Source organism: Coregonus lavaretus, assembly GCF_964263955.1.
Source record: "Coregonus lavaretus genome assembly, chromosome: 1".
NCBI lineage: Eukaryota > Metazoa > Chordata > Actinopteri > Salmoniformes > Salmonidae > Coregonus > Coregonus lavaretus.
In genome coordinates, this window is record NC_139988.1 from 81,392,958 (window position 1) to 81,525,958 (window position 133,001).

A 133,001-nucleotide genomic window follows, 5' to 3' on the forward strand; every position below is an offset into this window, starting at 1 on the left:
ACACACCATGTCATCATTCCTGGTGTCACACTGTGTGTGTTCTCTGTGTTAAATCCTCCATCTGCTCAGCTGATACTAAAGGACGTCAATCTGTGAGTCTGTCTGGTATGGGCTATTGTATATTTAGACACAAGTATGAAATGCCAAGACAAAACGTGTCTATTTTGGACTTGTGTTTCCCTGCATACGATGTCTCATAGAAGATTCAAATCTGAAGAATACCCCTTAAGACCTCAAATCTCCTTCAACCTCCCAATAAGGAAATTTGCTCCACGTGTGAGTCACAATTCCTCGAAATAAAATGAAAAAATGCCCAATATTTTTACCATTCATGCGTCTTTCTTCATGCCTCGGGGCTGGGTGATTCAGATTTCGTGATGGTCTAATCTACCCACAGTTCCACCCAAGCTGCATAACAATCACATCTAATGTGTGTATGTGTCAATGAGTGAAGTTAATGTCTGTATGCCTTCGCATTGTATGGATTGATTGTAATGTTGTTTTCCTTATTGCGCTAAGCTTGTTGTATTATTTATGCCACCAGTCTATGGAAACCTCCACCCAGCCCACTGCTCTGACTGATGTAATTAGCTATAGACATGAATGACTCGTGTTGTGTTGACCCACCAACCTCTTGGATATCAATGTGTACTGCTTATATACATATTCTAATACCGTATATTCTGACCCAATGACCTATAATTGGTTGTTGTAGGTGTTGGAAAGGTAGGATGCACCAAGGCAAAAATAATCACATTAAAAAACGATGTTACTGCAAACGGCCAAACATGCTCTGTCACATCTTTCCTTGTAAAACCTTCAATTCAACTGCCTTGTTGTAGGTCGGTCCTTGTGTTGTGGTCACTCAGATAATCTGGTTGTGTTCTGATAAACAATGTCTGTTGTGTTACTGTAACTCTATGTGATTGTGTTGTGATGGCTCAGTGTCAGTGTCCAAGAGATGTATTATATTAGTGACCCACTGAGCAAACAGTTGTGTCACAGCCCTCTCAGCTACTGTAACCCAATTAAGGGGAGGCTGTTGGAGGATGAATGGACACCGAGTGTGTGTGTGTGTGTTTGTGTCTGTGTTTGTGTCTGTGTTTGTGTCTCTCTCTCTGTGTGTGTCTCTGTGTGTGTACAGAGTGTATGTGTGTGTGTGTGTGTGTGTGTGTAACTGAAAATTTTCCACAACAGATGCATAAGCCCTGCCAGTCCATGACCGGTAATGAAACAAGCCTCTCACAGTAGCTGTGTACATAGACTTGGTTGACTGCCCTCCTCACCCCACCCTTCACATCACAAATCACATCTACACCGATTAAAGATGCACAGAGTGGCACGTCATCCACCGTAGAGGAAGTTTCCTCTCCTTTTAGACTGCCTCCACATGCCTGCTGCTACTGTCAAGCTGACAAACAGCCAAGAGCTGATATTAGGATATATTCGTCATTATACTGTAATGTGCACAATAGAAGAACCATCTCAGACTTTCTTTGTGCATCGCTATTATACACCCCCATCGCAATCTTCCTCCCTGTCTCTCTTTTCCCAATGTGTGAATCATCATAACTCTCTCTTCGAATTGAATAATATTTCCAGGAAACCGAGGTGAGTGAGAAATATGTTAAATTAGTATGAAATAATGTAATACTGTAGTGTGAAAAGTATATCTCTGTCCGATAGCGTGGGATGTAATCGGCAGTTAATGGGCAATCGTTCAGTGTCGTAGGCCATGTAGCTAGGTAGGTAGGTAGGTAAAGAGACAGGAGGCCAGGTAGGTAGGTAGGTAGGTAGGTAGGTAGGTAGGTAGGTAGGTAGGTAGGTAAAGAGTACAGTAGGCCATGTAGGTAGGTAGGTAGGTAGGTAGGTAGGTAAAGAGAATAGTAGGCCATGTAGGTAGGTAGGTAAAGAGAACAGTAGGCCAGGTAGGTAGGTAGGTAGGAAGGTAGGTAGGCAGGTAGGTAAAGAGAATAGTAGGCCATGTAGGTAGGTAGTAGGTAGGTAGGTAGGTAAAGAGAATAGTAGGCCATGTAGGTAGGTAGGTAGGTCAAGAGAATGGTAGGTAGGTAGGTAGGTAGGTAGGTAGGTAGGTAGGTAGGTAGGTAGGTAAAGAGAATAGTAGGCCATGTAGGTAGGTAGGTAGGTAGGTAGGTAGGTAGGTAGGTAGGTAGGTAAAGAGAATAGTAGGCCATGTAGGTAGGTAGGTAGGTCAAGAGAATAGAATAGTAGGCCATGTAGGTAGGTAGGTAGGTAGGTAGGTAGGTAAAGATGACAGTAGGCCAGGTAGGTAAATAGTACAGTAGGCCAGGCAGGTAGGTAGGTAAAGAGACCAGTAGGCCAGGTAGGTAAAGAGTACAGTAGGCCAGGCAGGTAGGTTGGTAAAGAGAACAGTAGGCCAGGTAGGTAAAGAGTACAGTAGGCCAGGCAGGTAGGTAGGTAGGTAGGTAAGTAGGTAGGCAGGTAGGTAGGTAAAGAGAACAGTAGGAGCACCTAACTCAGCTGTTTACACTATCATCTAAGACAACACACATAACACAGGTCTGGAAGCAGTTAGTCACATGCAGGATCATCACAACTCTTTAATGTTCCATGTCATTTCAGTAGTCATGGAGAAATGTTCCCGCTTTTACCCGAATCAAAATTAAAGCACATTATCGTTACAATAAAGACTTCATTGGAAAAACAGAGACGATGCCTTGCAATTTGTGAGGACCAAAGTACAACACTTCAGTGGTGGACCAGTCGGTGCTGGGAAGCACGCTGTCTCAACAACAGACGGATGGCTCTCTTCTTCTACGCAGCGCATAGACAGAGCGGAAAAAGAAAAACGGAAAGATGGTGAGGAAATGAACAACAGTTTAGAGGGAGCCCAGAGGTTGGGTGTATGATGTACCTGGGTTGTTTACTCGTCAGTGATGTCTCTCTCTATCACTCTCTTGCCTGTTTTTCCAACTTGTTTTCCAGTGTTTGAGTGACTGGACAATGTGCTTTTTCCACAAAAGGTTCTGTCTCATAATTGAGGTTTACTCCTTATCCACAGAGACACACAGTGCCAGCTCAGTGGCCTTGTGGTTATTGTCCGCCCTGAGATTGGGAGTTCAATGCCCAGCTGAGTCATAGCAAAGACTGTAAAAATGGCACCTGATGCGTCTCTGCTTGGCACTCAGCATTAAGGAGATAGATTGGGGGTAAGGCCCTGCGATAGACTAGCATCCTGTCCAGGGGGTGTACTTGTATATCATACTGCCTCGCTACAGAAACAGAACAGGCTCCTGCTCCTATAAGCCATTCCGGCTCATGCAAGGCTACTTATTTACAGAGACACACACATACAGTCCCCTAAACCCATCACCAACCCATCATAGGAAACACTGAGTCCTGGTCGCTGGAATGTTCTCCATTATAGTTCCATTCTGTGTTCTTGCCAGAACATCATTACGTAGAATCCTCTGTCTGTATTCTTAAGCCCCAGTGGGAGTGCTCAGGCCTCTGACGCATTTGGCCTCTGCAGACCCAGGGACGCTATAGTCACCACAAGGCATTCACCAGGGGCCAGCTAGTGGCTTGTTGTCTGTATTTCTGGCTTCAAATCCGGCCTGTCTTCTTTTTAGGAAAATGTCACTGTGGTGGTGGCTCCTTCTATGGGTGGCTGTGGAATGACAGCCCAGATCGTAACAGGTGATCCAAACATTAGGAACACCTGCTCTTTCCATGACATAGACTGTCCAGGTGAATCCAGGTGAAAGCTATGATCCCTTATTGATGTCACTTGTTAAATCCACTTCAATCAGTGTAGATGAAGGGGAGGAGACAGGTTAAAGAAGGATTTTTAAGACTTGGGACAATTGAGACATGGATTGTGTATACAGTGTGTGCTATTCAGAGGGTGAATGGGCAAAACAAAAGATTTAAGTGCCTTTGAACAGGGTATGGTAGTAGGTGCCAGGCGCACTGGTTTGTGTCAAGAACTGCAACGCTGCTGGGTTTTTCACACTCAACAGTTTCCCGTGTGTATCAACAATGGTCCACCACCCACAGCACATCCAGCCAACTTGACACAACTGTGGGAAGCATTGGAGTCAACATGGGTCAGCAACCCTGTGGAACACTTTCGACACCTTGTAGAGTCCATGCCCTGACGAAGAGGCTGTTCTGAGGGCGGGGGATGGGGGGTGCAACTCAATATTAGGAAGGTGTTCCTAATGTTTGGTATACTCAGTGTATGTATTATACAAATAAATCTAAATAAATAAAGCGTTGAATATTGATATTTTAAATATGTTGCATTCTTTATTCAATCTGTTAACGGCAACATTTGGTAAATTCCCTGTTCTCCAAAAAACAAAACGACATAAACATCATCCATCACCAAAGACATGAAACATTCATTGACAAGATGCAGTGACGTGAACAGACTTTGTGAGATGCAGTGGACACGCATCGCTTAACCCTAACTCACCCCACAGACAGGGTCATCATCAGGGCAATTGCAACACTTAGGCTGTGTATGTACAGTTTGTTCCAACAGTCTTGACAACATCTCCTTCCCTTCATGACAACTGTAAAGACACTTGGAAGGTAAAAATCTATACAAGAGAATCCATCGCTTTTAACATTTGATAAACATGAGCGATACGAGGAGAGGAAAGGAGGGGGCATTGGGACATATGAGGCTAGCTAATGAGGATACAACAGCATGCTGAAAGGGTTAGACTAAAAAAACTGTTCGAATCAGAGCCATATAGAGTACCACAGTATGAGTCATAATACCCATAAAACCTAAAACAGGGAAATGGTTCCAATAATCTTTCCACCATTCATTTTTCCCATAGGGGATTTTAGAAACACTTAAAATAAGGGCTGTTTTTCATTTAGGCTTACCCTGGCGTGACGTTTTGATAATCATGTTAATCTCTATGACAAGATTACTTTTATCAATATATTCGCCTGTATTTACCCCCCCAAAAATGAAAGCCACTTTGGCAGCTAATTAGTTATCATAAAGAACTACAAATGCCATGATGATCTGGACGAGACTGCCAAATCAATGCAAAGGTAAGAATCTCTGGATTAACTATCTAATGTTAGCTAAATGTAGTAATGAATAAATAGGCAACATTTCTTTAAATGGACAATTTTGTGAACTGTCTTGTGCAAGTTTTAAATTGACACAATAACTGTTAGCAAAGGTATCAGTCAGCGATGACGTGCAGGAGCTTGCAGGGATTTGTAGTTTTGCATTGTGTCTACTTGGATGCTAATTAAATTTCTTAGAATCAGAGTAAATAGAGCCGAATATATTTATAAAAGTAATGTTGTCTGAGAGAGATTTACATGGTTATCAAAACGTCACGCCAGGGTAAGCCTACACGAAACACAACCCTTAATTTAAGCGTTTCTAAAATCCCCTATGGGAAAAATGAATGGTGGAAAAACGATTGGAACCATTTCCCTGTTTGACTGCTAGGTTTTATGGGTATTATGCCACCTACACTGTGGGGCTCTATAGAGGTCAGGTCAGAGCTAGCTATGCCCTCTATGTGAATCACTGGGCTAAGGGATACTCACAATAGGTGAACTAGCAATGAACAACATTAGCACCAATTTCAACTGTTTTGTCAAATTTAACAAAAGGCTAGAGACATTCAGTTAGGTGAAAGTATACAGTGGCTTGCGAAAGTATTCACCACTCTTGACATTTTGTTGCCTTACAACCCGGAATTAAAATAGATTTTTTGGGGGCTTGTATCATTTGATTTACGCAACATGCCTACCACTTTGAAGATGCAAAATATGTTTTATTGTGAAACAAACAAGAAATAAGACAGAAAACCAGAAAACTTGAGCGTGCATAACTATTCACCCCTCCAAAGTCAATACTTTGTAGAGCCACCTTTTGCAGAAATTACAGCTGCAAGTATCTTGGGGTATGTCTCTATAAGCTTGGCACATCTAGCCACTGGGATTTTTGCCCATTCTTCAAGGCAAAACTGCTCCAGCTCCTTCAAGTTGGATGGGTTTCGCTGGTGTACAGCAATCTTTAAGTCATACCACAGATTTTCAATTGGATTGATGTCTGGGTTTTGACTAGGCCATTCCAAGACATTTTAATGTTTCCCCTTAAACCACTCAAGTGTTGCTTTAGCAGTATGCTTAGGGTCATTGTCCTGCTGGAAGGTGAACCTCCGTCCCAGTCTCAAATCTCTGGAAGACTGAAAAAGGTTGCCCTCAAGAATTTCCCTGGATTTAGCCCCAGCCATCATTCCTTCAATTCTGACCAGTTTCCCAGTTCCTGCCGATGAAAAATATCCCCACAGCATGATGCTGGTGTTCTCGGGGTGATGAGAGGTGTTGGGTTTGTGCAGACAAAGCTTCATTTTAGTCTCATCTGACTAGAGTACCTTCTTCCATATGTTTGGGGAGTCTTTTTTTCTTTAAGCAATGGCTTTTTTCTGGCCACTCTTCCGTAAAGCCCAGCTCTGTGGAGTGTACGGCTTAAAGTGCTCCTATGTACAGATACTCCAATCTCAGCTGTGGAGCTTTGCAGCTCCTTCAGGGTTATCTTTGGTCTCTTTGTTGCCTCTCTGATTAATGCCCTCCTTGCCTGGTCCGTGAGTTTTTGTGGTGCCATATTCTTTCCATTTTTTTATAATGGATTTAAATGGTGCTCCGTGAGATGTTCAAAGTTTCCGATATTTTTTTATAACCCAACCCTGATCTGTACTTCCCCACAACTTTGTCCCTGACCTGTTTGGAGAGCTCCTTGGTCTTCATGGTGCCACTTGCTTGGTGGTGCCCCTTGCTTAGTGGTGTTGCAGACTCTGGGGCCTTTCAGAACAGGTGTATATATACTGAGATCATGTGACAGATCATGTGACACTTAGATTGCACACAGGTGGACTTTATTTAACTAATTATGTGACTTCTGAAGGTAATTGGTTGCACCAGATCTTATTTAGGGGTTTCATAGCAAAGGGGGTGAATACATATGCACGCACCACTTTTCCGTTATTTATTTTTTAGAATTATTTTAAACAAGTTATTTTTTTCATTTCACTTCACCAATTTTGACTATTTTGTGTATGTCCATTACATGAAATCCAAATAAAAATCCATTTAAATTACAGGTTGTAATGCATAGGAAAATAGGAAAAACGCCAAGGGGGATGAATACTTTTGCAAGGCACTGTAACACTTTGTGAACACTCTCCGCAGAGTCAGCAGAAAGTGGATGTTTCTGGTTTTCAGTGATACAGTATTTTCAACCGAAATTCCGTTTCCCCTGAACAACGTGGGGACTCCGCTCAGGTGTCTTTCTATGCCTGCTACGTTAGGTTGCTTTGTGAATGTACTGTAAGGCCTGTAAAGACACTTATGAAGAGAAATACATTTGTTTTGATGGAAGAGCTCGACCATATTCACAGCAGTGTGTGTTGGATACTTTGAGGTTAAGGTGGACTATGTAATGAGCTTTTTTTCAGTCAACCATTTTCTCGTCTCAAACAATAAGACACATAAGACTAATGCAAATAGGATACGTAATGTTAAAATTTGAAATAAAATAGGAAGGTTTAGCATGTCTTTATATTACATTTGATATATAATTATTTTTTAAATAAATTAAAGTATAGTCACTTTTTCTAAATCTGTGTTTTAAATCCATAGACATTAAGTTTATATCTTGCAAACTAGTCATATCTGTCATTCTCAATACGTGCCTGTGGATTGGTGGATGCTTTAAAACACTTAAGAAATCTACCTAAACTAAGTTGAGAAAGAATATATGGCCTACAATTTGATCGATGTTGGCACAATGGTGTAACACAACATTTACAAAATGGAGTCACTCCTATCCAGTACATGTGAAACAAAACTGTATGGCCCTCAGGCCAATGTCCTGGTCAACATACAAACAAAATATGTAGAAGGAACAACTGATAATAGATTCTTATACAACTATAAAGAGTGAGTCAAAACAGTAAACTCCGCATTTACTCTCTACTCAATATTGTTGCTGGTCTTTCACTGCAATCATTTTCAGTATTTCTACCTCATGCTTCAGTCTGTGTGTGCCCCCTAGTGGTCAAACAGATGGATTTTCTCTGACATTGGCAAAATAAGGTACAATAGACCCCTAAACTTCAAGTTGGAGATTGACTGTGGTGTATTAGTGGAGGTATTCACCCTTTGAACCCCAATACAGTGTAGGTCATCAGGGTGGAGAAGGGGAAGTTGACGTGTGTATGAGGGGGGCTCAGAGCCTCTTGCCCTCCAGGATGCTCCTCCAGTCATCTGCCCAGGAGAGCAGGCGGCGGTGGTTGGAGCTGGGGAGTATGTGCTTGTTGTGGCAGGCAGTGAATAGGATGTGCTCCCAGGTTGGTTTAGGCTCTACACCTGCAACAGAGGTGTATTCAGTAGTTAGAGACAAATACTAGCTACTGAATATACCTATGTGTATGACAGTAGCATGCATATGGCACCATCATATAAATATATGCACATATATTTACACACACCAAGTTTTCCAGCTTTGCTACAAACACTTGACTCACCGAGAATGTCTGGCTTGTCATCTATGAGGATGTCCCCAGTCACCACAGTCTTGTCTCTGGTTAGGATGATCTGGTCCAAGAAATCATAGCCCAGGTGCTTCTCTATCCAGGCATACTGAACACACACCAGAGAGAGCGCAAAGACCAGACATATTGTTAGAAAGAGGTACCACAACCACCACTCTGCCTACAGGATTACTGTCTTGACTCTGAGCTTACCTTCTCATATGGGCAGTGTATATAATGTTTTATAGGGCTGGTGCAAACAAAGACATCTGTGCTGGAAAACGGAGAAGAACACAACTGGGTTAGTTTGTTTTCAATGTCAATTTTCTACAACATACCGTTTTTGAAAGGTAAGCAAAGGGGATGTTCTAACATGAGGATATAGGCTAGTATTGGAACAGAGTTACTGTGAATGTACTGTTTCATGATGAGGGCATTTGCTTGAGGTTAACTACTATTTGGTTGTTGACGTAAGGTCGGCCAAAATGAAACACTAAAGCAAAGGTTCCATCTATAAAGACAGCGTGGTCCTCTGTAGCTCAGTTGGTAGAGCATGGTACTTGCAATGCCAAGATAGTGGGTTCGATTCCTGGGATCACCCATACATAAAATGCATGCCTGACTAAGTCGCTTTGGAGAAAAGCGTTTGTCTACTAATGTGCTATTAGCATGATTACATTTTAACACAGCAGAGCACACTATGACATAACATTTCCCTTCCTGAGAGGATTACTATGCTACTCTAGCACCGCCTTCTCCACCCTATTTGTTTAACATGACCCATAGAATATAGCCTATGGGTGATGACTAAATGACAAATAGTCTCTAGGTGAGGGTCAAAACAATGTAAAGCACTTTGGGAACACAAACAGCAATTCCTTCTTTTTGAACAGCTGACTCAATACAGCACCGGGCAAGTGTCTTTGAAATGAATGTGAATATTTTTAGAACATTTCGTAAGCTATGGTATTGTTCAGATATGGTTTGAATGACCATATACGGTTAAAACTTACTTCTCCATTTTAGCCATCTCCTTGACGGCCTGCACTCCTCCAGGAAGGGGCTCCAGCTCTTTAAAGAAGTCCTTTGACTGCCAAATGCTGATGGCCTTCTCCTACAGTCAATATAGCCTCTGCTTATCATCCACAGACTTATATAGATTGTGTGTGTGTGTTAATTTATGGCATACACAGAGGACCAAGATGCATGGCATACTTTAATACTCTGCCTGTCCAGTCTCCCTTTATGTTTGACATCATTATACAATAAAAGGGTTATGGGAGACATCTTTATCAAGTACATGCTTGCTATGGCTATACTGTGGAAATAGAGGGCTGTCTGGAGAAACTGGGGTTGCGTTATAAAGCAGAAATGAAAGCGCTTTTGTCACGAGCCACCATGAGAGTAGGGTTAACTAGACACAAGGACTTTGTTATAAATCATATCTGTGTGTGACTGGCATTTACACAATTCAATGCACTGACAGCTGCTGCTCTAGCAACCTTTTGAACATGCTGGGGACTTCTGATGCAAATGAATGAGCGACATGAAAAGCGCTCATTCAACCACAGACAATATACAGACAATGAATGTATGAGAATACAATTAATCGTATGGCTTTTTCCTGTTTTCACAGCCAGAATGCACAGTTCGGAACTACTTACACACAGGTCACTCCTCAAGCTCCCATACTGAGACGACACCCAGAATCCTCGTCTGTCCTCCAGGGCGATGTACGGTTCGTTGGGGTACCTGGCCCGGTATTTCTTCAGGAATCCCCCTTCGAAGTCTGCAATGACGCCATCCATGTCCACCAGCACCCGAAGTCTCTTACCAGAGGAAGAAGACATCTTCGCGGAAATACACTTGAACTGGTCATGGAGTAAGGTCCTCTCTCTGCCGAGTAGGCGTAACGTTACTATCCGAGGCAGTAATGACATTATTTACTTGCCTCGCTGATTTCTGTCCGTGATCCAACGAAGACTCCCGATGCGCGAGATAAGTATTCGAAACTCCAGAATCAAAAAATGCAATGTGTTATTCCTAATACTGATGGGTGCTATTTAAACAAACACTTTTTGGGGGACGTTGCTAATATGTAACTAACAAAAAAAAATGGTTTTAACCTTTATTACAATTGGTCAGGCTATGGCACTTGTGCTGCATAGCATTAGCCAGCAAGCTAGCTAACGTTAGCACTACCGGTGTGTTGATTAGCGCACAGGGTCAAATTTGACCTAAGCCTTTTCTTTCAGCACTGTATTTGGACTTGTTTACGACTCTTATCAGTATGGACTGGTTCTACAGCAGTTACTGTCGCATCTCACAACCCTTACCAGCCGCACAGCAGCTGTGAAATTTGGTCCAAATACTCTCATTAGTGTCGCCTACTGTACAAAATCCTGCAGTCAAAGACAATGTCGTGAAACGAGAAACGCACGTGTCCTCAGTTTCTCAGTGGGTTTTAAAAAGACAGAGGCAAACGTGTACCATGGCGAGTGAAAGGGAAAACGTCAACAACATTTAACTTTTTACATTGGTCCTCTGTAGCTCAGCTGATAGAGCACGGCGCTTGTAACGCCAGGGTAGTGAGTTCGACCCCCGGGACCACCCATACACAAAAATGTATGCACGCATGACTTTAAGTCGCTTTGGATAAAAGCGTCTGCTAAGTGGCATATTATTATTATTACTTCAAAAGAGGCTGACCATGCATGCAGCACGAGGAGCAAAATAACAGGGAAGGGAGGAATCAGTCAGATTCAGAGTGTTTAATAGTCACATATACAAGGTTGCAGGTGTGATTGCAGGGTACAGTGAAAATCTTAGGCCCCGAGCTCCAACATGCAGGACTAAGTTAAATAAAATAATTTAAATGGTAATAAATAAATAACTATAGAAATAGTACTATATACATCATAACAACTGTAGCAGTGATGAATAAATAAATGTCCATTGGGGTGGAGGCAGAGTAAAGACTGTTGGGGGGGTCCAAGTGAACCAAGTGAAATAAGAACAATAAAAGTAATAATATACATATTAACAACTGCAACAGTGATGAATGTCGTTGGGGTGGTCGGCTGCACGTATCAACTTCTGAAGCACCTTGCAGTCCGCGGCAGTGGAGTTGCCAGTATGCTCTCGATGGTGCTCCTGTAGAACACTGTGAGGGCCCTCGGGGACAGGCCGAATTTCAGCTCTGGAGAACACAGGTGCTAGACTCTTTCCAGTTCCCACACAGCCATGAGTGCCATGAATCTGGCAAGCAAGACTACACAGGTGTGGTCAATGGGAAGACAAATCCAATGAGGAGCCCAGAACAATGAAGAGATCCTGAGAAGCAGCTACAGTTAACAGAGTGGAGTGTGCTGGCCTATTGTGTGGTTTGATAATTGTATGTGGTAGGCCTACTGGGTAGGGAGCAGGGGAGGTTTCTGGCTCATTGGTAAACTGCTGGGAGACGTTGAGTGTCCCCTTGAAGGGGCCACCAATCTTGTTTTGCCAAATCACATCTGAAACAAGGCTAACATTGTAGACAATTAATTTATTATGTATAATTTTAATTGTTGAGCTGTACCATGTGTATCCTGTTCATATGACAAATAAACTTGACTTGACTCCATACACACATACAGTCTAAAATGCAGGGCTATTCAATTAACCTTGTGTTACTGGTGTCCCAGTCCAGATCTGAATCAGTCCCATTAGAGGGAAACAATGAAAAACAGTACTGCCCTGTGGCCCTCCACTGCTGTATTTGAGTGGGAAATCTCAAATTGTATAATATCTTTGCCTGCAACCCGGTAGCAGCTGCACTGCACTTCCTGTGTTTACTGGTTTGTGATCCTTTCTTAAAGTGATAGCACAGGGAGACAAATTCCCAATGAATACAATTCCTGATAACAAATAAAGACAATCAGCAGATGTTTAGAGGGGGTGTACGTTTCGAGCAAAGGAGGAAATAAATTGTAGCAAACAACAATAACTAGGTTTCTGATAAATTAAAATGTTGTGTCCCTTTAAGAGCCTAAAGTTCCAACCGTAAATCTCGTTGGATCCCGTCTGTTCTTACGAAGGTCTCACGATACTTCTCTCTCAGTGGCGGCTGTGTGGCCCCCTGTCTCAGCCAGCACGGACAGAGTTGTTTCTGACATTTGAATGAAAAACAGTCTGAATTGCTACCACTTTGGACAGATGAAATAATGGCTTCAGCCTTGGAGCAGTTCGTGAACAATGTGCGGCAGCTCTCCGCTCAAGGTATGGACACTAAACAGGTTTTAGTTGTCAGACGAGCTGGAACTATTAGCCAATGCTAACCAATGCGTTACTGTGCTGTTATCATGCATAACTAGCTAGGCTAGGTAGCCAAACTGGATAGATCCTTTTTGCATTATCATGTAAACACAGCGCTAAATTGATTGTTTTGGTGAACAAGGCCTCAAAAAAGTAGTTCACAAAGATGCGTTTTTACCCCGGGACACTAAAGTGTACCTCAAACAACACTGCAAACGGATACGTGTTTTAAAATCTTACTTTTTGTTTTTGTTAGAGAAAATAATTTGTGGGGAATGCCTACCGGTAGTTCCGCCCTAAGCACGCGCGATTGGTTGAAGAGCGCCATTGTCAAATGTTATTGGTCGACAGTCCCATCTGTAACGCAATATGCGATACTTCCATCGCTAGTGTACCAAGTGCAGGCCTTGACAGGACACTTGACCGGCCGATATATTTTACAGTTGCCAAGTACCTCAAGTCCACCATGATTTCATCCATGGGGAGGTTTAGTATCCGCAAAGAATGTGATCTATGCAGCTAGACCGCGTTTCATTATAAAAATATGCTAAGTATTCTTAGTGGCACCCAATATTCTATTCCATTTTATTTTTCTTACAAAATGATTACATATGCAGGTGTATTCAGTTGACATTCTGGCTATTTTGTTCTTACAGTTTTTATAGCCTGCTATTTATAGCCTGTATTAAAATATCGTTAGAAATAAGTGAACAACATAAATAAATATTTAGTTTGGACTATCATGGGCTTTCATCTCTGGGTAAGATGGGTGTAAAGTGGGTCTGCTGTTGGACAATAATGTGTGGGTTAGAGTTTGGGAGGGCTCCATCTAAAAATGGGAGAAACACTTGTGTAAACGAAACTATTTAGGATATAGGCTCTTCAACCTATATTCACACATGAACTCCCTTTTGATTTGGACCTGTACTTCTCTTCAACCAGCTCTAATAGCTCAACTATCAAGTGCTGCATTGTTTGTTTACCTATTGTCTTTACTGTTGCATATCAGGTCAGATGACACAGCTGTGTGAACTGATCAACAAGAGCGGGGAGCTGTTGGCCAAGAACCTGTCCCACCTGGACACTGTACTGGGGGCCTTGGACATCCAGGAACACTCCCTGGGTGTGCTGGCTGTGCTGTGAGTAGCCTGCTCTCTTCTGCAGTCATCTAATTCTTGATCAATGATTATAAGTCAATAACTGATCTAGGATATGACTTTGAGTCAGTTTCTGCTTACTGTACCTGTGTGCATTCGAGGCTAATAACTCAGGAAAGGATATTACACAGATCAAGGTGTTAAAATAAAATTGTGTGTCTGTTGAAACTGTCTGTCTTATACAGTCTACAATCTTTGTTGTTTTAATATACCATGGCAACATTTTTCTTGTGTACTCACGACCAGTTTTCACTTTCCCTTCATACAGGTTTGTGAAGTTCTCAATGCCAAACATCCCTGACTTTGAGACGCTCTTTTCCCAAGTCCAACTCTTTATCAGTACCTGCAATGGGGAGCACATCCGATATGCAACAGACACTTGTAAGTCTAAACGTAACTTATTTTTGGTTTCTAGAAGCCTTGTATTGATGTGTTGTTTACTCCATAAGGTGTTAACGCCTTGTAGTGATTAAAGTGTTTTCTAAGGAATTTGGATAATGTTTTTCAAGGTCAAATGATCAGGGCAAAATTAATTTAACTTGAACCTGTTAAACCAGGGGTTCCCAAACTTTTTTGCCCTGAAACCCCATTTTGACGTAAACAAATTTTGCGACCCCCACCATGTAAAAAAAGAAGAAAAAAGGTGATGTAATCAACGGCCAATGTTTACTTTTTTAATTGGGTCTATTACAAATCAGTCTGACAGTATTTCAATCTGAGGAAGTAGTTTGAAGTGATTGAAATGGATCAGAAAGGTATTGGGAAGTTCATCAGGCAATAATTGTCACCTGCGATGAAATCGAGGAGGGGACTGTGGATCTGTGCATTTACATTTTACATTTTGGTCATTTAGCAGACGCTCTTATCCAGATTTGAATTACAGTTAGTGAGTGCATACATTTTTCATACTGGCCCCCTGTGTGAAACGAACCCACAACCCTGGCGTTGCAAGCGCCATGCTCTACCAACAGAGCTACAGGGGACCCTACATTAGTCACACGCGATATCTGACAGCACTGTCCCGATTTTGACGAAACTTCGGTGATTGATGCGTCTTGTAGAGATCCGGTATTAACAAAATTACACTGATTGGCCGAAGGCGGGAGCTAGTAATTAACTGAAATGTGTTAATCACATACGGTATCCCAATTAGGCCAACGGGGGGCGCTGCATCATTCGTGGGGGCGACATGTTTTCTTGTTTTGTATGATCTTCTGTGTAGAAAAGAACGTCATTATTGATTATGTTCTTTTTCCCCATCTGATTTAGTGCCTGGTCTTGTCCATTCTGTTCTAATGAGTCCTGCGCGGCTTGTGAGCATTGTAGAGGGAAACAGAAGATGCGTACGGGTTCCTGAGAGTGTTGTCTTTCTGTGATGTGGTTGTAATATTTTTTTAGCATAAACCGTTCAAAAGATAGAACCACATTTGTAGGAAGAAAATAGAAAAAGCTCTATTTATTACAACCGCATCTAGCGGCTACCAGAGATGACTGATGTAACCGTGATTCTATGAACCAAGCACAATTATTGTAAAAAAAAAAAAAAATCTGTTTCTTTCGCGACCCCATTTTCATATCAGGTGACGCCACATGACGCCACAAACACCTAGTTTGGGAAACGCTGTAAAATCCACAATTTGATTATTCTCTTCACAGTTGCCGGCCTCTGCCATCAGTTGACAAACGCCCTTGTAGAACGGAAACAGGTAAGACTTGCCAAATGGCAGAAGAGCTAATGCATGAATTTACAGTGGGGGAAAAAAAGTATTTAGTCAGCCACCAATTGTGCAAGTTCTCCCACTTAAAAAGATGAGAGGCCTGTAATTTTCATCATAGGTACACGTCAACTATGACAGACAAAATGAGAAAAAAAATCCAGAAAATCACATTGTAGGATTTTTAATGAATTTATTTGCAAATTATGGTGGAAAGTAAGTATTTGGTCAATAACAAGTTTCTCAATACTTTGTTATCTACCCTTTGTTGGCAATGACACAGGTCAAATGTTTTCTGTAAGTCTTCACAAGGTTTTCACACACTGTTGCTGGGATTTTGGCCCATTCCTCCATGCAGATCTCCTCTAGAGCAGTGATGTTTTGGGGCTGTCGCTGGGCAACACAGACTTTCAACTCCCTCCAAAGATTTTCTATGGGGTTGAGATCTGGAGACTGGCTAGGCCACTCCAGGACCTTGAAATGCTTCTTACGAAGCCACTCCTTCGTTGCCCGGGCGGTGTGTTTGGGATCATTGTCATGCTGAAAGACCCAGCCACGTTTCATCTTCAATGCCCTTGCTGATGGAAGGAGGTTTTCACTCAAAATCTCACGATACATGGCCCCATTCATTCTTTCCTTTACACAGATCAGTCGTCCTGGTCCCTTTGGAGAAAAACAGCCCCAAAGCATGATGTTTCCACCCCCATGCTTCACAGTAGGTATGGTGTTTTTTGGATGCAACTCAGCATTCTTTGTCCTCCAAACACGACGAGTTGAGTTTTTTACCAAAAAAGTTATATTTTGGTTTCATCTGACCATATGACATTCTCCCAATCCTCTTCTGGATCATCCAAATGCACTCTAGCAAACTTCAGACGGGCCTGGACATGTACTGGCTTAAGCAGGGGGACACGTCTGGCACTGCAGGATTTGAGTCCCTGGCGGCGTAGTGTGTTACTGATGGTAGGCTTTGTTACTTTGGTCCCAGCTCTCTGCAGGTCATTCACTAGGTCCCCCCGTGTGGTTCTGGGATTTTTGCTCACCGTTCTTGTGATCATTTTGACCCCACGGGGTGAGATCTTGCGTGGAGCCCCAGATCGATGGAGATTATCAGTGGTCTTGTATGTCTTCCATTTCCTAATAATTGCTCCCACTGTTGATTTCTTCAAACCAAGCTGCTTACCTATTGCAGATTCAGTCTTCCCAGCCTGGTGCAGGTCTACAATTTTGTTTCTGGTGTCCTTTGACAGCTCTTTGGTCTTGGCCATAGTGGAGTTTGGAGTGTGACTGTTTGAGGTTGTGGACAGGTGTCTTTTATACTGATAACAAGTTCAAACAGGTGCCATTAATACAGGTAACGAGTGGAGGACAGAGGAGCCTCTTAAAGAAGAAGTTACAGGTCTGTGAGAGCCAGAAATCTTGCTTGTTTGTAGGTGACCAAATACTTATTTCCCACCATAATTTACAAATAAATTCATTAAAAATCCTACAATGTGATTTTCTGGATTTTTTTTCCTCAATTTGTCTGTCATAGTTGACGTGTACCTATGATGAAAATTACAGGCCTCTCTCATCTTTTTAAGTGGGAGAACTTGCACAATTGGTGGCTGACTACATACTTTTTCCCCCCACTGTACTTATCTATTGACACTCATTTACATGGTCTGTTTGAAAAAATTACTCATGTTTTTACAAGATAAGACCCAGATTATGGCATTATTACTCTACATGATTTCAAAACCAAAAAGCCAACCCATGAGAATGCATATTGGTTCATTCTACTTTATATAAGTTTAATGCAGCTGTTTTTCAAAGAAAGATAGAATTGGCTCTGTTAATTCCATGCTTGGATATTTTATTTGTAATCACAGCAGTGGAGGGAATGTGAAACAGACGTCAGCGTGCTAGTTTAGCAGTACAACTCAGGGGAAACTGACCGTACCAAGGCTCAAACCTGGGGACCTCTGCCTTGCTAACATACGTGATCGCCCTGCTTGACAACGTACTATCCAGTTATGCCACCAAAACCGAACCTCGATGGCAACACTGGCGACATTTCAAGCTACAGTTGAAGTCGGAAGTTTACATACACTTAGGTTGGAGTCATTAAAACTCGTTTTTCAACCACTCCACACATTTCTTGTTAACAAACTATAGTTTTGGCAAGTCGGTTAGGACATCTACTTTGTAAGTAATTATTCCAACAACCTGAAAGGCTGCTCAGCAAGGAAGAAGCCACTGCTCCAAAACCGCCGTAAAAAAGCCAGACTACGGTTTGCAACTGCACATGGGGACAAAGATCGTACTTTTTGGAGAAATGTCCTCAGGTCTGATGAAACAAAAATAGAACTGTTTGGCCATAATGACCATCGTTATGTTTGGAGGAAAAAGGGGGTCCTTGCAAGACGAAGAACACCATTATGTGGATTTGGAAGGAAAATTATGTGGATATATTGAAGCAACATCTCAAGACATCAGTCAGGAAGTTAAAGCTTGGTCGCAAATGGGTCTTCCAAATGGACAATGACCCCAAGCATCCTAACAAAGTTGTGACAAAATGGCTTAAGGACAACAAAGTCAAGGTATTGGAGTGGCCATCACAAAGCCCTGACCTCAATCCTATAGAAAATGTGTGGGCAGAACTGAAAAAGCGTGTGCGAGCAAGGAGGCCTACAAACCTGACTCAGTTACACCAGCTCTGTCAGGAGGAATGGGCCATGTCAACTTCTGACCCACTGGGAATGTGACGAAATAAATAAAAGCTTAAATAAATAATTCCCTCTACTATTATTCAGACATTTCACATTCTTAAAATAAAGTGGTGATCCTAACTGACCTAAGACAGGGAATTTTTACTAGGATTAAATATCAGGAATTGTGAAAAACTGAGTTTAAATATATTTGGCTAAGGTGTATGTATACTTCCAACTACAATTGTAGCTGTGGAGTGAGTTCACGGCACATTGTTGTTTCTGTTACATTTGGTTTAATGCATCTCTTTCCTTCATAGCCATTGAGGGGCGTCGGCATTCTAAAACAGGCAATAGACAAAATGCAGATGAACACAAACCAACTTACCTCAGTTCATGCAGACCTGTGTCAGGTGTGTAAACTGATTCATGTCAACTGGATCTTTGACTTTATATGATTATTGAAATGTGTTGATTCTTGGCTACGAGACTAAGAATGAATGACCCCTCAACAACTTTGTATGTACATCCACAGCTGTGCTTGTTAGCAAAGTGCTTCAAGCCTGTCCTCCCGTTTCTTGAGCTTGACATGATGGACATCTGTAAGGAGAATGGCGCCTACGATGCAAAGCACTTTCTATGTTACTACTATTACGGAGGCATGATCTACACGGGTCTGAAGAACTTTGAAAGAGCACTGTATTTTTATGAACAGGTACTGGCTTATTTGAGAATCTAAAATGTGCATGCTAAAGCTGTTTTGGATGTGACTTAGTGTTCCTGTTATCAAAAGTGAATTGATTTAGCATACTACTAGTAACACATTTGCTAATCTTAATACCATTTCAAATGACCTTTTTAAGTTTAATATTTTGATACTAGGTATTTATACAGTAGTCAAGTACACCCTGAGTTGACATTGAATCTATTAGGGCATAGACTTGGCTGTAGTTGGTTTACTTCTCTAATTCCATTGTGTGATATTCTGATGATTCCCCCCCCCCCCCAGGCAATAACCACTCCAGCTATGGCAGTCAGTCACATCATGTTGGAGGCCTATAAGAAGTACATCCTGGTCTCCTTGATTCTACATGGCAAAGTGCAGCAGCTCCCCAAATACACATCACAGATAGTTGGGAGGTTCATAAAGGTGAGAATGAAGATGCAAAATGGCCCATATTTTACATCCTTAAATGTGCCATTACATCTTGAACACTAGAACCGCTGGGCCTCCATGGGCTCCCCTTCAAGCTAATGAGCAGTCATTCTGACTGCAACATTATAACAGTGTAATAATAATAATATCGCAAAAAAATATGAGTTGGTTGTGTTTATGAAGGTCTTAGGAACATTAGAATACGATTAAACAAAATATAAATAACACAATAGCATTTTCATTAGTTTATGTTACTGTACAGTCGTGGTCAATTTTTTTTTTACAATGACACAAATATTAATTTTCACAAAGTCTGCTGCCTCAGTTTTGATGATGGCAATTTGCATATACTCCAGAATGTTATGAAGAGTGATCAGATGAATTGCAATTAATTGCAAAGTCCCTCTTTGCCATGAAAATGAACTTAATCCCCAAAAAACATTTCCACTGCATTTCAGCCCTGCCACAAAAGGACCAGCTGCCATCATGTCAGTGATTCTCTCGTTAACACAGGTGAGAGTATTGACGAGGACAAGGCTGGAGATCACTCTGTCATGCTGATTGGGTTAGAATAACAGACTGGAAGCTTTAAAAGGAGGGTGGTGCTTGAAATCATTGTTCTTCCTCTGTTAACCATGGTTACCTGCAAGGAAACACGTGCTGCCATCATTGCTTTGCACAAAAAGGGCTTCACAGGCAAGGATATTGCTGCTAGTAAGATTGCACCTAAATCAACCATTTATCGGAGCATCAAGAACTTCAAGGAGAGAGGTTCAATTGTTGTGAAGAAGGCTTCAGGGCGCCCAAGAAAGTCCAGCAAGTGCAAGGACCGTCTCCTAAAGTTGAATCAGCTGTGGGATCGGGGCACCACCAGTGCAGAGCTTGCTCAGGAATGGCAGCAGGCAGGTGTGAGTGCATCTGCACGCACAGTGAGGCAAAGACTTTTGGAGGATGGCCTGGTGTCAAGAAGGGCAGCGAGGACACCACTTCTCTCCAGGAAAAACATCAGGGACAGACTGATATTCTGCAAAAGGTACAGGGATTGGACTGCTGAGGACTGGGGTAAAGTCATTTTCTCTGATGAATCCCCTTTCCAATTGTTTGGGGCGTCCGGAAAAAAGCTTGTCCGGAGAAGAAAAGGTGAACGCTACCATCAGTCCTGTGTCATGCCAACAGTAAAGCATCCTGAGACCATTCATGTGTGGGGTTGCTTCTCAGCGAAGGGAGTGGGCTCACTCACAATTTTGCCTAAGAACACAGCCATGAATAAAGAATGGTACCAACACATCCTCCGAGAGCAACTTCTCCCAACCATCCAAGAACAGTTTGGTGACGAACAATGCCTTTTCCAGCATGATGGAGCACCTTGCCATAAGGCAAAAGTGATAACTAAGTGGCCCGGGGAACAAAACATCGACATTTTGGGTCCATGGCCAGGAAACTCCCCAGACCTTAATCCCATTAAGAACTTGTGGTCGATCCTCAAGAGGCGGGTGGACAAACAAAAACCCACAAATTCTGACAAACTCCAAGCATTGATTATGCAAGAATGGGCTGCCATCATTCAGGATGTGGCCCAGAAGTTAATTGACAGCATGCCAGGGCGGATTGCAGAGGTCTTGAAACAGAAGGGTCAAAACTGCAAATATTGACTCTTTGCATAAACTTAATGTAATTGTCAATAAAAGCCTTTGACACTTATGGAATGCTTGTAATTATACTTCAGTATACCATAGTAACATCTGACAAAAATATCTAAAAACACTGAAGCAGCAAACTTTGTGAAGACCAATACTTGTGTCATTCTCAATTTTTGACCACGACTGTAGGGTGTATGGAAAAACAAAAAGCACAAACATTCAAGTGTTCAATCAGTTTGATTTGTGGTGTGCCTTTTGAGTATGAAGCAAAGCATATGTGTTGGGTCGCGGTAACAGCAACACCCCAACCACCAAGATGCATGGTCAGCAAGACATGCGGCCAAAATGATAAAAACAGTAGCCTAAATATCATTATAAGTGCTTGATTAGTAATGAAAATCGGCACAAAAGCAATAATGTCATTATAATTAAAATAAGTGTTGATATGACAGCAGTAAAAAATAGTAATTTATTGTCAGCTCGTGCTTATATGGTGTGCTTCTTCACGCAATGGCATCAGTTGGAGCATGTTCATGTCACATAAACGAAAGCTGGTGAGTGCGTTGCTGATGTTGTATGCTTGCAATGTAGGGTCTGCGCTCTGTGATGACATTTTGTGCTGATAATCGGTTGTAACATTGTCACAGGCTTGTTCTGTCCACACGGTGCTTTCTTGCCTATTCTTTCTCACCGTTTCATTTGGTGGTGGCGCGGGCACTTGCTCAGTGCCCACTATTCTGGCTTTTTTACGCTGTAGGTGTAGGTTCAGGCTGAGGTTCAGAATCAGAAGAATTGTCATCAGAGATGTCATGATTCATTTCTTCCCCACCATCTGAGTCGTTTTCATTCAGATTTTGTAGCAACGCTAACGCAGCATCTGCATCCATTCGTCTTGGTATTTTTGCCACTGTAAATTACACACACTTTCACTGTGTACTCCAAGTAGGCCAGAGTAGACTGATTGGATTCGGTGGACTGATATCGGGTTTCCGTTTGGAAAATGTGGCGCCGGACATTTGACCGGCAGCATTTTAATTTACCGGACATTTTGAGAAATTCTCCGGACCCATATGCATTGGGTGCTCAGAATGACAGAAATCACATTTAGAATATAGTCATTCATATTAACAGAACATGCAAGTCAAGGATGCAACGATGTGCGGCCCTTCTCACCAAATTCTGATGCACACTTTTAAGAAGTTAGAATATTTGTCCACATTTACTTTCCTCAGCCAACAAGACGGGTAACGAACAGAAAAATCACTAGCCTATGTCAATCCACTATCCCCCATAGTAGAAACGTTTAGCTATTCTATTGGTCAGCTTGTCGAGAAAGAAATGGCCTATTCCAAACAGACACTGGGACAGTTGTTGGACGATAGATCCTACATTTTTACAACCAGTAGACCTAGGCTACATTAAAAACCAATGAGGCAGATCAGATGATGCATTAGATCAGAACGTTTACTTTAAAATGTTGATAAACTATTATTTCTTAACATTATAAGCGCAGCAATGTGCACAAGGCAGTAGGGTACGCGCGAATGTTCGTTTCATAATGCAATTAACTGTAAAACATCGTTGTCAAAGCGCACCGCACATGCGAGCGGTTTCATGTGACCTGTTAGACATTTAGAAAGAGCGGAGAACTAATATGCAACAACTAGCATTGGTTGCTAATATGACTAGGATTGTGCCTTTGGCTACAGGAGAATGAAAGAAAGTTTATATAAAAGAATAGCCTCCACGGATATGGTCTGATTTTGGCTAGGCTACTTTGAAGCAAGGTAAGACGTGCCTCATAATATGTAGTAAAACGTTAAGGTTTCAAACAATTAAGTATATGTTTTCAAAATGCATACTGCCTCCAGCTCATTGCAAAGTGGTGTGTGACGCGCTAATGAAACCTGCCTTCTGTTACATATGCATGCTGTTTGAGATACTGTAGCAGCAGCGCTCATGCTGTCTGACAGAGTTTCTGCTCAAAGGCTCTGTATCTGTAAAGTCGTGGTCAAAGGTTTTGAGAATGACACAAGTATTGGTCTTCACAAAGTTCGCTGCTTCAGTGTTATGAGATATTTTTGTCAGATGTTACTATGGTATACTGAAGTATAATTACAAGCGTTCCATAAGTGTCAAAGGCTTTCATTGACAATTACATTAAGTTTATGCAAAGAGTCAATATTTGCAGTGTTGACCCTTCTTTTTCAAGACCTCTGCAATCTGCCCTGGCATGCTGTCATTTAACTTCTGGGCCACATCCTGACTGATGGCAGCCCATTCTTGCATAATCAATGCTTGGAGTTTGTCAGAATTTGTGGGTTTTTGTTTGTCCACCCGCTTCTTGATGATTGACCACAAATTCTCAATGGGATTAAGGTCTGGGGAGTTTCCTGGCCATGGACCCAAAATGTCGATGTTTTGTTCCCCGAGCCACTTAGTTATCACTTTTGCCTTATGGCAAGGTGCTCCATCATGCTGGAAAAGGCATTGGTTATCACCAAACTGTTATTGGATGGTTGGGAGAAGTTGCTCTCGGAGGATGTGTTGGTACCATTCTTTATTCATGGCTGTTTTCTTAGGCAAAATTGTGAGTGAGCCCACTCCCTTGGCTGAGAAGCAAAACCACACATGAATGGTCTCAGGATGCTTTACTGTTTGCATGACACAGGACTGATGGTAGCGCTCACCTTAAGGTGTTTTCCGGATGCCCCAAACAATCGGAAAGGGGATTCATCAGAGAAAATGTCTTTACCCCAGTCCTCAGCAGTCCAATCCCTGTACCTTTTGCAGAATATCAGTCTGTCCCTGATGTTTTTCCTGGAGAGAAGTGGCTTCCCCGCTGCCCTTCTTGACACCAGGCCATCCTCCAAAAGTCTTTGCCTCACTGTGCGTGCAGATGCACTCACACCTGCCTGCTGCCATTCCTGAGCAAGCTCTGCACTGATGATGCCCTGATCCCGCAGCTGAATCAACTTTAGGAGACAGTCCTGGCACTTGCTGGACTTTCATGGGCGCCCTGACGCCGCCTTCAAAACAATTGAACCTCTCTCCTTGAAGTTCTTGATGATCCGATAAATGGTTGATTTAGGTGCAATCTTACTAGCAGCGATATCTTTGCCTGTGAAGCCCTTTTAGTGCAAAGCAATGATGACGTCACGTGTTTCCTTGCAGGTAACCATGGTTAACAGAGGAAGAACAATGATTTCAAGCACCACCCTCTTTTTAAAGCTTCCAGTCTGTTATTCTAACTCAATCAGCATGACAGAGTGATCTCCAGCCTTGTCCTCGTCAACACTCTCACCTGTGTTAACGAGAGAATCACTGACATGATGGCAGCTGGTCCTTTTGTGGCAGGGCTGAAATGCAGTGGAAATGTTTTTTGGGGATTAAGTTCATTTTCATGGCAAAGAGGGACTTTGCAATTCATCTGATCACTCTTCATGACATTCTGGAGTATATGCAAATTGCAATCATCAAAACTGAGGCAGCAGACTTTGTGAAAATTAGTATTTGTGTCATTCTCAAAACGTTTGACCACGAATGTATGCTGTAGGCCAACCTGTGTGATAAATAAGATGCATAACGAATATACTGTACACACGCCAATTTAATTCCACAAAATTATGCAAAGTAATCTATAGACCAATAGATAAGCATGACTAGTCAAATGTATTTCCATCGACTGGTATTTCCATCAATGAATAGGCTGAAAAGCATTCTTTTGCAATGGGATATTTTCTTCTCCAGGACAATTGGTCGGCGGCCAAAAACAAATTAGGCCAAAAGCCGGCTGTTACCGGCTAAAGGAAACCCTGGTACATACCATTTTTTTTTATTATAGTTAGAATAGATCAATACATCATTCACAATTAGTGATGACATAATTATGCATTGTTCGCTTCCCCTTGCTCATCAACTCACCCATTCGCCCCCATCATACTTGACTTAATTTATTTAATCTGTTGTCATATGTGTGATATTAGTTTCGGTTCAGTTTCGAGGCAATTATCGGGGTGATTATCAACTAGGCACGGTACCTTAAACTATCGGGAAAAGGAGCGGAGCAGTACCTACTGAGGGGCAACGGGAAAACTATTCAAAAAATGACATGCCCTCCTTAAACTGGTTATAACTCCAGTTCTGTCTGTGATATTAAGATTCTAACGACATTGTTTTTTATATAGACTTTTCTTAAATAAGTCTATATAAAAAAACAAATGAAGGAGGGGGGCATAACTTTTAAAATGGCAGAGTAATAATTTATACAATTTTTATGAACAGTCCAAATAACTGCTTTAGCGGTTCTAGTGTTGTGCTTGTTGTACTACATATAACATAGTATTACATATTCTACTGCTTTGTGTTTCTGCAGCCTCTCAGCAATGCCTACCATGAGCTTGCTCAGGTGTACGCCACCAACAACCCAGCAGAACTGCGCACCCAGGTGAACAAACACAGCGAGACCTTCACACGCGACAACAACACAGGCCTTGTCAAGCAGTGCCTGTCCTCCCTCTACAAGAAGAACATCCAGAGGCTAACAAAGGTATACTTCCTTCTCTCACCACAAATATGTCACCCGTAGCCAAGATATCCTTCCCTCACTCCACCCGAGCCACGGCCTGTTCACCCCGCTACCATCTAGAAGGTGGAGACAGTACAGGTGCATCAAAGCTGGGACCGAGAGACTGGAAAAACAGCTTCTATCTCCAGGCCATCAGACTGTTAGAGTCCCCCACTAGCCTGCCTCCGCCCAGTACCCTGCCCTGAACTTTAGTCACTGTTACTAGCTGGCTATCACCCGATACTCAACCCTGCACCTTAGAGACTGCTGCCCTATGTACAAAGTAATTGAACACTGGTCACTTCAATCATGTTTCCATATTGTTTTACCCACTTCATATGTATATACTGTATTCTAGTCAAGGCTCATCCTATATAACTACTCCTGTACACACATTTTCTATTCATATACAGTGCCTTTGGAAAGTATTCAGACCCCTTTACTTTTTCCATATTTTGTTACGTTACAGCCTTATTCTAAAATGGATAAAATAAAATAAAATGTCTCAGCAATCTACACACACTACCCCATAATGACAAAGCGAAAACAGATACCTTATTTACATAAGTATTCAGACCCTTTGCTCTGAGACTCGAAATTTGAGCTCAGGTGCATCCTGTTTCCATTGATCATCCTTGAGATGTTTCTACAACTTGATTGGAGTCCACCTGTGGTAAATTCAATTGATTGGATATGATTTGGAAAGGCCCACACCTGTCTATATAAGGTCCCACAGTTGACAGTGCATGTCAGAGCAAAAACCAAGCCATGAGGTTGAAGGAATTGTCCGTAGAGCTCCGAAACAGGCTAGTGTCGAGGCACAGATCTGGGGAAGGGTACCAAAACATTTCTGCAGCATTGAAGGTCCCCAAGAACACAGTGGCCTCCATCATTCTTAAATGGAAGAAGTTTGAAACCACCAAGTCTCTTCCTAGAGCTGGCCGCCCGGCCAAACTGAGCAATCGGGGGAGCAGGGCCTTGGTCAGGGAGGTGACCAAGAACCCGATGGTCACTCTGACAGAGCTCTAGAGTTCCTCTGTGGAGATGGGAGAGCCTTCCAGAAGGACAACCATCTCTGCAGCACTCCACCAATCAGGTCTTTATTGTAGAGTGGCCAGACTGCTTGGAGTTTGCCAAACGGCACCTAAAGACTCAGACCATGAGAAACAAGATTCTCTGGTCTGATGAAACCAAGATTGAACTCTTTGGCTTGAATGCCAAGCATCACATCTGGAGGAAACCTGGCACCATCCCTACGGTGAAGCATGGTGGTGGTAGCATCATGCTGTGGGGATGTTTTTCAGCGGCAGGGACTGGGAGACTAGTCGGGATCGGAGGGAAAGATTAACTTAGCAAAGTACAGAGAGATCCTTGATGAAAACCTGCTCCAGAGCGCTCAGGACCTCAGACTGGGGCGACGGTTCACCTTCCAACAGGACAATGACCCTAAGCACACAGCCAAGACAATGCATGAGTGGCTTCGGGACAAGTCTCTGAATGTCCTTGAGTGGCCCAGCCAGAGCCCAGACTTTAACCCGATCTAACATCTCTGGAGAGACCTGAAAATAGCTGTGCAGCAACGCTCCCCATCCAACCTGACAGAGCTTGAGAGGATCTGCAGAGAAGAATGGGAGAAACTCCCCAAATACAGGTGTGGCAATCTTGTAGCGTCATACCCAAGAAGACTCAAGGCTATAATCGCTGCCAAAGGTGCTTCAACAAAGTACTGAGTAAAGTGTCTGAATACTTATGTAAATGTGATTTTTCAGGTTTTTATTTTTAATAAATTAGCAAAAATGTCTAAAAAAAACAGTTTTTGCTTTGTCATTATGGGGTGTTGTGTGTAGATTAATGAGGGGGGGGAAACAATTTAATACGTTTTAGAATAAGGCTGTAACGTAACAATGTGGAATAAGTGAAGAGGTCTGAATACTTTCCAAAGGCACTGTACAGTACATAATGTCTATACACACCATATACAGTGGGGGGAAAAAAGTATTTATTCAGCCACCAATTGTGCAAGTTCTCCCACTTAAAAAGATGAGAGAGGCCTGTAATTTTCATCATAGGTACACGTCAACTATGACAGACAAAATGAGGGAAAAAAATCCAGAAAATCACATTGTAGGATTTTTAATGAATTTATTTGCAAATTATGGTGGAAAGTAAGTATTTGGTCAATAACAAAAGTTTCTCAATACTTTGTTATATACCCTTTGTTGGCAATGACACAGGTCAAACGTTTTCTGTAAGTCTTCACAAGGTTTTCACACACTGTTGCTGGTGTTTTGGCCCATTCCTCCATGCAGATCTCCTCTAGAGCAGTGATGTTTTGGGGCTGTCGCTGGGCAACACAGACTTTCAACTCCCTCCAAAGATTTTCTATGGGGTTGAGATCTGGAGACTGGCTAGGCCACTCCAGGACCTTGAAATGCTTCTTACGAAGCCACTCCTTCGTTGCCCGGGCGGTGTGTTTGGGATCATTGTCATGCTGAAAGACCCAGCCACGTTTCATCTTCAATGCCCTTGCTGATGGAAGGAGGTTTTCACTCAAAATCTCACGATACATGGCCCCATTCATTCTTTCCTTTACACGGATCAGTCGTCCTGGTCCCTTTGCAGAAAAACAGCCCCAAAGCATGATGTTTCCACCCCCATGCTTCACAGTAGGTATGGTGTTCTTTGGATGCAACTCAGCATTCTTTGTCCTCCAAACACGACGAGTTGAGTTTTTACCAAAAAAGTTCTATTTTGGTTTCATCTGACCATATGACATTCTCCCAATCCTCTTCTGGATCATCCAAATACACTCTAGCAAACTTCAGACGGGCCTGGACATGTACTGGCTTAAGCAGGGGGACACGTCTGGCACTGCAGGATTTGAGTCCCTGGCGGCGTAGTGTGTTACTGATAGTAGGCTTTGTTACTTTGGTCCCAGCTCTCTGCAGGTCATTCACTAGGTCCCCCCGTGTGGTTCTGGGATTTTTGCTCACCGTTCTTGTGATCATTTTGACCCCATGGGGTGAGATCTTGCGTGGAGCCCCAGATCGAGGGAGATTATCAGTGGTTTTGTATGTCTTCCATTTCCTAATAATTGCTCCCACAGTTGATTTCTTCAAACCAAGCTGCTTACCTATTGCAGATTCAGTCTTCCCAGCCTGGTGCAGGTCTACAATTTTGTTTCTGGTGTCCTTTGACAGCTCTTTGGTCTTGGCCATAGTGGAGTTTGGAGTGTGACTGTTTGAGGTTGTGGACAGGTGTCTTTTATACTGATAACAAGTTCAAACAGGTGCCATTAATACAGGTAACGAGTGGAGGACAGAGGAGCCTCTTAAAGAAGAAGTTACAGGTCTGTGAGAGCCAGAAATCTTGCTTGTTTGTAGGTGACCAAATACTTATTTTCCACCATAATTTGCAAAGAAATTCATAAAAAATCCTACAATGTGATTTCCTGGATTTTTTCCCCTCAATTTGTCTGTCCTAGTTGACGTGTACCTATGATGAAAATTACAGGCCTCTCTCATCTTTTTAAGTGGGAGAACTTGCACAATTGGTGGCTGACTAAATACTTTTTTTCCCCACTGTATATTTATATTCCGGACTCTGACATTGTTCACTCTAATATTTCTTAATTCCTGTCTTAAACTTTTTGGATTTGCGTGTATTGTTAGGTAGTACTGCACTGTTGGAACTAGGAACATAAGCATTTCGCTACACCCACGATAATATCTGGAAAATATGTGAACTCGACCAAGAAAATTTGATTTGATTCGACTATACCAACTCAGCCCAAATATATCCTCCCACAACCTCCAAATGGACCTCAATATACCGCCCTATATTTAATACCCCCTTCAGATCATATATCTTCTTAGACACAAATATGACCCCCTCACCTCACATACTTCCCTCCTAATATATCTACCAATAGTCCTCGCTCACCTCAAGTACCTCACCCTTACCCCCAATACACCGTTCTCATCCCTAATATCCCTCCGTCCGCATTAAACTATATTCAAAATATACTGTCTACCTTCCTCGTCCCTATCTTCACCCTGTTACAAGGGTGACGATATGTAAACAAAGTATTTAAAGCAAATGGTCAGAATGTATCTGACCACCGTTCTTTCTTTGCAGACTTTCTTGACGCTGTCCTTGCAAGACATGGCGAGTCGAGTGCAGCTGTCTGGGCCCCAGGAGGCCGAAAAGTATGTCTTGCACATGGTAAGCCAACGCGACCGCAGGAGGATAGGCATGCTTTATCTCAGTACTCTAAGAACACTCACTTTTGAATGTCTGAAAGAAAATGGCCTTCATTGATTTGTCCATTGGTTACATTTTCTGTTCCTTACAGATTGAAGATGGTGAGATCTATGCCAGCATCAACCAAAAGGATGGCATGGTCTGTTTCCATGACAACCCGGAGAAATACAACAACCCTGCAATGCTTCACAAAATTGACCAAGAGGTAAGAGAATGGTAATGTTGATTATCTATCCTTGAATGAAAATGACTGTTGAGGTACAATGAAGTGATAAATTAATTGCGTCTCTTTTGGTAATGTTTTAGGGAAGTAAATGCCTTGTTCTGTGTCCTTCACAGATGCTGAAGTGTATAGAGCTGGATGAGAAACTAAAGTCCATGGATCAAGAAATCACAGTAAACCCGCAGTTTGTGCAGAAGGTAAGAAGTCCTTTAGGCTCCTCTAGAGGTTTTCCAAGAGGAGTATATTTGAAATTCAGGTGTTTGAGGGTTGGTTGGTCGCTTTTTAAATATTTTTATCCCATTCTCAGAAATATATCAAGTAGCCATATGAAACATCTAGTCTTCCAGTTATTATTATACAAATGATTGCTAATGGTTAGCATCACATTGTGTGTTTCAGAGTATGGGAACGCAGGAGGATGACGTTGGCAGCAAAACGTCCAGTTACTCCTGAGGGCCATGGACAGGGGAGAACACTGCCACCCTTCAGGTTCTCATTGGATGACTTTTTTTAAAAGAGGAAAAACATTCTATTGAGTATGGACATTGGTCAAGGAAAATCTAAATGTGTGGAATGATAATTTGGTTATTTCTTTCATGGTGTCTTGAGGAAACCTTAACAAAAAAACAATTTTGTCAGTGTTTTATTTATCATTGTTCAGGTGGATGAGCCACTGCTGCATTAACAACCATAATAATAAAAACTGGACTTATTTGTTCAAAAAGGAAGTGTGATAAAGCACAGTTTTTCTGTTGCATGTTCATTTTTGAGGTATTTCCTTTTACATGCAACATTTGAGGAAATCTTAAGTCTCCTGTTTCGAACATCAGTAATCGACTAGCTAGCATCATTTTTTTGGTCAAATCACCTGGAGATTTGACAACAAAAGCAAGGCTGTACTTCTGCCCTTGACCAAATGTAGAGAGGATAGTACAGTTTTTTTTTAAAAAGATGGTGCACCGTTATTTCCATCCCCTAGAGGTCTCTCGTGTACTGTGTTGTGCTGTAGTTTGAATTTACTGCAGGTGGAATGAGCTCTGAGCTGGAGACATACTTATCTGTTATCTGGAAGGACTCAAGATTTGCGGTTTTGAATCTCTTGAAATACATTGATTCAGTAAATTGACACAATTTTGAATTAAATGTATCACATCACATTCCTGTTTTGTCAGCAGTGTTTACCCTAGTTTTCTGACATTCAGTGCTACTTATGGCTCAGCTATTTGTGCAGTGTTTCGTTTGTCGTTTTTTAACAGAGAGATGTAGGATTTATTGTATTGGAAAGCCTCAACTTAACCCATTCATGTCCATAACGGACATTTTGAAATGTCTTTTGGTACACTTGTTCTCTGAGCTTACTGATGGATAATTCAAAATATTTATTTTTTTATCAGCCAAAGCGGATGTCTACAATGTGAGTTTTTGGTATTGTACTACATTTCATGAGTCAAATAATATGAATACATGTTCAAATGATCAGATCTTAATCATTTTTGGTATATAGATTGCCTGGATGTATGTGTATCCTATCTAATCTATCTATCCAAAAGTACACAAAAAAACAGAGTGCTGTAGCATGTAAAAATCACCTGTCCTCGGTTGCAACACTCACTACCGAGTTCCAAACTGCCTCTGGAAGCAACGTCAGGAGCTTCATGAAATGGGTTTCCATGGCCGAGCAGCTGCACACAAGCCTAAGGTCACCATGCACAATGCCAAGTATTGGCTGGAGTGGTGTAAAGCTTGCCACCAATGGACTCTTGAGCAGTGGAAACGCGTTCTCTAGAGTGATGAATCACGCTTCACCATCTGGCAGTCCGACAGATGAATCTGGGTTTGGCTGATGCCAGGAGAATGCTACCTGCCCTAATGCATAGTGCCAACTGTAAAGTTTGGTGGAGGAGGAATAATGGTCTGGGGCTGTTTTTCATGGTTCGGGCTAGGCCCCTTAGTTACAGTGAGGAGAAATCTTAACGCTACAGCATACAATGACATTCTAGACGATTCTGAGCTTCCACCTTTGTGGCAACAGTTTAGGGAAGGCCCTTTCCTGTTTCACAATGACAATGTCCCCGTGCACAAAGTGAGGTCCATACAGAAAATGGTTTGTCGAGATCGGTGTGGAAGAACTTGACTGGCCTGCACAGAGCCCTGACCTCAACCCCATCGAACACCTTTGGGATGAATTGGAACGCCGACTGCGAGCCAGGCCTAATCGCCCAACATCAGTGCCCGACCTCACTAATGCTCTTGTGGCTGAATAGAAGTCCCTGCAGCAATGTTCCAACATCTAGTGGAAAGCCTTCCCAGAAGAGTGTAGGCTGTTCAACGGCTCAGACATGAGATGTATGTGGCAGGGTCTACAGACAATCACGGACTACAAAAGGAAAACCAGCCACGTCACAGACACCGACGTCTTGCTTCCGGACAAGCTAAACACCTTCGCCCACTTTGAGGATAATACACGCGGCCCGCTACCAAGGACTGTGGGCTCTCCTTCTCCGTGGCCGACGTGAGTAAGACATTTAAGCATGTTAACCCCCTAGATGGCCTCCCTAGCCGCGTCCTCAGAGCATGCGCATACCAGCTGGCTGGTGTGTTTACGGACATATTCAATCTCTCCCTATCCCAGTCTGCTGTCCCCACATGCTTCAAGATTGCCACCATTTTCCCTGTACCCAAGAAAGCAAAGGTAACTGAACTAAATCACTATTGCCCCCGTAGCACTCACTTCTGTCATCATGAAGTGCTTTGAGAGACTAGTCAAGGATCATATCACCTCTACCTTACCTGCCACCGTAGACCCACTTCAATTTGCTTACCTCCCCAATCGATCCACAGACGATGCAATTGCCATCACACTGCCCTATCCCATCTGGACAAGAGGAATACCTCTGTAAGAATGCTGTTCATTGACTATAGCTCAGCATTCAACACCATAGTACCCTCCAAGCTCATCATTAAGCTCGAGGCCCTTGGTCTGAACCCCGCCCTGTGCAACTGGGTCCTGGACTTCCTGACGGGCCGCCCCCAGGTGGTGAAGGTAGGAAACATCACCTCCACTTCGCTGAACCTCAACCCTGGGGCCCCACAAGGGTGTGTGCTCAGCCCCCTCCTGTACTCCCTGTTCACCCATGACTGCGTGGCCAAGCACGCCTCCAACTCAATCATCAAGTTTGCAGACGACACAACAGTAGCAGGCTTGATTACCAACAATGACGAGACAGCCTACAGGGAGGAGGTGAGGGCTCTGATAGTGTGGTGCCAGGTAAATAACCTCTCACTCAATGTCAACAAAGCAAAGGAGATGATCGTGGACTTCAGAAAACAGCAGAGGGAGCACCTCCGTATCCACATCGACGGGACCTCAGTGGGGAAGGTGGAAAGCTTAAAGTTCCTCATTGTACACATCACTGACAAACTGAAATGGTCCATCCACACAGACAGTGTGGTGAAGAAGGCGCATCAGAGCCTCTTCAACCTCAGGAGGCTGAATAAATGTGGCTTTCTTCACCTAAAACCCTCACAAACTTTTACAGATGCACAACTTGAGAGCATCCTGTCGGGCTGTATCACTGCCTGTTATGGCAACTGCACGCGGCTCTCCAGAGGGTGGTGCGGTCTGCACCATGCATCACCGGGGGCAAACTACCAGCCCTCCAGGACACCTACAGCACCCGATGTCACAGGAATGCCAAAAAGATAATCAAGGACAACAACCACCTGAGCCACTGCCTGTTGACCCCGCTATCATCCAGAAGGAGAGGTCAGTACAGGTGCATCAAAGCTGGGACCGAGAGACTGAAAAACAGCTTCTATCTCAAGGCCATCAGACTTTTAAATAGCCTTCACTAGCACATTAGAGGCTGCTGCCTATATACATAGATTAGAAATCAATGGCTACTTTAATAAATGGAACAATAGTCACTTTAATGATGTTTACATATCTTGCGTTACTCATCTCATATGTACAGTGGGGGAAAAAAGAATTTAGTCAGCCACCAATTGTGCAAGTTCTCCCACTTAAAAAGATGAGAGAGGCCTGTAATTTTCATCATAGGTACACGTCAACTATGACAGACAAATTGAGAAAAAAATATCCTGAAAATCACATTGTAGGATTTTTAATGAATTTATTTGCAAATTATGGTGGAAAATAAGTATTTGGTCACCTACAAACAAGTAAGATTTCTGGCTCTCACAGACCTGTAACTTCTTCTTTAAGAGGCTCCTCTGTCCTCCACTCGTTACCTGTATTAATGGCACCTGTTTGAACTTGTTATCAGTATAAAAGACACCTGTCCACAACCTCAAACAGTCACACTCCAAACTCCACTATGGCCAAGACCAACGAGCTGTCAAAGGACACCAGAAACAAAATTGTAGACCTGCACCAGGCTGGGAAGACTGAATCTGCAATAGGTAAGCAGCTTGGTTTGAAGAAATCAACTGTGGGAGCAATTATTAGGAAATGGAAGACATACAAGACCACTGATAATCTCCCTCGATCTGGGGCTCCACGCAAGATCTCACCCCGTGGGGTCAAAATGATCACAAGAACGGTGAGCAAAAATCCCAGAACCACACAGGGGGACCTAGTGAATGATCAGCAGAGAGCTGGGACCAAAGTAACAAAGCCTACCATCAGTAACACACTACGCCGCCAGGGACTCAAATCCTGCAGTGCCAGACGTGTCCCCCTGCTTAAGCCAGTACATGTCCAGGCCCGTCTGAAGTTTGCTAAAGTGCATTTGGATGATCCAGAAGAGGATTGGGAGAATGTCATATGGTCAGATGAAACCAAAATATAACTTTTTGGTAAAAACTCAACTCGTCATGTTTGGAGGACAAAGAATGCTGAGTTGCATCCAAAGAACACCATACCTACTGTGAAGCATGGGGTGGAAACATCATGCTTTGGGGCTGTTTTTCTGCAAAGGGACCAGGACGACTGATCCGTGTAAAGGAAAGAATGAATGGGGCCATGTATCGTGAGATTTTGAGTGAATACCTCCTTCCATCAGCAAGGGCATTGAAGATGAAACGTGGCTGGGTCTTTCAGCATGACAATGATCCCAAACACACCGCCCGGGCAACGAAGGAGTGGCTTCGTAAGAAGCATTTCAAGGTCCTGGAGTGGCCTAGCCAGTCTCCAGATCTCAACCCCATAGAAAATCTTTGGAGGGAGTTGAAAGTCTGTGTTGCCCAGCGACAGCCCCAAAACATCACTGCTCTAGAGGAGATCTGCATGGAGGAATGGGCCAAAATACCAGCAACAGTGTGTGAAAACCTTGTGAAGACTTACAGAAAACGTTTGACCTGTGTCATTGCCAACAAAGGGTATATAACAAAGTATTGAGAAACTTTTGTTATTGACCAAATACTTATTTTCCACCATAATTTGCAAATAAATTCATTAAAAATCCTACAATGTGATTTTCTGGATTTTTTTTTCTAATTTTGTCTGTCATAGTTGACGTGTACATATGATGAAAATTACAGGCCTCTCTCATCTTTTTAAGTGGGAGAACTTGCACAATTGGTGGCTGACTAAATACTTTTTTCCCCCACTGTATGTCCAGGCAATCTATATACCAAAAATAATTAGGATCTGATCATTTTAACTTGTATTCACATTACTTGATTCATGAAATGTGTCAAAAGAAAAAAAAAAACAGTAACCCAGTGTGTCCAAAGACTAAATATAGTACAATACAGAAACAGCTGTATGTCACAAACAACAATGAGTTGAATCATATATTTGGAATATTTGGCTTAGAACAGGTCAAATAACAATATTGTATGCTTTTAAACAATTTAAGTCTGAAATATATTTAAAAATACATATGCTGAAGTTATTTTCATGATTCTTTTTTGTTACATTTTCTCAAAATCCCAACTTTGACATTGTCATAATCTATCATAATTCCAATCGTAACATTTGGCCAATGTGGCCTGTCTAGATACTTGCACGAACTACAGTGCATTCGGAAAGTATTCAGACCCCTTCCCTTTTTCCACATTTTGTTACTTTACAGCATCATTCTAAAATTGAATAATACAAAAACAAATCTTAAATCTACACACAATACCCCATAATGACAAAGAGTAAACAGGTTTTTAGAAATTGTTGCTTATTTATAAAAAATATAAAACATACCTTTTTTACATAAGTATTCAGAGCCTTTACTATGAGACTCGAAATTGAGCTCAGGTGCATCCTGTTTTTGTTGCTCATCCTTGAGAAGTTTCTACAACTTGATTGGAGTCCACCTGTGGTATATTAAATTGTTGGACATTTGGAAAGGCGCACACACCTGTCTAATATAAGGTCCCACAGTTGACAGTGCATGTCAGAGCAAAAACCAAGCCATGAGGTCGAAGGAAATATCCTTAGAGCTCCGAGACAGGATTGTGTCGAGGCACCGATCTGGGGGAAGGGTACCAAAAAATGTCTGCAGCATTGATGGTCCCCAAAAACATAGTGGCCTCCGTCATTCTTAAATGGAAGAAGTTTGGAACCACCAAGACTATTCCTAGAGCTGGCCGCCAGGCCAAACTGGGAGGTGACCAAGAAACCGATGGTCACTCTGACAGAGCTCCAGAGTTCCTCTGTGGAGATGGGAGAACCTTCCAGAAGGACAACCATCTCTGCAGCACTCCACCAATCAGGCCTTTATGGTAGAGTGGCCAGATGGAAGCCACTCCTCAGTAAATGGCACATGACAGCCCGTTTGGAGTTTGCCAAAAGGCACCTAAAGGACTCTCAGACAATGGAAAAACAAGATTCTCTGGTCCAATGAAACCAAGATTGAACCATTTGGCCTGTAGTCCCCTGTAGCTCAATTGGTAGAGCATGGCGCTTGCAACGCCAGGGTTGTGGGTTCGTTTCCCACGGGGGCCAGTATGAAAATGTATGCACTCACTAACTGTAAGTCACTCTGCATAAGAGAGTCTGCTAAATGACTAAAAATGTTTTTTTTTTTTTTATGAATGCCAAGCGTCACATCTGGAGGAAACCTGGCACCATCCCTACGGTGAAGCACGGTGGTGGCAGCAGCATGCTGTGGGGATGTTTTTCAGCGGCACTCACTGGGAGACTAGTCAGGATCGAGGGAAAGATGAACTTAGCAAAGTACAGAGAGATCCTTGATGAAAACCTGCTCCAGAGATCTCAGGACCTCAGACTGGGGCAAAGGTTCACCTTCCAACAGGACAATGACCCTAAGCACACAGCCAAGACAACTCAGGAGTGGCTTCAGGACAAGTCTCTGAATGTCCTTGAGTGGCCCAGCCAGAGCCCGATCGAACATCTCTGGAGAGACCTGAAAACAGCTGTGCAGCGACGCTCCCCATCCAACCTGACAGAGCTTGAGAGGCTCTGCAGAGAAGAATGGGAGAAACTCTCCACATACAGATGTGGCAAGCTTGTAGCGTCATAGCTACAAAGACTCAATGCTGTAATCGCTGCCAAAGGTGCTTCAACAAAGTACTGAGTAAAGGGTCTTAAGACTTAAGTACGTGTGATATTTCAGTTTTATTTTATTTTATAAAAGTGCAATATTTATAAAAACCTGTTTTTGCTTTGTCATTATGGGGTGTGTGTGGCTTGATGAGGAGAAAAAAAGAATTTAATCAATTTTAGAATAAGTCTGTAACATAACAAAATGTGGGAAAAGTCAAGGGGTCTGAATACTTTCCGAATGCTCTGTTTGTCGACCACTAAATGTCATGCCTTTACAAAAAACAGAATGTGTTCTGGACGTGAATGAGTTAACGATGGAACTGTATAAATGTATATTTTACAGTCACAAATAAAAGGGTTAGGTACAGTATCTTTTGTTTAGTCAGTTTGATGTACTGTAATTAACGTATATGCCCACCAGCGCTTGCATGTAGCCAGTGGGAATCGTTTGACAGGCTGATATGGTTTGTAATAAAGAATTGAGCCAATCGCAATATCAGTTTCCGCATAGGGGCGGGACGTAATAGGGACACGCTAATGAGGAATTCGATTAAGCTGCCCCGGGCGCCCGTTTACCGGGTGAAAGTGATTGCATTTATTTTGGAACCTGGCTGCCTCACGGTCATGAGACCGTTCTCTGCCCCGTTCTGGCCTACGGAGAAGTCGGCTCAAACTCTGCTCTTCGGTTAAGCACGCGGAGCAGAGTAGGATTCTGTGTTTTCACATGCAAGAGTGGTTGCTTTTCATAAAAACGCTTTATCTGCCTTCCCAATGAAAACTAGTTTGAAAATGTGAACAAATATTTAATGAAACATTTAAGTTATGTGTCTGGAGGAGACATCATGTTTCCTTGTTGACAACATGACCGAGCGGCGCAGATAACTTCGATGTGAGCAGGTCGTACCTCCCTCACCGGTTTCGCCCTGTGCAACCCGGGCCAATTTAATAGAATCCTCTCAATCAAAACCAGGTACCCCCTTTCCATTGGTCGATAGAGGTATGAATGAGGTGGGGCTTGCAGCAAAGCTCGCGGTGTTCTGTTGAAATGCCATTACCGACCATTAAAACAACTGGGACTGAAAATTTACCGAAGTGGGGACAACGACAAATACGACCCAAAGGTGGATTTAATTGCACGAGAAATGTCAACATTTGGAAATGGGATTACGCAAGGATTGCATTGATGTGTACTGCATTTCCCTCCGGTTTAGCCGTGGCTAGCTACCTCTCAAGCTAGCCGAATCGGAACAATCGGTAGCTAGCCAGCCAGCTATCCAACATAGTTAGCTAGCTAACTACAGTAACTCTATAGACTTAGGTTATATGTAGTAGGACTAGGACGGTGCACGTTTCATCGCTAAAAATACTGAAAACGAATGTTGTTTCTGTCATGAGTCCAGCCGGGTGCCCCCATGTGAACGGTTTCAAAGTGGATAACTGGAAACAGAATCTACGGGTCATTTACCAATGCTTTGTGTGGAGTGGATCTGCCGAAACCAGGAAACGCAAGGTAAAATTGTAAACTGTCGCTAGCTGACTAGCTCAGAACATGCAGCAGCAGACCGCTTCTCAAGAGAAGTTCCCTCGACGTCTCACTGGCTAGCTGTCGCACATCATCACTATGTCTAAGTACCAAGTCACACACAAAGAGGCAACTCATACAAGTGTGTGACAGACCCTGTTTAGTCAATTAGCTAACGTAAACTTTAGAGCAAACTAGTGATATTTGCTACGGTTTGCCACCATAGCACTTGTCGAACGTTGTCTAGGTAACGTTGACTAACTACAGTACACATTTTCAGGCATGTCTGTTTCTCACGGCTTGGGCAGTTGTACGTTTACTAACTAACTGACTGGTGCAGTTTTGGACAGGATTGACACTGAAGGGTGTGTGTGATGAAACGGTTAATTTAATACCTAACCCCCTACGTCTCATGCATCACACAATCTTGTGTACATGTGTGCGCGCCTGTTTAAGCAGTCCCATCTGTTTACCATCCTTGCATCCCCAGCTAGCTACATTGCTTGTCTCTCTGGAAAGTATCTCGTAGGCTACAATGAAAATAAGTAAATCTCTACAGTCTGAATAACATGAACACAGTACTTGGGTTATTTCATCCAAATGTGCAATTCCTTTGCTAGTTCTACTTTTCCGTGTGCTATCTGCGCTCATCACCAACCGCCCCCGCGCAACGGTACAGACACACAAAATACGATTATCTTATGTTCCTTATGAGCCAAGTACGGTCGGGTCTGGGGATATTATATAACTAACGTAGTTACCTCTTGTAAAAAAAAAATTACATGCGTGTATGTCCATATCATGATTAACCCACGCTTCCATTGGATACAGTATTAAGACACGGTTGGAGAGTTTCACCAAATATTTTTTTCCACCAATATATTTTCAAACTGCTTTGGTAGACCATAATCTCAAAGCATATTATCTAGTCTACATTATAATTATCATGCAGTACTGTCTGTGTCCACACAATGCGTCATATAACTGCTGTCATTCTAGCTAGACTAGAGCCTCCGCCTGTTGGTGTCACTGTGTTTGTAGGCAGTGCATCACCTACCATCTCCATATATTTTCAAAGGTTAGGCCAACTTAAACCCACTTATCTTTATCCCACCGTTGCGTTTTGCCCAAGTTCATCAAGTGATACTGAGAGGCTGCAGTGAAGGATTCACACAAGCACTAAGCCAGCAATGTCTAATTTTTTGACCCAATCCAGATATCATGTGTGGTTGGACTAACCCCAGGAGTTTGCATACCTTAGTCCTCATGTAACTGTATTGTTTGTTCAGGGTTGCGCTGTAGACACAGCAGGGGTGCAGGGCTCTAGCATAACTTTTTTACAAGGAGCACGTGTGCGCCTAAGTTGAAAAATGTAGGCGCACACAAATTTAGGAGCACAATGGAAAATATTTGAGGTAATGAAGCTAGAATCCCTGTCTGTTTCCCCCAGGCCTCTGTCTCTGTGGGTTTAAGGGTTTATTGGTATCATGTGTACAGTGTAGCTTCCTTCCAAATGGTTTCAACATTCTAACTCTTTCATCTCAGGGCCCTCAGCTTGCTAACCGCAACACACACACACACACACTGTAGCCAGTGTTTTGTAAGGTAAATGGTAACCATCTCACTATCTAAAAACATTATGAACAGTTTTGTCCTTCTGACTGAGTGAGTCCTCATATCACTTCTGGTTTGAGTTAGGGATGGGCATGGGAACGGACGTCAACTCTATCTTTTACCGGATAAAAAAATTATCAAATACTGAAAAACTATTTGGTGGAATGTGCTTTGTGAAAAAAATGAAATTGTCTCAACTGTTCCAGACAGAGGCACGAACAGATCTACTCCCTATCGGATTATTTAACAAGGGTGTATGTTTCTCATATCGAAGCTAATGACTGAGCACATAATGCATGCATCGCTATGTATCCTACAAAATAGAATATCTGAGTTCAGAGCGTGGTGTCATATCAGAATGCTTCAACCAATATCACGTGTGACAGCTGTGAGCAGTCTGCTGCACCCCCTAACCAGCCATATAGCCTACTCGGCTGCTTCTCTCCGTCTGTTCTTTCTGCGCGTCTCCATCAATTAAAAAATGTTATGTAGCCGTGATGGCGAGCTGGAGTGTGCAGACAGTGATGGGGTTTCTGTTACATTTGTTTGATTATTGGAGTTGCTTGCAGCGTGAGTGAAGTGGACACGTATCTCCTGTAAGAACAAGCAGGCCAGTCTGACTAGGCTTTGCTGTCACGCTGCCTCTGAGTGCCTCTGCCATAGATGAAAAAGAGAGCTCAGTGAGTCATCCTTGCGCATTTACAACCCTGAAAACCTACTCAGATGTTTCCAAGGTAGGATGCATATGCCTAATCAATGTAATTCGAAGATAAATCAGTCAAATCAATCTCTAATTCAGGTGTTACTTAAATTCTGTTTGGTGCCTAACTTTTGGTGTGTGTGAGAGTGAGTGGTGTGTGAGCGAGAGAGGATGTGTGTGTGTGGGAGAGGGAGTAAGTGAGCGAGAGTATGTGTGAGGGAGAGAGTGTGTAGGCTGTGTGTAAAGTTGTCTGAAGAGTAGGCTAAAGATGGTTTCATATTGGCCTAGTGTGTTTTCCCCTGCCGCAATGAAAATGTAGATCATTATGCATTCATATTCCTTACTACATTCCTCCTGCCCAATCACAGGTAGGCCTTTTGGATATGAGCAAATCAGCTATTTTCTGCAATAGCCTTTTCTATTATACAGTAAAAAGTGTGAAGTTAAATAGAGGCGTGACTATCAGGGGAAAGGTTTTTGTGCAGCACACATGCAGAACGTATAGAAAACAGGCTTCCTGGGCGGGGTAAACCCTGTGGTATCTGATATCACATCGGTAGGAACATTTTGGTGTGACAACCCCACTCTGAAAATAGGCCAATTTTCTTGTGGTTTACAGATTTTTGTGTGTGTGTATCTGTGCTAAAACGTGTCACCTTTTTGGGCCCTCACCAGTTAGCATCCCTGCTCTCTAGTTGTTTGACTCCACGCAACCCCATCTTGCGTTAGGCCAGGAATCTATATTTAACCATGCGTGTAATGGTAATCTAAACCTACCTGTCCGCTGGGTGGTGATGAGTTATGGGGATACCTGTGTTCAGAGCTGTCATAGACCAGGCTTGTTGTATTTAATCAGGGCTGACGCGACGGTCTGGGGGCGTGGAACGGCGGCGACAGACTGATGATGAATATCTATCTTTTGCTCTGATTTTCACCCACTCTTTCTGTCAGTTTCTTTCTCTGCCTCTTTTTTCCCCTCCTTCAGCTCTCCTTTCCTACTCACTTATTCCCCCCCCCCACGCAGTAGCCCCTGCTCCATGGATACCTCAATTAGGGTAAATGGAGTGAGTGATGCATGGATGAGGAGAGAACAAACAAACGGATGGAGCGTCTGGGGTGGACCTCCTAATGAGCAGTTGATTGTCTCATCAGTCTGCTTCATACACGCCTCGTTTCCGCCCTGAGAGGAACAGACCCACAGAGAGGTGACATAACACCCAGGTCGTGTTCACTATGGCAAACTGTAGCAAAAACCTTTGAAACAGAAATGTGTTTAAAGAACTGTAGGTATTACCTCCCTGTATTGCTTTTTCAAACCTGTTCCGTGCCTCAACCTAGTCATTTCTCTTATGATACTGTCTGTTCCCACCTCCTAAAGCCCACTAAGGCAGCTCCATTGAAGCAGTTGTTATGAACGCACTGTGTGCTGTCCTCTTCACCACCTTTGACCAGCCACTCTATGCCCCATTTAACTTTGTGAATTTTGCTCGCTTGAAATCGTCTGGCAGGTGGGTCTTTTGAGTGATCTGATTGTTGAGGAAAGCCTAGCGCCTAATACCTTTGGTCAACATCATAACCTTCATTCGGCCTTGTGTCCCTTCCACCTAAGTCTTTCTCTACTGAAACCTTCAAATCAAAGTTTATTGGTCGCGTACACAGATTTGCAGGTGCAGCTAAATACTTGTCATACTAGCTCCAACAGTGCAGTAGAATGTCTAGCAAATACAACACAAATAACATAAACATTTAAACAAGAAATGTCAGAATGAGTCCCATGTCGGATTCCAGAATGTAAATATGTGGTGTGACAGTATATCATTTGGGAAAGAAAATTACATGTACAGTAGTAGGTCCACTACCAGTCAAAAGTTTGGACACACCTTCTATATTTTTACTATGTTTTACATTGTAGAATAATAGTGAAGACATCAAAATGAAATAACACATATGGAATCCTGTAGTAACCAATAAAGTGTTAAACAAATCAAAATATATTTTATATTTGAGATTCTTCAAATAGCCACCCTTTGCCTTGATGACAGCTCTGCACACTCTTGGCATTCTCTTAACCAGCTTCACCTCAAATGCTTTCCAACAGTCTTGAAGGAGTTCCCACATATGCTGAGCACTTGTTGGCTGCTTTTCCTTCACTCTGCGGTCCGATTCATCCCAAACCATCTCAATTGGGTTGAGGTCGGGGCATTGTGGAGGCCAGGTCATCTGATGCAGCACTCCATCACTATCCTTCTTGGTCAAAAGCCCTTACACAGCCTGGAGGTGTGTTGGGTCATTGTCCTGTTGAAAAACAAATGATAGTCCCACTAAGCCCAAACCAGATGGGGTGGCGTATCGCTGCAGAATGCTGTGGTAGCCATGCTGGTTAAGTGTGCCTTGAATTCTAAATAAATCACACAGTGTCACCAGCAAAGCACCATCACACCACCACCTCCATGCTTTACGGTGGGAAATACACATGCAGAGATCAGCCGTTCACCCACACCGTTTCTCACAAAGACACGGCCTTTGGAACCAAAAATCTCAAAATTGGACTCCAGACCAAAGGACACATTTCCACTGGTCTAATGTCCATTGCTCGTGTTTCTTGGCACAAGCAAGTCTCTTCTTATTATTGGTGTCCTTTAGTAGTGGTTTCTTTGCAGCAATTCGACCATGAAGGCCTGATTCACACAGTCCCCTCTGAACAGTTGATGTTGATGTATCTGTTACTTGAACTCTGAGAAGCATTTATTTTGGCTCGAATTTCTGAGGCTGGTAACTCTAATGAACTTATCCTCTGCAGCAGAGGTAACTCTGGGTCTTCCATTCCTGTGGCGGTCCTCATGATTATTCTGGCATTTCACATTGTTAAAATAAAGTGGCGATCCTAACTGACCTAAGACAGGGCATTTTTACTAGGATTAAATGTCAGGGATTGTGAAAAACTGAGTTTAAATGTATTTGGCTAAGGTGTATGTAAATTTCTGACTTCAGCTGTACATACACAGTGAGTAAACGGCAGTAATTTAAATAGTACATGAAGTGATCAGACCCCTTGACTTTTTCCAAGTTTTGTTACGTTACAGCCTTTTTCTAAAATTGATTAAATTGTTTTTTTTCCCTCATCAATCTACACACAATACCCCATAATGACAAAGTGAAAACAGGTGGACTCAAATCAAGTTGTAGAAACATCTCAAGGATGATCAATGGAAACCAGACGCACCTGAGCTCAATTTCGAGTCTAATAGCAAATAAGGTATTTCTGTTTTTTTTTTTTTTTAATAAATGTACAAACATTTCTCAACCTGTTTTTGCTTTGTCGTTATGGGGTATTTTGTGTAGATTGAGATTATATTTAAGTGTGTTCCAAATAAATATCTCCAGCCTGCTGGTTAAGACGAGGGGCTCAAGGTAATTTCTGTTACCTCTTGAGAGACAAGTCCTGGATAGTTTCAGGTCATTGACCACATGCCCAGTCTCTGCTGGGTTTCAGAGAGGAGGGCTGAGTTTGTGTGTGTGTCCTAAAGAAAACGTTGGAGGAGTGGCTTACACACACACAGTCTCTCACATACACACACTGTTGTATATTAATGCATCTTCATAATTCATGGACACATACATGCTTAAACATGCTGCAGCATTCTTCCTGGAATATGAATTGATGGAATGTATATTCATACATGCTGGCATTCTGTGTTATTTGATATACACTGAACAAAAATATGAACGTAACAATTTCAAGGATTTTACTGAGTTACAGTTCAAATAAGAAAATCAGCCAATTGAAATAAATAAATTAGGGCCTAATCTATGGACTTCTAATGGCTGGGAATACAGATATGCATCTGTTGGTCACAGATGCACTATACAGTGCATTCGGAAAGTATTCAGACCCCTTCCCTTTTTCCACATTTTGTTACGTTACAGCCTTATTCTAAAATTGATATACAATTATTTTTTTCAATCGACACACAATACACCATAATGACAAAGCGAAAACAGGTTTGTATTTTATTTTGCAAATGTATAAAAAAAACTGATACCTTATTTACATAAGTATTCAGACCCTTTGCTATGAGACTCGAAATTGAGCTCAGGTGCATCCTGTTTCTGTTGATCATTCTTGATGTTTCTACAACTTGATTGGAGTCCACCTGTGGTAAATTCAATTGATTGGACATGATTTGGAAAGGCACACACCTGTCTACGTAAGGTCCCACAGTTGACAGTGCATGTCAGAGCAAAAACAAACAAGCCATGAGTTCGAAGGAATTGGCCGTAGAGCTCCGAGACAGGATTGTGTCGGCACAGATCTGGGGAAGGGTACCAACAATTTCTGCAGCATTGAAGGTCCTCAAGGACACAGTGGCCTCCATCATTCTTAAGTGGAAGATTGGAGTTTGGAACCACCAAGACTCTTCCTAGAGCTGGCCGCCTGGCCAAACAGAGCAATCGTTGGAGAAGGGCCTTGGTCAAGGAGGTAACCAAGAAACCGATGGTCACTCTGACAGCGCTCCAGAATTCCTCTGTGGAGATGGGTGCACCTTCAAGAAGGACAGCCATCTCTGCAGCACTCCACCAATCAGGCCTTTATGGTAGTGGTCAGACAGAAGCCACTCCTCAGTAAAAAGCACATGACAGCCCGCTTGGAGTTTGCCAAAGGGCACCTAATGGACTCTCAGACCATGAGAAACAAGATTCTCTGGTCTGATGAAACCAAGATTGAACTCTTTGGCCTGAATGCCAAGCGTCACGTCTGGAGGAAACCTGGCACCATCCCTACGGTGAAGTATGGTGGTAGCAGCATCATGCTGTGGGGATGTTTTTCAGCGGCAGGGACTGGGATACTACTCAGGATCCAGGGAAAGATGAACGGAGAAAAGTACAGAGAGATCCTTGATGAAAACCTGCTCCAGAGCGCTCAGGACCTCAGACTGGGGCGACGGTTCACCTTCCAACAGGACAACGCTAAGCACACAGCCAAGACAACGCAGGAGTGGCTTCGGGACAAGTCTCTGAATGTCCTTGAGTGGCCCAGCCAGAGCCCGGAATTGAACCTGATCGAACATCCTCTGGAAAATAGCTGTGCAGCGACGCTCCCCATCCAACCTGACAGAGCTTGAGAGGCTCTGCAGAGAAGAATGTGAGAAACTCTCCAAATACAGGTGTGCCAAGCTTGTAGCGTCATACCCAATAAGACTTGAGGCTGTAATCGCTGCCAAAGGTGCTTCAACAAAGTACTGAGTAAAGGGTCTGAATACTTACGTAAATTTGATATTTCCATTTGTATTTTCTGACATTTGCAAACATTTCTTAACCTGTTTTTGCTTTGTTATTATGGGGTATTGTGTGTAGATTGAGGGGGGGGGGGGAATAACTATTTAATCCATTTTAGAATAAGGCTGTAACGTAACAAAAAGTGAAGGAGTCTTTGTTCTCAGGCCTGGAGGGAAGCCAAAGTAATTCCGCTACCCAAGAATGGTAAAGCGGCCTTTACTGGTTCTAACAGTAGACCTATAAGCTTGCTGCCAGCTCATAGCAAACTTTTGGAAAAAATGTTTGACCAAATACAGTGCTATTTCTCTGTAAACAAATTAACAGACTTTCAACATGCTTATATGGAAGGGCCCTCAACATGTACTGCACTGACACAAATGACTGATGATTGGTAGAAAGAAATTGATAATAAGAAGATTGTGGGAGCTGTACTGTTAGATTTCAGTGCAGCCTTTTGATATTATTGACCATAACCTGTTGTTGAGAAAACATATGTTATGGCTTTTCAACCTCTGCCATATTGTGGATTCAGAGCTATCTATCTAATAGAACAGAGTTTTCTTTAATGGAAGCTTCTCTAATGTCAAACATGTAAAGTGTGGTGTACCACAGGGCAGCTCTCTAGGCCCTCTACTATTTTCTATTTTTACCAATGACCTGCCACTTGCATTAAACAAAGCATGTGTGTCCATGTATGCTGATGATTCAACCATATATGCATCAGCAACCACAGCTAATGAAGTCACCGAAACCCTTAACAAAGAGTTGCAGTCTGTTTTGGAATGGGTGGCCACTAATAAACTGGTCCTGAACATCTCTAAAACTAAGAGCATTGTATTTGGTACAAATCAGTCCCTAAGTTCTATACCTCAGCTGAATCTGGTAATGAATGGTGTGGCTGTTGAACAAGTTGAGGAGACTAAATTACTTGGCGTTACCTTAGTTTACAATCTATCATGGTCAAAACATATAGATTCAATGGTTGTAAAGATGGGGAGAGGTCTGTCCGTAATAAAGAGATGCTCTGCTTTTTTGACACTTTTTTGTCTAATCTTGATTATTGTCCAGTAGTGTGGTCCAGTGCTGCAAGGAAAGACCTAGTTAAGCTGCAGCTGGCCCAGAACAGAGCGGCACGTCTTGCTCTTCATTGTAATCAGAGGGCTGATAAAAATACTATGCGTGCCAGTCTCTCTTGGCTAAGAGTTGAGGAGAGACTGACTGCATCACTTCTTTTTATAAGAAACAATGTGTTGAAAATCCCAAATTGTTTGCATAGTCAACTTACACACAGCTCTGACACACGCACTTACCCCACCAGACATGCCACCAGGGGTCTTTTCACAGTACCCAACTCCAGAACAAATTCAAGAAAGCGTACAGTATTATATAGAGCCATTATTGCATGGAGCTCCATTCCATCTCCTATTGCTCAAATAAACAGCAAACCTGGTTTCAGAAAAACAGATAAAGCAACACCTCACGGCACAATGCCTCTCCCCTATTTGACCTAGATAGGTTGTGTGTATCTATTGATATGTAGGCTACGTGTGCCTTAAAATAAAAGTATGTACAGTGGGGGGAAAAAAGTATTTAGTCAGCCACCAATTGTGCAAGTTCTCCCACTTAAAAAGATGAGAGGCCTGTAATTTTCATCATGGGTACACGTCAACTATGACAGACAAATTGAGAAAAAAAATTCTCCAGAAAATCACATTGTAGGATTTTTTTAATGCATTTATTTGCAAATTATGGTGGAAAATAAGTATTTGGTCACCTACAAACAAGTAAGATTTCTGGCTTTCACAGACCTGTAACTTCTTCTTTAAGAGGCTCCTCTGTCCTCCACTCGTTACCTGTATTAATGGCACCTGTTTGAACTTGTTATCAGTATAAAAGACACCTGTCCACAACCTCAAACAGTCACACTCCAAACTCCACTATGGCCAAGACCAAAGAGCTGTCAAAGGACACCAGAAACAAAATTGTAGACCTGCACCAGGCTGGGAAGACTGAATCTGCAATAGGTAAGCAGCTTGGTTTGAATAAATCAACTGTGGGAGCAATTATTAGGAAATGGAAGACATACAAGACCACTGATAATCTCCCTCGATCTGGGGCTCCACGCAAGATCTCACCCCGTGGGGTCAAAATGATCACAAGAACGGTGTGCAAAAATCTGGATAAGAGCGTCTGCTAAATGACGTAAATGTAAAAATCCCAGAACCACACGGGGGGACCTAGTGAATGACCTGCAGAGAGCTGGGACCAAAGTAACAAAGCCTACCATCAGTAACACACTACGCCGCCAGGGACTCAAATCCTGCAGTGCCAGACGTCCCCCCCTGCTTAAGCCAGTACATGTCCAGGCCCGTCTGAAGTTTGCTAGAGTGCATTTGGATGATCCAGAAGAGGATTGGGAGAATGTCATATGGTCAGATGAAACCAAAATAGAACTTTTTGGTAAAAACTCAACTCGTCGTGTTTGGAGGACAAAGAATGCTGAGTTGCAGCCAAAGAACACCATACCTACTGTGAAGCATGGGGGTGGAAACATCATGCTTTGGGGCTGTTTTTCTGCAAAGGGACCAGGACGACTGATCCGTGTAAAGGAAAGAATGAATGGGGCCATGTATCGTGAGATTTTGAGTGAAAACCTCCTTCCATCAGCAAGGGCATTGAAGATGAAACGTGGCTGGGTCTTTCAGCATGACAATGATCCCAAACACACCGCCCGGGCAACGAAGGAGTGGCTTCGTAAGAAGCATTTCAAGGTCCTGGAGTGGCCTAGCCAGTCTCCAGATCTCAACCCCATAGAAAATCTTTGGAGGGAGTTGAAAGTTCGTGTTGCCCAGCGACAGCCCCAAAACATCACTGCTCTAGAGGAGATCTGCATGGAGGAATGGGCCAAAATACCAGCAACAGTGTGTGAAAACCTTGTGAAGACTTACAGAAAACTTTTGACCTGTGTCATTGCTAACAAAGGGTATATAACAAAGTATTGAGAAACTTTTGTTATTGACCAAATACTTATTTTCCACCTTAATCTGCAAATAAATTCATAAAAAATCGATTTTCTGGAGAAAAAAAATCTCATTTTGTCTGTCTTAGTTGACATGTACCTATGATGAAAATTACAGGCCACTCTCATCTTTTTAAGTGGGAGAACTTGCACAATTGGTGGCTGACTAAATACTTTTTCCCCCACTGTATTTGTGCATGAAAGTTAGGAGAAATACGTTTTTTTTGTGTGAATGGAAATTTTCTGGGACGTTTTATTTCATCTCTTGAAACATGGGACCAAAACCTTACATGTTGCGTTTATATTATTGTTCAGTATACTACCTCAGAGCTATAGCCAAAAGGATAGGGATTCCATTTTTGTTTACTTTAGATTTCGGATGAAGATGGAGTAAGATGCTGCTGTGAACATGGACTCTTCTCAGTAAAGGTTCTTGAGAGAAGGAGCTGAGGATTAGCAACTTTTCAAGCGCAAACCATCAACTATGCTGTATGACCTTTGGCTCCCAAGGTTATCTGAACTCCATTTATCCCTCTCTTCTCTCCCTTTCTCACTCTCTCTTCCCCATCTCTCGGGCACAGCTGATCTCCTTGCTTTCTATCCCATCATGCCTTGCACTTCACAGCCACGCTGACTCACAGCAACAATCCCGCCTCATCTGCATGCGTTTGAACTGTCACTATTCGTCCTACTGCCACGTTCTCTCTCATCCTCTCTCCTACCCCCCCCCCCAAGTCACCCTCCATATTTCACATCATCCCTCTGCAGCAGTATGCTTTCCATTCCATATACCCAACCTAACCAGTCACAATGGATTCAGGGTATGGTGGCCCTAGCCATCAGTTATGTGTAGGATGTTCTAGCCCAGTGTTCCCCCTCTGTCTGTCTCGGTCCGAGAACAGTAAGTGGACAGTAAGTGACTCAGTCTTTGTTGGTCAGTACACTGAGGATCTCTCCATCGGCCTGCTGCTCGCCTCTCCTGTGATGTTTGTGTAGTTGGCGCTGTCGCACTTCCTCTGACTAGCCACCTTTCCCCCTCACTGCATCATGCCCCCTCGCCAACACAGAGCAGCCTTTCTCTCACTCCGGCCAAGCCAATGTATGATGTCATCCCGGAAGAAGACCAATCAACATTCTTAGGCCACTCTCACTCTTGTCCAGTTCAACTTCCACAGTGACCCTCAGGATCTAGGTGTGTGTGTGTGTGTGTTTAACTAAAAAGCTTCAGCGTGAATGGGTGTGTATCGTGTGTGTGTGATGTATCAGTGTGTTGCGAGCCAGCAGCAGTCTTGTAGGAGGAAGCAGATCTATCTTCAGCCCTCTTTATCAGATGATCTGGTCACGGGGAAAGGCTGCGATGGGATACACCTCCTTATAGGATATTAACACCAACATAAAATAATGTTGACAACACTGCCATACCCTGGCTTTGTGTTCAGTACGGTGTGCAACGTTGAATTCAACGGCTGTTTGGAGAAATGCCATGACAGCTGCTGTCCATAGAAATGTATAGAGGGGGCACCTCAGATCTGTAATTGATCGCTTCTGTGATGGCAAAGTTCATAGAGGGCTTTCCTGTGCAGTGGCAAGTGTGCCCTCTATACATCTCTATGGGTCCGTGTTAGGGATGTTAACGGTTAACTGCCAAAAATACATTTGACTGGTCATGTTTATCGGGCTAGGTTAATTTTGCTTAATGTAGTTAATTTGCGTAACGTGTGTATTTTCGTTAGTCGTCATGCATCTTATTTATCACACGCGCACAGCATACAGGGAACCTGTTTTGAGGAGCAGAATGGCCTATCACCTGTCAGACAGTGCGAGAGCAGCTCCTCAAAAAGCTGGTACTGGAGTGAAACAGGCTTTTATAAGCCCAGTCATTTTGCCAGAATTAACACACGATTGCATTTAGAATTGTTAACTGTTTTGATGGCCACGATTTTAAAAAGGGCTGTTTTTATTTCTTAACTCGTAATTAAAGCGGGCCTGCCATTCGAGTGCATAGGCTATTGTCAACGATAGGCAAGCTATCAGCGCATCACCCACCACTTTACAGTGAGCTTGAGGCAGTATAGTTGTTTGAAACCTGAACTTTTGACTACTTCAAAAAATGAGTCTTAACTTGCTTCAAAGTAACCTAGCCAAAATCCAACCATATAAATGTGGAGGCAAGACTTCCTCAGGCCATTTTAACCAGCATTTCTCTCCTGAAGAAGGGATGTGTGAAGAAAAGAGAAAATGGGAGAGGGACAGAGGATGGGAAATGCAGATGGATGAAGTGAAGAGGACGATGAGAGGAACAGACGGAAAGGAAGAAAGAAGAGGGGGAGTGAACAGTGGAGGAGAAATGTCAAAGGATGTGGGTGTGTGAGGGCAAGCTGTGAGTCTGGGACAGAGAAGAGGGAGGCTGAGAGCAGCTGTACTGCAGTGCAGAACACCCAGTACTCTGTATGTGTGTATTTCCTCTGTTTTATGGAGATAACCTGATCCTAGGTCTTTCCTTTGGCTGGATTACAGTGGGGAAAAAAAGTATTTAGTCAGCCACCAATTGTGCAAGTTCTCCCACTTAAAAAGATGAGAGAGGCCTGTAATTTTCATCATAGGTACACGTCAACTATGACAGACAAAATGAGAAAAAAAAATCCAGAAAATCACATTGTAGGATTTTTAATGAATTTATTGGCATATGATGGTGGAAAATAAGTATTTGGTCAATAACAAAAGTTTCTCAATACTTTGTTATATACCCTTTGTTGGCAATGACACAGGTCAAACGTTTTCTGTAAGTCTTCACAAGGTTTTCACACACTGTTGCTGGTATTTTGGCCCATTCCTCCATGCAGATCTCCTCTAGAGCAGTGATGTTTTGGGGCTGTCGCTGGGCAACACAGACTTTCAACTCCCTCCAAAGATTTTCTATGGGGTTGAGATCTGGAGACTGGCTAGGCCACTCCAGGACCTTGAAATGCTTCTTACGAAGCCACTCCTTCGTTTCCCGGGCGGTGTGTTTGGGATCATTGTCATGCTGAAAGACCCAGCCACGTTTCATCTTCAATGCCCTTGCTGATGGAAGGAGATTTTCACTCAAAATCTCACGATACATGGCCCCATTCATTCTTTCCTTTACACGGATCAGTCGTCCTGGTCCCTTTGCAGAAAAACAGCCCCAAAGCATGATGTTTCCAACCCCATGCTTCACAGTAGGTATGGTGTTCTTTGGATGCAACTCAGCATTCTTTGTCCTCCAAACATGACGAGTTGAGTTTTTACCAAAAAGTTATATTTTGGTTTCATCTGACCATATGACATTCTCCCAATCCTCTTCTGGATCATCCAAATGCACTTCAGACGGGCCTGGACATGTACTGGCTTAAGCAGGGGGACACGTCTCGCACTGCAGGATTTGAGTCCCTGGCGGCGTAGTGTGTTACTGATGGTTGGCTTTGTTACTTTGGTCCCAGCTCTCTGCAGGTCATTCACTAGGTCCCCCCGTGTGGTTCTGGGATTTTTGCTCACCGTTCTTGTGATCATTTTGACCCCACGGGGTGAGATCTTGCGTGGAGCCCCAGATCGAGGGAGATTATCAGTGGTCTTGTATGTCTTCCATTTCCTAATAATTGCTCCCACAGTTGATTTCTTCAAACCAAGCTGCTTACCTATTGCAGATTCAGTCTTCCCAGCCTGGTGCAGGTCTACAATTTTGTTTTTGGTGTCCTTTGACAGCTCTTTGGTCTTGGCCATTGTGAAGTTTGGAGTGTGACTGTTTGAGGTTGTGGACAGGTGTATTTTATACTGATAACAAGTTCAAACAGGTGCCATTAATACAGGTAACGAGTGGAGGACAGAGGAGCCTCTGAAAGAAGAAGTTACAGGTCTGTGAGAGCCAGAAATCTTGCTTGTTTGTAGGTGACCAATTACTTATTTTCCACCATAATTTGCAAATAAATTCATTAAAAATCCTACAATGGGATTTTCTGGATTCTTTTTCCTCAATTTGTCTGTCATAGTTGACGTGTACCTATGATGAAAATTACAGGCCTCTCTCATCTTTTTAAGTGGGAGAACTTGCACAATTGGTGGCTGACTAAATACTTTTTTTCCCCACTGTATATTACTCCAATAAAAAGAGGAGGAATCCATTGAGTTCTTCCATCCTTTTTGCAGATTCCACATCCTCTGTATCCTACCGCTCTCTCACGTCTTGCTGCTTTTACTCCTTCACCCACTCCCCTTTGCTCCCGACATCATCTCTTTTTACATCCCCCGCTTTACTTTTCTCCCTCCTTCTCTTTGTCTCCCTCTGGTCTGGCAGAGATCAGCTGTCTCAAGGCTCTGCTTAGATCAGGCAGGATTGACTTTGGCATCCCTCTTTCTTTCCCTCCATCACTCCTCTCGCTCCCCTTCGACCTCCCTTTTTGTTCCCCTGCTCTAGTCTGTTTTCACACACACACACACACACACACACACTCTGAGATTGTGCTTCCACTGCTGCCACTAGGGACACCTTGGCAGGACAGCTTTCCACAGCAAAATGGTATCGGTGCATAAATGGGGTGCAAAATGGTACAGCAGAGGTTAGCCTTACTGTTACGGTTTCTAACGGCAGCCTAAAGAAAGGGGATCAAAAAATGAAGGCAAGTGGTCACCAAACGGCCGATCGGCATTCCTAGTCAATTGCGTAACATTTCTATAAAAAACCTAACGAAAAAACCTTGCATTCCTACTATTTTCTGTCTACCGCTGTTGGTAATAGGTGCACTTGTTTCAGCTGCCCTGCGCAGCTGGTAGGCGACGCGTTCCCATTTTGAACCATTTCATTGTGTACAAACTCTGCCTCGTCGGCGTGCCCGGAGAGCAAATCAAGTGTACCTACAGGCCTACCGCTAGCCAGTCGGATTGCTCAGATCAGTGTGTGCAGCTAAACTAAACGTAATTCAAATACTTTGTTTCCTAACTTTGCGTCGTCTTCAGTCCAGCCAGAGTCCGTCGAAGAACAGGAAGTGACCAAACCACAGAAGATGATTACTGTGGTTTTTGGTGACGGCTTTATGGGATAACTAGCAACTTGTAAACAATGACCCATTCCTGTAAGTGAGTGCTATTTTAATGGTAATGTTAAATAATAGGCTACACGTTGGCTGTTAAGCAAATTGACTGTTGCCTCCCATTTTAAGTTTATTGGGATGTAATGACGTTTTGTTATTGATGATAATTATTAGGTGGAGGTCGCTAGCTACAGTGGGTATCTCCAACCTAGCCTAGCTTTTAGCTAGCTAGCTGCTCTGCAAGCTAGCTTGACTTGCTATAAAGTTAGAGAAACAAATTGAGGAAAAAGTAATAAACAAAGCATGTTTTATCACCTGAAACAATATATTTCTGTCTTGAATGAAAAGGTCATGTTTTGCAATCTCCCAAAATAAATGCGATCTCTGACGAGCGACAGGTTCTCCTCCATCTTGCGTTACAAAGACTTCACTGTGACGTGTCTGGGGGAAACCCAGACACATCACATGGGCTATGAAGTTGAAGCATCAGTTTAGAAAGTTTTCTCACCCTCAAATATGGTAGTGGGAGGAAGTCCAGTAGTGGGAGAAGATGGAACGAGGTGAAACTGGGCTGACATTCTGCTCATTTTGTCATTGATGAAACATCTGATCTCAATACATTTTCCTGTTCCCAAAACTATACTGAAAAAATATGTATAAACACAACATGTAAAGTGTTGGTCTCGTTTTTTCATGAGCTGAAATGAAAAATCCCAGAAATGTCATGCGCACAAAAAGCTTATTTCTCTCAAATTTTGTGCACAAATTTGTTTACATCCCTGTTAGTGATCATTTCTCCTTTGCCAAGATAATCCATCCACCTTACAGGTGTGGAATATCAAGAAGCTGATTAAACAGAATGATCGTTAGACAGGTGCACCTTGTGCTGGGGATAATAAAAGGCCACTCTAAAATGTGCAGTTTTGTCACAGAACACAATGCCACAGATGTCTCAAATTTTGAGGGAGTGTGCAATTGGCATGCTGACTGCAGTAATGCCCACCAGAGCTGTTGCCGGAGAATAGAATGTTCATTTCTCTACCATAAGCCGCCTCCAACATTGTTTTTAGGGAATTTGGCAGTACATCCAACCGGCCTCACAACCGCAGACAACGTGTAACCACGCCAGCCCAGAGCCTTTACATCCTGCTTCTTCACCTGTGGGATGGTCTGAGATGAGCCACCCGGACAACTGATGAAAGAATTTCTGCACAAACTGTCAGAAACCGCCTCAGGGAAGCTCATCTGCGTACTCGTCGTCCTCACCAGGGTCTTGACCTGACTGCAGTTAGGCGTCGTAACCGACTTCAGTGGGCAAATTATCACCTTCAATGGCCACTGGCACACTGGAGAAGAGTGGTCTTCACGGATGAATCCCAGTTTCATCTGTACCGGGCAGATGGCAGACGTATGGCATTGTGTGGGCGAGCGGTTTTCTGATGTCTATGTTGTGAACAGAGTGCCCCATGGTGGCGGTGGGGTTATGTTATGGGAAGGCATAAGCTACGGACAACAAACACAATTGCATTTTATCGATCCTGAGGCCCATTGTCATGCCATTCATCCGCCGCCATCACCTCGTTTCAGCATGATAATGCATGGCCCCATGTCGCAAGGATATGTACACAATTCCTGGAAGCTGACAATGTTCCAGTTTTTCCATGGCCTGCATACTCACCAGACATTTCAACCATTGAGCATGTTTGGGAACTCTGGATCAATGTGTACGACAGCGTGTTCCAGTTCCCGCCAATATCCAGCAACTTCACACAGCCATTGAAGAGTGGGACAACATTTTACAGGCCATAATCAACAGCCTGATCAACTCAATGCGAAGGAGATGTGTCGTGCTGCATGAGGCAAATGGTGGTCACACCAGATACTGACTGGTTTTCTGATCCACAACCTACTCTTAAATTATTTTTTTTAAGGTATCTGTGACCAACAGACGCATATCTGTGTTCCCAGTCATGCGAAGACCATAGATTAGGGCCTGATTAATTTATTTTAATTTACTGATTTCCTTCTATGAACTGTAACTCGGTAAAGTCTTTGAAATTGTTGCATGTTGCGTTTTTTATTTTTGTTCAGTGTAGAATTTGTTACGAACACAGTGCGCTAAGTTTCATAGATTTAACGCTTTGTGTTTAGGAGTGCAAGGTTGAATTGAGTTTGCACTTCACAGAGAAAATATGCAAATACATGCTACAACGCGCCAATAGGATCTCGCTAGCTTGTGCTTGGCTTCGTCCACCACCTTGCTAATTCTGCTTCATTTGCTGCTACTGTAAACGACACAGATGAACTATCTTGGTTTAGTGAATATAAATATATTTGCTACATTTATCTGTTCAGTAGCGGGGCAAGCCTCCGTGAAGATGGTGTACGGCGTAATGAAATATGTCACTGTGTACCGAGCATTCGCAGAGGGGGAGAGCTGAAGGGCGGTCCAACTTTGAGAGGCGGACCATCAGATGCAGACACCATCAGTCCAGTAAAATAAAGAAAGCAAACTATTTCAGTTTTATGCTCATTTAGCTGTGCGTCACAAGTAATACAATAAATGATGATCTATTACCAGTGTGATCATATACCTAATGTTTTGAAATATATAATTTTGATATGGTTTGATAAGAACAACATTGGCAGGGCAATTCAAGCATAGCCAACAGACAGTGATAATGTATTGGGCCTATAGCCTACTGCACAAACCTCATTTCTCCAGAACTGCTTTAAATAGGTTGTTGCATAGGCTTACTTTTTTTAAGTCATGTTAAAACATTTTATCTGAGCGGTAGAGCTAGGCCTGCATTTTGACTCTAAGTGATCTCGGCTCAGAAAGGTTTGGTGACCACTGATCTAGGTCTATTTCAAGAGCAGGTTCTAGGCAATGACGTGTATCAACCCTGGCTGACTGACAGGGGGCACTGTATTGAATCCACCGCGCATGGGTACTCTTGTGTTTAGTGGACTTGTGATCTCCAGACTGATGGTGCCATTGGTATGGGAAAAGGGAGATTTGGCAGGTGTGGGAGCTGCTGATCTGGCAACCCTGTTCTCAATCTTCTCCACACTGCCAAAGGTGCAGAGATGAGGCAAGGACAGTGAAACTAAAAACGTCAGCTGAAAATGGCACACTGGCGTTCTCTCGCTCGATGACAAAGGGATATGGTGTTTCATCATTAGCCCTCCATCCCTTTTGTGTCTCAGAGATGCCAGGTGTGCAACCTAGCCTGTTTGTCTATGTTCGTTACAATCTTTTCACCAATGTCCATTTGCTCCTCATTTCGTTGCAGCCTTTGTCTCCGTTAGGCTCCAACATGGCTGCCCATATTCACTATAAACTGGGTGAATCCAGTCTAATTGACTTACCAGCGTCTTCATGAGTTTATTGATAATGATATTTTTGGTTTATCTGTCAGTAATCCTAAATCTGTGGCCCTCTCTCGCCCCCTGCAGGCCAAGTCGTGTATCTGTCACATGTGCGGCACCCACCTGAACCGGCTCCACTCCTGCCTGTCCTGTGTCTTCTTTGGCTGCTTCACCAAGAAACACATCCACGAGCACGCCAAAAACAAACGACACAATCTAGGTAAGATGCACACAAGCACGACAACCGACACAACCCTGCTTATGAGAACATCACAGCAAAGAGCTCACCGTCCTATCTTGGGCGGGGCTGTAGTGTAGCTCCTCCTCCATAGCCCACAGCCCACAGAGTCCCACCGTCTCAGCCCTGCCCTCACAGAGAGGAGAGGCCATAGAACATCTGCTCTGCTCCACTGCCTCAGTCTCCTAACTCATTCATATTCAACACATCAGAACTGTCCATCACCATCAGCACCACCACAACACTCACGCCCACTGCCAGGTCTCCCACCTACCTCCCCCTGAAACATCAAAGACTCCTAATTATTCCCTCCGCTTAATGAGGTAGGCCTCGGCCGCCCCTCCGCCTCCTCTACTCACACAAGTAGCTAATTGTACTGTTGTGGAGGAGGGTAATAGAGCACCCAGCCTGCTTCATAAAGCAGACTGTAAATAAACACACTGTACCCTTTTGTTCTCCTCAAGGGAAATCATGAAGACGAGAGACACCACTGCTTTTTTATTTGCGGCAAAACCTCAAATGATCACCCAGAGACCCCATGTCATGCTGAATGTGTCAACACACTTTGTTTGGTTGTTGTTACCGCTGTTGCCGGCAAATCACCAACTCATTATGGAACATAATCACAACACAATGCAACACTCCAGGACTATTCCCCAGGGGCTATTGAACGTCACCTGTGAATTTGGTCACACCTAGACACTAGGCACCAATGAGTTGGTTGCTGCAGCTTTGTTGCACCAAAGTGCCTGAGTAGGTCAGTGCATTAGCCTTGGCCTCGTCCTTTTATCAATAATGTGGGGGCGACTGCACTGCAACACTAAGTAATGGGCCTCCGGCTCGGAGCTAGGATAGGATATACACTCGCCGGACAGTTTATTAGGTACACTTATCTAGTGCTGGCTCGGATCGACCTTTTGCCTCCAGAACAGCCTGAATTCTTCGGCGCATGGATTTTACAAGTCGGAAACGTTCCACAGGGATGTTGGTCCATGCTGACGCGATTGCATCACGCAGTTTCTGCAGATTGGACGGCGGTACACCACCGCCACCAGCCTGTACTGTTGACACCAGGTAGGATGGGTCCATGGACTCGTACTGCTTACGCCAAATTCTGACTCTGCCTGGTGCGTCATGCTGATGGCAATGTTTTTCCACTCCTGAATTGTCCAGTATTGGTGATCGCGTGCCCAATGGAGACTCTTCTTCTTGTTTTTAGCTGATAGGAGTGGAACCCGGTGTGGTAGTCTGTTGCAATAGCCCATCCGTGACAAGGATCGACAGGTTGTGCATTCCGAGATGCTGTTCTGCACACCACTGTTGTCCTGTACCGTCATTTGTCTGTTTGTGACCCGCCTGTTAGCGTGCACGATTCTTGCCGTTCTCCTTCGACCTCTCTCATCAACAAGCAGTTTTCACCCACTGGACTGCCGCTGACTGGATGTTTTTTGTTTGTTGCACCAGTCTCTGTAAACCCTATACACTGTTGTGCATGAAAAGCCCAGGAGGGCAGCCAGTTTCTGAGATACTGGATCCGGCGTGGCTGGCACCGACGAGCATACGGCGCTCAGTCGCTTAGGTCACTCGTTTTGCCCATTCTAATGTTCAATCGAACAGTAACTGAATTCCTCGACGCCTGTCTGCCTGCTTTATATAGCAAGCCACAGCCACGTGACTAACTGTCTGTAGGAGCGATCCCTTTCTGTGAATGGGGTGGTGTACCTAGTAAACTGTCCACTGAGTGTGTGTGTGTGTGTATAGCTTTTCTCTTCCCAATATAGGGAATAATGGACTAAAAGTTATTGTGTCGTGTTTAGATGTAGTAATGCTTGTTAGGGGGATGATCTAGGCTAGTGTTAGTGATGCGGCAGTGCAGGCTTCCCATGTGCTTGGCAACACAGTCAGTTCAGTGTTATCTCGTAGCCCAGGCCCGTGTGTGCGCGCTCCCTCCCAGCCCCTCTGGAGAGTAATTAGGGTGTTAATTAGTTTAGCTACTGAATACAAATGTGCCAGCGTGCAGATAGATTTACTCTACAGCAGCAGCAGAAGAAAAGGACAGATCTCACTAGACTAGTGTGCAGGGTAATTAACACCTCTTCATAAACGCTACAGAATTAAATTAAAGATATTCCTTCTCTTCTGGATCATACACTCCGTTTTCCTTTCATTTTCATTTTTTTTCTTCCTTTCAGATATTTGGTCTGTTCTTCTATTTTAGCTCATGTTATGTTTGTCTTCTCTTTCTCTCCTTCCCTCTTCTGGGTTCCCATGGTTACCTGAAGGTCCGTGGGTTTATTTTAGTTTTAGGCTCCTTTCCAGCAATAAGTCTGGTCTCACCTTGTTACGCAACTCTGTTTGTTCTCTCTCCTGTTCTTATTGTGCCATTTTAACAGCGTGGCTGTCATTCAATCTGGGGCCTAAGGCTAGTGTTTCGCTCTCTCTGTCCTGTTTCTGTGATCGATTAGGGAGTCGCCTCCCTCGTTGATGTGACAATCTACAGGGAAGTTCTCTTTTCACTACAATATCCAAGGCATATTGCATCTGTAAAACGAACAGTTTTTTTTTTTTTTTTGGTGTGCATTGAGTCTACAGGCAGACTAGATGTTCTTGTATTTGCTATCAGCTACAGCTTGGTACTGACCCACCTGTACCTGCAGGGCCCAGCCTGACATTTCAATACATTCAGTCACACCAGTCAACACCATATCGTATCTAATCCACATGAATACTGTAATTAATCATTCGGGCGACCATTTACACACACACACACACACACACACACACACACACACACACACACACACACCCCCTGCATGCCCCTTGCTCTCTCGACATACACCTGATGCTCATAACGTCTGCTTCAAGCAGACAATTGAATAGGCAGGTTGTCATGGGAACTGCCAACAGCTACTGGCGCTGCGGTCGCTGAAAAGGTGAGGAGGAAATGGTGGATAGAGAGGTGGAGCTTTCACCTGTTTACTGTCTGGATCTCTCCCTCTGTCTGTGGGGGTACCTGCATGCATGGTCGTCGACTGGACTCCCATTTCTCTCACTGTCTTTTTCGACTGTGCTAGGGGTGTTAGTAGAAAAGTAAAGATGTCAGCACGTAAGCTGTCCTTGCAGAGGTATAGAACGTGTTCAGGAGGACAAGAAGAGGACTAGCTAGCTGCATACCCACCTTTCTCAACAACTACCTTGAGGGCTACAAATTTGTTGAATGTTCCAACATAGCCTTGAGCTTATTCCTTCCTTCCTCCTCCCATCTCTAATTTCTTCCTCTCTCTCTCTTTTTCTCTTCCAGCTATAGATCTATTGTACGGCGGGATATACTGCTTTGTGTGCCAAGACTACATATATGACAAAGACATGGAACAGATTGCCAAAGAGGAACAAAGGAAAGTGTGGAAGTTGCAAGGTAGGTTCTTTCCCTTATTCAATCCCTCAGTAGGGCCCTCTGGCTTGCAACATAGCACACTGACACCTCAGCTATAGGTGCAGCTTTAGGGATCCACAGTGTAGTTCATTAAGGCACCTCTCGTTGTGTTAAAAAACACCCATATTCCCTAAAAGATTCCACTGCCTTGGGCCATGTATGTTTCCATATTTTGTATTCCCTTCCGCTTTGGCTTATGGTTCAGCTACCTGGCTTGTTAAATATAAGTCCCCACATCCACTCTCTCCGCTCTGCACTCGTTAAAAAAAAAAAATGTTTTAATTCCTGTCGTTTGTGTGTGTGTCAGGTGTAGGGGAGAAGTATTCGACGTGGGAGCCCACCAAGCGAGAGCTGGAGCTGCTGCGGCACAATCCAAAGCGCCGGAGAATAACGTCAAACTGCACCATCGGTGAGGGCACCTCCAGCGCTGCACAGGCTGGCTACAGCAAGAGTTGTCTTGTGCCTGGTCGGAAAAACAAACCGTAGTCTCTTACCCTGGTCCCTTATCCTAGCTCCTTACCCTGGTCCCTTATCCTAGCTCCTTACCCTGGTCCCTTATCCTAGCTCCTTACCCTGGTCCCTTATCCTAGCTCCTTATCCTGGTCCCTTACCCTGGTCCCTTATCCTAGCTCCTTACCCTGGTCCCTTATCCTGGTACCTTATCCTAGCTCCTTATCCTGGTCCCTTATCCTAGCTCCTTATCCTGGTCCCTTATCCTAGCTCCTTATCCTGGTCCCTTACCCTGGTCCCTTATCCTAGCTCCTTACCCTGGTCCCTTATCCTAGCTCCTTATCCTGGTTCCTTATCCTAGCTCCTTACCCTGGTACCTTATCCTAGCTCCTTACCCTGGTCCCTTATCCTAGCTCCTTACCCTGGTACCTTATCCTAGCTCCTTACCCTGGTCCCTTATCCTAGCTCCTTACCCTGGTACCTTATCCTAGCTCCTTACCCTGGTCCCTTATCCTAGCTCCTTACCCTAGGCTCTCCCCTTTCTGTGTTTCCAAATCTGAAGAAACCCAATGATGGGATAAGCGATATAGCAGAAGGAAGTTATAATGTTTGGTGGAGCCATTGCCATATTGAACACACCAGACCTGCAAACACAGAAGGGTTAGAGGAAGGAGGCAGACTAACGCAACCCTGGTCTGCATTTCTCTACATGGGTGTAGGTCATTCCCTATGAGGTTCAGTGTGATGACCGCAGCTGCAGTGCAGACTGTGGGTGTATGGAGCACGTGGGTGGATAGAACCCCCAGTCTCTCCTGGGGGGGGGGGGGGGTCTGAGTTTTATTTTAGTGCTTTCCAGTGGGGAAATAAGACCAACCTATCCTCTCCTCTTTTTTTTTCCATCGCCCTCTCATTCACACCCCTCCTCCACACAGCTAGGGAGCAGCTCTGCTCAGACTGAGATGGAGAATGAATGGTGTTAAACAGCATCGCTGCAGGCTACTGCTAACCGCTCGCTGTCCCTCTGCTCTCCTCTCCTCTCTCTATGCTAAATGTAATGAGGTTGGAAGAGATGAAAAAGCCCAACTCTAAATGTCTTTTTGTCAAGCTGCCTGTGTGTGGCTGAGTCAAAGTACATTGAACCTGATTGAAGCCTATGTGACACACAGAGAATGGTGCATGATGGGGAATGTATTCATGTCCAGAAGGCAGAAGCCTCCGCTCTCTGACAGGATCTGCTTGTCTCTCCTCTTCCCTCTTTTCTTTTAACTAAACTCACAGGGTTGTAACGTGAGCAGGTGGTCAGGAACAACGGGTTTGGAGCATGTCCAGGCTTCAGAGCATGGCATTTTAGCGTGTGTCTGTGCAAGAGAGAGACAAATATTCAGTAGTATGTTATCGATCAGGGGTTTATGAAGTGGGGAAAATGACCTTCCTTTCTCACCCCTCTCTTTCTCACCCCTCCTCCACACAGCTAGGGAACAGCTCAGAGATGGAGAATGAATGGTGTTAAACAGCATCGCTGCAGCCTACTGCTAGCTGCTAACCACTCGCGTTCTCTCTGTGTTCTCTCTCTATCTGTGTCTCTCTCTCTCTCTCGGTGAGAAATATAAAATGTGAATTTTTATTTTTTGTCATGATGCCCTCTTGCCCCCGTAGGTGACACACACAGAGAATGGGGTTTGTGTCCGGAAGGCAGCGAACTCCTCGCTCTTGTCTCAACCCTCCTCTCCAGCCCCCCTCCTTTTCCCTCCGTCCCTCTTTTTCTTGTAACTAAACTTCTAGCGTGAGCAGCTGGTCAGGGCCAATGTGTGTGGCGCGTGTGCCTGATCTCACCTGTCAGGGTCTCCCATCATCTCTGTGGGTCTCTTACCCTGTTGTCCTCCTGCCAGTGTGGGGCTGCTGTGTTCACTCCAACCTTCCTCTAGGGACCACTGTGGCCATCTGTGATAGTGTGGCCTACACTGGTTCTCATTTACTGTGGTGGTTTAGGCACTGGAAATTATATTCAAGATGGGTTTTCTCTCTGTTTCTAAGTGTCTCTCTCTCTCTCACTGTCTCTCTCGCTGTCTCTCTCTCTCTCTCTCTCTCTCTCTCTGTCTCTCTGTCTCTCTGTCTCTGTCTCCCTCAGGTCTCCGAGGTCTGATCAACCTGGGCAACACGTGTTTTATGAACTGCATCGTCCAGGCCCTCACCCACACACCCCTGCTGCGGGACTTCTTCCTGTCCGACAGACACAAGTGTGAGATGCAGTCCAACTCCTGTCTGGTGTGTGAGATGTCACAGCTCTTTCAGGAGGTAAGGGGTTAAAAATATATCTCTCTTTCAGTCTCACACGTTCTCCTACCTCTTTCTCTCTCAGCCCACCTCTACAGCTGTCTAACCTCTTCTAAATCGTTCATCCGTCTCAGCCCAACTACACTCTCTCTCTTCTTCTCTCCCTCTAAAACCATGATTGTGGACGTACTTAGTACGTAGTATGGTTTAAGTGCCTGTTTCATCTCCAACCTTTTCTCTCTCCTTGTTTTCCCTTACTTTCTTTCCCTCTCTTCATCCCCCATCTATTTGTCCCATTTTTATCTGTCCCTCTTTTCCACATACTCTGCCTCTCCTCCTAACGTTTCCCCTTTCTTCCCTGCTCTTTTCCTCCTCTCTCTCTGTCAGTTCTACTCGGGCCACCGTTCGCCCCACATTCCCTTCCGGCTGCTGCACCTGGTGTGGACTCACGCGCGCCACCTAGCAGGCTACGAGCAGCAGGATGCCCACGAGTTCCTCATCGCTGCCCTGGATGTGCTGCACCGCCACTGCAAAGGTCTGCATCATAGTACAGGGACAGGGACACACACACACACACACACACACACACACTACATTATAAGCCTTAGACCTACCTTGTGTATACAGTGCATTCGGAAAGTATTCGGACCCCTTGACTTTTCCCACATTTAGTTACATTTACAGCCTTATTATTATTAAATTGTATTTTTTCTCAGCAATCTACACACAATACCCCATAATGACAAAGCTAATTTCTTAGAAATAAAAAAACGGAAATGTTACATTAGTAATCAGACCCTTTACTCAGTACTTTGTTGAAGCACCTTTGGCAGCGATTATAGCCTCAAGTCTTCTTGGGTATGACGCTACAAGCTTGGCACACCTGTATTTGGGGAGTTTCTCTCATTCTTCTCTGCAGATCCTCTCAAGCTCTGTCAGGTTGGATGGGGAGCGTCGCTGCACAGCTATTTTCAGGTCTCTCCAGAGATGTTCGATTGGGTTCGGGCTCTGGCTGGGCCACTCAAGGACATTCAGAGACTTGTCCCGAAGCCACTCCTGCGTTGTCTTGGCTGTGTGCTTAGGGTCGTTGTCCTGTTGGAAAGTGAACGTTCGCCCCCAGTCTGATGTCCTGAGTGCCCAGGTGCAGGTTTTCATCAAGGATCTCTCTGTACTTTGCTCCGTTCATCTTTCCCTGGATCCTGACTAGTCTCCCAGTACCTGCCGCTGAAAAACATCCCCACAGCATGTTGCTGCCACCACCATGCTTCACCGTAGGGATGGTGCCAGGTTTCCTCCAGATGTGACGCTTGACATTCAGTCCAAAGAGTTCAATGTTGGTTTCATCAGACCAGAGAATCTTGTTTCTCATGGTCTGAGAGTCCTTTAGGTGCCTTTTGGCAAACTCCAAGCGGGCTGTCATGTGCCTTTTATTGAGGAGTGGCTTCCGTCTGGCCGCTCTACCATAAAGGCCTGATTGGTGGAGTGCTACAGAGATGGATGTTCTTCCATCTCCACAGAGAAACTCTGGAGCTCTGTCAGTGACCATCGGGTTCTTGGTCTTGGTGGTTCCAAACTTCTTCCATTTAAGAATGATGGAGGCCACTGTGTTCTTGGGGACCTTCAATGCTGCAGAAATGTTTTTGTACCATTCCCCAGATCTGTGCTTCGACCAAATCCTGTCTCGGAGCTCTACGGACAATTCCTTTGACCTAATGGCTTGGTTTTTGCTCTGACATGCACTGTCAACTGTGGGACCTTTTTATATAGACAGGTGTGTGCCTTTCCAAATAAATTGAATTTACCACAGGTGGACTCCAATCAAGTTGTAGAAACATCTCAAGGACGATCAATGGAAACAGGATGCACCTGAGCTCAAGTTCGACTCTCACAGCAAAGGGTCTGAATACTTAAGTAAATAAGGTATATCTGTTTTTTCTGAATGCTCTATATATACAGGGGCAGAGACACTTACACACACACACACACACACACACACACACACACACAGATTGTAGAAAGTAGACTCCTCTACTCAAATGGCACCCACACTCTACTTAAGCCGCAGTCAAAGGGTGGGAGGAAAAGCAGGAATGTAAGAGAGGGGGTGAGACTGAACTACAGAGGAGGAGAATGAGGGGACATGGCTGTGCTGGTCTGCTAACTAACTGCCTGGATGAGATGAGGCTACTGACTGACTGACTACCTGGATGAGATGAGATTACTAACTGACTGACTACCTAGATGAGATGAGGCTACTGACTGACTGACTACCTGGATGAGATGAGGCTACTGACTGACTGACTACCTGGATGAGATGAGGCTACTAACTGACTGACTACCTGGATGAGATGAGGCTACTGACTGACTGACTACGTGGATGAGATGAGGCTACTGACTGACTGACTACCTGGATGAGATGAGGCTACTAACTGACTGACTACCTGGATGAGATGAGGCTACTAACTGACTGACTACCTGGATGAGATGAGATTACTAACTGACTGACAGCCTGAATGAGATGAGATTACTAACTGACTGACTACCTGGATGAGATGAGGCTACTAACTGACTGACTACCTGGATGAGATGAAGCTACTAACTGACTGACTACCTGGATGAGATGAGATTGCTAACTGACTGACTACCTGGATGAGATTACTAACTGACTGACTACATGGATGAGATGAGATTACTAACTGACTGACTACCTAGATGAGATGAGGCTACTGACTGACTACCTGGATGAGATGAGATTACTAACTGATTGACAGCCTGAATGAGATGAGGCTACTAACTGACTGACAGCCTGAATGAGATGAGGCTACTAACTGACTGACTGCCTGAATGAGATGATGCTACTGACTGACTGACAGCCTGAATGAGATGAGGCTACTGACTGACTGACAGCCTGAATGAGATGAGGCTACTGACTGACTGACAGCCTGAATGAGATGAGGCTACTGACTGACTGACAGCCTGAATGAGATGAGGCTACTGACTGACTACCTGGATGAGATGAGATTACTAACTGACTGACTACCTAGATGAGATGAGGCTACTGACTGACTACCTAGATGAGATGAGGCTACTGACTGACTACCTAGATGAGATGAGGCTACTAACTGACTGACTACCTAGATGAGATGAGGCTACGAACTGACTGACTACCTGGTTGAGATGAGGCTACTAACTGACTGACTACCTAGATGAGATGAGGCTACGAACTGACTGACTACCTGGATGAGATTACTAACTGACTGACTACCTGGATGAGATGAGGCTACTAACTGACTGACTACCTGGATGAGATGAGATTACTAACTGACTGACAGCCTGAATGAGATTAGATTACTAACTGACTGACAGCCTGAATGAGATGAGATTACTAACTGACTGACAGCCTGAATGAGATGAGGCTACTAACTGACTGACTACCTGGATGAGATGAGATTACTAACTGACTGACTACCTGGATGAGATGAGGCTACTAACTGACTGACAACCTGGATGAGATGAGGCTACTAACTGACTGACTACCTGGATGAGATTACTAACTGACTGACTACCTGGATGAGATGAGATTACTAACTGACTGACTACCTGGATGAGATGAGATTACTAACTGACTGACTACCTAGATGAGATGAGGCTACAGACTGACTACCTGGATGAGATGAGGCTACTACCTGACTGACAGCCTGAATGAGATGAGGCTACTAACTGACTGACAGCCTGGATGAGATTACTAACTGACTGACTACCTAGATTAGATGAGGCTACTGACTGACTACCTGGATGAGATGAGGCTACTAACTGACTGACTACCTAGATGAGATGAGGCTACTATATGACTGACTACCTAGATGAGATGAGGCTACTAACTGACTGACAGTCTGAATGAGATGAGGCTACTAACTGACTGACAGCCTGAATGAGATGAGGCTACTAACTGACTGACTACCTGGATGAGATTACTAACTGACTGACTACCTGGATGAGATGAGGCTACTAACTGACTGACTACCTAGATTAGATGAGGCTACTGACTGACTACCTGGATGAGATGAGGCTACTAACTGACTGACTACCTAGATGAGATGAGGCTACTAACTGACTGACTACCTAGATGAGATGAGGCTACTAACTGACTGACAGCCTGAATGAGATGAGGCTACTAACTGACTGACTACCTGGATGAGATGCGATTACTGACTGACAGCCTGAATGAGATGAGATTACTAACTGACTGACAGTCTGGATGAGATGAGATTACTAACTGACAGACATCCTGGATGAGATGAGATTACTAACTGACTGACATCCTGAATGAGATGAGGCTACTAACTGACTGACTACCTAGATGAGATGAGGCTACTAACTGACTGACTACCTAGATGAGATGAGGCTACTAACTGACTGACTACCTGGATGAGATGAGGCTACTAACTGACTGACAGCCTGAATGAGATGAGGCTACTAACTGACTGACAGCCTGGATGAGATTACTAACTGACTGACTACCTGGATGAGATGAGATTACTAACTGACAGACATCCTGAATGAGATGAGATTACTAACTGACTGACTACCTGGATGAGATGAGATTACTAACTGACTGACTACCTAGATTAGATGAGGCTACTGACTGACTACCTGGATGAGATGAGGCTACTAACTGACTGACTACCTAGATGAGATGAGGCTACTAAATGACTGACTACCTAGATGAGATGAGGCTACTAACTGACTGACAGTCTGAATGAGATGAGGCTACTAACTGACTGACAGCCTGAATGAGATGAGGCTACTAACTGACTGACTACCTGGATGAGATTACTAACTGACTGACTACCTGGATGAGATGAGGCTACTAACTGACTGACTACCTAGATTAGATGAGGCTACTGACTGACTACCTGGATGAGATGAGGCTACTAACTGACTGACTACCTAGATGAGATGAGGCTACTAAATGACTGACTACCTAGATGAGATGAGGCTACTAACTGACTGACTACCTAGATGAGATGAGGCTACTAACTGACTGACTACCTAGATGAGATGAGGCTACTAACTGACTGACAGCCTGAATGAGATGAGGCTACTAACTGACTGACTACCTGGATGAGATGAGATTACTGACTGACAGCCTGAATGAGATGAGATTACTAACTGACTGACAGCCTGGATGAGATTACTAACTGACTGACATCCTGGATGAGATGAGATTACTAACTGACTGACATCCTGAATGAGATGAGGCTACTAACTGACTGACTACCTGGATGAGATGAGATTACTAACTGACTGACTACCTGGATGAGATGAGATTACTAACTGACTGACTACCTAGATGAGATGAGGCTACTAAATGACTGACTACCTAGATGAGATGAGGCTACTAAATGACTGACTACCTAGATGAGATGAGGCTGCTAACTGACTGACTACCTAGATGAGATGAGGCTACTAACTGACTGACTACCTAGATGAGATGAGGCTACTAACTGACTGACAGCCTGAATGAGATGAGGCTACTAACTGACTGACAGCCTGAATGAGATGATATTACTAACTGACTGACAGCCTGAATGAGATGATATTACTAACTGACTGACAGCCTGAATGAGATGAGGCTACTAACTGACTGACTACCTGGATGAGATGAGGCTACGAACTGACTGACTACCTGGATGAGATTACTAACTGACTGACTACCTGGATGAGATGAGGCTACTAACTGACTGACTACCTGGATGAGATGAGATTACTAACTGACTGACAGCCTGAATGAGATTAGATTACTAACTGACTGACAGCCTGAATGAGATGAGATTACTAACTGACTGACAGCCTGAATGAGATGAGGCTACTAACTGACTGACTACCTGGATGAGATGAGATTACTAACTGACTGACTACCTGGATGAGATGAGGCTACTAACTGACTGACAACCTGGATGAGATGAGGCTACTAACTGACTGACTACCTGGATGAGATTACTAACTGACTGACTACCTGGATGAGATGAGATTACTAACTGACTGACTACCTGGATGAGATGAGATTACTAACTGACTGACTACCTAGATGAGATGAGGCTACAGACTGACTACCTGGATGAGATGAGGCTACTACCTGACTGACAGCCTGAATGAGATGAGGCTACTAACTGACTGACAGCCTGGATGAGATTACTAACTGACTGACTACCTAGATTAGATGAGGCTACTGACTGACTACCTGGATGAGATGAGGCTACTAACTGACTGACTACCTAGATGAGATGAGGCTACTAAATGACTGACTACCTAGATGAGATGAGGCTACTAACTGACTGACAGTCTGAATGAGATGAGGCTACTAACTGACTGACAGCCTGAATGAGATGAGGCTACTAACTGACTGACTACCTGGATGAGATTACTAACTGACTGACTACCTGGATGAGATGAGGCTACTAACTGACTGACTACCTAGATTAGATGAGGCTACTGACTGACTACCTGGATGAGATGAGGCTACTAACTGACTGACTACCTAGATGAGATGAGGCTACTAACTGACTGACAGCCTGAATGAGATGAGGCTACTAACTGACTGACTACCTGGATGAGATGCGATTACTGACTGACAGCCTGAATGAGATGAGATTACTAACTGACTGACAGTCTGGATGAGATGAGATTACTAACTGACAGACATCCTGGATGAGATGAGATTACTTACTGACTGACATCCTGAATGAGATGAGGCTACTAACTGACTGACTACCTAGATGAGATGAGGCTACTAACTGACTGACTACCTAGATGAGATGAGGCTACTAACTGACTGACTACCTAGATGAGATGAGGCTACTGACTGACTACCTGGATGAGATGAGGCTACTAACTGACTGACAGCCTGAATGAGATGAGGCTACTAACTGACTGACAGCCTGGATGAGATTACTAACTGACTGACTACCTGGATGAGATGAGATTACTAACTGACAGACATCCTGGATGAGATGAGATTACTAACTGACTGACTACCTGGATGAGATGAGATTACTAACTGACTGACTACCTAGATTAGATGAGGCTACTGACTGACTACCTGGATGAGATGAGGCTACTAACTGACTGACTACCTAGATGAGATGAGGCTACTAAATGACTGACTACCTAGATGAGATGAGGCTACTAACTGACTGACAGTCTGAATGAGATGAGGCTACTAACTGACTGACAGCCTGAATGAGATGAGGCTACTAACTGACTGACTACCTGGATGAGATTACTAACTGACTGACTACCTGGATGAGATGAGGCTACTAACTGACTGACTACCTAGATTAGATGAGGCTACTGACTGACTACCTGGATGAGATGAGGCTACTAACTGACTGACTACCTAGATGAGATGAGGCTACTAAATGACTGACTACCTAGATGAGATGAGGCTACTAACTGACTGACTACCTAGATGAGATGAGGCTACTAACTGACTGACTACCTAGATGAGATGAGGCTACTAACTGACTGACAGCCTGAATGAGATGAGGCTACTAACTGACTGACTACCTGGATGAGATGAGATTACTGACTGACAGCCTGAATGAGATGAGATTACTAACTGACTGACAGCCTGGATGAGATTACTAACTGACTGACATCCTGGATGAGATGAGATTACTAACTGACTGACATCCTGAATGAGATGAGGCTACTAACTGACTGACTACCTGGATGAGATGAGATTACTAACTGACTGACTACCTGGATGAGATGAGATTACTAACTGACTGACTACCTAGATGAGATGAGGCTACTAAATGACTGACTACCTAGATGAGATGAGGCTACTAAATGACTGACTACCTAGATGAGATGAGGCTGCTAACTGACTGACTACCTAGATGAGATGAGGCTACTAACTGACTGACTACCTAGATGAGATGAGGCTACTAACTGACTGACAGCCTGAATGAGATGAGGCTACTAACTGACTGACAGCCTGAATGAGATGATATTACTAACTGACTGACAGCCTGAATGAGATGATATTACTAACTGACTGACAGCCTGAATGAGATGAGGCTACTAACTGACTGACTACCTGGATGAGATGAGGCTACTGACTGACTGACAGCCTGAATGAGATGAGGCTACTGACTGACTGACAGCCTGAATGAGATGAGGCTACTGACTGACTACCTGGATGAGATGAGGCTACTAACTGACTACCTAGATGAGATGAGGCTACTGACTGACTACCTAGATGAGATGAGGCTACTAACTGACTGACTACCTAGATGAGATGAGGCTACGAACTGACTGACTACCTGGATGAGGCTACGAACTGACTGACTACCTGGATGAGATGAGGCTACTAACTGACTGACTACCTACATGAGATGAGGCTACGAACTGACTGACTACCTGGATGAGATTACTAACTGACTGACTACCTGGATGAGATGAGATTACTAACTGACTGACAGCCTGAATGAGATTAGATTACTAACTGACTGACAGCCTGAATGAGATGAGATTACTAACTGACTGACAGCCTGAATGAGATGAGATTACTAACTAACTGACAGCCTGAATGAGATGAGATTACTAACTGACTGACTACCTAGATGAGATGAGGCTACTGACTGACTACCTGGATGAGATGAGGCTACTACCTGACTGACAGCCTGAATGAGATGAGATTACTAACTGACTGACAGCCTGAATGAGATGAGGCTACTAACTGACTGACTACCTGGATGAGATGAGATTACTAACTGACTGACTACCTGGATGAGATGAGGCTACTAACTGACTGACTACCTAGATTAGATGAGGCTACTGACTGACTATCTGGATGAGATGAGGCTACTAACTGACTGACTACCTAGATGAGATGAGGCTACTAACTGACTGACTACCTAGATGAGATGAGGCTACTAACTGACTGACAGCCTGAATGAGATGAGGCTACTAACTGACTGACTACCTGGATGAGATGAGATTACTGACTGACAGCCTGAATGAGATGAGATTACTAACTGACTGACTGCCTGGATGAGATGAGATTACTAACTGACTGACATCCTGGATGAGATGAGATTACTAACTGACTGACTACCTAGATGAGATGAGGCTACTAACTGACTGACTACCTAGATGAGATGAGGCTACTAACTGACTACATAGATGAGATGAGGCTACTAACTGACTGACTACCTGGATGAGATGAGATTACTAACTGACTGACTACCTGGATGAGATGAGGCTACTAACTGACTGACTACCTGTATGAGATGAGGCTACTAACTGACTGACTACCTGGATGAGATGAGATTACTAACTGACTGACTACCTGGATGAGATGAGGCTACTAACTGACTGACTATCTGGATGAGATGAGATTACTAACTGACTGACAGCCTGAATGAGATGAGGCTACTAACTGACTGACAGCCTGAATGAGATGAGATTACTAACTGACTGACAGCCTGAATGAGATGAGATTACTAACTGACTGACAGCCTGAATGAGATGAGGCTACTAACTGACTGACTACCTGGATGAGATGAGGCTACTGACTGACTACCTGGATGAGATGAGGCTACTGACTGACTGACAGCCTGAATGAGATGAGGCTACTGACTGACTGACAGCCTGAATGAGATGAGGCTACTGACTGACTGACAGCCTGAATGAGATGAGGCTACTGACTACCTGGATGAGATGAGGCTACTGACTGACTACCTGGAAGAGATGAGGCTAACTGACTGACAGCCTGAATGAGATGAGATGATATGAGCTGAGAGGCTACTAATTGACACAGTCACTCATTACATAAGCACTGATTGTGTTAGATTGGCTATGTGTCCTCCTCCACCATCCCCCTTTCTCTCACTCCGTCTCTCTGATAATGTGGTAAGGGGGATCTGATAATGTGGTAAGGGGGACGGGAGGGTTTATATGGTAGTTCTCAATTGTGTCCCTGTGCTCACCAAGGAGATGGTAACGGGAAGAAGGCTAACAACCCCAATAACTGCAACTGCATCATCGACCAAATCTTCACTGGAGGCCTGCAGTCTGACGTGACATGTCAAGTCTGCCAGTAAGCTCCTCTCTTCGTGTGTGCTTGTTTGTCAGTGTTTTTTTTTCTTCTATGTTACATTTATGCTTCACCCTTACTTAGTGTGTGTGTGTGCTCTTGGTGCATCATGTTTTACATCACTCACTGTCAGTCCTGGTCTGACCCCCTCTCCTCTGCAGTGAGTCAGGGAGAGTGGGACTGATTTGAACAGACACACACCACCCACTGTTTCACTCCCTCTGCTGTAGCAAGTCCCCTACTGGACAGTGGTCTACCCCCACCTGGTGAACACATGGAGCATTACACTATATTAGTTTGATACACTGATATAGAAACATTTGTGCAACATTTTGAATACATGCATACATAGATGCATGCAAACTAATATTGTCAAAGTGTTGTGACTACTTATATGGTGGGGTCATAACATGGTCCCATAGGCTTCAGGTCTGTCAAAGCCCAAACGTTAGTGCCATTCCCTCAGACTCCTCCCCTCTCGTCCTGTAGTGGTGTTTCCACGACGATAGACCCGTTCTGGGATATCAGTCTGGACCTGCCGGGGTCGTCCACACCCTTCTGGCCCCTCAGCCCCGGGGGGGACGGCAGCACACTCAACGGAGAGAGCCACCTCTCAGGGGCCACCACGCTCACAGACTGTCTACGCAGGTATCTCATCCCTTTATCTCGATTTCTCCCTCTATTTCTCTATCCCTCTCTCCATCTATCAGGGGCCACCACTCTGACTGTCTACTCCGGTACCTCATCACGATTCTCCACTTCCTGTTTGTCTCTCTAGTCTGCTGTCCAGCTCTCTCCACATCCAAAGGGGACACCACCAATCTCTTTCACACACACACACACTCACGCAAGTGTGTTCTGACCATGGTCCCGTCTTCCGCAGATTTACCCGACCAGAGCACTTGGGGAGCAGCGCCAAGATCAAATGTAGCGGTTGCCATAGTTACCAGGAGTCCACCAAACAGCTGACCATGAAGAAGCTCCCCATTGTGGCGTGTTTCCACCTCAAAGTGAGTGTGTGTGTGTGTGTGTTTTCTCTGTATTTGTGTAAAAGGTAGTGAGAGCTCCAGGTTTAGTTCCATTTTCCACTTCAAACTCATGTCCTACCACTTATCGCTCTACCCGCTCTCTTTCTTCATCTTATTTTTCTCTCTCGCTCTCCTCTTTCTCTCCTCTCCCCAGCGGTTTGAACACTCGGCGAAGCTGCGGAGGAAGATCCCTACGTACGTCTCCTTCCCCTTAGAACTGGACATGACTCCCTTCATGGCCTCCAGGTCAGTCTGAACAATGAGCCAGTCCCACCGTGGAAGAGATGAGGGCTGCATCTCAATAGTCTGAAGTCACTTCCTCATATTTTCACCAGGTGAAGTCACCAAGTGAAAGTCAGCCCACTGATGGTCTCCTTGCTATGTAGCTTTCACGTGGCAATTCTCAAATCAGTGCTAACGAAGGAAGGAGACAAGGAAAGGAAGCCCCAAGGAAAGGAAGCCCCTTGAGTCAACTGAAATGCAGCCCTGCTCTCTCATAGAATTAAATAGGTGTGTGTGTGTGTGTGTGTATGTGCTGTCAGACCAACCACGCCCATTTTCTGTGTATGTAATTGGTGTGTTAACTTAATTAGCCAAACACGTGTGTGTGTGTGTGTGTGTGTGCGCGCGCGCACACACTAACGCAGAACTCCCTGTGCATATCCCCTGATGCACAGCATGTCAAAACAACACCTGCTGCTGAGGGGGACTCAAATGGATTCAGATCGCTCTCCTCCAGAGAGAAAGAGCGATGCCAGGAACTGCATTAATTAATTGACTGAATGAATGTGTGGGTATGTATGAAAGAGATGCGTTATATTGTTGTGGAGGTGGGAATGTAATCTCTAGGGTTAGTATCTCACCAGGCAGTCAGTTAGGGGCCTCATTAGAAACCGTGCATGGCAGGGTGAGGTGTTAATGTCATAGCGAACTCAACTTCATAGGGGTGCTTTAGGATTCATTGTAATGTACATGTGTGATATTAAAGGGATCGTTCACCCAAATTACAAAATCACATTGGTTTCCTTACCCTGTAAGCAGTCTATGGACAATGTGAGATGGCATTCCATGCTTTGGTTTAGTTTCCCTGGTACTGTTAGCGTTAGCATGTGGAAACAGTGCCAGGGAAACTAAACCAAAGCATGGATTGCCGTCTCACCTTGTCCATAGACTGCTTTACAGGGTAAGGAAACCAAAATGTGATTGTCATTTTGGTGAACTATCCCTAGAGTGAAGTCTAAAGATGGCTTAGTATGACAACCTTTGTTCATCGTTTCTGACATGTTGTCTGTGTGTCTTTCAGTAAAGAGAGTAGGATGAACGGACAGTACCAGCATTCAGTAGACGTGTTCAACAACGACAATAAGTACGTGCACTGTCCCTCTAACAATGGTACTAGATTGCATATAAAGAACAATATAATGACAGTGAATTGGCTCTTATGTTCTCTTTTGCTTTGACTTGAACCAATTCTCACCTATTTTCTGCCTCGCTTCTTATCTCTTTTTCTGTCCCTCCCAGGTATTCTCTGTTTGCGGTGGTCAACCACCAGGGTACTCTGGAAAGCGGTCACTACACCACGTTCATCCGGCAGCACAAGGACCAGTGGTTCAAGTGTGACGACGCCGTCATCACCAAGGCCAGCATCAAGGACGTGTTAGACAGTGAAGGGTAAGCTCTGAAAATATAGCCACAGGAAGTAGGGGTTCTGAGGGTGCTGCAGCACCCCCTGAATTTGTTTTTTGGGGGGTGAATATTAAACATCAATTTTTTGAAAAATACAAATTGTTCACAAAAGTAGTACACTGGGCTTTTACTAGTATTATCGGACCGATATAGACGTCTGTAGCGTGGGCGTTTCTTTGTTGTTGCAGCATCTCTGCTTTGCCAAAAAAAAGGTAGTTGTATGATTAAGAACAGTAAGATTCAATAGTTGGAATTGTAAGAGTTGTTGCCCTGTCCCTTTCTCTGCAATTGTCATTCTAATGGGATCCAGAAAGAACAAAATCATGTCCTCAAACATTGACATAAAAATTTGCAAAGTTATGGGCAAAGACCCAAAACATCCACATCAAATTAAATATTTTTCTTGATCAAATATATCAAGCAAGTATTTGTATATGTCACAAGTATTATCAGATTAACTGTTTTGTACATATAATTATCAGACTCAAGTTACAAATGCTGTTAAACACTCAAATACATTTAGTTTACATTTTTTCACAAAAGTAGTGCACTGGGCCTTTACTAGTCCTGTATTAGCGTACCGATATAGAAATCTTCAGCACAGCCAATATTTTTTCTTTCTGCATTTGCCCCCACCTCCGCGGCTATGCCTGTAGTGGTTTAAAATTAATATCTGACCCTGTAGTGGTTTAAAATTTATATCTGACCCTGTATTACTGGTTAGGGGCAACTTTTACCTACTTCAGCTACAGTTTATAGGCTGTGGTCAGTCAGTGGAGACGTCCGCTCCAAATGTAATCCAAAACTCCATCTCCCCTTTCTGTTGATTTATCTTGTTTGTTCATTATCATTAATAATTACTTGTATGTATGTATGTATGTATGTACGTACAGTGGGGAGAACAAGTATTTGATACACTGCCGATTTTGCAGGTTTTCCTACTTACAAAGCATGTAGAGGTCTGTAATTTTTATCATAGGTACACTTCAACTGTGAGAGACGGAATCTAAAACAAAAATCCAGAAAATCACATTGTATGATTTTAAAGTAATTAATTTGCATTTTATTGCATTACATAAGTATTTGATACATCAGAAAAGCAGAACTTAATATTTGGTACAGAAACCTTTGTTTGCAAATACAGAGATCATACGTTTCCTGTAGGTCTTGACCAGGTTTGCACAAATTGCAGCAGGGATTTTGGCCCACTCCTCCATACAGACCTTCTCCAGATCCTTCAGGTTTCGGGGCTGTCGCTGGGCAATACAGACTTTCAGCTCCCTCCAAAGATTTTCTATTGGGTTCAGGTCTGGAGACTGGCTAGGCCACTCCAGGACCTTGAGATGCTTCTGGCTGTGTGTTTCGGGTCGTTGTCATGCTGGAAGACCAAGCCACGACCCATCTTCAATGCTCTTACTGAGGGAAGGAGGTTGTTGGCCAAGATCTTGCGATACATGGACCCATCCATCCTCCCCTCAATACGGTGCAGTCGTCCTGTCCCCTTTGCAGAAAAACATCCCCAAAGAATGAAGTTTCCACCTCCATGCTTCACTGTTGGGATGGTGTTCTTGGGGTTGTACTCATCCTTCTTCTTCCTCCAAACACGGCGAGTGGAGTTTAGACCAAAAAGCTCTATTTTTGTCTCATCAGACCACATGACCTTCTCCCATTCCTCCTCTGGATCATCCAGATGGTCATTGGCAGACTTCAGACGGGCCTGGACATGCGCTGGCTTGAGCAGGGGGACCTTGCGTGCGCTGCAGGATTTTAATCCATGACGGCGTAGTGTGTTACTAATGGTTTTCTTTGAGACTGTGGTCCCAGCTCTCTTCAGGTCATTGACCAGGTCCTGCCGTGTAGTTCTGGGCTGATCCCTCACCTTCCTCATGATCATTGATGCCCCACGAGGTGAGATCTTGCATGGAGCCCCAGACCGAGGGTGATTGACCGTCATCTTGAACTTCTTCCATTTTCTAATAATTGCACCAACAGTTGTTGCCTTCTCACCAAGCTGCTTGCCTATTGTCCTGTAGCCCATCCCAGCCTTGTGCAGGTCTACAATTTTATCCCTGATGTCCTTACACAGCTCTCTGGTCTTGGCCATTGTGGAGAGGTTGGAGTCTGTTTGATTGAGTGTGTGGACAGGTGTCTTTTATACAGGTAACGAGTTCAAACAGGTGCAGTTAATACAGATAATGAGTGGAGAACAGGAGGGCTTCTTAAAGAAAAACTAACAGGTCTGTGAGAGCCGGAATTCTTACTGGTTGGTAGGTGATCAAATACTTATGTCATGCAATAAAATGCAAATGAATTACTTAAAAATCATACAATGTTTTAGATTCCGTCTCTCACAGTTGAAGTGTACCTATGATCAAAATTACAGACCTCTACATGCTTTGTAAGTAGGAAAACCTGCAAAATTGGCAGTGTATCAAATACTCCCCACTGTATGTATGTATGTGCAGTGGGGGGAAAAAGTATTTAGTCAGCCACCAATTGTGCAAGTTCTCCCACTTAAAAAGATGAGAGGCCTGTAATTTTCATCATAGGTACACGTCAACTATGACAGACAAAATGAGAATTTTTTCCAGAAAATCACATTGTAGGATTTTTTATGAATTTATTTGCAAATTATGGTGGAAAATAAGTATTTGGTCAATAACAAAAGTTTCTCAATACTTTGTTATATACCCTTTGTTGGCAATGACACAGGTCAAACGTTTTCTGTAAGTCTTCACAAGGTTTTCACACACTGTTGCTGGTATTTTGGCCCATTCCTCCATGCAGATCTCCTCTAGAGCAGACTTTCAACTCCCTCCAAAGATTTTCTATGGGGTTGAGATCTGGAGACTGGCTAGGCCACTCCAAAACCTTGAAATGCTTCTTACGAAGCCACTCCTTCGTTGCCCGGGCAGTGTGTTTGGGATCATTGTCATGCTGAAAGACCCAGCCACGTTTCATCTTCAATGCCCTTGCTGATGGAAGGAGGTTTTCACTCAAAATCTCACGATACATGGCCCCATTCATTCTTTCCTTTACACGGATCAGTCGTCCTGGTCCCTTTGCAGAAAAACAGCCCCAAAGCATGATGTTTCCACCCCCATGCTTCACAGTAGGTATGGTGTTCTTTGGATGCAACTCAGCATTCTTTGTCCTCCAAAAACGACGAGTTGAGTTTTTACCAAAAAGTTCTATTTTTGTTTCATCTGACCATATGACATTCTCCCAATCCTCTTCTGGATCATCCAAATGCACTCTAGCAAACTTCAGACGGACCTGGACATGTACTGGCTTAACCAGGGGGACACGTCTGGCACTGCAGGATTTGAGTCCCTGGCGGCGTAGTGTGTTACTGATGGTAGGCTTTGTTACTTTGGTCCCAGCTCTCTGCAGGTCATTCACTAGGTCCCCCCGTGTGGTTCTGGGATTTTTGCTCACCGTTCTTGTGATCATTTTGACCCCACAGGGTGAGATCTTGCGTGGAGCCCCAGATCGAGGGAGATTATCAGTGGTCTTGTATGTCTTCCATTTCCTAATAATTGCTCCCACAGTTGATTTCTTCAAACCAAGCTGCTTACCTATTGCAGATTCAGTCTTCCGAGCCTGGTGCAGGTCTACAATTTTGTTTCTGGTGTCCTTTGACAGCTCTTTGGTCTTGGCCATAGTGGAGTTTGGAGTGTGACTGTTTGAGGTTGTGGACAGGTGTCTTTTATACTGATAACAAGTTCAAACAGGTGCCATTAATACAGGTAATGAGTGGAGGACAGAGGAGCCTCTTAAAGAAGAAGTTACAGGTCTGTGAGAGCCAGAAATCTTGCTTGTTTGTAGGTGACCAAATACTTATTTTCCACCATAATTTGCAAATAAATTCATAAAAAATCCTACAATGTGATTTTCTGGAGAAACATTTCTCAATTTGTCTGTCATAGTTGACGTGTACCTATGATGAAAATTACAGGCCTCATCTTTTTAAGTGGGAGAACCTGCACAATTGTTGGCTGACTAAATACTTTTTTCCCCCACTGTATGTATGTATGAGTGTGAAATCTTATCGTTGACGTAAGTGTTGATTCTCTCTCTGTTCTCAGGTACCTCTTGTTCTACCATAAACAGTTTCTGGAGTACGAATAGTCACCTTCCTTCAGCACTGATGTCAACAGCCACCAAGAGTCTTGCAACAACAAGATGGCAACCTGAAACTTTACATCAGTGAAGATTTTAAGCTGGGGGAATGGAGGGAAAAGAAAATGAAGCATGCATCCTTTCTGAATAAAGGACACTCAAAAACGAATCTGCACTGAAGCTACTAGGATCTACTTGATAAGGAGGAAGAGAGTGGGGTGGGGGAAGGGAGATTGCAGGATGGAGAGTGAAAGGAGGAGTGTGACTATGGAGGCTTTGTTGGAAGAGAAGGCGCTTCCTTCACTTTCGCTCTCTCTATCGCCCTTTTTCTCTCTTGTTCCAGACAGACAGACAGGCAGATGGAGGGACAGACTGACCGTGGGCACATCTCATCAAAACTGTCAACTTCACATTCAGTTATTTTATCATTTCTGAATTCCATAATTCCACCCACACACACACACCCATCTACAAGTGACCAAGCATTTTCAAAGGAGGAAATACATTTGGTTGTCTAATTTCATTATGCATTATTATTGCGCGGACTGCAAAACAAGCTGACAAATGGTATTTAGAATATTGCAAAGACAAAGTGATTACTATAATCGTTGTTTGTGACTTTTTCGTTTTGAAAATACTGTATGATTAATCTAGAAGACATCTGACTGAGTTGAAGAAGTGGAGTGTGGTTCTGTGAAAAAGCTATCCTCTTTTCTTTTTTCTTTTTTTTTACTTTTCGCGAGGGCAGAGAAAATACATAAGTATATTTTTATAATGAATATGAGTCCTTGTTTATAGTTCCCCATCCTCCCCTCTCCCTCGAACAACCCGTCCTTGTTATGTTGTGCAGTCAGTCATGTCTTTTTCAAAAAGAGAAAAAAAAGTTATGCTTCATCTCATGAGACTGCTGTTGTGGAGCTTGTTTCACATTTGTTTGTTACTTGTGCTGATGGCATAATTCTTGTGTTGCTGACATATGGTTGTGAATTTGTTTCAGGTGATGCGTTTTTGTGAAGAAGAAGAAAAAGACTAGCACTATTCTTACCAAGTGTGTATCCTGCCGGAGACAGTGACTCGATCTGACACTAGTAAACCTTGTCCACATGTTGCTCTAATTCCATGTATGCACACACGTTGTGCATATGTTTGTGTACTGAATCAGTACTTCCATTCAGCATGCTGTCTACGATGGATATAAAGTCGGTGTCGGATGAGTTTTTTTTCACATTATTATATATGTTAAAGTATGTATGTATGCTAAAAAAAGAAACCAAGGTATAAATTGAGTTACGTTATCGGCCAAGGATCAATATGTTCTAGTCAAGACTACATCCCCAACACTTTATTTGCTGCAAGAACTGGACACTGATGGTGAGACCCAAAATAAACATCTATATCTATACTCTCCTATGTGCTGCAGGGTTTTATTAGCTTGTTCAGGATTTACTGGAGGTCTTTCATGGCACATGGAGGCCACCCACCTGTGAATGTCCAGCCAGGTCACCTGTGATAGTCGGTATTTGATGTCTGAGCATGTCGGGAGATGACGCGGAAACCTGCCACTAGGGGGCAACAGTGAGTGCTTAAGCATCTGCCTCCGGTGCCAAAGGTTGCATGTTCAAATCCAGCAATAGAAATATGTTTTAGAGATTTTTGTTTTAAGCCTATCCCAAACTATAACCCTTACCTTAACCATTCGGAGTTAATGCCTAACCTTAGGCATTAAATCCGAAATCTTAAACTTAACCTTAAACACAAACTTTGTAATTTGACTTTTGAGAAACATGGATGAACGTCTAATTCTGACTGTGAGAGCTAGTTTTAATGTCTCCCGAGAGATGGAGAGGGTGTGGGGCGGCAGGTAGCTTAGTGGGTAAGAGCGTTGTGCCAGTAACCGAAAGGTCGCTGGTTCTAATCCCCAAGCCGACTAGGTGAAAAATCTGTCGATATGCCCTTGAGCAAGGCACTTAACCCTAATTGCTCCTGTAAGTCGCTCTGGATAAGAGCGTCTGCTAAATGACAAAAATGTAAAATGTGTGTTTGGGGTATGTACATACAGATGTAGGATCTTCATTTGATCACACTTTATTTGCTGAGAATCTTCCTGCACAGCAGGAAATATAAACTTGTGTATTCAAGGTTTAAAAAGGCTTCTAAAATGTCATCTCCAAATGTCAGACTTGATTCGCCCTATTGAAAAGTGTATCAACCTCTACAAAAATGTCCATTAATTATAAACCACATAATTCACATTTCCTGTTGCTGCAGGATTATTTTCCTGCTGTAGTGAACTGGCTCAAATTAAGATCTTACATCTGTACAGCCATATATCAGGTTCTCTGTCACTCCCTTCTGTCTCACTCCCTCAATACCGGTTCTCGTATATCCTTCCTTCACCACCTATTAATTTCTGCCCTCCAGACTGCTCACACATCTGATCTTGGGACAGTTTTGCATTTTTCCCCCACTAATTGTTCAGGTTAGGATTGGGGAGGAGAAGCTGATCCTAGATCTGTACTTAGGGGAAACTTCACCCTAGAGTGGGCGGTGTCTGATCTGTCTAGAGTTGTTTATTTAGTGTCCAGTCTGGTTCAGTTCTGCAATCAGAAGCTGGGCTGACAGGGGGAGCAAATTATTCTCTGTGATGAGCCACAATGAGGGGCTCTGGTAGGAGAGTGGAAGTCCTGGGGGACAGCCTGCTGGTAGAGGGTGAGAGGGGGTCTCTGCTTTTTCTCTCCCCTGCCAGGCACGCCGAGGTCAGGGAAGCAGTGGACACACACACAGGTCTCTGTTGGGCTGGACGAACGGCTCGCTGTCACACTGTTCAGCTGGGGCAGGGACGGATCCATCAGGCAATCTAAAGATGGTACGTACACACACACACACACAGAGAGATAAGCAATCTAAAAGGAGCCATGTTGAGTTATAAGATTGTGATCTTGGATCAGTTTTGCCTTTTAGATCTTAATGAATATAAATAAATGGACAGGGGGGGGACCTGATCCTTGATCAGCACTCTTACTCTGAGTGGCTTTATGAAGATGTGCCCTGGACTACCTTTTAGACTAGATGTGTGCCCAAACTGACCTTTGGAGGACTGGCTGTGCTGGTTAGGCTCTTGGCCCTCCTGGCCTCTATGACCCTGGGTGTGACTGTTCTGTGTGGCCCCTGGTCGGGGGCCCATGGCTCTGGCCCTCCTCAGCAGCACCAGCAGAGCCACAGACAGGGTCAACAGCAGCAGAGCCAGACACAGGCCCAGAAGAGAGTACACCAGGATGACTGAGTTTGGCAGGCCTCTGGGTAGGTAGCCCCCCCTGGTGGTATGGTTCTGGAAGGCATTCCCATCCACAGGCCTCAAGATTGCAATCAAGGCAGGCTGTTGGGCTTGAGGGAATTAAATGACTTAAATTCAATCCTTATGTACCCTGCAATAACATCCATGTAATGTGAAGTGAGTTGTAACATAACTTATTCACCATTTCCAAATGTCAAAGCTCTACTTCTAGACAGTTCTCAGTTCTGAACATCATCAAAGCCAAATGCATTTAATCCCAAAGTTGTCTTATTTAAATTTAACTGAATTAGAGAAAACACCAAATGGCACCCTATTCCCTATATAGTGCACTACTTTTTACTAGGGCCTTATGGGAGGGTACCGTTTGGGACTTAGATAATACATTTGAGCTAGTCCAGCTGTGTAATCCTGAGGTAATGAAGCTGGGTAAAAGGGCTGGGCTGGGTAAAAGGGCATTTGAAAAAGGAATTGGCGAGCCCAACTCAAATGTTTGTAGTAGAAAAAAGAATTTGGGTGCTGGGTTCAAAAGGCATATATTTTAAGAAAGGGAAAAACCTACACTGGAATATTCTTAAAGTTTTCAAATCATATCTTTTTTTTTTTCTTTTTTTTTATTAAATTGTATTTAACTAGGCAAGTCAGTTAAGAACAAATTCTTATTTACAATGACGGCCTACACCGGCCAAACCCGGACGACGCTGGGCCAATTGTGCGCCACCCTATGGGACTCCCAATCACGGCCGGTTGTGATACAGCCTGGAATCGAACCAGGGGGTCTGTAGTGACACCTCAAGCACTGAGATGCAGTGTCTTAGACCACTTAGCAGCAGAGGTCAGAGCAAACGGATGCGTTTCGGCCACAGCCTTGACGAAACGCTGACGAAACGCTCGTCCGTTTGCTCTGACCTCTGCTTCTTAAAACAAAAAGGAAAGAATATTCCTGTGAGTGGAAGCTGCTGCACTTGTGAAGGGGTCGCTTGCATGTCAGTTGTTATACATATTGGATCGACTGCCAGAAACTATATTGGAGATGGCTGTAGGCTCAATGAATTACTTAGTAGTGTACAAACTCTTATGATGGTTTGAGAGAGGTGTGTGTGTGTTACAGAGAGCGAGAGTGAGACAAAAAGAGGACATTTAGCACCTAATATTCTCAGTGTCCTATATGTTTTGTGATATCTACAACATACTGGGTGGATGTATAGTACTTTAGAATACTGTTCACTCACTCTGACACTGGTTGGAACACTCTGAGGGATGGTTGCCACACACCGCAGCACACCTCAGACACTTCTTCAGCAGCCTGTCGTAGTACTGCCCTGGGACCGCCTTACACCCCAGAGACACTGGCATAAACAGACACACAATGGCACAGGGATGGTCTGAGTATTATAACATGCATGGTATATTCTTCCTGTGTTTTGACACAAAATGGCTACCATGTATCAACCACGATTCCAGTAGGCTATAAATGTTACTTAACCCTACAAAAAGGGTCTTGAGATTCATTGATCCTTTTACCACTGCTATAGCACCATATACATAGTGTATATATAATTAAGTACAGTGCCTATCAAGAATTCACCCCCTTGGATTTATTCACATTTTATTGTGTTACAAAGTGGGATTAAAATTGATTTAATAAAGAAATGTTGTCAATGATCTACACATTATACTCTGTAATGTCAAACTGGAACATTAGGAACACCTTCCTATAATTGAACTGCACCCCCTTTTGCCCTCAGCACAGCCTCAATTAGTTTGGGTATGGACTCTACAAGTTGTCAAAGACATTCCACAGGGATGCTGGCCAATTTTGATTTCATTGCCTCCCACAGTTGTGTCAAGTTGGCTGGATTTCCTTTGGGTGGCGGACCATTCTTGATACACACGGGAAACTGTTGAGCGTGAAAAACCCAGCAGCGTTGCAGTTCTTGAAACACTCCAACCGGTGCACCTGGCACCTACTACCATACCCTGTTCAAAGGCACTTAAATATTTTGTCTTGCCCATTCACCCTCTGAATGGCACAAATACACAATCTATGTCTCAATCTCCTCAATGCTTAACAATTATTCTTTAACCTTTCTCCTCCCCTTCATCTACACTGATTGAAGTGGATTTAATAAGTACCTCAAAAAGGGATCATAGCTTTCACCTGAATTCACCAGGTCAGTCTGTCATGGAAATAGCAGGTGTTCTTAATGTTTTGTACACTCAGTGTATATTGACTAGATAAGTATTCACCCCCTGAGTCAATATGTTAGAAACACCTTTGGCAGCGTTTACAGCTATTGAGTCTTTTTGGATAACTCAAAGAGCTTTGCACGCCTTGATTGTGCAATATTTGCCCGTTACTTTTTTCAAAATACTTCAAGCTCTTTAAATGTTGTTCTTGATCATTGCTAGACAGACATTTTCAAGTCTTCCCATAGTTCTTCAAGTAGATTAAGTCAAAACTGTAACTCAGCCACCCAGGAACATTCACTGTCTTCTTGGTAAGCAACTCCAGTGTAGATTTGGCCTTGTGTTTTAGGTTATTGTCCTGCTGAAAGGGGAATTCATCTCCCAGTGTCTGGTGGAAAGCAGAATGAACCAGGTTTTCCTCTAGGATTTTGCCTGTGTTTAACTCTATTCTCTTTAACCTCTTAAGGATTGGACACTTTTTTTCAATTTTGTCCTTAAATGACATACCCAAATCTAACTGCCTGTAGCTCAGGACCTGAAGCACGGATATGCATATTCTTTATACCATTTGAAAGGAAACACTTTGAAGTTTGTGGAAATGTGAAATTAATGTAGGAGAATATAACACATTAGATCTGGTAAAAGATGATACAAACAAAAAACCATGCTTTTCCCCCCCAAAAAAGTTTCAGCATCTTTGAAATGCAAGAGAAAGGCCACAATGATATTGCAGTTCAGGCGCAGTTTAGATTCTGGCCACTAGATGGCAGCATTGTGTACAAAGTTTCAGATTGATCCAGTGAAGCATTGCAATACTGGACTATTTTGTATCAAGTCCGCCCAAATGTGCCGAATTGGTCAATTGATACATTTTCAAGTACATAACTATAGAGAACATACAAAAATGATATGGAAATACAAAATGTAAGTTTACACACTCCAAGGAATGTCATACATGATGGATCATTAGCTTATACACTAACTTTCACATATCTAGATGGCTGGGCGGAGTGGGTGTAGAGCCAGAGACAGCAGGGGTTCAAACTGTAGAACCCAGTTCCTAAATTTGAATATAAAAATTGATTTTATCAAACAAAACTATGCTACATTTTATCTCTGAGACTCTTAGGATGACAAATCAGAGTAAGATTACTGAATGTAAGTACATTATTTACCTTCAGAGGTGAATGTATCAAACCAGTTGGAGGACTGGCTGATCCCGTAGAGGTAAATTTTATCCTGAAAAACTCCCCAGTCCTTGCCGATGACAAGCATATCCATAACATGACGCAGCCACCACAATTCTTGAAAATGTGGAGAGTGGTACTCAGAGATGTGTTGTTGGATTTGTCCCAAACATAACTTTTTGTCCTGAACACAAAGAGTTCATTATTTTGCCACATTTTTTGCAGTATCAATGTAGTTTTACATTTTAGTCATTTAGCAGACGCTCTTTTCCAGAGCGACTTACAGTTAGTGAGTGCATACATTTTCATACTGGCCCCCCGTGGGAATCGAACCCACAACCCTGGCATTGCAAGCGCCATGCTCTACCAACTGAGCTACACGGGGCCACGTGTAGTGCATTGTTGCATACAGAATGCATGTTTTGGAATATTTGTATTCTGTACAAGCTTCCTTCTTTTCACTCTGTCATTCAGGTTGTTATTGTGTATTAACTGCACTGTTGATCCATCCTCAGTTTTCTCCTATCACAGCCATTAAACTCTGTAACTGTTTTAAAATCAACAATGACCTCATAATGAAATCCCAGAGAGATTTCCTTTCTCACCGGCAACTCAGTTAGCAAGGACACCTGTATCTTTGTAGTGACTGAGTATATTGATACACCATCCAAAGCCTAATCAATAGCTTCACCGTGCTCAAAGGGACATTCAGTGTCTGCTTTTTTTATTTTAACCCATCTACCAATCGGTGCCCTTCTTCACGAAGCATTGAAAAAGCTCCCTGGTCTTTCTTGTTTAATCTGTGCTTGAAATTCACTACTCAACTGAGGGACCTTACAGCTAATTGTATGTGAGGGGTACAGAGATGGGGTAGTCATTAAAAAAATCATGTTAACCCCAATTATTGCACACAGAGTCCATGCAACTTATTATATGGTTTGTTAAGCACATTTTTACTCCTGAACTTATCTAATCTTGCCATAACAAAGAGGTTGAATACGTGTGCAACCAAGACATTTTAGTGATACATTTTTCATTAATTTGTCAAACAAAAATATTATTTTGACATTATGGAGTATTTTGTGTAGATCAGTGACACAAAATAATCCCACTTTGTAATGCAACAGAATGTGAAAAAATCCAATGGGGTGAATACTTATGATAGGCACTTTATCTCTATGTATAACTTCGTAGATTGAGTCCACAGGAGGTTGGTGCACCTTAATTGGGGAGGAGAGGCTTGTGGTAATGGCTGAAGCGGAATAGGTGGAATGGTGTCAAATACATCAAACACATGATTTCCGTGTGTTTGATGCCATTCCATTTGCTCCGTTCCAGACATTATTTTGAGCCGTCCTCCCCTCAGCAGCGTCCACTGATTGAGTCATATGGACAATCATACGGGATCTCATTGACTTCTCAAGTCAGAGTATGTGTAATTTCCCCCGGCATGCGTTTGTGTGTATGAGAACTTACCACAGTACTCAATGCATCTGAGGTGGCGATGGGGCTGCTGGCAGACCATCTGACAGGTCAGACACTTCCTGACCAGGCCGTCCCAGAAGTAACCCTCAGAACAACCTAACCCCATGGCTCAGTTCGGGTGTCAACTCACACTCTGACTCACTGAATGACAGATGGGGAAATCAGGGTCAGTTCATGGGATCTTTGCATTATTTGTATTTATTAAGGATCCCCATTAGTTCCTGCCAAGGCAGCAGCTATGCTTCCTGGGGTCCAGCAACATTAAGGCAGTTATATACAATAAAAAATATTACATTTCATAACACTTAGTAATCAGTCTTGTATCGGTTGGTTTGGATGGATACAAAACTGTTTTGTTTTACACAATATTATCCTGTCCAACTAGCTCAAGAAGATATCAGAAGAGAGGGCAAGCCTCCATATACAACTTCAAAGATTTAAATGAACTTTTCTTGACAGAGGAATACTGCGCTGCGCTCTACTGGGCACAAAATCACTGAGCTGGAGAAAGTACACAGAACCAACGAATGAAGCTGCGCCTCACCTTGTTCTTCAACTTCATAAAATTGAATAATACATTTGTTCTTATCTGTGCATTTGCTTAAACCATTCTCCAATAGTATCATGTAATGCCTTTACTGATCATTGATTCCTTCACCACACGTGATGTTATCAACAGTGTCTTTGTTGGTGTAACACTCTAGCATAAACAATGGCTCACATGATGTTCATCTTTATGTCTGGATATCCGATTAGTATGTTTTTTTGTTGTTTTCCTTCATTACCATTCCCAGGTGGTCAATTAATAATCAAAGAATCCATTTTCCTTTTAAAAAGTTATAAACCATGAACAGCATAACCATTAACCAACTCACATGTAAATAAAAATACATCTCATAATATAATGTAATAAACCAAATATCATATGACTTACCTACAGAGGGAAGCAAGATGTCTATCGACCTTTGCTTGAAATGTGCTTCTCATGCAGTGACATTGGGCTACGTGTATTTGAGTTGGGGGCTGATTTGGGTACAACCACAATGTCTTTTCTGGGACTTCCCCCTTTCACAGAAGGTGAGCTCCTCTCTTGGTATAGTGAGTCAGGCTTGACTTTTACCAAGCAATATGAATTTGCCTACCTTTCCCAAATATTGAATGAGACGGTATGTTATTTACAGTGGTGTGTCACTGGTACATGGTACAATTGGTAAAATGATACATTGGTTAAATGTCATGCAGACTCACAGCAGCCTTGTAGTATGATGAGGATTTGGAGCGCAATATAAAGCTCTTATATTGCAGTGGACTTACATGGCCATCTCACTATGCTATTTGAAAGAGCATGGACCCATCTGTCCCTCGTAACCATATTCTGTTTCATTGGTCAATGTTCATGAATACAGCTAGACCTACATTTACTGTAAATCAATGTTTATGTTTTCACATGCATGTGAGTCGTTTTTAGATTTAATAACAATGCCAGTTCAGTGGTCTTGTGGTTAGAGTGTCCACCCTGAGATTGTAAGGTTGGGAGTTCGTTCCCCGGCCGAGTCATACCAAAGACTGTAAAAATGGGACTTGAGATAGATTCAGGGTAAGGCCCTGCAATAGACTAGTGTCCTGTCCAGGGGGTGTAATTGTACATCAAGCTGCCTCATGTTACAGAAATTCCTATGACCATTCTGACTCGTGCAAGGCTACTTACTTAATTTAATAATAATAACACATTTCCGAAGGAAGGAATTTGCAATGACTTTACAGCAAAGTAGATATGCATGGGTGTTGAGTCACTGTGAAACTAAAACTGGCGACACATAATTACACCCTCCTCTGCACCTGGTGTACTAGTTCTCTACCAGTGTGAAGTAGATGTCATGTAGAAACAGACAACAGTTCACCTACAGAAAGCTACTAACCCTCAGAATAGACCTACAAGAAACAGATGTTCAGTCAAATAGGAGGAAAAAGGAAGAACCCACAAGTCAACACACACAAATCTCAAAAGCTAACAAATTAGTCAACCCAAATGAGTATAGCCATCCATTTTCAAATGTAACTGCTTTTAATTGCAAGTAGTAGTCGTAGTAACAGCAGTAGCAGAAGCAACAATATGACATATTTACAAAAAACAGACATTTGATGAAACCAAGATAAACGTTTACAGTGGTCTTTGAACACAATGGTTGTGCAGCTATATGGACAAAGAGCCTTCTTCAATCCTATCAGAGTATGCACAGTCAGGTCCATAATTATTGGCACCCTAGATAAAGATGTGCAAAAAAAACTGTCTAAAATAAAGAATACAAATACTGAGCTATATTGTATGTAAAAAATAAAAAAAAAAGAAGAAAAAAAGGAAATTATATTATTTTATACTAATTCAATTGTTTAGCTAAATAAATTTTGTTTAACAAGTAATTTTAAAAAATCTAAAAAAGATAGGGGTCAAAATTATTGGCACCCCTGTTTTCAATACTCCCCTTGCAAGGATAACGGCACTGAGCCTTTTTATAAAATGTTTTATGAGATTGGAGAACACATTGGGAGGGATCATAGACTATTCCTCCATACAGAATCCTTCCAGATCCTTGATATCCTATGTCTGCTCTTATGGACTGCCCTCTTCGATTCAAACCACAGGTTTTCAATGAGGCTCAAATCTGGAGACTGAGATGGCCATTGCAAAATGTTTAACCATTTCTTTGTGGATTTTGATGTGTGCTAGGAGTTATTGTCTTGCTGGAAGATCCACTTGCAACCAAGCGTCAGCCTCCTGGCAGAGGCAACCAGGTTTTTGGCTAAAATGTCCTGGTACTTGATAAAGTTCATGATGCCGTTGACCTTAACAAAATAGCCCCATAACATCTTTCTCTGAGCAATTGTATCAGTGTTAAATAATATAATTTCCCTACAATTTTTTTGCATACAATGTAGCTCAGTATTTATATATTTTATTTTATACAGTATTTTTTGCTAATCTTTATCAAGGGTGACAATAATTATGGACCTGACTGTGGATTTTGAGTTTTGAGAATGACACATATTGGTCTTCACCAAGTTTGCTGCTTCAGTGTTATGATATATTTTTGTCAGATGTTACTATGGTATACTGAAGTATAATTACAATCATTCCATACGTGTCAAAGGCTTTTTATTTACAATTACATTAAGTTTATGCAAAGAGTCAATATTTGCAGTGTTGACCCTTCTTTTTCAAGACCTCTGCAATCCGCCCTGGCATGCTGTCAATTAACTTCTGGGCCACATCCTGACTGATGGCAGCCCATTCTTGCATAGTCAATGCTTGGAGTTTGTCAGAATTTGTGGGTTTTTGTTTGTCCACCCGCCTCTTGAGGATCGACCACAAGTTCTCAATGGGATTAAGGTCTGGGGAGTTTCCTGGCCATGGACCCAAAATTTCGATGTTTTGTTCCCAGAGCCACTTAGTTATTACTTTTGCCTTATGGCAAGTCGCTCCATCATGCTGGAAAAGGCATTGGTCGTCACCAAACTGTTCTTGGATGGTTAGGAGAAGTTGCTCTCGGAGGATGTGTTGGTACCATTCTTTATTTATGGCTGTGTCCTTAGGCAAAATTGTGAGTGAGCCCACTCCCTTGGCTGAGAAGCAACCCCACACATGAATGGTCTCAGGATGCTTTACTGTTTGCATGACACAGGACTGATGGTAGTGCTCACCTTGTCTTCTCCAGACAAGGTGTTTTCCGGATGCCCCAAACAATCAGAAAGGGGATTCATCAGAGAAAATGACTTTACCCCAGTCCTCAGCAGTCAAATCCCTGTACCTTTTGCAGAATATCAGTCTGTCCCTGATGTTTTTCCTGGAGAGAAGTGGCTTCTTTGCTGCCCTTCTTGACACCAGGCCATCCTCAAAGTCTTTGCCTCACTGTGCGTGCAGATGCACTCACACCTGCCTGCTGCCATTCCTGAGCAAGCTCTGCACTGGTGGTGCCCTGATCCCGCAGCTGAATCAACTTTAGGAGACGGTCCTGGCGCTTGCTGGACTTTCTTGGGCGCCCTGACGCCTTCTTCACAACAATTGAACCTCTCTCCTAGAAGTTGATGATGATCTGATAAATGGTTGATTTAGGTGCAATCTTACTAGCAGCAATATCCTTGCCTGTGAAGCCCTTTCTGTGCAAAGCAATGATGACGGCACGTGTTTCCTTGCAGGTAACCATGGTTAACAGAGGAAGAACAATGATTTCAAGCACCACCCTCCTTTTTAAAGCTTCCAGTCTGTTATTCTAACTCAATCAGCATGACAGAGTGATCTCCAGCCTTGTCCTCGTCAACACTCTCACCTGTGTTAACGAGAGAATCACTGACATGATGGCAGCTGGTCCTTTTGTGGCAGGGCTGAAATGCAGTGGAAATGTTTTTGGGGGATTAAGTTCATTTTCATGGCAAAGAGGGACTTTGCAGTTAATTGCAATTCATCTGATCACTCTTCATGACATTCTGGAGTATATGCAAATTGCCATTATCAAAACTGAGGCAGCAGACTTTGTGAAAATTAGTATTTGTGTCATTCTCAAAACATTTGACCACGACTGTAGTTTGAATCTCTATATACCCGCCCAACATCCTTGGGGCAATCACACTACGAAATCTCAGAAACTAACCAGGTGAGGGAGACATTTAGCAACATTTGGGGTGATATCCCAACCCGATTCGCTGTATTACAGTATAAGCCATTCGACACATTCAGTTTTCCAACGATTTTATAGAATGTACATGTCCCTCCATTTCTATGGCCATTGTGAGTAAAACAGAACCTCTAAACATCTTTCTAATAATTGGCTAACAGTGTGCCAATTTAGCTAACTCTAGCTCTTCAAAAACTAAGCAGCCATTTTAGGGGTGCAGGTTTTCAAAGAGAACAAAGTATCAGAGGAGATACATTGTTGTGTTATATACAGTGTACCTGATAACTGTCTGTGGACAGTAAATTACCATCCCAGTAAAAACTATTTCCAGCCCCAGTAGACCACCTCAATAAACATTGAATACTCTCTATCAAACCAATTGGAACACCAGGGGCATCATGCACCCAATATTTTTGAGGTGGCACGATGTATGTGAGGATGGGGGATTTAGCATTTTTCAAACACCTGAAACAGCTTTTTCCTGCAATCTATAGCCATAATCATTATGCCTAATTCTAGTCTACACATTCCAGAGGGTGTCATTCTGACTGTTATAAATCACACATCTCAATATACTGTACTAACATGCCTCGGATATTACATTGAAATTACAACACAGTACATGTGATGATTACACACATCATCAATACAGGCAAATATCATGGCATCATAATTAATACACAAATATCATGATATTATCATAAGGTGCCTGATTACATTTAAACCAAGTATTTTTCTGCATATCTAAGCATATGTCAAGCTGTCTGTATCCTCCTAACTGGTGTTTATTTTATTTTATTTTATAAACGAAATATGCTTCTCTGCTAAAATCTGGGGGAAAATATTGAAAGGAATGTGAGTCTTATTCAGTATATTTAGTAATTGCTTGCTTTTCTAAAGTCTACCAACCTTGTCAGCAGGCATGGCAGCTAAGATAGTTTGACAAGCTGATCTAACTTGATTGATATCCAGCGGTGGACAAGTCCCCTGTAGCTCAGTTGGTAGAGCATGGCGCTTGCAACGCCAAGGATGTGGGTTCGTTTCCCATGGGGGGCCAGTATGAAAATGTATGCACTCACTAACTGTAAGTTGCTCTGGATAAGAGCGTCTGCTAAATGACTAAAATGTAAATGTAAGTACCCAATTGTCATACTTTAGTAATAGTAAAGATACCTTAATAGAAAATTACTCAAGTGAAAGTCACCCAGTAAAATAATACTTCAGTAGAAGTCAGAAAGGATTTGGTTTCTAAATTTACTTAAGTATTAAAAGTAAATATAATTGCTAAAATATACTTAAGTATCAAAAGTAAACGCTTCAAATTCCTTATATTAAGCAAATCATACAGACCGATGTTTATAGTATTTTTAAATTTACGGATAGCCAGGGGTACACTCCAACACTCACATAATTTACAAAAGAAGCATTTGTGTTTAGTGAGTCCGCCAGATCAGAGGCAGTAGGGATGACCAGGAATGTTCTCTTGATAAGTACGTGAATTGGACAATTTTCCTGTCCTGCTAAGCATTCGAAATGTAACGAGTACTTTTGGGTGTCAGGGGAAATGTATGGAGTAAAAAGTACATATTTTCTTTAGGAATGTAGTGAAGTAAAGGTTGATAGCCTGAAATGGCTTGGTAGTTACCCACTGGGCACAGGCGTCAATTCAACGTCTATTCCACGTTGATTCCACGTAATTTCATTGAAATTACGTGGAAACAACGTTGCTCCAACTAGTGTGTGTCCAGTGGGTAGTATTGAGGTTGGGAGACAGGGAACCTATCTAGCTGGCTAACTAAAGCCAACTTCATAAAATTGCTAGGTGGCTAGTATTACAGAGAAACAACAAAACATTTTAGTTTTATTTATTTATCAAGATGGAAGCAGTAGGCTAGAGTATCTAGCATCAACTGTGTTTGCCAGTCTGTTTGTGCTATCATGAAAACTCCTTGTCACTCGTTGTCAGGCCAGACCTGTTTGGCTTGACAACGACAGCAATGGAATTGGCAAGAGCACAAGCAGATCGTGGACCAGGTTCCTGTATTTCACCTTGTAGACCAAGAAGAGGAGCAGATATTGAGAAAAACACAGAGAAAAATACTGTATATCTGATGACGAGAACTACTCCTTCCTTTGACTCTCATTCTATAGTATACGGCCCCTGTATCATTTAGAGGTGAACCACTTGTGATGCTTGAACCTGAGAGACAGACGCTTGACACGATGGAGGTGATGGTGTGGTTTGACCTCTGCACTTTTACAGTTGCTTTAACTCCTATGGAAAAGACTGTGTTTGAGTACAGTGTATGATCGTGTTAGACCCCTTCCTCTAGCTCTCTGTGGCTAGTTTGTTTAGTTAGTAATCATTACACACACAATGGTCTGTACTTATGCCATCTCTCCAGATGACCATCTATAATATAATGTTTGTACAAGGTTCAGGAGCGTTCACTGGGGGCTTTATTCACTAATGAAGTAGATTTTATTGTAACACTAGCACAGCTGATATGTAGTAATGAATGGGCTAGATAGATAAATATGTGCACATCGACTCAGTGTTCTGTACATACACTAGTGACCGTAGTGAGTCATGGCGACAGAAATTATGAGTGACATCAAGCGGCAGTCCCTGACTCCTTGCCAAATGTGATTGGACTCTAAAGGAGATTGAACTGTACACTCACATTTTGCTCTTCTATCCTCGTGGGGACCTAAAATGTATTTATATTCAAAATCCTATTTCCCTAAACCTAACCCTAGCCCTAACCTTAATCCATAACCCTAACCCAAACCCAAACCGTAATCCTAATCCTAAACCTAACCTTAAAATAGCCTTTGTCCTCATGGGGATGTGGGAAATGTCCCCACGAGGAAGCATTTCCCTTGTTTTACTATCCTTGTGGTACTTTTGGGGATTTTCGGTCCCCACAAGGATAGAAGAGCCAACACACAAACACACCCACACAAATTGCCCTGTATTATGAAATAATATTATCATCCATCTGAGAACTCACACGTAACAATAAACTAATTATGACACGTCTTTAACAATATTTTACACTGCGCTTACTGTTTACAAACTGAAGGAAAGCAAGCGATTAAGAGAGAAAGAGATCACACATAGAGTACAATAGGTGCTTACTGTAGAATAATATATGAACTCATCTAATATCTGCCCTCCTTGCTCTCATTTAAGTAAATTTTGGGTGAGGCAGAGTGTAGATGGTTCCTCCATACAAACACCACCTGTTCTCCTCAATGCGTCTGAGACTTTTTCTGTGTATCTGTGTGTGTGTGTGTTCAGGAACAAGGTAGTGATTCAGTGGTATACAGACAGTTAATTTTGAATGGTGCACCCATAGGTTAGCAGCTTCTAGCCCTTCACAAATGAACAACACATTGAGAGAAGGCTGAGGTTCCATCCTCCTGATCCTATATGTCTTTATCCTACGCCCTCCTCTTCTTGGGTTAAATCTATGTACAGGTCTACCTAATCTACTGTACATGTGGGAGAAAGTTCTCAACTGCCTCTGGCATAATGTTGCTAATTACAACGCCTGATGTCACCACTTAAAGAAAAAATCCACCCAAAACCACTAATTCCTATAATTTACTGTGTTAAATAACACTAATATGTGAGAACATCATTTTTTGTGAACAAATGTTTCATTTTGTCCTCATAATAAGGTCGGTAGAAACGTGAAAATCGTTGTGGAAATCTGTTGCAGCTCAAGTCGACTAGAAAACCCACAATGCAATGCTCTATCTATGGGCTGGCTGGCTAGCTAGCTAGCTAGCTAGTTAGGTAGCTAGCTAGCAAATGTAGCTTCACACAATAATACCAAAGTCAATATCAGCATGTGAAGTAGCTAGTTAGCTGTAAAATCCCCCCCCCACAAAATGCACTATCTCACCATGTTCAACCTGCAGATCGATGTGCCTCACAGAGTGGAGTCTGACATTCGCAATGTCCATGCAACCGCAACATGCAGTGCACCCTGGACTGAAGAGACAGACAAATAGGAGAAATGTGGTGGACCCTCTGTTAAATTAACAATTTCTCAAGGTAGGAATATCGCAAAAATATGATCAATGGCTCGTTCAAGAGAAGACAACCTCCATATTGAAATCTGACATGTATGATAGACATTTTCGCGATCTAAAAGTCGTATTCCTATTAACTTCCAGTGTAGTGAAAATGCAATGCTACACCATGCCGGACACATTTCTGCCTGCTTGAACGGCAATAATTCAGATACATAAGAAAACATGAAAGGACCCTGGAAATTGATATAACATCGCTCAGAAATACATAAAAACAATATAACATTCCAAATGGGTGAATCTTTCCTTTAATGGGCTATGAAATTAGTGGCTCACACACACCCTATCACGATGAGGCCTTCCAGCGAACAAACACACACACACACACACACACAACCATGGATTCCCCATCTGTACACATTTAGAGAGATAACAACGTTGCCCTTGGACTGTGGTAGTGAAGAACACCCATCTCTCTACCAACCAAAACACTGCTGCTGTAGCTCCCTCCGTGATGCAATGCTGTTAATTCAGAAATCATCAGCGTCACTCTGACAGCATAGAACTGATGCTGAAACACAACTCATCCTGTTGAGTATCAACAAGATTGGCACCACGACAGCTTGGTTATGCTAGGAGCATATCGCCTTTAAGCCAACTAGTGCTGACAGCAGAAGAGAAAATGTCATACCAGATTATAAACTGTACACAGTATATGAACAGCCCATCTCGGAGACGGTGTGTATGTGAGTGTGTGTGTGTGTGTGTGCTTGGCCGTGCTAGCATCTAAAGGTTGAGCCAAATATAAATCAGAGAGTAATGATCTTGATAAGTGCCTACAGACAAATGGTATTAACAAGGGGAAATCTATGTACAACATCAAGATCGTTTGAAGTTAGAGAATCAATGATCAATGATCCTGGATGCAAAATTCAAAAGTCTCCAGCTTCAGTCAGAGGACATCTGACTTGGTGAGTAACATCTTTCCTTATCAATAAATAAGATGCTTTATCAAAGGTGTGCTTTCTCATATCCTGATCTCAAGACAGTACGAATCAATCCATGTCATCCAAACATGAGACCTCTTTTTCATCTTCTTCAATTCAATCTTTGTCTTTGTTTTCCAAGACGGATCTTGGCAGGTGTGCTCTAATACAGGGTTTCCCAAACTCGGTCCTGGGGCCCCACCTGGGTGCACGTTTAGGTTTTTGCCCAAGCACTACACAGCTGATTCAAATAATTAAAGATGATGAGTTGGTTATTTGAATCAGCTGTGTAGTCCTAGGGGCAAAAACCAAAACGTTCACCCGGGGGAGGGGGGGGACCCTGTTGTAAAGGACAGTATGAACCTCCTTGGTGTTTGGGCCGCTGTACAAGAGATTATAGAAGAATGGCTTAAATATGAGTAGTCCGTCTAACTCTTCCACACCATCCATCTGCTCAAGGAGACGACACACACAAGCAGCCCCACAGTCACCTCAGATCAACCGACTACTGTGGTGAGTTCATACCCGCACACACTCACACACACACCACACACACACCCACAACACACACAACACACACACACTCCTTCACACACTCAGATACTGGTCTGTAGCTCGCCATTGAGCAGCACGGCGTTGTGCATTTCCGCGGTGAAGTCGTTGACCATTCGCGTCCGCTCCATGCGGCTGTCGCTGCGCTCCGCCTCGTCCAATCCCGCCACCTTCTTTAAGCACAGAACATTCTGAAAGCTCTTCTTGAAGTTGTCCGACAGGAAGGCATACAGGATGGGGTTAGCACAGCTGTTGGCGTAGCCCAGCACCACCACGAACTCAAAGGTGCTCTTGAGGACGGGCGTGGTGTCGATGGTGCCAGTCACCGAGGTGACGTTGAACACGTAGAAGGGCAGCCAGCAGAGCACGAACATGGCCACTACGATGGACACCATCCTGGTCACCTTCCTCTCCGAACGCTTACGCTTAGTGGAGCCCACCCGCATGCCTGACGACTTCACCTATTGGAAAGGGAGAGAGGGTGATACTACCTTCTTAGATACCACAACTGTACCTATCTCTATGGTTACAGATAATAGGTAGATAGATAATAGGTTCAACTATATCAGAATGGAGAACTTCACCAAAGACGTCGTCAATAATAAAGATAAGTGAACTTGAAAATAAAACACCATGAACAGGGAGGAGGGGCTCACCTTGACGATGATGAGCAGGTAACAGAGGCAGATGACGATGAGCGGCAGGAAGAAACCCAGAAGGAAGGTGTAGAACATGAAGGCCGTCTGATAGGCCTCCTGAGGCTCCGGCCACACAATGGTACACGCCCACGCCTGGTTATTATTGGGCATCAGACCGCTGAAGATCATGATTGGCAGGTTGACCAGAAGGGACACTCCCCACACGGTCAGGTTGATGATCTTAGCCACGCGTGGCTTCCGCCACTTGGTGGACTTTATGGGGTGGACCACGGCCAGGTAGCGGTCGACACTCATGACCGTCAGGCAGAAGATGGAGGTGAACTGGTTGAGGGAGTCCACGGTCATGACCAGGCGGCAGAGCACGGCGCCGAAGGGCCAGTGGACCAGGGCCAGCTGCATGGCGATGAAGGGTAGACTCAGCATACAGAGGACGTCGGCCACGGCCAGGTTCAGGATGTAGATATTAGTCACCGTCTTCATCTTGGCGTAGCGCAGGATGACATAGATCACCAAGGTGTTGCCGGTCAGGCCCACGGCACACACCGTGAAGTAGACAAAGGTGATGACCACGGAGCTGGTCTTATCGAAGGCCTGGTGGGTCTCGTCCGGAGTGTCATTCCGGGACCCCAGGTCAGACTCGTTCCCTGGAAAGTAGCTGTCGTAGTACAGGGGCTCGGGGATGGAGAGGTTGGGGGGCGACGGGAGGAGAGGCCAGGGATCCATGCTGACAGAGAGGAGGGCTGGGTTAGGTCTGTTTCAGGGTTGAGATAGAAGACACTGTTCTCACATCCCACCTGAGTGTACAGTACATAGAGAGAGAGAAAATGGAGACAGTGGGTGAGAACAGAGCAACTCAAGGATGAGGGTGAATACATTCCTTCAAAGCACCATGGTAACTGTTAGCCTGCTATATAATGGTTTACTCTATGGCTATGTATTTTACTCAACATTAAGTTACATAATAAAGCCTGGCCCTTTATTTATAGGCCCCCACACAATATAGGACTTGCAGGACTCAACACTCCTCCTGTAGGGATTTCTGTGTTTTCATTTGAATGTGTTGAATGGTTGGGACTTTACACCCTTGTGACACACTGATGACAAAATGTTGATCTGAGTTGAACAAACAGCCCCGAGCTGATGTGAAACCCTTTGAAAAACACCTATGGATTCTGTCCAGTAATGAAACTACTCTCTAATGCAAAGGTGTCTGTTTTAGGATAAAGACCAGACCATGCCAAAATAATTGTGTAATTTAATTTGTTTGTTGAGAGTTGATTAAAATGGAAAAACAAAACCCATGTGCAGAGAAAAGGTCATTTATTTCATGTTGTTATTTCTGTTGGGCATAAGGCTATCTGTGGATCTGGGTTTATTACGCAAACACAGGTCCTCTATTGGATTGGTGGTGATTAGCAGCTCGCACTGCATGGGAAACCTGTAGCGCTCTGGTCAGAGACAGCGGCAGCATTTTTTATGTTATAAAAAAAAAAACCTTGCCAATAGACAAATGTTAGATAGTAAATACTATGATTTTATTATTAGATTACTCTTTGGTTCAGTATCGATTATATGCATATTTTATGCAGAAATATTGGTATTTTAAAATGCAAGATGGTTATGATTATTCTGTCTTCTATCATTCTAAAATATTTATTCACGCCAAACGAGACTTCACATTATGATATTCTTTTCAATATTGCTGATGGAGAGGTTATTTTGTGTTATCATTTATTGGTTTCTCTGTTTGGCCACCAATTTTAGGCACTAACGTTCAATTAATTTCATATGTCAAGGGCTATATGGCGTTTGGAATTTCAACAATGGACAATTACGGATACATTTGGGGCATTAAAATTCAACAGCGCGCACAATGGCACACAAATGCGCACGATAAATAGCCTAACCTTGATCAGAATATAAAATAACAGGTGCGCTGTTATAATTTACTACAGATATAACATAATTGAAAAGAAGGTGACAATTGAACTAAAGAAGTATGAATGTCCGATTTAAAATATACGTTTAGTTATGCGTTTGTTAGGCCTATTTACCTTTGACGACTGGTTATCGACAATGTCCAGAACGAAATGTTATAGGATTATGCGTGCACTTTTTCCAAAACCAAGATCACAATGAATTGACTTATTGTTTGGTAATAGCATATGTACAATTTCAAGATTCATGTAGGTTAAACTTACCTTAATTGTGAAACTTTAACGTCACATTAAATCCATCTTGGCAAGGTGTTATTTCAGCCAAGAGTATTCCGACTTCCACTTCTGGGCATCAGTGAAAATCCATGGGAAGGCAGCATTCTGCCCCGTGGCTTCCACTTATTAAAGTATGATACACCTGTTCTCCCATTACGCACAGTGGTATCTTGTGCACCAAAGTGGTGACGGTCATCACCACATATCTAACATTGATGTGTAATATGTCAAATAGGCAATAGGCTACAGTATATATTCTATTTTTCTTTAAAATACCTCAGATTACAATTAAAATTGTATAAATCATTTGTAGATCATTTTGAGTAACTGATGTATCCAAAAGTAGCCTACTGGCGCTGAATCAGTGACCAGAGCAAATGCGAAATCTGTTCTAGTAGGACTGACCCGCAAAGTAGAGTGCAGCCTGTTCAGCGCGCTGATGAGCGGTGCACTCACTGCTGCGTTCAGTGGAATTGGATGATGGGTGAGTGCGCGTTTGCTGCAGGTTTCGTCTCTACATGCAGATGGAGCTGCCGATCCGCTATGCTCTCGCCCCCTCTTCCTCCCTCCTCTCCCTCCTCTCCCCTCCTCACCAAACTCCCCCAATGTGCGTCAGTGTCCATCCGCCTGCGTGAAGGAAACTGCCATGCAGAGTTTCTCGCTCTGATATTTTCTAGGTGGGATATGTGCTCGTACTAATGACCTTAATGGAAACAGTTGGCTCAGTCACCAGACGGAGCATTTTCTCTGTTTATACTGGAGCTACAGCGCGACAGACTCTGCGCAACCAGAGTTTATAGTGAACCACTGGAGGACAAGCATCTTCTGAACTACCTCTATCAAAAGCGTCTGAGAAAGTTCCCCTTGTTCAATCACCTTCTTCCGCATGGGGCATGTATTTAACACTAGGTTAACTTAGTTCCCCCAAAAATTAATTCAGTCGGGGTCTCAAGTTACCATTGAGAGTAAGAATAGTATAATACAACCAGGTGCAATTCGAAATATGGTTGTGTATCAGCAGTTTTTCTCTTCTTATGTCAGTCACTGACAGGCACTCAATTAGGGACATATCGACATTTAGTGAGTGGGAGGGGTGGTCCAAAATAGTGGAGGGTTGTCAAACTTTTTTTGCTTTGGGGAGGGTTGTGTGGTTTTTTATTTGGCACAGGGTAGGGTAGTACGTTTTTCCATAGTTTACATTCGCCCTTCTGCTCATATTTTCCCTATAAACAATGGCTTGACTTACTTTTGGTATTACCCTAATAAAGTTTAGAAACCTTTGAAGGTTTGGTATGGTGTGGCTATTACTAAGCTTTAGCTACTGCAGGCCTATGATATGAAGGCAGTGCGCCACGGCACTCCAACTGACTCTGACAGTTGAACATGAGGTGAGGAAAACTGGTTCAGGCCTACCAGAGTTACTCCTATAATCTAACAATATCATGCTTATCTTTATACAAAATATTCGTATTGAAAATGTACGAATTACCTCCTTCAGTACGTCTATATCTGTATAGCAGACGCAGTAGCCATCTGACATGAAGAAATGCATGTCGGTATCGTAGCATGCCACCGGCATATCTCTACATCTCTATCTCTCTGGGGTTAGGCCTAAGCTTATCATCCTTTACATAGGCTATTACAAATATAAATGCAACATGCAACAATTTCAAAGATTTTACTGAGTTACAGTTCATATTAGGTAATCAGTCAATTGAAATACATTCATTAGGCCCTAATCTAGAGATTTCACATGACGGAATACAGATATGCATCTGTTGGTCACAGATACCTTTAAAAAAAAAAAGTAGGGCCGTGGATCAGTATCTGGTTTGACCACCATTTGCCTCATGCAGCGCGACACATCTCCTTCGCTTAGAGTTGATCAGGCTGTTGATTGTGGCCTGTGAAATGTTGTCCCACTCCTCTTTCATGGCTGTGCGAAGTTGCTGGATATTGGCGGGAACTGGAACACTCTGTCATACACGTCGATCCAGAGCATCCCAAACATTCTCAATGGGTGACATGTCTGGTGAGTATACAGGCCATGGAAGAACTGGGACATTTTCAGCTTCCAGGAATTGTGTACAGATCCTTGCGACATGGATTTGTACATTATCATGCTGAAACATGAGGTGATGGCGGCAGATGAATGGCACGACAATGGGCCTCAGGATCTTGTCACGGTATCTCAGTGCACCTGTGTAATGATCATGCTGTTTATTCAGCTTCTTGATATGCCACACCTGTCAGGTGGATGGATTATCTTGGCAAAGGCGAAATGCTCAGTAACGGTGATGTAAACAAATTTGTGCACAACATTTTCGAGAAATAAGCTTTTTGTGCGTATGGAACATTTCTGGGAAATGTTATTTCAGCTCATGAAACATGGGACCAATACTCTACATGTTGCATTTATATTTTTGTTCAGGGCGTTTATATTTGTATATCAGGGCTGCCCAACCCTCTTCCTGGAGATCTACCGTCCTGTGGGTTTTCAATCCAATCCTAATTTAACACACCTGATTCTACTTATTAGCTGCTCAACAAGACCTTAACTAGCTGAATCAGATATGCTAAATTAGGGTTGGGCAGCCCTGCTGTATATATTTAGCTATTTTTTATGAAGGTCAAAACTATTTGTCTCTTTTCGTTTGTGAGTTCTTTGCCTTTCGCCATGGTGATGGATGTCAAATGGATTTTACATGCGTGTAACAACAGTTTTAGACCCCAGTGAAACAGGAAGCCATGGAAGGCCACAATACAGTTCCTTAAGATGAGATGATCTTAAAAATGTAGGATGTTAATGCAGATTTAATTTTGTTTGATTTTATTTATAAGAATCTTTAGGGGTGCCAAGAATTTTGACACCTATCCTATAGAGATGTTTTTGTATTACTTGTTAAAAAAAATATTTCTCTCTGACCAATTGTATTATTATAAAATAATATATTTTCCCCCATTTTTTTTGAGCATACAATATAGCTCAGTATTTGTAATATTTATTTTATTGTCTTTTTTGCTCATCTTTATGAAGGGTGCCAATAATTTTGAAGGTGACTGTATGTCTGAATTCAATTAAATTGGTTCTGGAAAACATTACAAGAAAGTTCTGCTAATGTTCATGGAGACATCATCCAGAACACCCAAAACAACATGTGACGTTATGACATGATTGTTCCAAACATGTCATCTGAACATACAGTACACTGAGTGTACAAAACATTAAGAACACCTTCCTAATATTGTGTTGCACCCCCTTATTTTCCCCTCAGAATAGCCTCAATTCTTCGGGGCATGGACTCTACAAGGTGTCGAAAGCATTCCACAGGGATTGTGGCCCATGTTGACTCCAATGCTTCCCACAGTTGTGTCAAGTTGGCTGGAAGTCCTTTGGGTGGTGGACCATTCTTGATACACACAGGAAACTGTTGAGCATGAAAAACCCAGCAGCATTGCAGTTCTTGACACACTCAAACCGGTGTGCCTGGCACCTACTACCATACCCCGTTCAAAGGCACTTCAATCTTTTGTCTTGCCCATTCACCCTCTGAAAGGCACACATATACAATCCATTGTCTCAAGGTTTAAAAATCCTTCTTTAACCTGTCGCCTCCCCTTCATCTACACTGATTGAAGTGGATTTAACAAGTGACATCAATAAGGGATCATAGCTTTCACCTGGATTCACCTGGTCAGTCTATGTCATGGAAAGAACAGGTATTCCTCATGTTTTGTACACTCAGTGTATATGGAAGTAGTTTAGTGCAAAATATGGGTTAAAAAAATATACAATTTCATGATCTTTCGTATGTCTCTCAGATATCGGACAGACACGTTAAAACAAACGTATATTTGACTATGTCTGTTTTTCCATGTATGAATCGGTTATTCAGTGCGTTTCTATGGGCGAATAGCAGTAAGGCCAAATATAATCTGTTAACATTCTTGCATTCTTGTATAATCATTCTTGATGATTAGACAATACCAACATTGTATAATTAAGCAATAAGGCACGAGGGGGTGTGGTACACGGCTAAGGGCTGTTCTTATGCACGACGTAAAGCGGAGTGCCTGGATACAGCCCTTAGCCGTGGTATATTGGCCATATATCACAAACCCCCGAGGTGCCTTATTGCTATGATAAACTGGTTACCAATGTAATTAGAGCAGTAAAAATAAATGTTTTGTCATACCCATGGTATACGGTCTGATTTACCACGGCTGTCAGCCAATCAGCATTCAGGGTTCGAACCACCCATTTTATAATCATCAACAAAACTGGACAGATTGTGTTATTTTAACTTTTTTGGGCTGGATGGGTCACACTTAATTTGGATAGTGCAGATAGTCCATCTGTAGATGCTCTACAGATGGTCATATTATCAACAAAATATCTGTTGACAAGCAACTTCTTACTAAAGTTAGGATTAGGGTTAGGTTTAGAATGAGGATTTAGGTTAGGGCTAGAGTTAGGATAAGTGTTAAGTTCCGGGTTAGGGCTAGAGCATCTACAGATGGACTGTCCAAACAAAGTGTTGCCGGGGAATGTTCTTACACCTATTCCACAACGTAATGAAATGTTCAGGAAACATTAACAGAAATTAGTTTTGGTTTGCTGGGTATGCTCGTCTAGATTATTTTAGCTGATTTCCAAATCCTCCAAAAATGACTTCAATAAACATGTCAAACCTGTCACAAACAGACTACCACCATTATAAATCATAGATATTCCACGAAACGTGGGTATTTAAAAACTTGTGATCTTTTACAATATCAAGGCTTTGTGATCAATCATTTTGCACCCTGAAGCTTCTAATCCTTCATTGGTGGCCTTGCCAACTTTACAAATGAAACTATGTTAATGTGCCGTTTCAGATATCATGCAGGCTATGATGACATGAATGACTTGTATTTTTTATTTTTTCCCCCATGATCTATCTCATAACCACTGACAGTTGTTTGTAAGGATGCTCGAGTGGTGTGTGAGGGCTAGCACCAGGATTGATGGCTGTTTGTTCCAGAAGGGTCCCCAGGGTCAGAGGCTGAGTGGGGGACTCCTTTACCTCTGAAGGACACCCCGCTGTGCTGTAGTGGACACATCTCATCTTCCTATCTCAGGTCATCTGCAGTCATGTTGTTTTGTTGTGCTTTTTCATTCCCCACATGTCCATGACATTGATTCTCTCCGCTCTGTCTGCCCTCGCAGCACGTCGCAGAGAGTGGCGAGAGTGTGGCGCGTCAAGAGGATATAGAGATAGCGAAGTGACATGTTGTGATTCTTCTCTGACACCTCTGGAACCGGACACACAAGGATTCCGATATCATCATGACCATGATATCCATTGACTCTCCAAACAATACAGACCCTTAGGATAGTTTGGGGGATTCTATGCTAAATGTTTCCCAGGAATGTGCAGGCCAAATCTCAATTAATCAAAAAGTAGCAGTTGCGATGTCATACCTCCATAGTCAATGAGTTATTCTTGGTTTTAAAGCCAGTGGTAGCATAGAGGAGTATGGCTGAAAAATGCATTGATTTCCTTGTTTATTCTATAGCTTCCTGTTGCGCATGTAGACTTTTAAAGCTGTCATATCTGTTTGTAATGGGGGTGATTTTCTCTCCCTGCTGCCTGAGAAAAATATGGAGTAGACTGCCAGGACAACACACCCCAGGCCCTCCATGAGAACAACAAACCAAGGGATTACATAGCCTGCCTGGGAGAAATGTTATCAGTGTGAGAGTCAGTCTCACTCAGGGAACCCAGTGCCACACAGCTTAGTGATAAGCCCAGTTCTGGTTCTGGAGTTTTGTTGTGCTGTGACTAGAATATGAAAGAATGTTTATCTTATTCGGCCTATATTGGGATATGATATTCAGAGTGGGTCTTTGGTAAGTTATTTTTTAAAAGGCTGACATTTAAAAAATCTGAGGATGAAAAACGAGATGCCATTACACTGGGAACACACTGGTTGAATCAACGTTGTTTCAACATAATTTGTCAATGTATTGTGACGTGGAATCAACGTGGACAATACATATGATTTGAAAAAGTCATCAACCAGTACTGCTTTCATCTCATTTAAACCAGTGTTGTGAAAATGTTAATTAGGGTCAAATTGAATCTGAAATATATTGATGTAACAAACTGTTAGTCAGGTTAAGTCAATCTAATTTCAACATAATCATCAGAACTATGTATACATTGAAATTGCGTTGACAATTCCACTTGAAATGTAAAAAAATAAATACAAAAATATCCTATATTGATTGGGTGATAGATATTATGTTGAATTTGAGATTTGATTAGACATATTTTATTTGACCTTTTTCCAATGTTGATAGTAAAATGGTATGTTTGAATCAACATCATCCCACTGGGCACACACTGATTGAATCAATGTGGTGTCCATGTCATTTCAATGAAATTACGTTGAACCAACTTTGAATTGACGTCTGTGCCCAGAGGGATTGTTTTAACGTCATGATATCAACCCAAATAAAGAGGTATATTGAAATAAAATGTGAAGCCACAGTCCAATGATTTCTTCCTGAACAGTGACTCCTACTGGTATATGACAGGTAATGCACTTCAGTGAGAACAAGTCTACCATCCAGATGCCTACCGCTATGTATCCTGTTTAGCTTTAGAAATAAGCTGTGTTCGTTTTAGCTGAGCCATCATGTCAACACATTTAGACATTGATCAGCTTCCATACTCCTTTGCGTAGACTACCTAAATCACATTGAATAGCTGAAAGTAACTCTAACTTTTCTTACATAAGCTGTATGTGAAAGTACATTTGGAGTGAGGTTGGATTTATGAAGGCTACATTGACATCTGATTTGCCCAAAGGACACCATAATTTCAACATGTAGCTAGGTATACTATCATTCATCCATGGTTGATTGGATCTTTTGAAGTTAGAAGTAGTCACCATTAGCCCTATACAGTGGGGGAAAAAAGTATTTAGTCAGCCACCAATTGTGCAAGTTCTCCCACTTAAAAAGATGAGAGAGGCCTGTAATTTTCATCATAGGTACACGTCAACTATGACAGACATATTGAGAGAAAAAAATCCAGAAAATCAAATTGTAGGATTTTTTATGAATTTATTTGCAAATTATGGTGGAAAATAAGTATTTGGTCACCTACAAACAAGCAAGATTTCTGTCTCTCACAGACCTGTAACTTCTTCTTTAAGAGGCTCCTCTGTCCTCCACTCGTTACCTGTATTAATGGCACCTGTTTGAACTTGTTATCAGTATAAAAGACACCTGTCCACAACCTCAAACAGTCACACTCCAAACTCCACTATGGCCAAGACCAAAGAGCTGTCAAAGGACACCAGAAACAAAATTGTAGACCTGCACCAGGCTGGGAAGACTGAATCTGCAATAGGTAAGCAGCTTGGTTTGAAGAAATCAACTGTGGGAGCAATTATTAGGAAATGGAAGACATACAAGACCACTGATAATCTCCCTCAATCTGGGGCTCCACGCAAGATCTCACCCCGTGGGGTCAAAGTGATCACAAGAACGGTGAGCAAAAATCCCAGAACCACACGGGGGGACCTAGTGAATGACCTGCAGAGAGCTGGGACCAAAGTAACAAAGCCTACCATCAGTAACACACTACGCCGCCAGGGACTCAAATCCTGCAGTGCCAGACGTCCCCCCCTGCTTAAGCCAGTACATGTCCAGGCCCGTCTGAAGTTTGCTAGAGTGCATTTGTATGATCCAGAAGAGGATTGGGAGAATGTCATATGGTCAGATGAAACCAAAATATAACTTTTTGGTAAAAACTCAACTCGTCGTGTTTGGAGGACAAAGAATGCTGAGTTGCATCCAAAGAACACCATACCTACTGCGAAGCATGGGGGTGGAAACATCATGCTTTGGGGCTGTTTTTCTGCAAAGGGACCAGGACGACTGATCCATGTAAAGGAAAGAATGAATGGGGCCATGTATCGTGAGATTTTGAGTGAAAACCTCCTTCCATCAGCAAGGGCATTGAAGATGAAACGTGGCTGGGTCTTTCAGCATGACAATGATCCCAAACACACCGCCCGGGCAACGAAGGAGTGGCTTCGTAAGAAGCATTTCAAGGTCCTGGAGTGGCCTAGCCAGTCTCCAGATCTCAACCCCATAGAAAATCTTTGGAGGGAGTTGAAAGTCTGTGTTGCCCAGCGACAGCCCCAAAACATCACTGCTCTAGAGGAGATCTGCATGGAGGAATGGGCCAAAATACCAGCAACAGTGTGTGAAAACCTTGTGAAGACTTACAGAAAACGTTTGACCTGTGTCATTGCCAACAAAGGGTATATAACAAAGTATTGAGAATCTTTTGTTATTGACTAAATACTTATTTTCCACCATAATTTGCTAATAAATTCATAACAAATCCTACAATGTGATTTTCTAGAAAAAAATCTCATTTTGTCTGTCATAGTTGACGTGTACCTATGATGAAAATTACAGGCCTCTCATCTTTTTAAGTGGGAGAACTTGCACAATTGGTGGCTGACTAAATACTTTTTTCCCCCACTGTAAATAGGATGCCACATGCATGATATTAATAATACACTTTTACCTTTGGATATTGTCTTGTACATGAAGGATGGTTGTTTGTTTTTAAATGTAATCTACAAGTTATAAATATGTTGGATTCACGTCTCCATCTCAACCAAATATCTAAGTTGAAGAATAGGACTGAATCAAATCAATGTTTATTTATAGTGCATTTAAAGTTTGATTTGGTGGTACTCTTTAACTCTTTGGTTGAGATGAAGACGTGAATCCAACATATCAATCATTAATTTGTAGACAAACTGGATATTGAATTGTGAACGCAACCAAATATCAACATTTGAAGGAGATGTATCTTCTGCTTGGATAGTATATACAGTATACTGTATATAATTAATGACATATATAAAAGAGGGGACTGTGGATCTGTCTCTGTCCATTAAAACGTTAGTACTTTAGTATGTTCGTACGTTCATAAGCACATACATTCGTCCATTCGCCACACGCTATATCTCAGACAGCACTGGCCCAATTTTGACGAAACTTGGGTGAATGATGCATCTTGCCATAGAGATCCAGCATTTACACTGATTAGCCCAAGGCAGGAGCTATAATAATGAACTGAAATGTGTTAGTCACACGCAATATCTCGATTGGCCCAAGGGCAAGTGCTGCATCATTCGTGGGGGACGACATGTTTACTGCTGCCTAAATGTTTCAACGCTGGTTAAAATGAGATGAAAACTGTGCTGTTGATAACCTTTTTTTAAATCCAATGTATTTTCCATGTTGATTCCAGGTCACAATACATTGACAATTTACGTTGAAACAACGTTGATTCAACCAGTGTGTGTGTGAGAGAGAGAGATTGTCACGCCCTGACCCTGGGGACTCTTATTTGTTGAGTAAGGGTGTGATTTTCTATGTTGTATTTTCTATGTTTTCTATCTAGTATGTCTAGATCTATGTTGGCCGGTGTGGTTCCCAATCAGAGGCAGCTGTCGCTCGTTGTCTCTGATTGGGGACCATACTTAGGCAGCCTATTGGCACTGTGTAGTTGTGGGATCTTGTTTCGTGAAAGGTATGTTGTTTGTGTCTACCTTGGACTTCACGTTTCGTTTCGTTTCGTTTCGTTTATTGTTTTGTCGTTGTGTTTATTCGGTTCAAATAAACATGTATGCATATCACGCTGCGCCTTGGTCTGACCCGTCGATGAACGATCGTGACAGAAGATCCCACCAAACGAGGACCAAGCAGCGTGTCCAGGAGCAGACAGCCTGGACCTGTGGTCCTCTGTAGCTCAGCTGGTAGAGCACGGCGCTTGTAACGCCAAGGTAGTGGGTTCGATCCCCGGGACCACCCATACACAAAAAAAAATTATGCACGCATGACTGTAAGTCGCTTTGGATAAAAGCGTCTGCTAAATGGCATATTATTATTATTACCTGGGAGGAGATCCTGGACGGTAAGGGATCCTGGACTTGGGAGGAGATTCAGGCTGGGATGGATCGCCGTCCTTGGGAGGAGACAGTGAAGGCCTGGTATAGAGAGAAGCAACGGCAACGCAGAAGGCGCCGGCCGAGGAAGAAGTCCGAGAGACAGCCCCAATATTTTTTTTGAGGGTGCTAAAAGGGTGGTTGGCGGAGCCTAGTGTTAGAGCAGAGCCAACTCCCCGTACTCACGCGAGGAGGCGTGTTATGCGGAGCTACGTACTGTGTCGCCAGTGTGCCGGCACAGCCCTGTACGTCCTGTGCTAGCACCACGCACGTGCCGTGCGAAGATGGGCATCCAGCCAGGACGGGGTGTGCCGGCTCAACGCTCCTGGTCTCCAGTACGCCTCCTCGGTCCTGCATATCCTGCGCCGGTTCTACGTACTGTATCGCCAGTACGCATGCACAGCCCAGTGCGTCCTGTGCCAGCGCCCCGCACGTGTAGTGCGAAAGTGGGTAGCCAGCCAGGACGGGTTGTGCCAGCTCTCCGCTCCAGACCTCCAGTCCGCCTTCGCAGTCCGGTCCGGCCCGTTCCTGCTCCTCGCACCAAGCCAGTGGTGCGTGTCGCCAGCCCGGCCCGGCCTTTTCCTGCTCCTCGCACCAAACCAGTGGTGCGCGTCGCCAGCCCGGCCCGGCCTGTTCCTGCCCCTCGCACCAAGCCAGTGGTGCGCTTAGCCGGCCCGGCCTGTTCCTGCCCCTCGCACCAAACCAGTGATGCGCGTCGCCAGCCCGGCCCGGCCTGTTCCTGCCCCTCGCACTAAGCCAGTGGTGCGCGTCGCCAGCCCGGCCCGGCCTGTTCCTGCCCCTCGCACCAAGACAGTGGTGCGCGTCGCCAGCCCGGCCCAGCCTGTTCCTGCCCCTCGCACCAAGCCAGTGGTGCGCGTCGCCAGCCCGGTCCGGCCTGTTCCTGCCCCTCGCACCAGGCCAGTGGTGCGCGTCGCCAGCACGGTCCGGCCTGTTCCTGTCCCTCGCACCAAGCCAGTGGTGCGCGTCGCCAGCCCGGCCCGGCCTGTTCCTGCTCCCCGCACCAGGCCAGTGGTGCGCGTCACCAGTCCGGTACGGTCCGTTCCTGCTCCCCACACCAAGCCAGTGGTGCGCGTCGCCAGCTCGGTCCGGCCTGTTCCTGCTCCTCGCACCAAGCTAGTTGTGCGTGTGTCCAGTCCGGCACGGCCCGTGCCTGTTCCACCGGTGCCTGGTCCGGCACCGGTCAGCTGCTCCACTCCGGAGCCAGAGCATTCCACTCCACCGATGCCCAGTTCAGCTCCGATCAGCTGCTCCACTCCGGAGTCAGAGCAATCCGCTTCACCGGGGTCCAGTCCAGCTCTGGTCAGCGGCTCCACTCCGGAGCCAGAGCAGTCCTCTCCACCGGGGTCTAGTCCCGATCCGGTCAGCGGTTCCGCTCCGGAGCCAGAGCAGTCCGCTCCACCGGTGCCTAGTCCAGCTCTGGTCAGCGGCTCCAGTCCGGAGCCTGAGAAGTCCGCTCCACCGGTGCCTGGTCCAGCTCCGGTCAGCGGCTCCAGTCCAGACCCAGACGTCAGCCCCTCTCCATGTTCGGGGTCTCCCACACCAGGGTCCAGACAGGGCTTGGAGTATAGTGGGAGGAAGGAGAGGGGAAGCATCGCGCCGAGGTCTAGACCAGACCAGGGGCGCAACAGGGAGGCGAAGAGTGAGAGGTCGTCACGCCCTGAGCCGGATCCGCCTCCGAGGCGGAATGCCCACCCGGCCCCTACCCTGTTATGTTTATGTTGTGCGGTCGGAGTCCGCACCTTTGGGGGGGGGGGGTACTGTCACGCCCTGACTCTGGGGACTGTTATTTGTTGAGTCAGGGTGTGATTTTCTATGTTGTATTTTCTATGTTTTCTATCTAGTATGTCTAGATCTATGTTGGCCGGTGTGGTTCCCAATCAAAGGCAGCTGTCGCTCGTTGTCTCTGATTGGGGCCATACTTAGGCAGCCTATTGGCACTGTGTAGTTGTGGGATCTTGTTCCGTGAAAAGTATGTTTGTGTCTACCTTGGACTTCACGTTTCGTTTCTTGTTTTGTCGTTGTGTTTATTCGGTTCAAATAAACATGTATGCATATCACGCTGCGCCTTGGTCTGACCCGTTCATCAACGATCGTGACAGAGATTGAGAGTTTGTGTGTGTGTGTGAGAGAGAGAGAGAGAACGAGAGAGTTATTGATAAAGATGTGCTGACAGCTATTAGACATAAATTGTGTAATTTAACTTTATTGATTCGTTTCCCACCTACACTCCCATGGCGGCCATTACTTTTCTTTACTGCAGTCTCTCACAGGCAGTTAACAGCTGCTTCTTATTACTGAAGAGGGTTCGATCGCATCTAGCAGAAATAACAAGGAAAATGAACCGTCTGCAACACCAAGCCAAGTCTTTAATTAAAACCATGTAGTAGGATGACCTTTTAAATGTTTTAAATGCATTGACCCCTAATGACCCATTTTCAGATACCCATAATTCCTATGGATTTGCACATCATAGAATTGCACATATATGACCTTGGAGTCACAGTAAAGGATTATATCTCCCTTTTTTGTTGTTCAAACCCAGAATGATGACACATTAAGCAAACATGCCCCCATTGGCCCTCGACATTGATCAAGCAGGGCTATGTGTCATTGACCGTCAAACCTTTACCTCGAGCTCCGAGGGCTGGGGGCCCATGCATACACACAGACCACTATGGAGTCCAGTTGTGTGGGTTCACTTTATTTCTGCCTCATTGTCACTCAAATATGGACAGGCAGGGAGCTTCCAAATCTTTTTGAATGTCTTCCCTTTGCAATAAGAAGTTGTTAAAAAAATACTAGCAAAAAATAAGTGACAATTTACCAGAAGCACAGTTTCTTGAAATCTGTTAGTGAACCCTTGAAGAGGAGCACTTTTTAGCCAGTGGAATGCCAACTCCTCTTAAAACCTTTCTGTAAACGCTACACATTTTATTGCCTCTTAAACATAGTCCACATGCCAGACAAAAGCCAGTCCAAGTCACTACCCACTGGGCACAGACGTCAATTCATCGTCTATTCCACGTTTGATCAACATAATTTCATTGAAATGATCAGTGTGTGTCCAGTGGGTAGTTAGCAGGTCTTACACTTTGGTCTCAAAGCAGCTCTAGACTATGCTTCACATAGAACCACAAATTGTAACAGAGAGTTGGTCAGAATTAGGCTTGCAAAGCTACTGGTCATTTACGAAAGTTACCAGAATCTTCAGTAATTTTGGCAATCTATCGTAACTTTGGTAATTTATACTTGAACTTTAAAAAAATATATTCATATATAGTATTCATTTATTATATCTGTGTCCATATTGTCCATGAGTTCCTAGTAGATACACTGTAGACCGTATGGTTCAAGAGAAAATAACCTAATTAATGAAAAAAGCCTCTAATCAACAACGGCATTATTTTCAATTAACTCTGCAACTCTTCCAACTATTGACTTTTTTCACAACTGCCACCAGTTTGATGTTAAAATATTGACAACAAATACATATTGACATAGTAAAATAAATAAAAGTTTGTAAACAAAAACACATAAAGGATATTTCATGCTGGAACCCTCATATTAAACACCAATCGTATTCACTAAGTTCATGGTTTATGTTTAGGATAATGTTTTACAGCTTTGACATTCTATTTTTTTATTTAAAAATCAACTTATTCAATGATTCCATATATTTTACATGTGATAAGGCCACACAGAGTGCCAGAGATAATTACAGACACCTGTCTTGTGAAAGATTACATCCTTGAAAGTTACCAAAATTCTGGTAGTTTACTGGTAAACTTGGAAAGTTTCCAGTAATATACACTCCCTCAGAAACCCTAGTCAGAGCCTCTCTTATAATGCGACCTCACCACACAATCCACCACAAGTAAACTGTTTATATACTAGGTAGGCTACTGTCATACGCGCATGCTACTAAGTAGTCTACTAACTTGAGCCTCACAGATTAATTATTTTTGTAATGAACCTAAGAAGACAAACACAACATTGTGATTTATATGTTTTTAATGCACATTTCCATCAGTTACTTTTCTCTCGTGTGATTTTATATTTAAAACAGAAAGGTGATGATACTGTAGTGAGTAAGTGAGATTCAATCAGCAATATGTAATACGTATCCATAAACAATATTTGTAAATTGTGAAACTAATTTAACACGACAATAAGATGCGCCTTAAATCGATCCTGCTAGAGAGACGGACACACAGCAAACTTGCCATCATTAAGTCACCTTCTTTTGTGGGGTCTTCTGGGAGCTCTTTGTCTTGGCCAGCAGCACATACTGTAGCTACCATCTTGTTTACATGCCACCTGTTGTCGCCTCTCTGTTGTCACAGAATTTATGCCTCATTTAATTAGTTATGGAAAATCGAATTACAGAGGTGTGATAGAGCAGCGGGGCCTCACCGCAGCCTTATTTGAAATAAAATTAGAGAACAAGTCAGAGCGGAGTGGAAATAGAAAGTCTATTATCCAGTAGAAAAACAACAGCTGTACAGAAACGAATGTAGAAACACTTGTATAGAAAAACACTTGGCATTATAATCTTTACCAACCTCCTTTATATACAAAGGACATGTCCAAAGACACAGAATGAAGGTCATCATTTATAGGGAAAGTTAGCGTACATACAAAAAAGTTTCCACAATTCCATATTGCCCCTTTGGGCTGATGTGGAATGTTTTTCAGGATTCTCTATGCCACCGCACTTGTGTCGTTGAGGTCATAGCGCTCCGTGTCAGGGTTGCAGTGCATGCTGGGAGACCTCTTGGTGGGGCAGAGGAGTGTGAGGAAGTGGCGTCCGAAGGTTTCTGAGAGGCAGGCATACAGGATGGGGTTGGCACAGCTCCAGGAGTAGGACAGCAGCACCACAAACTCAAAGCACCTAGCAAAGGTCAGCACCAGGTCCGCATGGTACAGCGAGCAGAAGTTGAAGGCGTAGAAAGGAAGCCAGCACACAGCGAATGCCAGCACCACCGCCACCACCATCTTGGTGACCTGGGTCTCCAGGCGAGGGCTCTCCTGGCCTGGGGAGCTGGCCTGGCGGCAGTTGGTCCTCAGGGTGACCACCAAGGCGGTGTAGGAGACAATCATAACCAGGAAGGGCAGAGCGAAGCCCAGGACAAAGGTATAGGTGATGAAGGCCAGCCACCAGGAGTCTGAGGCCACCTGGGGGTCCAGGTTACACAGGCCGTCCCTAGCCGAGAAATGGATGGTCATGGGGAGGACAGGCAACAGAGAGAACAGCCACAGGAAGCCGCTGACTATCTTGGCCCGCCTGGGCGTGCGCCAGTGGGCAAACCGCAGCGGGTCAACAAGCGCCATGTAGCGGTCAATGCTCATCACGGTCAGGCAGAAGACGCTGGTGAACTGGTTGATGCCGTCCAGGACCATGACCAGCTTGCAGGCCAGGTCCCCGAATGCCCAGTGGTTCTGGAAGTTCTGGATGGCGATGAAGGGGAGGCCCACCATAAAGAGGCCGTCGGCCAGGGCCAGGTTAAAGATGTACACTGTGGTGGCAGAAGCCATCTTGTCCAACTTTAAGATGGCGACGATGACCAGGGTGTTCCCGCCCAGCCCTACGATGCACACAGCCAGGTAGAGAACAGCCATGGTCACACTGAACACATCCAGATCCTCCTGCACATACATGTCCTTGTCCACGTAACTGGTGGTGGGGTCAGCTATCGACCCCGCATTGTAAAACATCTCTGAGGCGAATGAGAAGTCCATCTTCGCTCAATACTTCTGTTTTTCAGTGTTTGGTTTGAATAAATTGTGGATAATTAAAAAAATATGATAAACTTGATAAAAAGTGGCAAAAAAGTCACAATAACTGTGGGTTAGAGTTCAAAAACATTTCTGGCTATCTATCTTTTCCTCTGCAAACAGCTTGACAGTGCCTGTCCACCATTAACATTCACATAACAAAAATAACCCCAAAAACCTGGAAGCTACTTAGCCCCAAAAAACATCCATCCTCAAAGACAGGCAATTTCTGTGGTCACCTGCTGTCCAAACCAACTGTTTATTTTTCCTTTAAAACCTTTCAAGCTGAGTCCTGTGGTGTCCTGGAGGAAAGCATTCTCTGTGGTGAGAAACTCACACCCATGTCAAATGGAGCACTTCAGTGAAGCTGGACGCTGTGTGTGAGAGGGCTTTTATATCTCCCCTGCAGCATTGAAGTGTGTGTCCACGGCCGCGAGCTCATCAGTCTCCCTCTGGCTCTCCTTTTAGCCTAATAAGCTCTCTTGGCTCTCCCGGCCCCGCTGTTATGCCGTTTCCAAGGTGTAGCCGGCCCCATCTGTTACAATACTTTTGTTTTCATAACTAAACTAAACATTCTCCACAAAGTGCACTCCAGCTTTTTTTTCTTCTCTCTCCTCTTCACCCTCACCCCATCCTTCTGTCTCACCCACCCCACCCCTGTGTCTCACCAACCCCACCCCTCTGCTCTCCTATACTCCCCTCACAGTTCAGTAGGGGGTCACTCGGAGCTGAACTACCCCCCACTTCCACACACACACCACCCCACCACTTCCCGCTAGTGCCACCCACCTTCTAGATTGGCTCTAACGGATGAATTGTGGACAGGAATGAAGCCCCTGTCGGTTATTCGGGCTAGGTTTTTTTTAGCAGTTGTTTTTCGTCTTTTGTCTTTTGCTTTTCTCTCTGATTGGCTTTATTCCGTGGCAGTTCATTCATCGCGGGGAGAGAGAGAGCAAGTGAGTGAGAGAGAGAAAAATAAAGAGAGAGAAAGAGAGATGGCAGGCAGGCAGACACAATGCAGGGTGAGTGATTGTCTCTGTCCTGTTTTTCCTCAGACATGCATAGCTAGAATACCCCGACAGCCCACAGACCCAGGAGCCACCTGACACTAAGCAAACACATCAACACCAATAAATCAAATGTTATTTGTCACATGCGGTGAATACAACAGGTGTAGACTTTACCGCGAAATGCTTACTTGTGAGCCCTTCTCAACGACAAATAATAAGAATAAAAATATTAACATAAGAAAAATAAAATACACAAGAATGACGCTATCTATATACAGGGAGTACCACTACCATATCAATGTGCAGGGGTACGAGGGATTTGAGGTAGATATGTACAGTGCATTCGGAAAGTATTCAGACCCCTTCCCTTTTTCCACATTTACGTTACAGCCTTATTCTAAACTGGATTAAATAAAAAATGTCCTTATCAATCTACACACAATACCCCATAATGATAAAGTGAAAACAGGTTTTTAGAAATGTGCAAATGTATTAAAAATAAAAAACAGAAATACCTTATTCACATAAGTATTCAGACTCTTTGCTATGAGACTCGAAATTGAGCTCAGGTGCATCCTGTTTCCATTGATCATCCTTGAGATGTTTCTACAACTTGATTGGAGTCCACTTGTTGTAAATTCAATTTATTGGAAAGGCACACACCTGTCTATATAAGGTCCCACTGTTGACAGTGAATGTCAGAGCAAAAACCAAGCCATGAGGTCGAAGGAATTGTCCGTAGAGCTTCGAGACAGGATTGTATCGAGGCACAGATCTGGGGTAGGGTACCAAAACATTTCTGCAGCATTGACGGTCCCCAAGAACACAGTGGCCTCCATCATTCTTAAATGGAAGAAGTTGGGAACCACCAAGAATCTTCCTAGAGCTGGCTGCACTGCCAAACTGAGCAATCGGGGGAGAAGGGCCTTGGTCAGGGAGGTGACCAAGAACTCGATAGTCACTGAAAGAGCTCCAGAGTTCCACTGTGGAGATGGGAGAACCTTCCAGAAGGACAACCATCTCTGCAGCACTGCACCAATCAGGCCTTTATGGTAGAGTGGCCAGACAGAAGCCACTCCTCAGTAAAAGGCACATGACAGCCTGCTTGGAGTTGCCAAAAGCCACCTAAAGGACTCAGACCATGAGAAACAAGATTATCTGGTCTGATGAAACCAAGATTGAACTCTTTGGCCTGAATGCCAAGCGTCCCGTCTGGAGGAAACCTGACACCATCCCTACAGTGAAGCATGGTGGTGGCAGCATCATGCTGTAGGGATGTTTTTCAGCGGCAGGGTCTGGAAGACTAGTCAGGATCGAGGGAAAGATTAATTGAGCAAAGTACAGAGAGATCCTTGATGAAACCATGCTCCAGAGTGCTCAGGACCTCAGACTGGGGCGAAGGTTCACCTTCCAACAGGACAACGACCCTAAGCACACAGCCAAAACAACACTGGAGTGGCTTCGGGACAAGTCTCTGAATGCACTTGAGTAGCCCAGCCAGAGCCCGAACTTGAACCCAATCGAACATCTCTGAAGAGACCTGAAAATAGCTGTGCAGCAACACTCCCCATCCAACCTGACAGAGCTTGAGAGGATCTGCAGAGAAGAATGGGAGAAACTCCCCAAATACAGGTGTGCCAAGCTTGTAGCGTCCTACCCAAGAACACTCGAGGCTGTAATCGCTGTCAAAGGTGCTTCAACAAAGTACTGAGTAAAGGGTCTGAATACTTATGTAAATGTGATATTTCCGTTTTTTATTTTTAATACATCTGCAAAAATGTTTTACAACCTGTTTTTGCTTTGTCATTATGGGGTATTGTGTGTAGATTAATTAGAGAAAAAACCAATTTAATCCATTTTAGAATAAGGCTGTAGCGTAATAAAATGTGGAAAAAGTCAAGGGGTCTGAATACTTTCGAATGCACTGTACATGAATGAAGGGTAAAGTGACTAGGCATCAGAATAGATAATGATAAGAGTAAAATAAAGAACAGAGTAGCAGCAGCATATGATCAGTGTGAAAGTGTGTGTGTGTGTGTGTGTGAGTGGGTGAGTGGATAGAGTATTGTGAGTGTGCATTGAGTCAGTGCAAGATAGAGTCAATGTAGTTAGTCTGGGTAACCATTTGATTAACGATTTAGCAGTCTTATGGCTTGGGGGTAGAAGCTGTCTCGAAGCCTGTTGGTCCAAGAGCCGATGCTCCGGTACTGTTTGCTAGACGACAGCAGAGCGAACAGTCTATGGCTTGGGTCGCTGAAGTCTGGCAATTTTTCGGGCCTTCCTCTGACACCGTCAGTGATGTGGACACCAAGGAACGTGAAACTCTTGACCCACTCCTCTACAGCCTGTCGATGTGGATGGGGGCGTGCTCTCCCCCCTGTTTCCTGTAGTCCACGATCAGCTCCTTGGTCTTACTGACGTTGAGGGAGAGGTTGTTGTCCTGGCATCATACTGCCAGGTCTCTGACCTCCTCCCTACAGGCTGTCTCATCGCTGTAGGAGATTAGGCCTACCACCGTTGTGTCGTCAGCAAACTTGATAATGGTGTTGGTGATGGCATGGCCATGAAGTCGTGGATGAACAGGGAGTACAGGAAGGGACTAACCACACACCCCTGAGGGGCCTCCGTGTTGATGGTCAGCGTGGCGGAGGTGTTGTTGCCTAACCTCACCACCTGGGGCCGTCACGTCAGGAAGTCCAGGATCCAGTTGCAGAGGGTGGTGATCAGTCCTAGGGTCCCTAGCTTGGTGATGAGCTTTGAAGGTACAATGGTGTTGAATGCTGAGCTGTAGTCTATGAACAACATTCTCACATAGTTATTTCCCCTCTTGTCCAGATGAGAGAGCAGTATAAAGTGCAATTGAGATTGCGTCATCTGTGGATCTGTTGGGGCGGTGTGCGAATTAGAGCGGGTCCAGGGTGTCTGGGATGATGGTGTGGATGCGTGTCATGACCAGCCTTTCAAAGCACTTCATTATTCTATTTTTTATTTAACCTTCATTTTGACAGGGAAGACATATTGAGACCTAGGTCTCTTTTCCAAATGCGCCATGATTACAGATGCGTGTGCTACGGAGCGATAGTCATTTAGGCAGGTTATCTTAGAGTTCAACACTTGAACAACATCATCAACACTTCAAACACATCCAGGTGCTAAAGTGGTGCAGGCGAGTGGAACATTCAGTACCATCATAGTTACAGTGCCTGTAGACAGTATTCACACCCCTTGACTTTTCCAAATTTTGTTGTGTAACAGCCTGAATTTAAAATTGATTCAATTTATATTTGTTGTCAATGGCCTACACACAATACCCCATAATGTCAAAGTGGAATTATGGTTTTCGAAATGTTTACAAATGAATAAAGAATTTAAAGCTGAAATGTCTTGAGTCAATGAGTATTCAAACCCTTTGTTATGGCAAGCCTAAATAGGTTCAGGAGTAAAAATGTGCTTAACTGGTCATATAATAAATTGCATTAATATTTCAAACACAGATTCAACCACAAAGACCAGGGAGGTTTTCCAAAGCCTCACAAAGATATAAAATAAAAAAGCAGACATTGATATCCCTTCCTAACTCAGTTGCAGGAGAGGTAGGAAACCACTCAGGGATTTCATCATGAGGCCAAAGGTGACTTTAAAACAGTTACAGAGTTTAATGGCTGTGATAGGAGAATTAATAATTGCAGCCTTACCGCAAAAATGGAAGAGGAAAGTGGAAGGAGGAGAAAGTAAGGAACTTGTCTGTCGGCCTTACATTAAAGAACATAATTGGTTAAGGAAAACTGTGATAAATAAATAGGTATATCAGTTTCATTTAAGGACCAAAGGATTGACAGCCGTCCCATATAGATTGTAAAATAGTTGGGAAGAGATTTTTGACGTACCGATCCCATGGCATATCGTTTATGAACTGATACGCAAAACGACACCGGATTCAAAACTTAGAATATTTCAAATTAAATTATTATATACAATTCTTGCTACCAATAGAATGTTATTTACATGGGGTATACAATCTTCCCAGCTCTGCAGATTTTGCTGCGAAGAGACAGAATCATTAGATCATTTGTTTTGGTACTGTCCATTTGTAGCTTGTTTTTGGACACAGGTCCAGGAATGGCTAAAGGATTGCAATATTTACCTAGAGCTAACCCTGCAGATAGCACTACTGGGTGATCTGAAAAGTCATAGTCAATCGATCAATAACATCATAATACTATAAGCAACATTTTTATTTTCAATTCACAATCTGTAGAAACAATGAGAATAGAAAGGTTCAGAACTTTTGTAAGACATCACAGTACAGTTGAAATATATGTGGCAAATAGAAATCCTATATGGATGGTGTTAAAATATAGATGGGAGGTGTTGAATGGAATTGAAGGATGGGACTAATAACAACTAACAACAAACAATAACAAGATAACTAATAATGTAGGCACGCTGTGTCCATAATAAGTGTATGGGTTGTAGGTTGGGAGCTTTTGTGGAAGGAGCACAGTTAGAAAGATATGGCATATAGAAGCAAACCGGATGGACATCATGAAAATAATCGGAGAGGTTGAGAGTAGAAGAAGATCAGGAGAAAGAACAAACAAAATGTAATTACTGTCCATAAAATGTAGATAGTGGGTATGGGCTGGAAGTAGAGGCCTAGGCGTTGTTGTTCACTAGTTTACTCCAAGTGGGGAAAGGGTGGCGGGGTTGGAAAGTAATAAAGGGGAATATATTTTTTTAAAGGATATGTATGTGTATATATATATATGTGTGTATGTATGAATGTATAAATGTTTTTAAAAAATAATATTTATATATATATATATATATATATATATATATATGTAATAATAATAATACTCCACAATACTAACCTAATTGACAGAGTGAAAAGAAGGAAGCCTGTACAGAATAAAAAATATTCAAAAACATGCATCCTGTTTGCAATTAGGCACTAAAGTAAAACTGCAAAAAATGTGGCAAAGAAATTAACTTTATCTTTTGAATACAAAGCGTTATGTTTGAGGCAAATCACAAAACACAACACTGATTACCACTCTTCATGTTTTCAAGCAGGGTGGTGGCTGCATCATGTCATGGCTTTGCTTGTAATCTGCAAGGACTAGGGAGTTTATGATAAAAAGAAACGGAATAGAGCGAAGCACAGACAAAATCCTAGAGGAAAACCTGGTTAAGTCCGCTTTCCAACTGTCAAGGGGTGCTGAAGGTGGGTGTGGTGCAGGAATCAAGCGCAGGACGCAGAAGCTCAGTCCAAACGACTTTAGTGAAATATTCACGTAGTAAATGAGCACAATAAGCCCGGAGGCGAAATAACGGCGCACACAGGCGTCAAACAAACGGCGCACTAACATGTGCGAAAACCTCTCCAAACACTGGAGGGAAGTACGTAGCTCAAACACCAAAACAGAAGAGCAATCACACACAAACTCAGACACACACAACGAGAACTAAATAGGACACTAACGAGGACTAACTAGACACAGGTGTACAACATCAAGACAAAACCAAACGAACATGAAACATAGGTCGGTGGCAGCTAGTACTCCGGGGACGACGACCGCCGAAGCCTGCCCGAACCAGGAGGAGGAGCAGCCTCGGCCGAAACCGTGACAGTACCCCCCACTTGACGCGCGGCCTCGGGGACGACCAGGAGGACGCGGAGCAGGGCGCGCGGGATGGTCCCGGTGGAACTCCGACAGGAGAGATGGGTCTAGGATGTCCCTCCGCGGCACCCAGCACCGCTCCTCCGGGCCGTACCCCTCCCACTCCACGAGATACTGGAGACCCCCCATCCGGCGTCTAGAGTCCAAGATGGACCGAACGGTGTACGCCGGAGCCCCCTCGATGTCCAGTGGGGGCAGAGGAGTCTCTCCTATCTCACCTTCCTGGAGTGGACCAGCTACCACCGGCCTGAGAAGAGACACATGGAACGAGGGGTTAATATTCTTATATTCAACAGGTAGATGTAACCTATAACACACCTCGTTCAATCTTCTCAGGACTTTAAAAGGCCCCACAAACCGCCGACCCAGCTTCCGGCAGGGCAGGCGGAGGGGTAGGTTTCTGGTAGAGAGCCAGACTCGATCTCCGGGTGCGTACACCGGCCCCTCACTGCGGTGGAGATCGGCGCTCGCCTTGTGACGACGGATGGCCCGCTGCAGGTGGACGTGGGCAGCGTTCCACGTCTCCTCCGAGCGCCTCATCCAATCATCCACCGCAGGGCCCTTGATCTGGCTCTGCTGCCAAGGTGCCAGAACCGGCTGGTAACCTAACACACATTGGAAGGGGGTTAGGTTGGTAGAGGAGTGGCGGAGAGAGTTCTGGGCCATCTCGGCCCAGGGAATGTACCGAGCCCACTCCTCAGGCCGGTCCTGGCAATACGACCTCAGAAACCTACCCACATCCTGGTTGACACGTTCTACCTGCCCGTTACTCTCCGGGTGGTACCCTGAGGTAAGGCTAACCGAGACCCCCAAACGCTCCATGAACGCTCTCCATACTCGGGAGGTAAACTGGGGGCCTCGATCAGACACTATATCCTCGGGTACCCCGTAATGCCCGAAGACGTGGGTAAATAGGGCCTCTGCGGTTTGTAGGGCAGTAGGCAGACCCGACATAGGGAGAAGACGACAGGCCTTAGAGAACCGGTCCACAACGACCAGGATGGTGGTATTCCCCTGAGAGAGGGGAAGGTCTGTCACAAAATCCACCGAGAGGTGGGACCATGGTCGTTGTGGAACGGGCAGGGGTTGTAACTTACCCCTGGGCAGGTGTCTGGGCGCCTTACACTGGGCGCACACCGAGCAGGAGGAGACATAAACCCTCACATCCCTGGCTAACGTGGGCCACCAGTATTTAGTGCTAAGACAATGCACTGTCCGGTCAATACCCGGATGTCCAGAGGAGGGTGACGTGTGAGCCCAGTAAATGAGTCGATCCCGAATCTCGAGCGGAACGTACTTCCGACCCTCAGGACACTGTGGAGGGATGGGGTCGGTACGCAACGCTCGCTCGATTTCGGCATCGACCTCCCACACCACCGGTGCCACAAGACAAGACTCCGGTAGTATGGGAGTAGGCTCAACGGACCTCTCCTCCATGTCATACCGCCGGGACAGCGCATCTGCCTTACCATTCTGGGACCCAGGGATGTACGTGATTTTAAATACGAACCTGGTGAGAAACATCCACTTGAGCCTGGCGAGGGTTCAGTCTCCTCGCTGCCCGGATGTACTCCAGGTTCCGATGGTCAGTCAAAATGAGGAAAGGGTGTTGAGCCCCCTCAAGCCAATGCCTCCACACCTTAAGGGCCTGAACTACAGCTAACAGCTCCCTGTCCCCGATGTCATAATTACGCTCCGCCGGGCTGAGCTTTTTTGAGTAAAAAGCACAGGGGCGGAGTTTGGGTGGCGTGCCGGACCGTTGAGCGAGAACGGCCCCTATACCAGCCTCAGACGCGTCCACCTCAACCTGAAAGGGTAATGCGGGATCCGGATGCGCCAGCACCGGAGCCGACGTAAACAGGTCCTTCAGTCTCCTAAAGGCCCTGTCCGCATCAGCTGACCACTGCAGGCGCACCGGACCCCCTTTCAAAAGGGACGTGATGGGAGCTGCCACCTGTCCAAAACCCCGGATAAACCTCCGGTAGTAATTCGCAAAGCCCAAGAACTGATGCACCTCTTTGACAGTGGTTGGGGTTTGCCAATTACGCACAGCGGACACACGATCCACCTCCATTCTCACCCCTGACGCGGACAACCGATAACCCAAAAAGGAGACTGACTCCTGGAAAAACAGACATTTCTCTGCCTTGACATATAGGTCGTGCTCCAACAGCCTCCTCAATACACGACGCACCAGGGTTATATGCTCGGCTCGGGTAGACGAGTACACCAGAATGTCATCAATGTACACGACCACCCCTTGCCCCTGCATATCCCGGAAAATGTCATCTACGAAGGATTGGAAGACTGATGGAGCATTCATCAACCCATATGGCATGACGAGATACTCGAAATGACCTGACGTGGTACTAAACGCTGTTTTCCATTCGTCGCCCTCCCTAATGCGCACCAAGTTATACGCGCTCCTGAGATCCAGTTTTGTGCAAAACCGCGCTCCATGCAATGACTCCGTCATGGTCGCAATCAGAGGGAGTGGATAACTGTATTTCACAGTAATCTGATTGAGACCACGGTAATCAATGCACGGGCGCAACCCTCCATCTTTTTTCTTCACAAAAAAGAAGCTCGAGGAGGCGGGAGAAGTGGAGGGCCGAATGTATCCCTGTCTCAAAGATTCGGCTATGTAAGTCTCCATAGCTTTTCTCTCCTCTTGAGACAAAGGATACACGTGGCTTCGTGGGAGCGCTGCTCCTGCCTGGAGATCAATCGCACAATCCCCCTGTCTATGAGGAGGCAACTGCGTCGCCCTAGTTTTACTAAACACGAGAGCTAAATCCCCATATTCAGGCGGAATGTGCAGTGCGGGCACTTGGTTTGGACTTTCCACCGAAGTCGCCACCACGGAAACACCCAGACATCGCCCCTCGCACTGAGCAGACCACCCATCGAGAGCCCTCTGTTGCCACGAAATAGCAGGGTTATGGGTGCTTAACCAGGGAATTCCCAGCACCACTGGGTACGCAGGAGAGTCGATCAGATACAGCTGTATAGTCTCTTCATGACCCCCCTGCGCACACATCCTAAGTGGTGCTGTGATCTCCCTAATCAACCCTGACGGGCGGCTATCTAAGGCATGAACGGGAAAAGGTTTGTCAACAGGTAGGAGAGGGATCCCTAAATCTAAACAAAACTTTCGATCAACAAAATTCCCAGCTGCGCCTGAATCTACTAGCGCCTTATGCTGGGAATGAGGTGCAACCTGTGGAAAACAAACAGGTATACAAAAGTGCGCAACAGAGAGCTCTGGGTAAGTGGGGCGTCTACTCACCTGGGAGGGCTCCCCAGTGCGTGGCCTGTTGTCTTCTCCCCCGGAGAACCCTACCCAGCACCTGGCCGCAGTGTGCCCTCCACGACCGCACTTGGTGCAGGAGACAGGCCCCCTCGGGCTCCTCCTCCTCCTTTCTCTAGCGCCGGCACCCCCGAGCTCCATAGGGCTCGGCTCGGAGGTGCCGGAGGGCGGAATGGACGGACCCCCCTCAGGACGTCCACGGGTGGCCAGCAGGGTGTCCAGACGGATGGACATATCGACCAACTGGTCGAACGTGAGATTGGTATCCCTGCAGGCCAACTCACGTTGAACGTCCTCCCGTAGGCTACATCAAAAATGGTCGATGAGGGCCCGTTCATTCCACCCTGCGTCCGCCGCTAGAGTCCGGAACTCCAGCGCAAACGCCTGTGCGCTCCTCCTCCCCTGTCTCAGGTGGACTAGACGCTCCCCCGCCGCTTTGCCCTCAGGTGGATGGTCGAACACGGCCTTGAAGCGACGGGAGAACTCGGCGTAGGAGATGGTGGTGGCGTCCATCTTCCTCCACTCGGCGTTGGCCCATTCCAACGCCTTGCCCGTGAGACAGGAGATGAGGGCGGAAACGCTCTCGTGTCCCGAGGGCACCGGGTGTACAGTGTCCAGGTAGAGCTCCACCTGCAGGAGGAACCCCTGACACCCGGCAGCTGTTCCGTCATACGCCCTCGGGAGCGAGAGCCGAATCCCCCTGGGTTCCGGACCTGGGACTGGTGGACCGGCCGATGGGGTTGGCAGGGTAGGTGGAGGTGGGGGTACCCCTCTGGCCTCCCATCGGTGCAGGGTGTTGATGACGTCCTGTAGAGCGGTCCCCAGTTGTCGTATCTGGTCATCCTGGCCGCGGACATGCTCCTCGAGCGACTCAGGCGTGACTGCTGATCCTGCTGATTCCATTCAATTGGTGTGTGATTCTGTCAAGGGGTGCTGAAAGTGGGTGTGGTGCAGGAATCAAGCGCAGGACGCAGAAGCTCAGTCCAAACGATATTCACGTAGTAAATGAGCACAATAAGCCCAGAGGCGAAATAATGGCGCACACAGGCGTCAAACAAACGGCGCACTAACATGTGCGAAAACCTCTCCAAACACTGGAGGGAAGTACGTAGCTCAAACACCAAAACAGAAGAGCAATCACACACAAACACAGACACACACAACGAGAACTAAATAGGACACTAACGAGGACTAACTAGACACAGGTGTACAACATCAAGACAAAACCAAACGAACATGAAACATAGATCGGTGGCAGCTAGTACTCCGGGGACGACGACCGCCGAAGCCTGCCCGAACCAGGAGGAGGAGCAGCCTCGGCCGAAACCGTGACACCAACAGACAATGGGAGACAAGTTCACATTTCAGCAGGACAATAACCTAAAACACAAGGCCAAAAATACACTGCAGTTGCTTCCCAAGACGACATTGATTGTTCTTGAGTGGCCTAGTTACAGTTTTGACTTAAAACGGCTTAAAAATCTATGTCAAGACTTGAAAATGGCTGTCTAGCAATGATCAACAACCAACTTGACGGAATAAGAAAAATTTAAAGAAGAATAATGTGCAAATATTGTACAATCCAGGTGTGTAAAGCTCTTAGAGACTTACCCAGGAATACTCACAGCTGTAATCGCAGCCAAAGGTGATTCTAACATGTATTGACTCAGGGGGTTGAATACTTATGTAATCAAGATATATTATTATTATTTTATTTTTTACAAATGTTAGACATTTTCTTCCACTTTGACATTACAAGTATTTTGTGTAGATCGTCGACAATTAAATCAATTTTAATCTCACTTTGTAACACAACAAAATGTGGAAAAAGTCAAGAGGTGTGAATACTTTCTGAAGGCACTGTACCTGTCTGATCCACTGTCTCCTGTATCTGAGAAGATCTCAAATTCTAAATGTTTCCCTAAATGCTCACTTTCCATTACCCACACCCATCAACTCCCGGTGGCTGGCCTTTTACATGCCTCTTCATCTTCATAGTGAGAAATGCCTTTGTAGTCTCAGTACCTGCTTAGGTTGCTAATACTTCCCCAGAGGAGTAGTACTTCATAGAGTGGTGATGGTTTTCCTCTCATAAAACTACTCTAGAGGCACTCGGTTTCATGGAGCTAAATGTTTCTCAGAGGCCTTGGATTTCACATATCATTTTTTCTAGCTGTATTTAGTAAAGTAAGTGCAGAGATGTTGGTTTGTGATCAAGTAATGCTCAGGAACACATATGAAATGTATGTACTGTTTGTAAATAAATAACCAACAAGTACTGATGTCGAGTGTCCTCTGCTCTCTTTTACAGCAAGTGTTGAGCTGTGAAGTCATATAAATGACGGATGATCACTACAGGGGTCAGAGGTCAGACGAAAACTAAAGAACCATGAGGATCTACTAGCCAAAGCTGTAATGAGGTCAAAACTGGATGGAAACTCTCTAAATTTCCACTGTGTCTGTGTGGAAAGAACATTCCTGTGTGCCACTATGTTTACTCTATTCCCATCTTTATCAAAACACAGCATGGACCACTCAAGCAGAGCTGTGATGCACTTTCCACAGCACACACAATACTTAATGCCTTTGGCTCGAAGACTAGAGAGCTGAGGTTCCCTCCGTCCTCTTTGCTGTGGATTGTCAGAAGATTTCCACAGAATGGAATCTAGGGCGATGCGACCCACACAGCCTGACCATTCAATAGCTTCTTAGCAAAGAGCAATTTCTCAAACAATAATTTTGCTAGGACTGTCTTGGAGTGGTCTGAGTGGCAAGGGGAAAACTGAAAACTAGCTGTTATTGGCAGAGAGGTTTGGAAATCTCTTTCTTACTGGTCTAGTAAATAATTTATCACCTGGTGATGTCACCAGGCAGGCCAAAACTCCATCCCACCAAAACAGGCTGAAATTTCAGGCACTATTTTTAAACAGCCCTTACACTAAAAGGGCATGATCATAATTTTCCTGATTTCACAGTATAATTCCAACCTCATAGTGGGGAAATATATATAAAACACAGGAAAATCACGTTTTTGACTGCACTGGGTCTTTAACTGGAAAATAGCACTATTGATTAACAATAAGAAAAAACTAACTGGCTGTCTTGAGGCTTCATGGGCTTAAAAACCCTGAAACATGCATTATTCTCACTCCTTATGCATTTGAGAGCTGGTCTGCACAATCACGTGTCACATAAGAGGGTGGTAGCTCTGACAGCTTAGCCTATGTCATCCATGGTACAGACCAGAAGAAAAGATCCAAGAGCACACTGTGAACTCCCCTAATGATCATAATGTACCTACAGTTCCAATTAGACTAAGCTAAGCAGAGCCAGAACAACTGATCACCAAGAGAACGTTTAAAGCCTTAGAGTAGACCCAATATGCACAGACGTCAGTTCAACGTAAATTATATTCCACGTTGGTTCAAAGTTATTTAGTTGAAAATGACGTGTTGAAAATGACAACCAGTGTGTGGAACATTTTGAATTGATCTGCTTAAGGCCCTACTGCCACCACAGGACAATTTATATATTAAAGCTGATATAGGAAGATAATCACAATGGTTACTTACAAATCATCAAGCACGATAACAGACTATTTATAACAGACTGTGGCAAATAACAGACCTTAACGAATTGTCAGTGGGATATTGACATAAAAAAATTGCTTACAGCTTACTTTCACAGAGGCACTTCATGGGGTGTAACTAGGTTATCTTACCTGAACTGTCCCAAGCAGTGGCACTTCAACCTATTTTCTGTTACATTGCTAAACTGCTTCACCTCATCCGCTGGGCATGACATGAGAGATTGTAAATAAAAATTACCTCCTGCCAAAATCACTGAAAATAATTAAAATAATACTATGCAGTAAATGATCAGTTTGAAAAAATCTAACATGACATTCATAAAACACAATTTGTAATATTGATGTCAAAGGTTAGTGGTGTAAACTGGCTGTGGCTTTGCGAATAAAGGCTCATTGTCCTATCAAATTCCAATACACGCCTCCAAATGCTGGACAAGCCAATGGCATCTTGCGAGGGGCATTGCTCATCCTGTCACAGACACGTGTACAGGGAAGTAGGAAGTAAATACATTCGGTTTTCGGTGCCAGAAGTGACAGTAAGTATTTTAAAATATTTAATGAATTAAAACCATAGATCGAAATGAGGATATATTAATCTGCCCCCGGATAACGCATGTATCTTGGTAATGCCGAAAAGGACGTGTTTCGTTGCAACAAAACCAGCGAACAAAAGCAAAGTTCCCTGACAGTGAC

General features: G+C 43.8%; 6 protein-coding genes across 7 annotated transcripts; 2 read left to right on the forward strand and 4 right to left on the reverse strand.

The window, feature by feature from the left end:
• Nucleotides 1–6,896: 6,896 nt before the first annotated feature.
• Nucleotides 6,897–12,541, reverse strand: nt5m (5',3'-nucleotidase, mitochondrial). The gene is made up of 5 exons (XM_084160395.1): nucleotides 10,226–12,541; nucleotides 9,575–9,675; nucleotides 8,775–8,835; nucleotides 8,556–8,670; nucleotides 6,897–8,397 (listed from the first exon to the last, which is right to left on the reverse strand). Exons 1-5 carry the CDS (start codon nucleotides 10,499–10,501, stop codon nucleotides 8,258–8,260), a joined length of 693 nt encoding a protein of 230 aa, XP_084016521.1. The 5' UTR covers nucleotides 10,502–12,541; the 3' UTR covers nucleotides 6,897–8,257.
• A 104-nt stretch (nucleotides 12,542–12,645) lies between these two features.
• On the forward strand, nucleotides 12,646–31,422 carry cops3 (COP9 signalosome subunit 3). The gene is made up of 12 exons (XM_084160383.1): nucleotides 12,646–12,818; nucleotides 13,864–13,993; nucleotides 14,280–14,392; nucleotides 15,668–15,717; nucleotides 18,737–18,829; nucleotides 18,952–19,131; nucleotides 19,426–19,566; nucleotides 25,588–25,761; nucleotides 29,917–30,003; nucleotides 30,134–30,247; nucleotides 30,382–30,462; nucleotides 30,665–31,422. The coding sequence occupies exons 1-12, from the start codon at nucleotides 12,764–12,766 to the stop codon at nucleotides 30,716–30,718; spliced, it is 1,272 nt and encodes a 423-aa protein (XP_084016509.1). The 5' UTR covers nucleotides 12,646–12,763; the 3' UTR covers nucleotides 30,719–31,422.
• A 7,327-nt stretch (nucleotides 31,423–38,749) lies between these two features.
• Nucleotides 38,750–83,022, forward strand: usp22 (ubiquitin specific peptidase 22). Of its 2 annotated transcripts, none has more exons than XM_084160796.1 (13): nucleotides 38,750–39,240; nucleotides 58,367–58,499; nucleotides 61,819–61,932; nucleotides 62,258–62,359; nucleotides 64,529–64,695; nucleotides 65,062–65,209; nucleotides 74,680–74,782; nucleotides 75,269–75,427; nucleotides 75,663–75,789; nucleotides 75,962–76,053; nucleotides 77,111–77,173; nucleotides 77,329–77,478; nucleotides 81,582–83,022. In XM_084160796.1, exons 1-13 carry the CDS (start codon nucleotides 39,121–39,123, stop codon nucleotides 81,622–81,624), a joined length of 1,521 nt encoding a protein of 506 aa, XP_084016922.1. In that variant the 5' UTR covers nucleotides 38,750–39,120; the 3' UTR covers nucleotides 81,625–83,022. The 2 variants fall into 2 exon arrangements, with proteins under 2 accessions (XP_084016922.1, XP_084016921.1); XM_084160795.1 differs by having other exon boundaries at nucleotides 38,781–39,240; nucleotides 74,677–74,782.
• Nucleotides 83,023–84,046: 1,024 nt separating this feature from the next.
• On the reverse strand, nucleotides 84,047–89,875 carry LOC311134151 (tumor necrosis factor receptor superfamily member 13B-like; the record flags this gene model as incomplete). Its single annotated transcript, XM_084167757.1, has 4 exons — nucleotides 84,047–84,472; nucleotides 84,703–84,999; nucleotides 86,140–86,256; nucleotides 89,761–89,875. The coding sequence occupies 4 exons, from the start codon at nucleotides 89,873–89,875 to the stop codon at nucleotides 84,219–84,221; spliced, it is 783 nt and encodes a 260-aa protein (XP_084023883.1). The 3' UTR covers nucleotides 84,047–84,218.
• Nucleotides 89,876–96,288: 6,413 nt separating this feature from the next.
• Nucleotides 96,289–103,420, reverse strand: sstr2a (somatostatin receptor 2a). Its single transcript, XM_084161955.1, has 3 exons — nucleotides 102,882–103,420; nucleotides 100,678–101,474; nucleotides 96,289–100,482 (listed from the first exon to the last, which is right to left on the reverse strand). Exons 2-3 carry the CDS (start codon nucleotides 101,401–101,403, stop codon nucleotides 100,066–100,068), a joined length of 1,143 nt encoding a protein of 380 aa, XP_084018081.1. The 5' UTR covers nucleotides 101,404–101,474; nucleotides 102,882–103,420; the 3' UTR covers nucleotides 96,289–100,065.
• Nucleotides 103,421–117,641: 14,221 nt separating this feature from the next.
• Nucleotides 117,642–118,679, reverse strand: LOC311134160 (somatostatin receptor type 5-like; the record flags this gene model as incomplete). Its single annotated transcript, XM_084167770.1, has 1 exon — nucleotides 117,642–118,679. One exon carries the CDS (start codon nucleotides 118,677–118,679, stop codon nucleotides 117,642–117,644), a length of 1,038 nt encoding a protein of 345 aa, XP_084023896.1.
• Between the last annotated feature and the right edge of the window lie 14,322 nt (nucleotides 118,680–133,001).

Coding starts and splice junctions, on each gene's coding strand:
- nt5m (XM_084160395.1), bottom strand. CDS start 10,501: ATGTCATTACTGCCTCGGATAGTAACGTTACGCCTACTCGGCAGAGAG. Junction 9,676..10,225: donor GCTTGAGGAGTGACCTGTGT/GTAAGTAGTTCC, acceptor TATTGACTGTAG/GAGAAGGCCATCAGCATTTG. Junction 8,836..9,574: donor GAGATGGCTAAAATGGAGAA/GTAAGTTTTAAC, acceptor TCCGTTTTCCAG/CACAGATGTCTTTGTTTGCA.
- cops3 (XM_084160383.1), top strand. CDS start 12,764: ATGGCTTCAGCCTTGGAGCAGTTCGTGAACAATGTGCGGCAGCTCTCC. Junction 15,718..18,736: donor CCCTTGTAGAACGGAAACAG/GTAAGACTTGCC, acceptor TTTCCTTCATAG/CCATTGAGGGGCGTCGGCAT. Junction 19,132..19,425: donor CACTGTATTTTTATGAACAG/GTACTGGCTTAT, acceptor CCCCCCCCCCAG/GCAATAACCACTCCAGCTAT.
- usp22 (XM_084160795.1), top strand. CDS start 39,121: ATGAGTCCAGCCGGGTGCCCCCATGTGAACGGTTTCAAAGTGGATAAC. Junction 58,500..61,818: donor AAACAAACGACACAATCTAG/GTAAGATGCACA, acceptor TTTCTCTTCCAG/CTATAGATCTATTGTACGGC. Junction 65,210..74,676: donor GCTGCACCGCCACTGCAAAG/GTCTGCATCATA, acceptor GTGCTCACCAAG/GAGATGGTAACGGGAAGAAG.
- sstr2a (XM_084161955.1), bottom strand. CDS start 101,403: ATGGATCCCTGGCCTCTCCTCCCGTCGCCCCCCAACCTCTCCATCCCC. Junction 100,483..100,677: donor ACCTGCTCATCATCGTCAAG/GTGAGCCCCTCC, acceptor CCTTTCCAATAG/GTGAAGTCGTCAGGCATGCG.